We start from the raw sequence: 109,773 nt of genomic DNA on the forward strand, positions 1-109,773 counted from the left end.
ATAAGAATGTTTTCCCAAAATCTACTTTATGGTGGTGGAGCTGTTAAAAAATATGCTTTGCCATATGTCATAAAGATGGTGGGATTGAGTTTTAATTGTCTCATAGTTTCAACCTTGCAAATGAGTTTATTAATGATTTTGTTTTTTGATGATGAGTTTTTTAATGATCATTAACACTGATGCAGCTCCCCCAGCAAACCACATCATAATAAATTGTGCTCACATCTACAGACCGATAGAAGAGTTTCCGCATCTTGATGTGTACATTAAAAGATCTGTTTCCTCAGGAAATAGAGTGGACTTATTCCCCTCTTGTATATAGCATTGGTGTTGGTCTTCCCATTTAGTCTGTTGTTTAAGAAGAATTAATGCTGGAACTTGTATTCAAATTTGTTTAAAATCTTCATGAAGTCTAATCCAGCTGGAGCTGATGCATCTCTAGATGCATCAGGATCCTCACAAGGTTGGCATCTTCTCTTTGAAGTCAGAAATCTTTATGAACCAGAGCACAACTGGAGCTGGCACAATCTCTGTATGCCTCGGGATGGGCAGAAAAGCATTTTGAAACTGATTCTAAACTCAACAGGTCAGCAAAAAAATCCCATGCCTTCTAATGATGTTAGAATCCCATACCTTCTAATGATGTTTCACAAGGGAAGTATGTATATTACGAAATACAGAGGTCCTGAAAGTGATCTTTGAGGGACACCATATATGACTGGCATTAAATGGGATAATTCTTCATTTAAATCTACAAAATGGTATCGATCAGACAGGTAGGATCTAAACCATCTTAATGCCTGTCCCTGAATACCTACATAATTTTGTAGATGATCTATGAAAATGACATGATCTATGCAGCACTAAGATTAAGTAAAACTAGTAGATGCAGCCTTGGTTAGAAGCTGAAACAGGTCATTGGAAATTTTAACTAGGAACGTTTCTGTGCTATTATGGGCCCTGACAATGTGAAATCAATGGGGTCTGGCCAGAAGAGGACCTTGGAGCAAGTGAAACTTAGATGGAAGAATCTGAGGGCCAGAACAACAAAGCTTGACCTTGCTGAAGCAAAAAACACCCGAACAGGCAACAAACCCTTTAAGAAAGGTGAATACACAGATGTGGTTCTGGACATTATTGGAGGTGAGAACTTAAAAAACTTAAAAAATCTGCCTCTTAAAAGCAGAGCTTAGAAATGCTGGTCTCTCCTCCTCAGATGAAAAAGAACCCTGAACATTCTTTATTTTGTTAATTATTGGACATTTAGCCATTTTAATTTTTTAAGACATTTTCAAAATATCCCCAATGTATTTGTTAATGTATATTTATTTTTTATGACTCAGATGAGGGGTCATAAAAGAAATTATGAATGGAAGTGGATGTTTGTTATTTTTGGATTTTGTCTCAAAATAGAAAACTCTTACAGTGACCCCATGTTGGCTCTTCTACCTGTTCTTTACATAGCTGGTAGCCCACATCGTGATATGTTGTCTCATTTTTGCCACAGGTAATCCGGATTTGGTAGTCTTGAAAATGGTGTATCTGGATCAGGGTGATCCAATCCAATGTTGCTTTGAAAAACCGGCATAAAAGTAAGACGGATTACCTGATCCTGAATAGGAAAAAATGGGATTTCCAAATCCGGATCATTTTGATCCAGATTAAACTTTTTGAATAACTGGCCCCATAAGATAATCTTCAATAGCAAGTCAATAGCAAAAGTATAGTTATACCAGTGTTTCAATGACAAATTCATGGCAAAAGCCAATTTAAGAACTAGCTACACTGTTAAAGTTCCTAACAATGTGTAATACTATGCATTTACAATAAACATGTAATAGGAGGGGGGTGTATATGTGATATCTATTGTAATGGGTTAGCATCCCACTCACTGATCCAAGTAAACTTTTTATGCACTGAAACATTTATCACTTATTATAAGATATATCAGCATAGTTTTATAAGTTAAAGGAAACAAAGAAATATCATTCATCTTTAAATTTGATTAAATGATGTTCTTGTCAGTCCTATGATTGCCCTTACCTTTGACATCACCTTACCCTCAACTACTTTTTCAGTTCTCATTCACCAGTAGACATGGTCATTGCTAGCTACTGTTTGACTGTCTTAAATGATTTGATACTGTTTAGTACTTTTTCTACTGTGTAGTAGTTGCTCTTCCTATAATGGTGTAATGACATGCTTTTTATTGTCACTCACTTGGCCAAACATGTAAACATATGAAGGTTTAGGTCAGGGGTTGGCAACCTTAAACAATCAAAGAGCCATTTGGACAAAAAAAAAAAACACAGGGAGCCACAAAACCCTTTTGGCATCTACAATGAAGATAACACTGCATATATCATTTTTTACCTTTATGGAAAAATCCGGGAAACCCTTTTTTTTTTCAATGGTTATTGCGTTAAATCTTACCTAGATAGTGCTATTTTCTGATTGGCTATTGTGTAGCCTCCTTTTTTGATTGGCTGATAAGTTTTTTTTTATTTTTTTATTATAGACATTTAAGGCATCATAAATCAGTGTTTCGTGTTGATACAGCATTCAAAGAAAGACAGAACAAACAGAGAAAGAAAAAAAAAAGTAAAAAGAAAAAAGGGGGGTCTTAATCTATTAACAAATACGAGTCCAAAGCCGAAATAAGTTTCAGGGCATTTCTGTCCATCATCCATTGAAGGGATTTTGCAAATAACTTCAAATCATTTTTCCATCAAGTGAAATGGGGTTTGACCCTTAAATACTTGCATCTATGGATAAAGTGTTTTCCTAACACAATCAGGTTATTTATCAAAAATTCTATATTTTTATCATTAATAAACACTCCAATTTTAATTGAGGTCTTATTCAAAGGATGTAACAATATATCTTTAGCTTGTATCCAATTTTGAAATGAAAGCCAAAAATCATTTACCAATTCATACAGAAAAATCACACTTTCTCACACTTTCTCATATCCACATGAATTATTTTCCCAATTAAATCTCTCATGTAAAAAGGAGTTGGATGGATAATTGTCATTTAAGATTTTGAATGTCATTTCTTTAGCCTTGGGAAAAATTGGGAATGATAAATATTGTTTCCTTATTTTTTTCGCTTTTTCCACACTAAAGTCTTGCAGAACATATTTTCTTTTCAGTTTATTAGGATAATACTGTTTAGATAAGATATTTCTAATAAACCTATTTGTAAACTGTCTGCTATTTAAATTAATACCTTCAATGCAAAGTGATCTCATTTCTGATTGAGAGTTAGAATATATTACAAAATGCTGAATCATTGTTTTCAGGGGTGCTGGGATGGTCTTTATCACTTTGTTGTATTCTGTAATTGGGCACTTGAAACTAAATTTATCACAAAAGTCACTGTAATATAGCAAATTGCAAATATATAGCAAATAAATAATAGCAAATGAACTTACTGCCCATACCTTTTTCCATCCAAGTACCCATACCTTTACTGCCCATACCTTTTTCCATCCAAGTACCAAAAAACAATGATTTCCTATTACTCAGAATGTATCTGTTGTTCCACAAAGGTGTATTGCGTGGTGTAAAGTTGTGTTTAAACATTAGTTTCCATTACAGAAGAACTTGTTGGTGAAAATCAGATAATTTTACAGGTAATCTGTATACATCACAGTCACAACACAAAAGAAAATCAATTCCACCCATCTTTTGAACAATAGAATTTGGGATAGTAAACCAAAAAGCATCTTTGTGACAAACAAAGGACTTCAACCATTTCAATTTTAGTACACCATTCACAAAAAACATATACAAAAATCTATGACATTCATGCCACCCTCTTCAATACTCTTAATCATGTCAACTTTTCTAATGTAATGGCATTTATCCTTCTAAATAAATTGGAAAGTTATTTATGATTATTTATGATTATTATTATATTAAATGTATGTTTAATAAATTGATCATATCTGATTTTTCTAAAGAGAAGGCAGGGTAAATAGCTCTGGATATACTCTCCATCTTGGATAATATAACCCTACCGAAAATTGTTATATCCCTTTATAGCCAGGAATTCAATATTGCTTTACATTTATCAATATTTCTAAGAATGTTTTCTTTTTCCCTTATTTCTTTATGTCTGGTGACCGTGATGCCCAAATATCTGACTTCTGTTTTAACCTGTATATTCTCAATTACGTGAGCTGGATGATTGTGTAAAGCAAGAATTTCACATTTTTTAATGTTCAATGTAACCCCGTATGCTTTTGAGAACTGACTGATTGAATCCAACGCTGTGGAGATCTGCCTTTCATCTTTTAGTCATATCGTCTGCAATCTGACTTATGACAATGTGTTTTCCCATGATGTTTGAGCCATCAGATTTATTCATTTTAATCATTATAGACAGTAGTTCAGCAACCAATATAAATAATAAAGGCGAGCTGTTGCAGCCCTGTCTAATGCCCCTCTTAACTCATGTGCCATGTTCCAGAGATACACAGCTGTTCATATCATTGTAAAGCAGACTAATTAAATTTGTAAATTTCTGTCCAAAACCAAAAAGATTTAAAGTTTCTAAAATAAAGGGATGTTCTACCGAATCGAAAGCTTTGTAGAAATCTAAAAAAATGAAACAGTGATCTACAAACGTATGACTATAATCGATTAAATCTAATACCAATCGTATGTTATTATGAATAGATCTTCCAGCAAGGAAGCCAGATTGTGTTTCATTTATTATCTGGGGCAAGCATTTTTTCAGTCTAGCTGCAATAATTCCCAATAATAATTTATAATCAGTATTCAAAAGCGTAATGGGTCTTAAATTATCTAGCAATCTTTTGTCTTTGAGATGTTTGGGAATAAGTATTATTAAGCCTTGCTTCATGGTTGACATTAATTCGTTCTTAGCTATGCATTCTTGAATTGCCTTAAATAACATTTGTCTGATATCTTTCAGAAGAATCTATAAAATTCGGCTGTGAGCCCATCCGTACCCGGGGATTTATTCAATGATAATCTTAAGCTCACGTCATCCAGTTCTTCAATTTTTAATTTTGACTCACAAAGTCCTTTAAATGAATCATCAATCTTAGGTACAGTATGAAGTCTTTAATTTTATTTAGAAAATTTGAGGAATGTTGTTGGGAATATGCAGAAGTGTAGAGATTATTATAAAATGCAAAGACCGTCTTCTCAAATGGTTTTATTATCCTTACACTCTGATCCATTTATCAGTAGGCTTGATATTGCCTTATTTTCCTGTCTTCTCTTCTCTAAATTGCTGAAGTACGAGGTGTTCTTTTCTCCTTGCTCTATCCACTTCGCTTGCGATCTCACAAATGCACCTTGAGCTCTTTTGCAATACATATCATCTAATTTGAACTCCAGTATTAATAGTTTGTCTTTATCTTCACTCTTTAATTCTGCTTTTTCACAGTATTTACTAATTTCTTGGAACAAGTTACATTCTTCTCTTCTTTTTCTCAAGGCAATCTCCTTACTAAATTTTATGGAACTTTCTCTAATTCTATATTTTACAAATTCCCATTTACAGCAGAAACCATTTATAGACTCATTATTTTCAATTTAAATTATTATTTCTTTTATTTTGTACAATATTCTTCATTTTTTAACAGACTAGCATTAAATTTCCAGTAGCCTTTATTTTTCTTTATTCTATCAACTGGATTTAATTTCATTTCTACAATATAATGATCTGTTAATGGGGCTTTAGAAATCGAGATATGAGGCAAGCTCTCCAAGCAAGTAATCCACCAGCCAGTAGTGAATCCTAGATTTACGGGTATTATTTGGTTTAAACCAGGAATATTGTTTTACACCTGGATTTAGGCTTCTCCAAATATCTATCAGGTGATTTTTATTCATAAATTCCCCTATAGTATGGTAGGTGTCAAATTTAGTGGGCCATCTATCTTTCCATTTGTCAGGTGTCATATTCTAGTCACCTCCCATTAAAATAAAGCCTGCAGGATAAACTATTTTGAGTTCTGATAAAGTATTTGTAATTTCTTCAAGCATTTGTTTATTTTGGGCATCAGTTCTATGACCATACACATTAGTTAGTATGAAAAAACAACCATCTATTTTTGAAACCACCATTAGCCAATGACCTTGGTGATCTGTCCTGTATGTGACTATATCACCTGGAAACCTATTAAAACAAACTGCAACACCAGCAGACTTATTGGTCCCATGACTAAACAGTATTCGATCACCCCATAGGTTAGACCAAAACTTAACATCCACTTCGGAAGAATGAGTTTCTTGTAGTAACAGACATTGTGGTTTTCGCCCTTTACAAAATAAAAATGATGCTTTTCTTTTGACTAAATCTTTTAGAACCCTCATGTTTAACGAAGCAAATGAGACTGAAACCTTGAACATTGCTGAACAGGAGATATTATAAACTAAGAAACTAAAGAAAGAAGAAAAAAAAGGAGTAAAAAAAATAAAAGAATATTAAGAACTTAGTTCAAAGCTTACTAACGCTGATTAGCAAATACAATAGTCCCATGTCCTCTTAACACACTCCTTCAGACCTCTAATGTAGTAGATCAAACCTTTCCTTCGTTTAACCAATTCGACGACCCTCTATGTACAGTATCCGTGCGGTCCGCGGTAGTAGGCATGCTTTCCTTCCCAATGAGCCTGTTCAATTTGCGGCCACAGTTTCTTCCTTGCCTCTCTATCCTCTAGTGGTAGCATCTTGGCATCGCAGACACCTTTCTCTCTGCACACCGGGGAATCCTTGCAGCGACGCCATAACTCCTCCTTGACAAGTCTCCGGACAAATAACACAACTACATGTCTATTCTTGTTGTCTTCTTTTCGTCTGACTCTGTGCACAATATCAATTGCTTCTTCGAGCTGTCGCTGTTCCATGTCAGGGGCGATCTCCTTGAACAGTTGTATGTCGTCTGTTCTAATGTTCTCGTCCTTTCCTTCTGATAAACCTTTCAATTTCAGACAAAATCTTATGTCTCTCCTGGTCCCTGATAATCTCTTTAAGCTTTGATTTTCTTTGCACAGACTTTCATTGCACTTTTCTAACTCGATGACTTTCCCTTTGCATTCCTTAACTTCTTCAGCATTGAACTGCACTGCTTTTGATAGGCTAGCAATCATGCTGCTACTCTGCTTAGCTTGCTCCCACAATTGCATCAGTTGCTCATTAAAGTTCTTCTCTAAACTCCGAATGGCTTCCAGTATGGTCAGATTAGACACCTCATTTTCCTTTAATGTAGTTTTGCTCTTTTTCCCAGCTGGAATCTTACTCTGAGTTATTGGCATAGTCAAGTCTTTTCTTTTACTAATTGTGTTAACCTCCATATCGTAGTCATGGTCTGTAGACTGTTCGAGGATCTTTGTGCTCATCGCAGCTTGCTTTTTTTCCCTGTCCCTTCTTTAATTATCAGTCTAGTCGGTTTGATCACACTTTTTAATTGTTTTAAGCGTTTTTATCAGCAGATAATCAGATTTGGGACCATTTCTCTTCCGTCTCTGATGCAAGCGACTGTTCAACACGCCATCTTGCCCGGAAGGTCGATTGGCTGATACATGCCAGGCTCGACTGGTTCCATAGAGACAGCGGTGCAGACTGATACATTTTGGGCACTGCGGCATATTAAATATATGATAAATAGTCAAAAAGTTTTTCTGCGTGAGAAATTCGATGTGTGGCGGGAGAGCGTGATAAAAGACCCAAATGCGTGACTGTCACTCTCAATGCGTGACACTTGAGAGCCCTGCATGACATCTGACATCATGACATGACTTGCCGGCTGCAGCAAACCAAAAATGCGTCTGCTTCTGTGTATCGGATTTCGCAAGTCTGTAGTTATGACGCATATTTTGAGCAAAAATAAATAAATAAACACAGTTTATTTTAATGTAACAAGAGCATCATAATCTTAGAATTTAAAAAAAAATTTTTTAAACTAACTGAAATAAAATTTAAATTAAATATTTATTTTCCAAATCTACAGGGAGCCGCAGCAGAGGGATGAAAGAGCCATTTGCGGCTTCGGAGCCGCTGGTTGCCGACCCCCGGTTTAGGTGTTTACTATTTTCAGTGTTTATTTAGGTTTTGCTTAAGACTAGATACAGGCTATTAAAACATGTCCCCCCCTGTTTTTAGAGCACACAGTTGATGATTTCAATCTTCCCATTTAGTCTTTCATGTTTTTGTATGTTTTCTAATTGCCATATGCTAGTTTTTTCAGAAATATCTACAAAAGATATCAGGATGAGGGGACTGGAAAAGTCACCTTACCCTCAACAAGATTTTTAGTTCTCATTCACCTGTAGACATAGTCATTGTTATCTCCATCTTCCCCACCCAATTTTAGGATATTATAGTATATATTAGTATACTAATAAATATATATTCATTCATTCATTCATTCATTCATTCATTCATTTTCTACCGCTTATCCGAACTTCTAGGGTCACAGGGAGCCTGTGCCTATTTCAGGTGTCATCGGGCATCAAGGTAGGATACACCCTGGACGGAGTGCCAACCCATTGTAGCGTCTTGTATCAGTCATTTTAGATTTCATGTCCCAGGCACCCTAAATTTCAACATCTACTCCTCAATTAACCGATGACTACTCCATTTTACGATTTTATTGAGGGCTACACTCCACAGCGTCACACACCCACACCTGGCTCCAGAATGTCTGGAGTCTCCACAAAGACCAGATAACCCCATGCGGCTCATTGAGGCCCGAAAACAGAACTCACACACACACACACACACACACACACACACACACACACACACACACACACACACACACACACACACACACACACACACACACACACACATCACAATGAGACATTCCTTTTACTAATAAAACCCAAGATAAGGTACTCTAAGGTTCTCATTCTTATAACCCTTTTTGTAATGTGTTTCTTCTTTTAAGGCTTGCCTGACTTAAAATTATTTGTTCCTTAATTTCCCGACAAGGGTGTATTTTATTCATGTGTCAGAAAACAACATTGTATTTTGAAATCCGTTATACTCTATCATCATATCTTACTGATCATGGCATGTTAATGTATACCTGTTCTAATGCCGTATGCCCCTTTAAGGTCTGATGTCAGAATGTATACGAAGCTATCGTTTTCTTTTTACTTCCCTAATAAAAGTGCATCTTGTTTTATGTTTCATTTTTGTTTCTTTGCCTTTATCTTTGCCTTGATTAATGATCTATGTATGTAATGTACCGCTGCCTTCATATCGTCATTACCCTTCATGTTTAGTATCCAAATGACCACAAAATTATCGGTTACTCATTTTTCAAGCACTGGTGTATTTTATTTGAGCACGAAATGCGCCATACCATCTTAATACACCCTGGATCAAACGTTAAAGTCATCTAAAAGTTTGATAGCTAAACCACGCCCACAGACACCTGAAACAAAGGGAGTTTTTCCCTCCAAAATCCTGACCGAAGTATTGGTCATCTCCCCAAAGATGGGTGGAGTTCGCGACCTTTAAATTGTCACAAACACCACTAATCCGTGGTCAGACTTTTGGAACAGCTTAGAGACGACTCCATCTTCCTTCATAGAACTTCCGGCAAGCTCCACTCTCCAGAACCTCCAGGAAGAACGCCTGACCCCACTCTGACTGAGATTTCTCCGTTACATCCAGATTCTTGTGCCGCAAACCAATCCAAGTAGCCGTTCCTCTACCAATCAATTTACATGCGTAATTTTAAGTAGGAATCTTTCATTGAATCTTAAGGTGAATTTAAGTTTCTGTGACAATTTCCCAGTTAGGGTGTGATTAATTTTTGAGTCTAAGCTTGCCATTTCCTTTCCTTCCTTTCTCTATTTTCTTCTTTCCAGTCTCTTCCTCCCTTTCCCCAATTTTAATTTCTTTTGTTTTATTTTATTTTTCATTTTCGTTTCCCTATTTCTTTTGTTTGTTTGTGTAGTTAGTTTTATGTTGTGTTTGTCTCATTCATTAAATGTCACAAATTAAGGTACCTGCAACATCGGGTCTGAACTACATGCTCTATTGAGTTAATTTAATTTAAATTAATTAAATTAATTAAATTAATTTACGGTATACAGTAAAAGGAAAGCGAATCTTTCTTGGCCGGGAAGATACCGCCTTCATAGAATTAATAAAGGTACGCAGCCTGTTCGCCGGACGAACAGACCAAATAAGCGTAACTTTAATTCCAGTACCGTTAATTTCAACTTAGGTTAAAATATTTAGAAGCCACTATAACACGTTATAGTTACTTATAAATATTTACCTTGCTTCGCGAGCCAAAATCGCTACACCATCACAGGGCACACGCACACTCTCATTCACACACACACTCACACACTACAGACAATTTTCCAGAGATGCCAATCAACCTACCATGCATGTCTTTGGACCGGGGAGGAAACCGGAGTACCTGGAGGAAAGCCCTGATGCACGGGGAGAACATGCAAACTCCACACACACAAGGCGGAGGCGACAATCGAACCCCCAACACTGTAGGTGTGAGGCAAACTTGCTAACCACTAAGCCACCGCCCCCCCTATAATATATAATTATATATAATTTAGAATTATTGGAACAAATAGTTCATTTGTTCTACATAAGAATTATATTAGAATTATATTAATGAAATGTGTCAGTCAGGATTTAAGCCTCATCAGCACAGAGACAGCACGGGTTACAGTTGTAAATGACCTTTTACTGTCACAGGGTTGTGTCTTTTTGCTGGTGTTATGTGATCTTAGTGCAGCTTTTGATACAGTTGACTATGCTATTTTACATGATAGGCTAGAACATGTTGTTGGTATTACAGTTTTTTTTCCAATTGCTAACACACTAAAATGACATGCACAGCACAATTATTTAAACACAGAGAGCAAAACTTCTTCTCAAGTCTCCAAAAGTCTAAACACATTTTCTGCTTTACACACATTTTGCATTTCAAAATGGCACTTTTTAAATGCACTGAACACAGTTCTCTGCATAAGACACAACAGTCTGACATAAAGTCACATGTTTGCCATTTCAAAAGACAAAATAACACTACATGAGCTAATTGGCCAATTACATGTGCCACCTGGCCAAACACCTCAATGGTTAATTGTTAACACTTCAATCAGGATGTAAGCACTATGAAAAGACGACAGGTGAGAACGTTGGTTTACTTAACATAATCCCTGGTTCTTTGATAACAGAGTGAGGTGTTTCACTATTGGAATCACTTTGGGGCGTGACCAATTACGGAAGCTCTTATGACACCACGTCTGTCTTTGACAGACAGGTCGACCTGCGACCAGACTCCGCCTTGCCTATATCGACCCCTGTCTACATCATTAACGAGATTTCTTCCCATCCAAGTGCAAGGAGGGAAGTGTTGGTGAAACACCTCACTCTGTTATCAAAGAACCGGGGATTACGTTAAGCAACCCAACGTTCTTTTTCTAACTTCGCTCGGTAGTACCGGCTCCCAGCACTGCGTGTGCTAAGGACGGTTCCGAAACGTCTAGCCTATAGAATCACAAAAACTTATGCGGCGTTGCCCAACTCACCGCCGAGCAAATGTCCAGAACAGAAACTCCTCTGAGCCCCATGATGTGGCCATACCCCTAGTGGAGTGGGCTCTCAAACCCGTAGGGGGCTGAAGACCCCTGCAACCATAAGCCACAATCGCCTCCACAATCCAGCGGGATGTCGAGATAACGGCTTCCCTGTGTGAGGAGTAGCCCAAGACACAAACAGCTGGTCACAAGTTCTGAAACCAGCTGTCCTGTCCACATACGCCTGAGGAGCCGGCACCGGGCATAATGCATGAAGTTTCTGCTCCTCCGGAGAAGAAAACGGTGGAGGATGAAAAGCCGCCAGTTCATTAGATGGGCACCTATATGCCGACTCCAAAACCTTGGGCACAAAAGCAGGGTTAGGATGAAAAGAAACTTTAGTGAGCCCCGGAGCGAATTGTAAGCAAGACAGGCTAACCGACAAAGCATGTAAATCACTCACACGCTTGGCTGTCACCAAAGCCAGGAGCAGTGCCGTCTTAAGAGAGAGATACTTAAGACTCACCGCCTCTATCGGCTCAAAAAGATGTTGAGACAAGGCTTCTAAGACGACGGGCAGATCCCATAAAGGAACCATCCGCCTAGACACCAGCCGTATGCGGCGCGCCCCCTTCATAAAACAACTTATTAAAGGGTGCCGGCCTGCCAACTTGTCACCAAAACCTACATGGCAGGCTGAAATAGCTGCCAGGTACACCTTAATGGTGGAGAAAGCCTTCCTTTTATCAAGCAGATCTTGGAGGAAGCATAATATATCCCTAATAGAGCACTGAAAAGGGATAATCACTCTCCACCCACACCATTCTTCAAAAACACGGCATTTATTGCTATAAAGAGAGGATGCTATGTAGAGGAGGCTCTCACACTCTGTATAGTATGTATAACTGACGAGGGCAAGCCAGCCGCATTCAGATTCCATCTCTCAGAGGGCTAACATGTCCGAATGAGGATGGTAAATCCCCCAGAGTCCACCAGAGAGAAATACCGAGGGCAATGATCGTTTTCTTGCGAGGCGAAGAGATCTGCCATACCTGGCTCACCAAAGGGGATTACGTAAAGGGGATTTCCCCTGGACAGTAAATCTGCCCCTCTGTTCAAGATCCCCAGAACGTGAGTCGCCCGGAGAGACAGAAGCCGTGTGTCGCTCCACACGATCAGCTTCATCGCCAACCGATGCAGCTGAAGGGAGCATGTGCCTCCCTGATGGTTGATGTAAGCAACCACTGTGGTGTTGTCCGTTTTCACTAAAACATGCCGACCTCTGAGGAAACTCAGAAAATGTTTCAGTGGCAGCCACACCGCCAATAGCTCCAAATAGTTTATATGTACGTGCATCAGCTGTGGTGGCCAGGCGCCGTTCACAGTTCTGCACATTAGAGTTGATCCCCAACCCTTTAAGGACTCGTCCGTTGTCATAGTTACTCTCGATGAAACCGCCCCAAAGGGAATCCCCGATCTAAGGGTCACAGGGCCTTTCCAGTGTCTGAGCGCTTCAACGCACGCATGATTGACTCTCACCGGTCGGCTGAGATGCCGGCGAGAGCACAGACACAAGCGCGCAATCCAGCGCTGAAAATCCCTCAAAATGCACTACCCCAAATGCACTACCAAATGCACTACCGTGATCACCGAAGCCATAAGCCCCAGCATTCGTAAGCACAGCCTGTACGGGACCACTCGTCCCCTCTGAAAACGAGCGAGACATTGTGTGAAAGACGCTATTCTCTCTTCCGTCAATGTGACTTGATACGAAAGGGAGTCCAAGTTGAGCCCTAAATACTCCGTATGTTGAGAGGGCACCAGCCGGCTCTTTATCATGTTTATCCTGAAACCCAAGTCTCTGAGGTGATTCAGGACAATCTCTGCGTCTTTTATGGCTTGCTCCCTTGACGACGAGCATATCAGATAATCGTCTATGTAAGACAATATCCTTATGCACAGGGCTGCCTCCACACATTTGGTAAAAACCCTCGGAGCTAACGACAGCCCGAATGGTATAGTTTGAAATATAGTTTTAAACATATCGCCCTCGACTGTTTGCCTGGCTGCGATAGTGCTACATTTACTGTCATGTGCCTCGAACCCGGGGAGCATATTGCCCTCAGCCCGTGGCTTGGCTGCGATAATGCATGTTTTATTATCAATTCCCCTGTGTGTGTGAGTGCCTGGTGACACCGCACATGGCTCTGACCTCCCTCTCTTCGCTGAACTGGAGGAGAGCGAACATAACAAGCCTTTATCAAACTCAGAACAGAAGGGCTGAACTCCCGCCTTCTTCTCTTTGCCCGCGGAGAGAGAAGGACCGGGGAAAACCTGTGCGTCAGGTTGCACCATCCGGAACCATCCGGATGCGGTCTCTGACCGACCTGTCCGCTGTGAGCAGGTCTCACAGCTCTTGCGAAGCCCTGCCGCGTCAGCTGAGAGGGTGGTCGCACTGCCTGCTTGCATGGCAAACAGAGGTGAAAAGCCTCATCCTCCTGTATTCTGAGGGTGCTGGTTTCTCTCATTTTCTCGAGAGCGGGCCCGAATAAGTCCTAGTCGGGTTGTAAGGGGCATCCATCACCTCCGCTTTCTGAGCGTCGCCCAGGCCTGACAGGTTTAACCACAGCGCTCTCTCACCTGACATGGCCAGGCCCATTATGTGGCCGCAGCCCTGAACCGCACCGCGTGAGGAGCGCAAAATCAGGTCGTTCACAAAACAGATTTCGTCCCAGAGTGCCAGGTTCGGTACACCTGAGTCCAACTGCCGCCCCATCTCCTCCAAAATCTCTGCTTGATATGCTGACAGTAAAGTCACAGCATTCAGTGAACATACGGACTGCCCCGCGTATTTGTACATCCTCTGAAAGGTCACGGCGGTCAAACGGTCCGTCTTACTCGGCAGTGAAAACTGCGATGAGGAGGAAACAGATTGTCGATTCGGATGGAGGTAATGCGCCACCGAAGGCTCCACTACTGGGGGTCTGGCCAACCCCAGCTCCTCCATCCCCTGAATCTCCAACATCGAGTGTCCCTTGGTGGGGAGCTTACTCTTAAAGGGGCTAGACCAATATCGAGACATCTCCTTCATGCACACAGGCACGGCAGGCAAGAGCTGTCTCGCTGCCGAGTGGGTCGGCGGCAGCCTTTTCCCATCATAAAGGTCTCTCACGGCACCTTCGGCAGGTTTGGCTGCTGTCAGCAGGGGGGGCCGAATCAGTCGTGCTAGGTGGTCTAGACTGTTGGACTGGGAAGGGGGAATTGTCTTCCTCCTCTTCCTCGTCCATGCCCAGATCGAGGAGGTCAGAGTTAGCATCGCCATCTGCGTCCTTGTCCCCCAGTTCATCATCCACCTGCATGAGCAGGCCATCAAACCGCGGAGGCATGTCCAGGGACTCGGCTTCTGTCATGTCCACCCAGCTCTTGCTAGCTCGCGGCAGATAGGCCATATCTGTCGAGGCAGCTTCAGACAGGCAAGGGTCCTGCTGGTTAGCCACCAACACTTTCAGCCTCCTTTCCAAGATTTTCACCGACAATGACGCACAGGGAGCGCATGTCTGCAGGTCCGCTAGCGACGTCTGAGCGTGCTTCGGGCCCATACACACTATGCACATAGGATGAGGCTCCCTGCCCGAGATGGTAGCTCCACATGATGATGGACAAGGACGGGATACAGCCTCCTTAGTCTTCAACTCATGCCCTTTGGCGGGGGTAATTGCGTCGACATAGACTAAAGACTCGTCACAACACGTTAGCCTGTTAGACTTTGGATTAAACATCCGGTAGGTCCGCCTTGACACGTAGACCGAAGCAAATTAGATGCTTCCTACCGCTGTAACTAAACAGGCAGCAGGAGGTAAGAATAGCTCGCCACGACGCGGGCGCTATTCCAAATGTAGGGTTGTCACTCACCGCAATCCCTCTACTGATGTCGCGTTCGGCGACGGAGTCCAAGTACGGTCCATCTATTGAACAGTTAAGCGGGATCAGCAAGTCAGCATTCGCTGAGAGAGCTTGCTGCAGTCTCCCACGAGAAGAAAGCGCGAATGATGTACACAGGGGTCGACCTGGCTGATATAGGCCAGGTCGACCTGTCTGTCAAAGACAGACGTGGTGTCATAAGAGCTTCCATAGTTGGTCACGCCCAAAGCGATTCCCATAGTGAAACACCGAGCGAAGTTAGAAAAAGAACCTTTTTTTTTTCAACAACAATGGAAGACATTGCAGAGAGAGGAACAGGAAGAGGAAGAGGGAGGTTGAGAATAAGAGGGGGAGGAAGAGTGAGAGATAGGGGTAGAGCAGGTAGAGGAGATCATGGCCAACGAAGACAAACACTTTTAATTGAAATCAGAGCAACCTTAGTAGATCATGTCATCAACCATGGGCTGACAATGCGTGAGGCTGGACAGAGAGTGCAGCCAAACTTGAGCCGTTTTACTATCGCCTCTGTCATCCGGACTTTTAGACTGGAGAACAGGTATGTAACCAAAATTTCATGTAGTACACATGTAGTATACCCGATGTCATAGTGTATAATCAGTTGGGTGACACCTGTTTACTTAGTGGAAGGTACATGACTGGCAGCCCTTTGTGCACATGCCTCTTGTGCAGGCCATCGAAGAGGCATGTGATGAGATTGATGTGGGTGCAATTCAGGGATGGATAAGGCACTCAAGGCGCTTCTTCCCTCGATGTCTGGCAAGGGAAGATATTGCCTGTGATGTTGACGAGGCGTTGTCGCCAGACCCGACTGTGTGGCAAGATGCTGCCTAATTATTTTTCTTGCCTCTTTTTTTACTGTAATATATTTTTTTCTGAAATTTTCTTTTTCAGTTTACTGTTTTTTGTAAGAATATTTTTTTCAGTCCCATGTAAATATGCATATGTTGCACTGACTTGTTTACTGTAGTGAAAAATAAATAAATGTTGCAACAGCATGTGTGTGTACTGTATCTGCAAATATGTCTGTGCATGTGAACAATCTGATACATATTTTAGTATTATGGCAAAGCATACTTAAGATGGGGGTGCTTTTCATTATGCCCAACAGTGTGTAGTTGGTTAGGCAAAAATCTGGTAATATGAATGAAGTGTGTTCCATTTCATGCAAAAGTTTGATTTTGATAATGCTACTGTATGTGTAGTTTCGGTTGCAGTGCTTCATTTTGCAGGATATATGAGGTATTTTGCAGTTTGGGTGTGTGGTTTTGTGAATTGTGTTAAGTATTTTGATAAAACCAGACTAGTTTGAATAATTGTGTGTTAGCAATTGGAAAAAACTGTAAAGGACAGCCCTCTCCTTGCTCAGGTCTTATTTGAATGATCGCTATCAGTTCACAGATACTGTATAAATGGTGACTACTCTAAACAATCTAAGGAAATGTTCGATGTTTCGCAAGGTTCTGTTTTAGGCTCATTGCTTTTCTTCCTATTTATGTTACCCCTTGGTGCAATTATTCGTAAACATGGTATGCTGTTATGCTGATGACACGCAGCTATAAGTTTCAGCTAAATCACATGTGAGATACCAGCTTAATAAGATTAAAGATTGTGTGAAGGACATCATACAGTTGATGCTTACTAACTTCATTCTGCTTAACACTAACAAGACAGACAAGCTTTTACTAGGACCACACCCAGCCAGAAATAAGCTTTCTGATTACAGAGCAAGTCTGGATGGTCTTTCTATTTCATCTTGTGAAGCAATAAAAGACCTTGATGTGATTCTTGACACCATGTTTCTTTGAAAATCTATTCATTTTTAAACAGGCATTGTTGCTCCTAAGTCTACCAAAAATATGATGGACTGCCCATCTATCACAATTTTAATTTAATTTTAATTTAATTTTAATTTTTAATTTGAATACCCTGCATATTTTTGATCATGCACAGTAAAGGTTAGACCATTTATTTTATGTGATTAAATTTTAGCCTCAGTGTGGTTAAGACCATGCATAACTGTCTTGCATTCAAATGGAGATTGTGACTCATCCAGTGTTCTATTGGTTATATGTTATTCATGGCCTGAAATATAGTAGGTTTGGCCTCTTCTTCTGATGAGTGTTGTCCTTACATTGTTTCTTCTCATGGTGCTGATATTTTGTTGCAAAATTGTATACTGATACTTGTTGCAAAATGTCAGTGATGCCAGTAATGGTTTTCCAGGAAATGCAGGTGCTTTTCTCTCCAGCTGCTAACTAGAACTTCATCCTACAAAATGATCCTTAAAAAATGACCTTGTGAACGTGCATGCCAAGAAATGATGCTGGACAGGTTTATTCTGTTGTGAAATGCTGTTTTGCAATCAGCTGGGTAACAGCTTGTCTAAAAATAGTGTTAGTTTGATGTTCTCAGTTTGGGTGGGTCAGGCGGAGAGTCATTATAGCATTGGGAAAGAACATAGAGACCTTATGGAAGTGTCAGCATTTTTATCATTAGCCATTTCAATTTCGTCATGTACTTGTAATTTAAAAGAAGGGACTTGCCTTGCTTGGCATTCTAGAGAATCAATTAAAAGTTTGATTGACCTGTCAAAGTTTCCAGAATTAATGGTGGGTGGTAGTCCATTAAAATCAGATGAAGGCCAATAATTACTTGTAACACTACTTGAGTAGATTGTTAAGTTGCTTGATTTAAACTATAGCAATCAACTTCACTTACTACTATGAGTGGAATCTTTGTAGTGGCATTGATAAAATAGTGAAAATACTTTTAAAAGAAATGTTTAAATTGTGGTATAATCAAAGAAACATTCTTTCAGTTCTTTCCACAAAATATCTGATGTGTAAAAAAGGTTTTGTTAAAGAGAGAAATGGTTTTCTTTATTGATTTTGCCCTGGTTTGTTCAGGAGTGTTAATACCAAGAAAATGTTTAGATAAGAAAAATTTCCTTCATAATATGCCTCTGAATTTGTCAAAAAATTAAGTGATTTTTGTTTCACTGTCTTGTGTGATTCTCTTTTATGAAGCCTTGCCTATTGTGAACACATAAAATAAGTCCATACTAAGTCACATATTTTAAATGATTTAAAACTTCTCATTCTTGCATTTTTCATACCCAAACTATTGCATTGCTTTTCTGACATTGCTATTTTTACTTTTGTCAGATTTATTGGCACTGGAGCATTTTATTCACTATGCTAACTTACTAGATTTTACTCACTGTGAGATCACTGAATGTTTGTAATCAGATGCACATCATGCCTGAAAGTTTGATCAAAGCAGTGCCACTTTGTACTCTAAAATATTTGTAAAAAATATGAATATTGATATGTATGAATGTTAAAATCATAAAACTAGATTTAGATCATACAATGAAATTTTTACTTTGCAAGTCTCCTTTATACATAATAGTAAATAATAGAAAATAATTGAAAGATAATACCAATATTGTACCAAGGGGATTAGTTTTAATGGTGGTTAGTGTTTCTGATGTCTTTTGTGTACAGAAGCTGTTTGTAAGTCTTTTTTCCATGATTTCATACTCCTGTAGCATCTCCCGGACAGCAGAAGTGTGAGAAGAGTTGTAAAGTTGTATTGTCCTTGATAATGTTGTGGGTACTCCTGATGACCATGTGCTATAAATGTCCTGAAGTATTGGGAATGCTGCTCCAGATATTATTTAAATATTTAGCACTTGCTGGAGAGCCTTCCTTTCCTGAACAGCTTCCACGGCACACTGTAACTGGTGATCACACGTAGAAGTTGCTGTGGATTTCAGTTGACACATATTTCCTCAGCCTATACATTAAATATTACATTTTATTATTTTATTATATTTCTGTGAAGTTTTATTGAGCGAGAGCATTTTTATGTGTAACTCTGTCACTGATAGGGTTGCTATGGGGTGGAAAATTTTGGTATTTCATCTGGGGAATTTTGAAAATATTCCAACTTGGAAACTTACCGGGAATTTATGGGAATTAAACTGTATCAAATAAAAGCATAAATATAAACATTTTGTTTGGACATAAGCTAACATGCAATTCAATCTAATACAGATTGGTACACTGTATTATGATATACCGGCTGAGGTGAAATGTATCCACACATGAGAGGGTGTGCGTGGCACCGTTCTATAGAATAAGATTGTAAAAAAGCTTGTAAAAACACTTACACATGCAATGGAATTCACAGGTGCATAAATAATTAGTTGAACAACTGGAACATTTTGGAATAAAAATGCATTTTACAATTGATGCAAATGAATAAATACTCCTCAATCGGCATTAATGAATAATTTATGAATAAATCAAACCTATCTTGCTAAAAACAAGCTATAATCTAGTATATACAATAGATCAGTCAAAAGTTTCAACAAATTACAATTTTTTATGTTTTTAAACAAAGTATCTTATGCTCATTTAGCCTCATTTATTTGATCAAAGATAAAGAAAAACAGTAAAAATATGAAATATTCTTACTTTTTTAATTGTAACTTTTATTAAGCAAAGAATCATGAAAAAATGATAACAGGTTATAAAAAATTATGAGGAGCACAACAATTGAAGAGAAATCTTCATCTTTTTCTTTTTTTTTTCTTTTTTTTTTTTTTGCAAAGTCTTTTTATTGTAAACAAAGTCAAATAACAATACAATCCCATTTTAGTTTTTCATCGAAAAAAAAAAAAAAAAGGAGTAAAGTAAATGTATTACAACAACAATAATAACAATAATGGAAAGAAAGTAAAAAAAAAAAAAAAAGAAAAAGAAAAAGAAAAGAACAAACCACCCCCCACCCGCTTACCCCAGGTCCTGGCCCTTTTTAACTATCGAATACAAGTCATTTAAAATTTACAAAAGAAGAAAAACCTAATCCGGCAAAACCTGAAGGCCCATGAAATATGAAATAAACGATTGCCATTTATGAAAAAACTTGGAGGTATTACCTCTTATCGTATATTTTATTTTCTCAAGCTTAATAAAAAATGCTGTATCGAGAAATCTTCATCTATGTAAGTGCAGGTATTACACAATTTTAAGTTAGCTGTAAACATGCAATTATAGTAATTATGCCTTTCTCAAATGACATTAGTTATGCTGTTTCACAAACACTTATGGTAACTAAACACCTAATTAGTCTTTGTGTTTTTGACATCATGAGACTTATGATGTCTGGGTGTAGCTTAGCAGACTGTTATTTGTCAGGTATTTGTGCTATTTCTGTAAGTCTTCTGAAGGGTATTTCAACTTCACAATTCTTCTGTATTTATTAATGCCTCTTAAGCATCTGCTCAGTTGTTGTGCATTGTGCTAGTAATAGAGCATTCAACAGAACATTCAACTCAGAAATGCAGCTAAAGTGGATTCTTTTTCTGATACTGGACATTTGTGCAGGGATCAGTGAGTTCTACTCTTCAACTGGTAAATACACTGAAGATTATTTCATTTTCCTTATATTTTCTTATGTTTACACAGTATTGATGGTGATAAGAAATAAAGGCATGCTGATTGTGTCATGTAATACTTAAAATAACTAGTAAGGACTTATACAACAAACATAATAATAATAATAATAATAATAATAATAATAATAATAATAATAATAATAAAAAGAGAAAGTTAAGTTAGCATATATTATTATTTTTTCTAGGAGAAATTCAAAACCAAAATGAAGTGGAACAATGAATTGTGATTTTATTGTGATAGAACAATGTACAATATACAATTATTTACATATAATACATTGATTGTTCAATTTTGTTTTGTTTTAAAAAATGTGATTTTTTGAGAAGTCTCGGACTATTGAGAGTTGTTCCATACACCATAAATTGTTAGTCCTTCTTGATTTAATTGAAGTGATTATTAGAAAAGGTGAGCTTTTAACCTTCTGTTAAAGCAATTTCTGGTTTACAGACCATATGACCCAGCTCATTGACATAAAGAGGGATCTTACTCAGAGTCTTCAATTCTTCATTTCATCGCTGGAAATTCAAATGGTTCTAACAAAAAGGTAAAAAAAATAATAATAAAAACCTTCTTATTTGTTACTATATCCAGTGTCTAAAATCACAAAATGTCTTGTAATTTATCTAATACAAATTCTGGGATTTTTCTATATCTTTTAGGTATGTGTTTCGATAGACAAGCACAAAAAATACATGCAACCATTCTTGACAGTTTTACCTCATAAGATATCTTGTCATCATACTGGTGGGTTGTTGGAAATTGTTTTGTATTGTGTCTGAAAACATCTTATAATCTTCTATTTATTACTGACAGGGCTCTTCAAGATCTTGATAGTATCTCTGATGATACTTCTAAAGATCCAGAAAAGTTAATTAGCAACCCTCTCACTGCATATAAATTTATAAGACAGCTAAGAAATGTGGGCACAGCCATTGAGAAAATCACAAAGATGGATATCTTCAAGGGTAAGGCTTCCAAACATTATTTAGAATGGATAACTTTTTTCCTTATTGTGGAATTATGCCCTCATGATTTCTGGACTCTTTTATCAAAGTTGTTTGCCCATTATGGACAGACCTTACTTCCTGGGGACTTTGACATCAAATTTGTTCATATGTTATGGAAGAAACATTTATCAAATCAAAAATCTAAGAAACAAAATTTGTTTGAATTGGTCTACCAATGCTTGCTTCATCTTTTTGGTCATTTTTGTCCATCATTTGTTCAGAAAAAATGGAATTCAATTATTAATATCTATAAAGGTGGGCCATGCAAGGACGAATGGTGAAGCAATGACAAGGCCACAGGCACTCAAGGCTCACTGCTATGCATGGGGAGGGAAAAGCTAACACATCTGTAGCACACCAATTTGTCTTCAAAATTACATAAACAGTACAAGTCAAGTCTGAACAGTGAGATTTTGAGCCATTCCTCTTGCAGAATAGTGGCACTATCAAGAGTATTGATGGTAACAATAGAGTTAAGTGCACATTTAATTCTGCAGTGAATTAAGCAGATGTGGTTTTAAGTTTATCTTGGTTAGTACCTGAACATCCCATTTCGACAGCTTCCACCTGCATCAACACTAAGATACGAACACACAATATATGGATATCATAGCTCCAGATACACTACAAAGACTATCTTGGTCCCAGATGCACCAGTGAGTTGCACACCAACAATTTGTGCTCTTAGAACTCTAAAATGTCTTCCATTATGTGGATTGCAGTATTTATGTACAACTGTGTTTTTAATCTGCTAATTCAACATTCACAACCTTATTGCTCTTAGTTTTTGTATCTGAAATTGGTAAAGATTGTCCACCAGGGAGCACATAAGGGAGCACATCTAGGTTAAAAAAAACTCCAACACCATCTTGGCCAGATAGAAAGCCATGGTGGTAATAATTGTAGAGATCAATGGAGAGTTTTTGCATGGGTCATGGATTTCATTTCTTTTCAAATTAATGTCAAAAGTATTTCCACAGTATTCTTTTGTAAATTTGAAAAGAAATTATAATGATTATAATGTGTTAAGTCCTAATAATTAGGCTAAATTTTCTTCAGCACCGGACTAGTGAAACATCTCCCACATGGATGTCTTAATATTTATTTAGGTTGTGTGCATAAACACAGTTATATGCAATTTTAACACATCAGTGTATGTTTAATTATTTATTTACTTTTTTATCATTTAATATGCACAGCAATAGACTTGCTCATGTCAAAAACTCAGCTGCTTCCCAATGAAAATAATTTGGATGGAATAGCACTCGCCATTGTTAGACTGCAGAAATTCTATAGACTAGAGCCAAAGGACATGACTGGTGAGTTTCTTCATTGTTACTTGCTACATTAATGACCTTTTTCTCATTATATGTCTTTGTTGATAGAAATACAATGTTATATGTATATTATTGTATATACAGTGTGTGTGTGTGTGTGTGTGTGTGTGTGTGTGTGTGTGTGTGTGTGTGTGTGTGTGTGTGTGTGTGTGTGTGTGTGTGTGTTATTTTCAGGTTTAGAAACTCTGTCTGTGCTGAACCCAGATGAGTGTTTCCACATTGCAGTGATTGCTCATCAGAACCAGCAGTACTGTTGTGCCATTCTCTGGATTCAGGAGACTGTGAGGCAGCTTCATGCTGGAGCAGAAGCTGTGGTCACCAAACAGAAAATTCTGAATCTTCTTATTTCTATTCAGTTTCAGTTTCAGTTATTGAACCTACCCACTGCTCTTGGAGTAACACAACCATTACTGGACTGTGGTAACTTATGATGTTTTTAAATATATATGTTTTTTAATTCTACCAGCATGCTTTATTTTAAATAAAAAAAATACATTTTAAATATTTTCAATTTATAATAAAAGGGTTCTAAGTCTATTTTTTTCCTAAAGTAATCTGACTCCTCTTCCACAGAGCATTTAAATTGGAAGCCTAGACTCCAATCTGAAAAAGAATATTACAACCTGAAAGAGAATATTAAAAACTGGGACAGAATGCAACACTTAATTACTCAATTTGACATGTCTTCTCTTCAACATCCATGGCAAAATGGATATGAGGACTTGTGTAGAGGACAGGGGATCAAAATGGTAAATAAAGTGCCATAAAATTAGGCTTTTGAAATAAAACAATTCAGAGAAGAGTGATATCAGTGACATTAGCTACATTCTTTCAAGGGAATGTCGCTGAGTTTATTGTCAATATATATAAGCATTGTTAAGATATGCCCCCATTTCCTTTTGAGCAACTTAGCTATCAAATGGGTTTGCTGATAAGGGCATACAATAATCAGAGAAACTTTCTTTCTCACAATGCTGTGATGCAGTCATCAAGTTTGTGGAAACTGCACAAAATTTGTAAGAGAAAAAACATAAGAAACTTAAATATGTCAGCACCTCCCAATGAATCAAGAGTAAGAAAAACCTTGATTTAATGTTTTTAGTGGTTAAAAATTATGAACAGTTAATTTTTTTTATGAATTTAGAGAAGGTTCTTGGAGAACCTTTGGATAATGTTATATAATGTAATGTTATATAATGTAATGTTATATACTGTAATATGTCACACAGTTGCTGATGTGTGCTCCAGTTTGACAGCTTTGCCAAAAAAAATTGCACATTATGGACAAACCATCCTATAATTAAAAAAACTGAGTAGCACCCTGTTGTCAGTTTGGTTAAAAAAATATACCAGATATATTTGGTGATATTTAGGGAAAAAATTATAAGAATAAGACTCATGTTTTTAATGGCCAGCTTTTTTCACATCATTTGCATTGTCAAGGAAATGTTGAAAAATGTAACAAATTTCATATGTTTTAGCATATGGTGCTAGGTGGATTTAGACAAACCTTCTTGGAGATCTTTCAGATATATGCCTTGAGCAGTGTACGTTAAAAAAAAATCATAATTTCACAGACAAATTTGCATATAAAGCATTTTACATGGGTGTTCTAGTTATAGTAAGTATAATGGAAGAAAATCCAAACATTCTATACTATTATTTGCTCAGCTTTGGCCAGATAAATCAAAACACATTCAATGGTGCTGAACAGTGTGTTTATTTACAGTATTTGTGCTTCTCTAATAATTTTTCAGTAGACTGTGTCCACGTTGTATAAAATCAATATTATTTTCTTCTTTTGACTTGTAGAACCCTACGAGACAGAAGAAATTGGTCTGTAGGTACAAGACGGATCAAGGCAATCCTCAGACGATGTATGCCCCTGCTAAAGAAGAGGAGGAATGGGACGAGCCCCTTATCCTCAGATACCATGACTTCATTTCCTTAAGTGAAATAGATGTCCTCAAAAGACTTTCTAGGCCAAAGGTGACACTTATTCCTTAATTTAACATGTTTTTTCATTTTTCCTTTATGTAACAGCAGTGAAGGGATATTTGGGGAAAACATTTTTAAAGTTAATTCTTAGACATTGTTGCAATTGTTACAACTGTTTTGGGGTATAATGGTAAAGACTACTTGTGGACTTGAGGTTGATATGTGCATTTGATGTTCTTAGCTATAAAACAATTGATAAAATAATTCTACAAATGATAGTAGTTTATATAATGTAACCAGATAATAATGTAAGTATAATTATATCCATAAACAGTTTTTTTAATTATATGTAGCTTTCCAGAGCTAAAGTTTCAGATCCAGTTACTGGGAAGCTCATTTCTACCACATTGCGAGTTTCAAAGAGGTATGACCTGTGAAATATTTTCATGGCTTATGATTAACTATCTCTCCTAACTAAGCTGTTTCACTGATTGCAGAACAGCCTTTGAAATGTCTCTTTCTGCTGCATTTAATAACCTCTCACATCCTGGAAATTTAAGATGTTAGCCAATCATCTAATTTTCAAATCTTTCTTTCAGTGCTTGGTTGTCTAAAGATGAGAATCCTGTTGTTGCCCGTGTCAATCAACGAATTGCAGATATCACTGGTTTGGACGTGGATACTGCAGAAGATCTGCAGGTAAAAGTACTAAAGGCTTCCAACCTAACTGTTGGAAACATTAATTTGAGATTCAGGTCCATGTTTACTAGATTATATTACATTTTATATTACATTTGGTAAGAGTTGTCAGCTTTAATGTTGTGAATTTCTCATTCTACAACAGACCAAAGGTGTCATATTGGATTCAGTCCTGTTGACTGGTAATGTTATTAAAGGATCTTTTTCCAGTTTGAGATGACTTTACATGGCACATCATGCTGGAATTAGCAATTTTAAGATAGTAGTGTATACTTAGAGTGTATTGTCTGAAGACTGGCAAACGGACACTGTTCTTTCTCTGTTTCTATAGATTTAGGTTTTTTTATATTAAGTAGATCTTGTGATTTTTGTTCTTTTGTGTTTCAGGAAACTATTTTTTTCTTGTTTTTATTGCTTTAATATTAGCAAAACTATTCAGAACAAAGCCTTCACAAGCAGGTTACAGTTTATTATTGGTAACAGCTAAAATTGACATTGTAAACTTCTGACACCTACAAGTGTCAAAGTCTTTTTTGACCATTACATTAAGTTTATGCAAAGAGTCAATATTTGCAGTGTTGACACTTCTCTTTCAAGACCTCTGCAATTCACCTTAGAATTTGTGGGTTTTTGTTTGTCCACCTGCCTCTTGAGGCTTGATTACTAGTTCTCAATGGGATTAATGTCTGAGGAGTTTCCTGGCCATGCACCCAAAATATCAATGTTTTGTTCCCCGAGCCACTATGTTCTCAGTTTTGCCTTATGGCAAGGTGCTCAATCATGATGGAAAATGCATTGTTTGTCACTAATCTGTTCTTGGATGGTTGGGAGAAGTTTCTCTTGAAGGATGTACTTGTACCATACTTTATTATTGGCTGTGTTCTTAGACAAAAGTACAGTATGAGTGATCCCTTGGCTGATCACTTTTCTTTACATTCTGGAGTATATGCAAATTGCCATAATAAAAACTGAGGCAGCAGACAAAATATTCTGTGTCATTATAATTTGCTATGTCATTCTCAAAACATTTGGCCAGGGCTGTAGAATGATAATATGATGTTGACAGAGCCCATTAAAATGCAAAAGAGATAAATTATATTTCAGAGTTTAGACTCTTATTTTAACATGCAATAATTAAATGTTAGGGGGGCACGGTGGCTTAGTGGTTAGCACGTTCGCCTCACACCTCCAGGGTCGGGGTTCGATTCCCGCCTCCACCTTGTGTGTGTGGAGTTTGCATGTTCTCCCCGTGCCTCGGGGGTTTCCTCCGGGTACTCCGGGTTTCCTCCCCCGGTCCAAAGACATGCATGGTAGGTTGATTGGCATCTCTGGAAAATTGTCCGTAGTGTGTGAGTGTGTGAGTGAATGAGAGTGTGTGTGTGCCCTGTGATGGGTTGGCACTCCGTCCAGGGTGTATCCTGCCTCGATGCCCGATGATGCCTGAGATAGGCACAGGCTCCTCGTGACCCGAGAAGTTCGGATAAGCGGTAGAAAATGAATGAATGAATGAATAATTATATGTTTAAATCTAAAAAAAAATATGGTATGCTAACCAGTGCTAACCCAATTGGTTGCCAGGCCATCACTACATGATTGCTGTTACATGATATTCCACATCTACATGATATGCATGCAAATGTTAATGCAAGTGGTTGTTAGGGTGTTGCTAGGTGGTTGCTATACCTTTTCTAGGTTTCCAAATTATCCCAGGTGACTGCTAGGTCATAGCAAATTAAATGCTAAGAAAACCTATCTGTTTGCTAGGGTATTATTTATTGATGGATGACTGATACTTTTCCACACATAGCTAATTGTGTTGTTTCAGACAGCTAATTTCAATGAATTGGTTAAAAAAAGATCCACCAGTTCTTTTATGCCAACACTGCTATCATACCAGCAGGTGAAAATAGACACTCAAACACAATCAAATACAGCAATGTGTTATGAAAGAGCACAACTTGTTTTATACTGGCATGGGACCTAAACAATATATAGCAACAAATAATAAATGATAATCACATTTATGATTTAAAAAAATTATACATTTCATCACTGAATATTAATTAATTTTTTTCACAATAGCCGACACAAATAATATTAACCAACCCCTATAACAATAGATGTTCACATCATTTGTCCTCATGTCTGATTTGATGAACTCATGTCTGATTTGATGAAAGCAATATGTTCCTGCACTGGGTCAATCAGGAGTGTGGAGTGTTTTGGTATTAAAACATTCACTCAAACATTCACTCAAAAATTATGCCTGTGAACCCATTGAGATCTTCTATTTTCAATAAAAATAACTAAGTACTATTCATAAAGGTTTTGACTAAACAAAGACTTTATAGCTTAGACTTTAACAATGACACTGTGTCTGAGGCTGGTCTATAACTGTAGGGATTCATAAGTGAAAGCTCTGAGCCCTAGGTTAATCGTGGGATTGTATAATCAATGCAAAAATCTGTTGAAATGTTGTTTGGATAATATTGGGGTCTTCTGGTTCTTGACAGGACTTTATATGCTACATTCTAGACTAACTGGAGCTTAATTATAGGCAAATTATGGGCAAATTAAATTGTTAAAATTAAAATTGCAAATTAAAATGGGAACATCCACACAATAATCATTTTGGTAATCAAGGCAAGGCAGGCCTTGTTTGCAGTCTGCATTCCATTTACATCATTTACTTTTACAGCATTTGGCAGACGCCCTTATCCAGAACGACGTACATAAGTGCTTAAATCTCTAACATTGAATACATTAATGCTGGCTCACTAGGTTACATACAGTACTTACCAGTTCATCCAAAAGGCATTCAGTTGGGTTAGGGTCATTGATTTTTGCAGGCCAGTCAAGTTCTTCCAGTCCAAGCTTGGCAAATCTTCATGGACATTGATTCGCACTGGTTTAAGTTTAGCCAGGTTTAGCCACATAAAAGTCACACTTGAAAGACAAGAGAGTTTTTTTAACATTCTGGTAGAGTAATTTTTTTTTAGTGCTTGTTAAAATCCTTCTATGGCCTCACAACAGGAAGAAACACAGTCACTGCTCTATATTATATTATTGCAAGCAATATAAATATATGGCTGCTTTGCAAGTCCAGTGAATGAATGCTTAATGTTCACACACAAAAAAAGTTAATTTTGATTTTCTCTTTTAGGTTGCAAATTATGGAATTGGAGGACATTATGAACCACACTATGACTCAATGGTGGGACACTTTCAGACCAGTTTGCAAATGGTTGTATAGAAAAGCATGCATACAAGCAATCAAAAATTTTCAAATATATTATTTGTATAAAAGACATCATTTTAAATGCTGTAAAATGTAAAATTGTAATTGAAAAGGATGAATAATGAATTTTACAAAGAGTGCGTTGCATAATGTCATCACAGCAACGCTAGTTTCAGTAAACTATTTAGCTCCACACAGCATAACTGACCAATTCTGCCCACTGTGTCAAAGTGAATTTCATGCCCATCCATCAATAGATCCTAATGCTGAACCAGCCAGCATACATGGCACAAACAAACAACAATATTTTGGTGAATGGGGTGTTCACTTTGACTGAGCAGAGAAGAAAAAAAATAGAGGAACACTATGCACAGTGTAAAATGTCATTAAAATCAAGCTCAGAGAGAAAAACTATACCTGAATTACTAAGACAACAAAAGTGGAAAGTGAAACATCTGGATAGACTTAACTTGAGGACTTGGCTTAAGGCTCAATAAGGTATTAAACCTATCATTATCTTTGTTTCCATCACCCATCTGTATATTTTCTTAATGAATAGGTTAAAGCATGTATTACTCATTTAGTTAATAGTTAATAAGTTCCAAGACATGTTCCAGCTTTATTTATTTGTTCCTTCTATATCATACTGTTTGGTCATACATATGACAATAAATAGTGATTAAAATGTAATGAATTCATGACAATCCAGGTGTTCAAAAACTTTTGAGTGGTAATGTGCATGTGAAAACTTTTCCAATTTTGTTGACTGTACAGGTGGCAAATGGCGTTCCATTTACTGAGAGAAGAATTGCAACTGTTCTGGTCTATGTAAGACCTGTTGTTTAGATTTTCTCTGTCCAGACATTCAGGGTATTCCACATTAACACTTTTCCACATTATCATAAATAATGTGACTGTTCTGTCTCAGATGAGTGATGTTGAAGTTGGTGGGTCTACTGTCTTTCCTGATATTGGTGCTGCACTTCAACCAAAAATAGTTAGTAAATCTAGTAGTGATTTCTACATTGAATCATATACATTGAATATAATCACAGGGCAAATGGCACTCACTACATTAATTCTACAGGGTTCAGCCGTAATTTGGCTCAACCTACTAAAGAGTGGAGAAGAGGATACCAGAACTTTGCATGCTGCCTGCCCAGTTTTTGTAGGCAGTAAGTGGGGTAAGTTTCCAGTAAACATCTCTAAATAAAATGTTTGCCATATTTGATAATTTTTTAATTTACACAAATTCGCAAAGAAAATTTGTTCTCATTATACATCCAAATATAAACATGTAAATGTAGTTTCATAGTATATTAACTTACATGATTGCTAATGAAAATGTCAGCTGAAGTGGAACATACATCTATAGCTAATAAATTATTTGTAAATATTTCTGTTAATCTTTGATTTAGTTGCCAATAAGTGGATCCGCTGCCGGGGACAAGAGTTCAGGAGGAGGTGCACTCTGTCCAGGTCTGAGTGAGAGTGAGCTTGAGAAAATTAGGCCTATATTTCTCAAAATATAAACATAATATTTTTTCCAAACCATGGGGCTCCTGAAAGAAACCAAAACTTTTATTAACACAAGCTGAAGAGATTTTTTTTTAACTAAGCTGGTTGGCATAAGTTAAACAGTCTGATTTGAATTGTAACAATTTTTTGTAATGTTTGTCAATAATAAAATAGACAAGAAAGTATTAGGTCAATATCAATTTACCATTTAATATGGCATTACATAGAATAAATATTATAAGAATATATGTTAAACTGTGATTTAAAAATACATAGTTGAATATTATAACAATATTACAGTTGAATATTTTATGTTGGTACCAACATTTCTAGTAATACTTCTCATGAATAAATGATTTTAATTATACATGAAGATAGGGCAGTGCAAACTTAATTGTAAAGTTGTTGTAGTCAAAAATTTTCAAATTGGGCCCACAGCTAGTTTGAGGGGACAACAATTTTACACTTTTATACAAGGCGTACACTCACTACTTTAAATTGAAGCAAAGTGTCATTTCTTTTGTTTTGTCACCTGATAATAAAATATTTACAAAAATATAAGGGGCGTACTCACTTCTTTGAGATACTGTGTGTGTGTGTGTGTGTGTGTGTGTGTGTGTGTGTGTGTGTGTGTGTGTGTGTGTGTGTGTGTGTGTGTGCGCGTGTGTGTATATATATATATATATACACACGTATATATATAATTTAAGAAATGTTTTTGATGCTTCAGTGATAAGAGAAAAGGAAGAAAGGGCATCTGAGCATTATATAATGCCATTTCCCAATTACTGGGTAGAGGTTTCACTCTATCACATCTCATCTATAACTAGATAATGAACTTTTTACAGGTTTACATGTCCTTTGTTTGTACAAGCAATACAAATGTGTAAGAAAAAACAAAAGAAGACAGGAGATATTGAGAATAAATGTATTTACCATGAGACACAATTACTCACTGAAGTGTTACATTAAAGCAAGTGAAATCACATATTGATTACATTATTCCAATCAATATGAGTTATATCATTGATTTTACTCTACAGCATAATATATGTGCATTAAATTATAATTATTAAGTTTGAATATCTACAGTCTCCTTCTTCTTATTTCTGTTAATTTCTTGTGGTGTAGTTGTTTTTAAACTATTTGCCAGAGGTTTCTCACCTGTACTGCCATTTAAAATATACTTTCAATTTTTCATAAAATTTTTTTGTTACTGTTTGTTAGACAGCAATTAAATGGGCTGAGAGTAGTGAGTTTACTTTAGTTTAATATCCAAACTTTAGTATTTTATTTCAGTTTTTTTTTTCCATTTTAGTATCCAAACAAGTTCCTCAGTGTAGAAGAAACTATTAAGAATCATGCCAAGCCATCATCTTCTGGGACCTTGCCATGCTACACAATGCTGTTAATTCTGCATTAATCCATGTGTCTAAATATGGATAATCAAATCCAAATTATTAGAGAAAATAGAGCAAGGTTTTGTAAATTTACTTCTAAAGAATAAAGAACAAATAATGTGCATTAGGAGTGTTTTGCATTTTTATGGTTTTATAGCTTAATTGACTAATCTTTTTTCTCCCCTTGCCAGTGTTAACCAGTGTACTTATATTTTAGTAACCTGCTGCATACTGCAAAAATTATATACATTACATTACAGACACATACATTATCTATCTATCTATCTATCTATCTATCTATCTATCTATCTATCTATCTATCTATCTATCTATCTATCTATCTATCACACACACTCACACACACTCTCTCACACACACACACACACACACACACACACACACACACACACACACACACACACACACACACACACACACACACACATATATATATATATATATATATATATATATATATATATATATATATATATATATATATATATATATATATATATATATATATGAATCTGTATCAGTTACAGCATATATAGAAAGGGGAGTATGAACAGTCCAATGCCCGGAAGCCGTGTGAGTATTCTTGCTTCTTGCAGTCTGAATCTCAAATCGCTTCCTACTCCCTATATTTGCGCACTACATATATTATGAAACTCATGACTTCGAGTACGCATTTGGGACTGAGCCGCAGCGGCTACCATTATCGTTCAGCGTTGTATGGCTGCTGATGCTGAACGGCAATGCAGGGATAAAATTGTAAGATTACTATGTAACGCTTCGTTCGTCGTCGAGATTTGTATTTGGTACGTACTTTTCAATATATTTAATGTTGTTTTAAATTAAAATGTATTGTCAGTTTTTATTCGTAGTATAATGTAATTGGCTTGTGGCAGGAACACGGTTAGATGGAGGCTTGCAGGCTAACGGTGGTCGCTGCCATTACTAATGTAGGATACGGTTTTCAATTTGTATTTATTGTCGCAGTATGAAATGACACATTGCTTTAAGTTTTTATTTTTAAGACTAATCGGTTACAAAAGCAAACAGTTTATCGATGCTCACCAAAGCCAACACACATGATGGTCGTTAAAAAGCCTTTATTGTTAAGGCTAAACAACCTAAGCCGCAGGATGCTGTAAATTTAGCCTATGTCAAAATGAGAAAACACCTCAAGCTGTAAAATATGATCTCACGGTGTTCTGTAAATAGCAACATATTCCATTGTAGCACGCCTATGCGGACGTAGGCATTTATTATGTAGTGTAATAGACGTAATCGATAACCATATTGTTATTATATCGTGCGTTATATTAACGATATATGTGTGTGTTTTTTTTGTCTTAACCTTATTATTTTATGTGCGCTTCGGCAAATTACAGACTTGGTAACCTCATATTTATAAACGTATCTTTAATTAAGTAAAGATGGTATACATTGGAGGTTTTTTCTGGATTTTGGACTTTTTATTTGAATCAGCTTTATTTAAAAACAAAACCGTATACATTATATGGACAAAAGTATGTGGAAACCGGGCCTACATGCAGAATAACATTAAAAACACTTCTAGGTGACGTGAATACATTGATTATCCACTTACAATGGCACTTGCTAAGGGGTGGGATATACTGTAGCACCCAAAGTGTACGATATTAATATTAATGAAAGGTTTCATTAAAGCATAAAAAAGAAAATACTAAACTTGGTTAAGGTATTTAATTGACAACCTTATTTGACAAAAAAGTTGCCAAAGTAGTTGATATAGAAATTCAACAATGTAATTTCTTGCTTCAGATTTTCCCAAATGTTTATAATAGGATTAAGTTCAGGTGCTTATGAAGGCTACATGAGGACTTCAAATCATTGGGCAGCAAAGAACACTTTCATAGTGCACACACTGTGTTTCTTACTTGTTTCTGTGTTGGAAAATACATGTTTGTTCTCCAGATACTCCATACACAGCAACACTGTGTCCCGCAAAATTTCTGTATTGGTCTAATTTAAGTGTCAGCAATTTTGACAGCAAACATCTGTTGTCATGCATCCAAATATACTGCTATAAAATATCTAAAAATAGGATTTAAGACATTAAATCTTTAATGTGTTTAAATTAAGGATATAAGCTAAAAAAAAAAAAGACATCAATTTGACTAGCTGATGGCAAGACAACCGGATCTTGTGGGGTGTTCCTGGTATTCAGTGGTTACCAAAAGTGGCCCAAGGAAGTATAACCACTGATCTTGCAACTTCAACATGAAGTACATACTTTATGAAGATTATAGTCCCTAATCATCATACTTTTGGAAATTTCCCCCAGAATTGGTTCAAGTTGTGTGCACTTGTAAATAAATGTAAATAAAACTAAGGAATTTGTTCTTATTAGTAACAAATTTCAACTTCTTGAAGAAGCTGTCTGATAGAAGCTGTCAGCAGTTTCAAATATTTAGGAACACATTGATGATCATCTCAGTTATGATGATAATATAGATTTTTTTTTTAAAAACATTGCAATGCAGATATTACACCTTATTCAGATATTACATTTTGCTACATGTGAACATATTTTGGAAATGGTTTACAGGAAGTTTGTGGAGAGTATTATGTCTTTCAAGATGGCTGGGAAATGCAAATATGAGTGTTATAAGAAGTGATTATGGTGCAAGTGCAATTTTAGGTAAGACACAGTGGCAGCTAAATGATATTTACACATTCAAAGTAAGACAAAAAGCTTTGATTATCACTGAGGATTCTTCCAACCCTCTACTTTCTTGTTAGTCTATTAACTTGGTAGTAGGTGTTTAAATATATATTTGCACATAATATGAATGTGTATATGTTTGTGTACTTTGAAGTAGAATGTATATATTGAGTTGTATATTTAGATTATTTTTTGTTGTTATTTTTGGGTTGTTGTGGTGATATCATTTATTTGCTGCTAAGATTTTGATGCTAGATACCACCACATACCTTCAGAAGTCTTGTGGATTCCATGTCTCAATAGGCCAAAGCAGGTTTTGTCACACAAGGGGACCTACACATTTACATGTATATAATAGTAATAAAATAATAAAGTCAAAAGCTTTTATTGTCATTTTGTCCATATATCACTGACACAGTCAAGTAAATCACCTTTTCTTCAGGACTGTGGTGCTACATAAAATTATATAAAGCTACATAAAACAACAAAGTGCTAAGGATATAAACCATATAGTGTAGCCTAATGCAACAGTATGAGACACAAGATAATACAAAACACCACAGTACAAAATAGCTCTGACTGGTTTGCATACTGTATATTATAAAGTACATTGTTCAACTAGAGCAATTGTAAACTTACACAAACTTAAGTAATAGCAGCAGTTTGATGAGGTACTGAAATGTGGTAGGCAAAACAGTAATGAGACTTGTGAGTGATTTGTGAGTGATTTGCACAGTACAGTGTAGGTCACACAGTTGTGTGTTTATATGTGTTTGTTAGTTCAGTTCTGTTTGTTGAGGAGTCTGATGGCTTGAGGGGAAAAAAAAAATTGCACAGCCTGGTTGTGAGGGCCCAAATGCAATGGTACCTCTTTACAGATGGCAGGAAGGTGAAGAGTGTCTGAGAGAGGTGTGTGGGGTCATCCACAATGCCATTGGCTTCGTGGATACAACACTTGTTATGATTGATTGCGATGGAGCGCAGAAAGATCACAATGGTGATCTCAGCTGACCTCACTATTAGGGGTGGGCGATATGGTCTCAAAATTGTATTGTGATATTTCAAGAATATTTGCAATAATATTATTTATGACAGTATAGAAATAAAATGGAACAACATTTTATTGCAAATTGCAGTTGACAGGCAGCAGCATTATTTCTCCAAGCGAAATGATGGGAATTTTCCATCCAATGAGCCATCATTGATGACAAACTACCTAATTTGAAATGTAAATATATTGTCATAAAGTGGCAGCAGCATTATAATGCAATAGTAGTGGCAGTTACTCAGAATGAGTGGTGTTTTCCCTATATAACATAACTCCCTAACACTTTAGTTTAACTGTAACTAAAGTAATTTAACCCTGTAACTTAAAGTAATTTAACCCTGTCTTCTCAGTTGCTGCATCTGTGGTTGAGGTAAAAAAAAATCCATTGACGATAGAGTAGCGGCTAATTTGTCGCTGCATACTTCATACATCGCAGGCAGGGATGTCTTTGAAAAATATTTTCTACCTGGGATGTTGTACCTTGGCTCGATCTTTTTAACCAGTTGCCTAAATCCACCATTTGGATTGGCAACATATCCTTGGCCAAACAATATGTAACCGCATCAGTCATTTCCATCCACCATTTACTCTTCCTGTCATATGGAGTGCAACTAGCAAGTGCTCCAGCAATGCTCGGTTGAGTCATTTGTTTACTTTTGGGCCGCACATCACCAGTGCTAGTATCTCCTCCTCGCATAGCTTCATAGCCTGGTTGTACCTGATGGTGTGTTTTTGCTCCAAGTGGTGAAATAAGTTTGTTGTGTTTCATTGCATACCTTTAGCGGTAACAGTGTTCTTGCATTTTTTGCAAAAAATTTTGCTTTTTTGGAGGTCTGACCTCTTGTAACAAACCACCTCCATACTATTGAAGTAGCTCCCTTTTTCGGTACTACAGTAAATCCTCACCGGAGACTGACATTCTGCTCTTGCTTTTAGGTGTTGTTTGTGTGCGTGCAAGGGAACTTAAATGTGCTTTACGTCATCACGTCACAGCCGTCGCTATATCATCGATATCGCAAGATGACACTAATGTAAAAAATTACACCAGTGTTGTCATGGATGGAATGACTCTCTGTAGTCTCTCTATAAAACTGGTCAGTGTGGGGGAGGGGGATGTCCTCAGCCTTCTTAGAAATTAGAGGCTCTGCTGGGTTTTCTTACTGATGGAACTGCTGTTGAGTGACCAGGTGAGGTTCTCCTGGAGATGAACTCGAAGGAATTTGGTGCTCTTGGTGATCTCCACAGATGCTCAGTGATCAACCAGTGCAATCCCCAGTGCTCACTGAGAGCTGAGGTGGGGGCAGGGCTCTGTACTGTTTGGTGGGGATGTTTGTGTAAACAAGCTTCAACATGTTTTCGACTCTCATTGCAAATCCCACATGCTGGTGGAAATTAGGGAGCACTGATTTGAGATTTGCATGATTGAAATCTACAGCAATAAGATAATAAATAGTCTGTCGGGGTTAGCATGCTGCAGACATCAGACGATATGGAGGACTGGAGGCCTGATCTCCATAGCAAGCAGAGGTCGCAAAGTTTTTCAAGAACATCATGATGCAGGTTTTGTAGTTACATGATTACTATGCTTTAACAGTGTTATATATATGATTTGTTTTTGGTGTCCATGTATTTTGAAAAGTATCACTAAACAAACAAATATCACCATTTTGGACATAGAGCAGTGGTAGCTCAAGTGGTTAAGGTTCTCGGTTGTTGATCGGATGATCAGGATTCAAGCCCCAGCACTGCCAAACTGCTACTGTTGGACTCTAGTTCAACGCTCTTAACCCTTCCTGCTCCAGGGGCACTGTACTGTATAATAGCTGCCCCTTCGCTCCAACCCCAAACTCCAATGTATATGTGGAGATTATAAAGTCTTCCATGCCCCAATTCATTCATTTATTTTTATCCGTAATGGTGTTGTGTGCTACTGCTGTACCACCATCTTGGAATCATTCTTTGAATATTGACATATAGGAATCAAATGTTTATTTAGCTTTGGGCCATGGTGCCTGGTAAAATTGGAAGTACGCTGACAAGTCATGCTTGTGATTTCTTTCAACAACCAATGTAGCAGATGGTCCCCAAGAGAGAGAACTACATGTCAGAAAGAACCTACAATGGGCTTTTACACCTTACACAGGATTTACATTTACAGCATTTTGCAGACACTCTTATGCAAGGTGACTTACATTTATATACATCTGACTAATTCAGGGTTAAGGGGCTTACACAAGGGGCATCGTGGTCAGGCTGTGTCTGCACATATGTGTGAAAGGGTGAGACTGAACATGAATGATGCTTAGGCTTTCACAAATCTTGGCTAATTTGTGAACATCATAACTATCCTACTATCCTATAACTATATATTGATTTCATATACATATATTCACAATCAACATACATTTTACAGGCCTTCATTTTAACTAGAAATCATAATGATTTAGGCTAAATGCAAATGCTAAGGTTACCTTGTGTCAACTCCACTTATAGTGGTACTATATTTTGTTTTGGAAACATTAGGCCTGGTCAGTCCATCATCACTTTAATGCCCCAGCTTATATGTGAGTATTATTGCTGACCATGAGCATCCCCTTATAGCACTATTTACTTATATTCTCATGGCTACTTCCAGCTTGATAATTTTTCATGTCAAACTAGTATCATTAATGTCTGTGAGTTCAGTGTTCTTCAGTGGCCTTTCCAGTCATCCGATTTGAATTAAAAAAACACCTGAAAAATCTGCAGGAATTATATCATGCAATTCTGTTAACATGGACAAGAATCTCAAAGGGATTTTTCCATGATTTAGCATCCATGAGGCTGTTTCAAGAACAAAGATACGTTTTTAAAACATCCGCTAATGGGCCAAATGTTATAAATTTTGCGGGGTGGTCAGGGAGTGCCCTACTGAATGTATACTGAGTTGGAAGATACAGCTCTTTTAATTCATTTGTACAACGGTCTAAATTACCATAAACCACATGAGATATTTGACCACAAGGATAATATGCAAAGATGAGAGTGATCAAAGAGAGAAAAATTTTATTTATGGCTGTGCTCAGTTTTATTTGTTTAAAAGAAGATAAGTTTTTAGCTCTGGCTGCGCCGCCATGTGCCCTGCTCCCCCCACCTGCCCCGCCGTGTGCCTTGGCTCCCCTCGCCTACCTCGCCGTGGTCCTTGCTCCCCCCACTGGCCTCGCCGTCGTCCTTGCTCCCCTCACCTGCCAATCGCCTTGTCGGGTTTTGGCACTTCGGGAGCCGCGCCTTAATGGGGGGGTTCTGTCAGGGATCAGCGCGGATCTGTCAGGGATCAGCGCGGACTTTTGGCCATGTGTGGTTTTGTTGTTTTTGTCACATGGCTGCCCCGCCTTCGTCTGCTCCTCCCGGTCACCACACCTGTTCCCCATTGTGTGATTGACTTGTTCTGTGGATATATGTGATTCATTAGTTTAGTTACGTTAGTTCCCCGTGTAGTGTGGATATCTTTGTTTTCCGTATGTATTAAACCCCTTTCATTTGAAGCTATCCTGCGAACGGGTCTGTCTCCAATCCTTCTGTATCCGGAGGGCTAACAATAGACAGCTTTCCTGTCTAAATGTTAAATTAGGTATGTTTGATTTTGTTCCAATCAAGTGCACAGATTTAGTTTTTATAATTGTGTAGTTACCTGCTACAAGTTTGAAAATTTCATACGTTAATCTTGGAGAGGTCATTCTCCACTTAAAAGATTACTTTAATCCTAGTTATGGAAAATACTCAACAGCTAATACTATGATTTTTTATAAACCTCTGAACGATATAGGTAGCTAACAATAGTAACAAAAAGAAAATTACAAAACAGGGGTTGGACAAAATAATGTGAACACCCACAAATTGTTATAATTGTTAATATTATTTGTGTAGGCTACTGTGAATAATTAAATGTTGTGATAATCATTTATTTATTTTTTAAAGCTATATATTGTTTAGGTTGCATGCCCGTATAAAACAAGGTGTGCTCAGCTGTGGTTAGTTTAAGACAATGTTGAAGTGGATGACGTGTCATACCTCTAAAGGCTACAGATCTTGGGAGCCCATTTAGCAGGAGCATCTGTAAGCTTTACAGCCTAGCTCTTTGGTGTTTTAAGTGCAAGATACTGTACTCCATCAATATGACTGCATATACAAAACATGGCAGGACTCAATTGAAGTCATGGAAGTGAAGAAGAATAATGGATGAAAATCAAAACTTAATGATGGGACTATTGAACACTAGTAGTACGGATTGTGTCCAAAACACAGAGAACTACTGGAGCAAAAGTGACAACAGAAATTAATATCCAAATACTCTTTTTCTACAAAATCATCACAAAGCCAACATCCATGGAGGACATGCAAATGCTAAACCATAAAATAACACCACCAATGCAAAAATGCAAAAGATTGTGTCATGATCATAAAACCTGGACAGTTGAAGACTTGATTCAATTAGACCATATCACTTGTTTCCTCACTTATATTATTCCCAGCAGGTCGTGCTCATATATGGAGAACCCCCAAGTATAGCTTGGACTGTCTGGTTCCAACTGTCAAACCTAGTGGATCTGAGAAGATTTGGGTGGCCATATTTTGCTGGCCCTATCATTAGACTACACGGTCATGTTACTGCCAACAAATATTTGGAAATTCTAAGCAATTTAGAATTCAAGAGATGAAAAATGTATTTACTGTATCTTTGTAACTTCACGAAATAATAATAATAATAATAATAATAATAATAATAAAGCGCCAGGTACTAATTCTTTACAGTTTTTCATGTACTTCCTGTGTCTTTGCGAGTTTTCACTAAATTCTCTGGTTTTCCCTGACTATCCAAAAATAAGGTAGTAGGATGATCGTTTATTCTAAATCACAAATATTTGAGTATGGTGCCATGCATTAGACCAGTCACAGATAATTTTGACCAATCCCATCTGCTCCCACAGACAGATTAATTCTCCCACAGTTTTATTTATCAGTGTCCTGTAGCACCACACAAGCAACCAATGCATTTTCCCAATGTTAAGCAGTGTAGCTTTTCTTTGTTCCAGATTAATAATTGGTCCTCTTTTAATGAAATAGATCCTGCCAGACCCCTGTACATTTTTTGGAGCTCCTCCTGAAGCCCGGTCCTGATTTACACCTATATCCCAAAAACTGTTAGATTACACGGTCTCAGATGAATCAGTATTTGTATGACCGGCTGACTCTCATAATTTCTGATTAGCTGGGCATGGACATGGATTCTGGGTATTGCAATAGATGTCATGACAATATTGAAAGCTGTCATTTTAAATTTTAATGTACAATTAATGCATGGCATTTTATAGTTATATTAGTATACTCATGACAATTTATTAAAAAAAAAAAAACAATTACTTGGTTCTTCAGGAAGCAAAATGGCAAGAAAACCTAACCCAGAACTGATCTCTTTCCTTACTAATGCACTGTGCAGAGCTATTTCCTAGTTTGCAAGTTCTCCTCTGTACACAAACAGTGCATCTAATGGCATGTCTGCCACATTTCCACACACCACCACCTGTTAGGACTCCAAATTAAATCAAATCAAATTTTATTTGTCACATACACATACATACAGAGTACGACATGCAGTGAAATTCTTTTTGCATCTGTCCGGTATTCAAACATAAGGAATGCAATTTGGGATAAAAAAAACCAAAAGGAGGTAGATAAATAAAAAAGTATAAACTATATAAAAAGAAACTATATAAAATATGAAAATATAAGTGTCCAACAAAGATGTGAGTCCAACATAGTCTCTAACTATAGTCTCCAGGCTTTTTTGTGTGTACATGAGCACTTTCGAGTCTTCAGCATATTTTGATAACAATTAAGTGTATTTACCCCATTGATAGGAAACCTCTAAAGTATAATTCACCAAATTATGTGAATATTTCTTTGTATGTATTCCAGAGGTCTAGTGCATTTCAGTTATTTGTATACAGTTATACAGTGCAATACAGTTATTTAATCAATTCATTAAAAATCCTTATCCATAGTAAATGGCATTAAAGGCATTTCTATTTTGAAAAGTAAAAGCTGCATGCTGGTCTGAAGTAACCAAGAACAGATGCTAGGAAAGTGGAAAAGAAGGAGCTGAAGGTTGGTTTTGTATATTTCCTTGAACATAAATAATTAAATCATTACTCTCCCACAGGTATTCTGTCTGCCAGAATAATGAGGAAGAGGCGGCATTGGAAACCTCAGTTTCGTGTATTTAAGCACTGGAAAATTGAGAGCTGAGTTTGAGCACGTGTAGTAAGATCTGACCCAATGGCGAAAAAAGGACGCTCAAAAGGTGAAAAACCTGAAGCCATCATCTCTGCCTTACAAGCAGCCAATGAAGATCTCAGGTCCAAACTAACTGACATTCAAATTGAACTTCACCAAGAAAAATGCAAGGTGGGTGAATTTCTAAATTCTCTCTCTCTCTCTCTCTCTCTCTCTCTCTCTCTCTCTCTCTCTCTTTGTCTGTCTGTCTAGCTTTTATATAATACATATGTTGGCCATACTGTAGAGTATATGCTATAAAGGCACATATGGGCTGACCATGCTGAGAAAGGATTCGGGAATGAGCCATTGACTGGAAGAGAATTAGGTTTTTCGGACTTGTCCTCAGATACAAGAGTATGATTATGTAAAGCTGGCAAGTACAATCATATGCATGCAAGTTAGTAAGTCAATAGCTAAACTTAAACTGGATTAATTAAATATAAACCATACATTGACTTCCACACAAATAGTTCTCTTACCCCAACAGGCCAGCAAGTTGGAACGTGATAAAACACAGGAGGCCAAGCGCATCCGTGAGCAGGAGCAGCACAGGCACACTGCGGCTCTTACTGAACAGCGGGCACGTTGGCATGAGGAGAAGCTGAAGGAACTGGCAGCACTGCGCGAATCACTGACACGACAGCATGAACAGGAGCTAGGAAGAACTGCCAAGATCAAGGACGGTGAAATCCAGAGGCTACGGTCTGCATTGGCTGCATTGCGTGATGGAACTGGCGAGAAAGTTCGCACAGTGCTGACGCTGGAGGCACGTGATGAGGCACGGCGTTTCTTTGAACAGGAACGTGCAAAGTTGTTAAATGAGATCACCGAACTGAAGGTTGCAAAGCGTCACACAGATGAGGCGCTCAGTGCTGCTATACAGGCTGATAAGACTAAGGCGGTTGATCTGCGCTCTGAGCACCAGGCACATCAGGAACAGATCACAAAGATCAAGTGGGACTGTGAGCGTGACATTCGGCGGCTGGTGAGTGGCTGTTTTATTTGTTACATTTGTTTTTTTAAAACTTGACAAAGGACCCAACAAAATGAAGGGTTTGTAATAGGCATGCAGACTGCTTCTACAAACATTTGTGAAAGAATGGGTAGCTTTCAGGAACTGTGATAAGTCCATTCGTGAAATTCTACTAAATATTTCACGGTCACTGTTAGTTGTATCAATTGTGGACAACAGAAACTCAGCCAAGTAAAATCACAAAGTGGGGTCAGTGCATGCTGAGGCTCACAGTGTGCAGAAGTCTGCAGCTTTCTGCAGTGACAATAGCTATAGACCTCCAAACTTTGTGTGGCCCTCAGATTGAAGAACAGTGCATATGGAGCTTCATGGAATGGGGTTGCATGGCCAAGCTGCTACATCCAAACCTTAGGGCCTTTTTACACCTGGTCACTTCATGTGTTTTCTCTGATCCGATAGCTATCAGATTTGTTAAAACTGTTCCATTTACATTAGGCCACATAAATGTGTCTTGGCTATTCGGATATCAATCTGATCTTTCTACTCCCGCCCAATATGCAAATATATTTGACCTCATTTCTGGGGTAATTGAAATGGAACACGCTTTGGTGTATGCGGTTTTCAGAACGCAATCAAAAATTCAATTCAAGTTTATTTGTATAGCGCTTTTTACAATAGACATTGTCACAAAGCAGCTTTACAGAACATAAACATAGAAGATGATGATAAAAAAAGAAGATGAAAAAACTTGTTACGACGGTTATGCTACAAAAAAACGCATTTACTGTTTGCTACATTTTTGCTTCTTTGAAGTGACAAATTACACTTCTCTGTCTAGCAATTCAACTTATAAAATTATAAAATTTTCTATTTTGCATACTCTTGCATTTTCTTCTGTAAAGTAAAGGTTTTGTAAATAAAAACTTTATTGTTTCTCCAAACCTTGTTTCTCCAAATAAATCCATAAATTTGCTGAAAACAACTTCTTTCTCAGGCAGTTCAAAAAGCTTTCATGTGTGCATGCATGCACCTCATTTAACTTAGAACACAGCTGAAATCAGCTTATGCTGCAGCAAAATTCAATGTTATCATTAAATTTGTTGTACTGCCAAACAGTCAGTATCCCACTGGTTATTTTCCTTTTTTTTCCTATTAGTCACTCAGGCATTGAGAGGAGGGTAAAGGGGCTTAAGAGAACTCATGTCTGGTCAGAATACATGTGCATTTGAGTATTTAACAATAAATTTTATTTGTCTGGTTTTACTCAAATGTTTGTTTGGTTGCTCAATTTGCTTTCAGTCTAAAATACCAAGATACTAACTTTAATCTTCCCACATCTAACTAGATCATCTTTGATCATCATTTAGATGTTTGCTCTAACTGCAGCATAATGCCAGTAGTGATGCATGTATATACTGTAGCCATGAATGATGGTAAATGCACATGCTGGGCAAGTTGGTGGAATGAACTTCCCCCAGAGGTCCGGACAGTTGAGTCACTGGCTATTTTCAAGCGGCGGTTAAAGACATACTTATTCAGGAAATTCTTCAACTAGCACTTCTTTCCTTATATAAAAAAACAACCTTTGACACTTTTTCATTGTAACTTTGAACAAATGTTTTAAACTCATGGTATCTTAAGTATGTAACCTAGTGAACCAGCATTAATGTATTCAATGTTAGAGATTTAAGGACTTATGTACGTCGCTCTGGATAAGGGCGTCTGCCAAATGCTGTAAATGTAAATTTAAATGTAGAGAATACTTCAAAGAATATACTAGAGGGCATCTTTACAATGTATATAAATATATTGTACATGTTTCTTAATATATCCCACCACTTGACAGGTGCCAATGATATATATGTATATATTTATATGTACAGCTAATATAATCATCAAATTTGCATGCCTGCAGTCATAACTATTTATAATTATCATGCCCCACAATATAGATTTATAATTGTCATGCCCCACGATATATCTATATCGTGGGGCATGATAATTCTTAATAGTTATGACTGTAGGCATGCAAATTTGATGATTATATTCCTATTTGTGTACATACATATGTAAGTAAATGTGTTTCAAAACTCTTATCATAGACTTTATTAGCTATGTAGCCAGTGAATTTGGCATTTTTAAAAATTTTGTGGGCTATGCAAATACCAAATGTAAATAATTTGTGCCATTCATGCACCCTGTAATGAATAACTTTTAGCAATATAAAAGTACAAATACAAAGAAAATATTTGTAGATTCGTCATACACTTTTTGTTCAACATACACAGTTTGGTATACAATAAAAAAAACATTTACATATAACTTTACTTTGATGATGATTGAAGTAATTTAGATGTGAATAGATAAAGGAATGATCTCAGTACCCAGGGATGGATGAAATGAGTTTGCAATGTTCAGCCTTCTGCCTACAAGAACTAGAATATATCAAGAAACTGGTTTTCGTCTGAAATTGTACAATTGGAACAATTGTACAATTGTAATTGTAATACATTTTACTTGGTGGAGTAATGTACCTGGCTGGTGATTGTCTAGCCAGTTGCAGCCTCTGCTTCTTAAATGTAAAGGTATTCACTATAGCAGGCTTAGAGGCATGTAAAATCATTTCCTCAGATCTTTCAGTGCTGCATATTTCTCTTCTTCAATTATGTCTTTCTGTGGGTTTCTTGGACTTGCAGTTATTGATAAAGAAATTCAGTGCTTGATTTACTCTTGCTGAAGGTTTCCAGAATGATTAACTGAGATTACATTCAGATAAGTTGAAAAACAGTTTTTGTCAAAAGGCCAATGATAAAAAAAAAACAAAAACACTTTCTGTCAATACTTGCATGCCTTGTTGCACGTTGGGTTCTAAATCTCTGGGAATGGTGATTATTTTGTGGTCAAAATGGGGTGGTTCTTGATATGAAGTCTTTATAAATCCTTTTGATCATTTTTAGTATTTTCCATACATAGGAAAATGTAAAAAATAAGTTGGTTGATTAAAAACACAGCAGTTAAATGTTTAAATTACTGCAGCGAACAAGATAATTCAGTGTAAATTGTCTGCAAACTTTCAGGTAGATGAAATCAAAGCAAAAGACAGGACAATTTTCTCTTTGGAGAAAGAGTTGGAGACCACTACAGGTTTCCTGCAGAAGTTACAGCTTCAGAAAGATGCACTGGATGAGCAGCTTTTCCTTGTGAAGGAAGCAGAATGTAGCCTTGGAAGTCCAAAAAGAGAGATCCCTGGAAGGGCTGGTGATGGAGCAGAACACTGTGGGAGCCCGGTAAGGTTTTGGTAATTGTGTAGCTCACCCTCTTTTAATGAATTTTAAAATCTATAGGATCCCCAGTGAATAAAAATGGTAATTGATACACATAGCAGTAATTTCATGTCATAAAAATGAAGATTTTATTTTTAATTAGTTGGATTCCATAATGCACACACTGGTAGGGCAAAGAGAACAAATAGTCAAATTAAAATCTGTTTACACAATGATCCATTGGAGGCATTTAAAGTCTGAAAAGTTTTCCCTCGTGCATTTGTATTGTGGTAAAACAGAAAATGAGAGTCTGAACACATTTTCAGTGAGCTGCTGGTGGACAGGTTTATTTATGGACAATTTGTAGTTACTTAATTAATTGACATTTTTAGGGCTGTGCTGCTTTGCAAGTGTAAAGACTATCGTGGTTTTTATATATACATTTTTATTATTTCATAATTACATTTATGTATCTTTGATTGAATTATACTGATTTATAGTCAGCATGATTTCTAAGTAATATCTCTATTATAATGATGAAAATTATTTCAGTTTTTATTCAGTTTTCAGTATTGGTTTTAAATTTCACTATGTGTATTTGTTTGTGAATATTTAATCTTAAACCTAATATAAACTCAATTTACATTTACGGCATTTGGGAGATGCCCTCCTCCAGAGTGATTTGTATTAACACCTCAAATTCCATTACATAATTTGTTTGCCTAAATATAGGACTATGCCATATTGTATGCCATGCCATATCAGACAGTGGCAGTGGACTAGGGTTCAGTACTAAAAAAAACATTGCAGACAAGAAGATTCTATGAATAGTCATATTAGATCTCATTTTTGGCCAAACACCTCATATGTATAGTTAATTAAATTTTTATTTAAATTATCTTTTTTAATGTAATTAACTTATATTTACTGTTTCGTATGATAGGAAATGAGGAGGAATCAAAGACGTGTTGCTGAACTGAACTCCACTATCCGGAAGCTGGAGGACCGTAACACACTTCTAGTGGATGAAAGAAATGAGCTAGTATGATACATTCCCAAAAATATTTTGTGATCATGGAAGCAAGACAATAACTGAAAAAAATGAGTAAATAATTTCTCAAGTTTCAAGCTGTTTTGCTGTACTTTGTTTTTTGCTCGCTTTCTCTCAGCTAAAGCGAGTTAGGGAGACAGAAAAACAATGTAAGCCACTGCTGGAAAAGAACAAGCTATTGAGTAAGAAGAACGATGAGCTGACTCAGTCTCTCCAACGCACAGAAGAGAAGATTAAGTCCTTGACCAAAGAAAATCTGGAGATGGTAAGTTCCTTCACACACTCTCACTCTGAATACATACAGATTAACTCCTTCTACATTCCATATTTGTGATGTGTGGAAGTAAATAAATTCAAGAACACAAGTCACTGAGTTGTCTGACTGACTAATCCAAGTTGTCTAATATAAGCTCTATATTGAGCATTTTAATTACTGTGGCGTAATGGTGCTGACAAAACAACAAGACAAAGCCCACTCCAATTCTGTATAGAGCACCGTATAGGGAGACATTGCATAAGGAGATATCAGACTGAAGACAGATAATGTGTCTTAATATAGTGCACTGCTTACTCAATAAAATTTATCCACTGATTTTAGATGATGTTCCAAAATGTCTCCAACCCAAAGAGAAACAGCAGACATCTGTTTTATGTTTGTTTGCAACCTTATATTTGATCCAAAACAATTAGAAAGTTTATTCAGACAGAAATTTTATATAGTTATGTTATTACATTTTGGTAATAGTTTATTTATTACTCTGATCATGAATTAAATTCAATGTTCAAATGACAAGTTAAATACTGCGATATTTATTAACACTTTATTTTATCTTTTTATTCAGAAAGAGAAAATTACTTTGCACCCACCATTAAAGAAACTGAAATCTATGAATGACTTGGACCAGGCTCAAGATGAACAAGAAATTGAGTTCCTCAAGTTGCAGGTTCTTGAGCAGCAGAGCATGATTGATGACCTAACAAGAGTGAGTGTGAAACTTTAGAGTCTATATCAGGTTATTGTTAATTTTATTTTATATGCTTGTTAGTGTGTGTGATATTTGGTGAAAAATTGAAAGATCTCTCTTAAAATATCTACCTTTATGCAGTTAAGAATACTGCAGCTTTATTATATACTTTATTTTATACATCACAGTTTGTTAGTCCTTATCCAGCCTAATTTTTTTTTATTCTGTTGAAGATGGTAATGTGTAAGTGTCCTTTAAATGCTTGCAAAAGTATATATAAACATACAAAGGTCTTTACAATGGATGATAATTTGGAGTAATTTGATCATTGAATCACACAAAATCCAACACCTGCCATTTTTACACTTGGGCCAGGCTTGTAGCAGCCATAACCACTATGACACTCGTCACCTTTGTTACATGTTTTCATGTGTTTGTTAGTTTGCCACATGTATTTTGTTTCAGTTCATGTCTTGTCTCCATTTGTATTTTCACAGATTGTTGCCCTAATATGTCACGATTTGTCTCAGAGTGAAATTTATTTAAAGCTAAGGTAAAGCTCAGGACTGCTCTCAAATGTTTTAAATGCTGTTGGCAAGCATTACATCACAGTTAGTGTAAATGATAATGTCATCTAAACAAGCATATACATTTTGCAGGCAATTATTCTGTCTATGAGCCAATGAAACATAGCTGGGGTTCCAAACAAACCAAATTGAAGGGTGAAAATATTGGTGGAAAAGGAAAAGGCCATTTTTTCTTGGAATACTGGAATCAACAGAATCTGCTAATACACTTTTGGTTAAATATGGTTTTTGACCCCAAAACTACTGGACTGTTCCAGTCATGGCAGATCTGATTCAAGATGGCAGCACAGCTGCAGCCACTCTGGATTCTGCTGGAGAAGATACGCTTGGTTTGCTGTGAAGACCAGGCCTTCAGTACTGAACATTGCCTGTTTCCAGTAACCGGGGGAGAGGTGTTGAAAGTGGTGCATAAGAAAATGGAAGCTTGGTAAGCAGGAGTCCTTGCTAGAGTCAAAGCAAACCCTAGATTATTGGTTCTCATGTCAATCTCAAATGTTTCTTCCTGGACAATAAATTGGAATACTTTCGACTCTAACCGACTAGGCAGCATGAGTTTAGAGACCACTGTGTCTGTTTTTTATTTAGATGGGCTCTGTAAATGCAGAAATGCAGCTCTGTTAACTAAGGCTCTTGGAGTGTTTACATAAACATAGAATGGTGCAAGAACTTTCTAATTACTTCTCATTGCTGGTGGAGTTTGTGACTATTGGATGTGGACTTTTTTTTTTTTTTGCCAATGGACATGATCACTTATATTCACTTATGTTTATATTCTGTGTGTATACCCCCCAGCACTAATGCTAAGGAGGATTTTTGTAAACTCTAATGAATTATTAGCAAATTCAGAATGTTCACACTGTTACTACCAAAAATTTAAACCATCTTCTCCCTAAATTGCATCATTGTGTAAACTTTGCAACAAGAAAGGTGAATGTGCTGGATGCTGATTACACAAATATCCCTGGCACATACTCTGTAGAGCCCCACCCCCACCTCGGCTACTCAGACAACATCTCTGTTATGATGACAACCGATAAAACCTGCAACCTATGTTCCACTGGCAAGTGCCAGTGTCTCCACAGGGGGCCAGGGTGATTTGGGCCACACTGGTTAGATTTATCTACAGTCCCAGCAACTGCCTCTGTTGGAATCATCATTGTCAGATTTCAATCTTTTGAAATGTCAAATCAAGAAGGTGCAAGAGTTTAAGTATTTGGAGTCAACCATACAGTGCAATGGTTGACCCCAAATACTTAAACCCCTGCACCTTTTTGACCACAGCTAACCTCTGAATGCTGTCCTGTACTTCCTTATTCCACCACCATGTTTCATTATCTTTTTTCTCCTTCCTACCTGTCTCACTGATCATTTCTACTGTAGTTTCCCAGTCATCTGGAAACTCTTCCTGACCACCCAAAGCTTGTCTCAGTTTCTGTCTGAATTCCTCACAACATTCTTCCTTTTTCAACTTCCACCACTTGGGCTATGTTACTATCTTTTCTCTCCTCTTCTTCGTGAGCACCGAATACATCTTACACATAACCATCCGAAGCTGTCTGGTTATACTCTCTCCTAACACCACTTTGCAGTAGCTAATCTCTTTCAGATTTCCTTGTCTGCATAGAATGTAGTCTACCTGCATACTCCTACCAACACTCTTATGTAACTCTATGTTCCTCTCCCTTCTGGTAATAAGTGATAACTACAGCCATTTATATCCGCTTAGCAAAGTCCACCACCATCTCTCCTTCTAGGTTCCTTTCCTTAACACCAAACCTGCCCATCATCTCCTCATCACCTCTGTTCCCCTAACCAACATGCCCGTTGAAGTCTGCTCCATTCACTACTCTCTCCCGTCTGGGAGTACTCTCTATCACCTAATCTAACTCACTCCAGAATCTCTTCTTCTCTTATACTTATGGCATAACCACTGATGACATTCAGCATCACCCCTTCAATTTCTAACTTCAAACTGACCTATACCCTGTCTGACACTCTAAAACATTCATCACAAACTCACCTTTCAGGATCACTCCTACCCCATTTCTCTTCCGATCCACACCATAATAAAACCATTCGTATCCCCCTCCAATACTATGTACTTTGTTTGCCTTCTATCTGGTCTCCTGCACACACAGTATATCTACCTTAATTCTCTTCATCATGTCTGCCAGCTCTCTATGTTTCCCTGTCATTGTACCAACGTTAAGAGTCCCTATTCTCAGACCTATACACTTGTCTTTTCTATTCTCTCTCTGTCTACAAACCTTTTCCCCTCCTCTCCTTCCTTTTCCCAACTGTAGCTCAATTTCCTCTGGCACCCAGTAGGTCAAAAGTGCTGGTGGCGCTCGTTGTTAACCCAGTATGAAATTACCAATGACAATTCACATTTTAAGTTTGGCACGTTTTATGCAGTATGCCTTTCCTGATGCAAACCACTTTATTTATCTGTGCTTGGGACCATCACAGAAGTCACAGAAACCAATATTTTGACCCTTTTGAAACAGAACAGCCCCCCAAACCCCCTTGATCCTGGTTTACTACACCACCATAAATCCAAATGTATAGCAGGGGTGTCAAACTCTGGCCCGTACTGTACTGTAATTATATTTGGCCCACAAGATCATATCAAATGTGCATTACAGCTGGCTAGCCGCATGCTCCGCTAATACTACAAATCCCAGAATGCCTTGACACTGTATTGACGCGTAGTCACGAACAGCAAGCACCCCTCATTCTCTGTTGACAGTCGTGAACAACCATGCTACAGTCACATCGGGCAAGTTAATTCACCCTCCACAAAAATGGCCAAACGAAAGATGGACAATAGGAGCTTTCAAGACAGGTGGGAGGCGGATTATCTGTTCACGAATATAAAGGACAGACCTGTTTGTCTTGTGTGCTAACGGAGCTAACGTGTCTGTAATGAAAGAATATAAGATAAGAAGACACTATGAAACGAAACATTATGAGAAGTATAAAGACCTGGATGTAAAGCAGAAGCTCCAGAACTCAGAGGAGATGAAAAAAAGGCTGGTTCCCCGGCAGACTATGTTCAATGAAGCAAAATAAAAAGTGAAGCTGCTGTAAAGGCTAGCGTTATTGTGGCAGCAGAGATTGCAAAATCTGCCCGGCCCTTTAATGAGGGAGAGTTTGTCAAAAAGTGTATGGTCAAAGTTTGCGACATCGTTTGCCCAGATAAAAGGCAAGAATCAATGTGATCAATGTGCAGAATAAATCAGAATGTAGAAAACTGAGTTTAAATACATGTTTTCTTTATGCACTTTTTCTACTCCAAGGCATGAACTGTTAATAGTCGAAAAGTTGGATTTTCATTGAATGAATAATTATTTTTGGTTGTTTTGTTCTTGGTTTTGAAAAAGATCCACTTCAAAAAGGAACTTAAAATGATACAGTGAGAGGCATAATTTATTTTAATAAGAAATTAACACCACTGATGTGTCTTTTATTTCAAATTTAATTTTTTATGTGTTTGTAATATCAAGCTCTGGTTGTTTCAAATCCTGTATTTACATTTACATTTAGCAGACACCCTTATCCAGAGTGACTTACAACTGAGCAACTGAGGGTTAAGGGCCTTGCTCAGGGGCCCAGCAGTGGCAGCTTGGTGGACCTGGGGTTCGAACCAATGACCTTCCGATCAGTAGCCCAACACCTTAACCACTGAGCTACCACATCCCCCTATTTAAGCAAAACTAAAGTTTGTTTCCATATGAAAAAGGTTGAACATTACATATCAGTTGCAGTTAATTTTTCAATAAATATTCAGTTTGGCCCATGACTTTATCTCAGTTTTATATTTTGGCCCACTGTGAATTTGAGATTGACACCCCTGAGGCAGGCAGAACTTCGGCAGAGGTCCATATAATGTTCATTTTTACTGCACTTTTTAGTGCACCATTAAAACTCAATCATAAAATATAAAGCTAAATACAGTATATGGAGTTATATAATATATATAATAGCTTTTCTGTTTGTTTGTTTATTTATTTATTTATTTCCTCTGCCACAAGAATGACATCTCCCACCTTCAGCAGCTCTGCTGCAGTATTTACACAATGGTGAGCAGACCTTAAATGCATCAAGTCCCTGCGCCAACAAGTCCAAGATTCACGCAACAGCCTCTGACTGTATTTCCATTTCTTTGTCAAGGTTTCTTGATTTTGAGTAGCTGGCTGAGGGTTAGATGCAATGTTCTTGGGTGGTAGAGATGTAAGTCTGTTACCAACAAGAAAATGAGCAGGAGTCAATGGCTGAGGTTCATCCAATTTGTTATGAATGTAAGTGAGGGGTCTTGAATTTAGCACAGCCTTTACTTCAGTTAAGAGCGTGGTTAGCTCTTCAAAATTTAATGAGGCTTTACCCAAGATTCTCTTAAGGCATGACTTTGTTGACCTCACAAGACGTTCCCAGAAACCTCCCCACCAGGCTGCTCGCTCGACTATGTACTTCCAGGTTATTCCCGTTTCAGCAAAGAAGATTCTGAGATCAGGCTCTTTGATTGACTTCGTTTAAAGGTCTTCGCAATATCAGAGTATAAAGTCCCCTCCTTGCTATGAACCTCTTTAGTGCCAAAAGGAAGTTCTCTGTACTTTGACTTGAGACTAGTTCCAAATGTATGGCCCTAGAGAAAGCACAAGTGAAAAGTGCTATCTACACTTTACTCGTACCATTACTGGTCTTCACCATGAACGGTCCTGCAAAATCCACCCCAGTTGTTTCAAATGGAGGAGATTCAATTACTCTGTCCCGGTAATGGCGTGGTGGCCTGCTGGACTGACTTAGCCTTAAACTTCTTGCACACGGGACACCTTCCGACTATCTGCTTAACATGCTGTCTACCTTTTAGAATCCAAAATCTGTCTCTGACTTGCATGAGTGTATCTCTTATACCTGAGTGCAAAACCTTCTCATGACAGCTTCGAATTAACAGTTCACAATACCGGTGTTTGGCAGGTAGTATCCATGGATGCTGCTCTCTAAAGGTAAGATCAGACTGCTGCAGCCTTCCTCACACCCTAATCAGGCCTTGCTCATCAAGAAATGGTTTGAGTTCTTTGATTTTTGTGTCTTTATTTTGTTTTTTTATTCATTGTGCTGAGTGTTTTGATATGTCACATGTCCATGTTGTGCAAATTTTTGATTTCGCTTGTTTTGGGGACGGGGCTACACGTGACCTCATGTGACATCACGTGACGTCACCAGAATACCTGTGGGGCAGTTCCCCTCATTGTGCTGAGTGTTTTGATATGTCACATGTCCATGTTGTGCAAATTTTTAATTTTCACGTGTCGTCACGTGACGTCACGTGACGTGACCAGAATACCCGTGGTGCAGTTCCCCTCATTGTGCTTAGTGTTTTGATATGTCACATGTCCATGTTGTGCAAATTTTTAATTTTGCTTGTTTTTGGGGCGGGGCTACATGTGACATCACGTGACGTCACGTGACATGACCAGAATACCGGTGGGGCAGTTCCCCACAATGTGCTGAGTGTTTTGATATGTCACATGTCCATTTTGTGCAAATTTTTGATTTCGCTAATTTTGTGGGCGTGGCTACACGTGACGTCACGTGACGTGAAAAGAATACCCGTGGGGCAGTTCCCCTCAATGTGCTGAGTGTTTTGATATGTCATATGTCCATGTTGTGCAAATCTTTAATTTTCACGTGATGTCACGTGACCTCATGTGACGTGACCACAATACCCGTGGGGGAGTTCCCCTCATTGTGCTGAATGTTTTGATATGTCACATGTCCAGGTTGTGCAAATTTTTGATTTCGCTTGTTTTGGGGGCGGGGCTACACGTGACGTCACGTGACTTGACCAGAATACCCATGGGGCAGTTCCCCTCATTGTGCTGTGTGTTTTGATATGTCACATGTCCATGTTGTGCAAATTTTTGATTTCGCTTGTTTTGGGGGGCGGGGCTACACGTGACGTCACGTGGTGTCGAGTGACGAATACCCGGTGGGGTGCCAATACTTTTGGCAAAAAGTGGCCACTGAGGGTTTGGACATTTCATGTTAATACTGCAGTCATTATGGGATTCTACTTATTATTATACTGCGTGGATCACAGAGAGAGAAGCCATGCCTGAGCTCTGCGCACGCTGTGTGTGTGAGAGCTTAGAGGAATTTTCGGAATTCCCCATTCAAGTCTATGGGATGTTCGATCGTCGACTACCGGAGAACCGAAAATTCCGTCGGAAGTCTGAAATAAAAACTTTGTCCGGAGTAAGGTCCTAAAGAACCTGTCGAAAACTTGCCGAGTTATAAACCTCAAAAGTTTATAATGGAAGTCTATGGGAAAAAAGGCCACTTTGAGCTTCCGTACCGGGAATGCCGGAATTCCGATCTCTTAGAAAAATAGAAGCAACAAACGTCAGGGTCTACGACATATCCGAATTTGGTGCATGTGGCTAGAACGCCCTAGGCCGCATTTTTTTAAATAAATTTTTGTCTAAGAATAATAATAATAATAATAATAATAATAATAATAACTAGATTTGTAAAGTTCGTCACGACAAACTTTGATGTTGGCTTTGACGTGACCAGAATACCCGTGGGGCAGTTCCCCTCATTGTGCTGAGTGTTTTGATATGTCACATGTCCATGTTGTGCAAATTTTTTATTTCACTTGTTTTGGGGGCGGGGCTACACGTGACGTCATGTGGTGTCGAGTGACGTCACCTGAATACCCGGTTGGGTGCCAATACTTTTGGCAAAAAGTGGCTACTGAGGGTTTGGACATTTCATGTCAATACTGCAGTCATTATGGGATTCTACTTATTATAGTGCATAGAACATTACATGCAATTCTTAATGTTGGATGTATTGTGTGTGTGAGAGCTTAGAGGACTTTTCGGAATTCCCCATTCAAGTCTATGGGATGTTCGATCGTCAACTACTGGAAAACCTAAAATTCCGTTGGAAGTCCGAAATAAAAACTTTGTCTGGAGTAAGGTCCTAAAGAACCTGTCCGAGTTCGTTGTAAATCGCTCGAAAACTTGCCGAGTTATAAACCTCAAAAGTTTATAATGGAAGTCTATGGGAAAAAAGGCCACTTTGAGCTTCCGTACCAGGAATGCCGGAATTCCGATCGCTTAGAAAAATAGAAGCAACAAACTACAGACCAGGGTCTACAACATATCCGAATTTGGTACATGTGGCTAGAACGCCCTAGGCCACATTTTTTTTAATAAATTTTTGTCTAAGAAGAATAATAATAATAATAACTAGATTTGTAAAGTTAGTCGCGACAAACTTTGATGTTGGCTTTGACGGTGCAAGTATTCGCAAAGGCCGGTGCATTTTGGACGCGAGTGGACAGAAAGATTGTGAAAGCTACTGGACCGCTAGGGTGCCAATACTTTAGGGGGTGATCGGCCATGAGCATGTGACATGATCCGAATACCCGTGGGGCAGTTCCCTTCATTGTGCTGAGTGTTTTGATATATCACATGTCCATGTTGTGCAAATGTTTTATTTCACTTCTTTTGGGGGCGGGGCTACATGTGACATCATGTGACGTGACCAGAATACCCATGTGGCAGTTCCCCTTATTGTGCTGAGTGTTTTGATATGTCACATGTCCATGTAGTGCAAATTTTTAATTTAGCTTGTTTTGGGGACGTGACCTCACGTGACGTCACGTGACGTGACCAGAATACCCGTGGGGCAGTTCCCCTCAATGTGCTGAGTGTTTTGATATGTCACATGGCCATGTTGTGCAAATTTTTGATTTCGCTTGTTTTGGGGGCGGGGCTACACGTTACGTCACGTGACGTGACCAAAATACCCGTAGGGCAGTTCCCCTCATTGTGCTGAGTGTTTTGATATGTCACATGTCCATGTTGTGCAAATTTTTGATTTCGCTTGTTTTGGGGGCGGGGCTACACGTGACGTCACGTGACGTGACCAGAATACTCGTAGGGCAGTTCCCCTCATTGTGCTGAGTGTTTTGATATGTCACATGTCCATGTTGTGCAAATTTTTAATTTTACTTGTTTTTGGTGCGCGGCTACATGTGACATCAAGTGACGTCACGTGACGTGGCCAGAATAGCCATGGGGCAGTTCCCCTCAATGTGCTGAGTGTTTTGATATGTCACATGTCCATGTTGTGCAAATTTTTGATTTCGCTTGTTTTGGGGGCGGGGCTACACGTGACGTCACGTGACGTGACCAGATTACTCGTAGGGCAGTTCCCCTCAATGTGCTGAGTGTTTTGATATGTCACATGTCCATGTTGTGCAAATTTTTAATTTTACTTGTTTTTGGGGCGGGGCTACATGTGACATCACGTGACGGGACCAGAATACCCGTGGGGCAGTTCCCCTCATTGTGCTGAGTGTTTTGATATGTCACATGTCCATCATGTGAAAATTTTTAAATTTCAAGTGACCTCACGTGACATCACGTGACGTGACCAGAATACCCATGGGGCAGTTCCCCTCCATGTGCTGAGTGTTTTGATATGTCACATGTCCATGTTGGGCAAATTTTTGATTTCGCTTGTTTTGGGGGCAGGGCTACACGTGACGTCACGTGACCTGACCTGAATACCCGTGGGGCACTTCCCCTCATTGTGTGTTTTGATATGTCAGATGTGCCTGTTGTGCAAATTTTTCATTTTCACGTGACCTCACGTGACATCACGTGAGGTGAACAGAATACCCGTGGTGCAGTTCTGCTCATTGTGCTGAGTGTTTTGATATGTCAGATGTCACTGTTGTGCAAATTTTAAATTTTCATGTGACTTCACATGACCTCACGTGACGTCACGTGACGTGACCAGAATACCAGTGGGGCAGTTCCGCTCATTGTGCTGAATGTTTTGATATGTCACATGTCCATGTTGTGCAAATTTTAAATTTTGCTTGTCTTTAGGGCGGGGCTACATGTGACATCACGTGACGTCACGTGACGTGACCATAATACCCGTGGGGCAGTTCCTCTTATTGTGCTGAGTGTTTTGAAATGTCACATGTCCATGTTGTGCGAATTTTTTGATTTTCCTTGTTTTGGGGCGGGGCTACACGTGACGTCACGTGACGTGACCATATTACCCGTGGGGCAGTTCCCCTCATTGTGTTGAGTGTTTTGATATGTCACATGTCAATGTTGTGCAAATGTTTGATTTCTCTTGTTTTGGGGGCGTGGCTACACTTGACGTGACCATAATACCTGTGGGGCAGTTCGGCCTCATTGTGCTGAGTGTTTTGATATGTCACATGTCCATGTTGTGCAAATTTTTTTATTTCTTTTGTTTTGGGGGCGGGGCTACACGTGACCTCATGTGACGTGACCAGAATACCCGTGGGGCAGTTCCCCTCATTGTGCTGAGTGTTTTGATATGTCACATGTCCATGTTGTGCAAACTTTTGATTTTGCTTGTTTTGGGGGCGGGGCTACACGTGACGTCACGTGGTGTCGAGTGACGTCACCAGAATACCCGGTGGGGTGCCAATACTTTTGGCAAAAAGTGGCTACTGAGGGTTTGGACATTTCATGTCAATACTGCATTCATTATGGGATTCTATCTATTATACTGCATAGAACATTACATGCAATTCTTAATGTTGGATGTATTGTGTGTGTGAGAGCTTAGAGGACTTTTCGGAATTCCCTATTCAAGTCTATGGGATGTTCGATCATCGACTACGGGAAAACCGAAAAATCCGTCGGAACTCCGAAATAAAAATTCCGTCCGGAGTAAGGTCCTAAAGAACCTGTCCGAGTTTGGTGTAAATCGCTCGAAAACTTGCCGAGTTATAAACCTCAAAAGTTTATAATGGAAGTCTATAGGAAAAAAGGCCACTTTGAGCTTCCGTACCAGGAATGCCGGAATTCCGATCGCTTAGAAAAATAGAAGCAACAAACTTCAGACCAGGGTTTACGACATATCCGAATTTGGTGCATTTGGCTCGAACGCCCTGGGCCGCATTTTTTTAAATAAATTTTTGTCTAAGACTAATAATAATAATAATAATAATAATAAGCTTATAACGGAAATCAGAATGTTGGCTTCTACAAAGCCAACATAATAATAATAATAATAATAATAATAATAATAATAATAATAATAATAATAGTAATAATAATAATAATAATAATAATAATAATAAGCTTATAACGGAAATCAGAATGTTGGCTTCTACAAAGCCAACATAATAATAATAATAATAATAATAATAATAATAATAATAATAATAATAATAATAAGCTTATAACGGAAATCAGAATGTTGGCTTCTACAAAGCCAACATAATAATAAGCTTATAACGGAAATCAGAATGTTGGCTTCTACAAAGCCAACATAATAATAATAATAATAATAATAAGAAGAAGAAGAAGCTTCTAACGGAAATCAGAATTTTGGCTGCTACAAAGCCAACATAATAATAATAATAATAATAATAATAATAATAATAATAATAATAATAATAATAACAAGCTTATAACTGAAATCAGAATGTTGGCTTTTACAAAGCCAACATGATAATAATAATAATAATAATAATAATAATAATAATAATAATAATAATAATAATACTAAGCTTATAACGGAAATCAGAATGTTGGCTTCTACAAAACCAACATAATAATAATAATAATAATAATAATAATAATAATAATAATAATAAGCTTATAACGGAAATCAGAATGTTGGCTTCTACAAAGCCAACATAATAATAATAATAATAATAATAATAATAATAATAATAATAATAATAATAAGCTTATAACGGAAATCAGAATGTTGGCTTCTACAAAGCCAACATAATTATGCACTGCTTGTGGACTGACGCACTGCTTGTGCTAGCGGCACTACTGAAAGTGTAAAAAGACGAGGCAATAGTGGACAGCCTTGACGGGTGCCACGACCCAAAGTAAAGGGGTGGGATATCATAGAGTTGGTTATTACACTGGCTGAGCAGTTATTGTAAAGGGTTTTGACCATATTAATGAATTCTTGACCTACTTCTTGGTGTTCGAGGACCGCCCATAAGAACCCCCATTCAATTCTATCAAAGGCCTTCTCCACGTCTAGTGAGATGACAGCGGAGGAGGCCTGATAGAGGTCCGATCCATGGATGATGTGAAATAGTCGTCTTGATATTATCGGAAGCAAACCGGTCTTTAAGAAATCCAGATTGATCATAATTAATAACCTTACCGATACATTTGTTGAGCCTAATAGCTAGGGTTTTAGCGAGAAGTTTTGCATCAGTGGCAATTAGACTAATGGGCCGGTAACTGGCACATTCTAGGGGATCTTTTCCTTTCTTAAGTAGCAGAGTTATAAGAGCTGTGTTTTGGTTTCTATGCAGAGCATTATTTTTAATTGCGTAATTTAGGGAGTTAAGAATAAGTGGCGATACTATGTCCCAGATAGATGATATTAATTCAGGTGGAATTCTGTCATTACCAGGGGCTTTGTTCTTTGACATAGAATTCGAGGGCCAGTTTTAACTCTTCAGGGGATACAGGTATGGGACGGTTTAGTAGTTTAGTAGTTCTGCATCAAACTTAGTAAGATGAAGCTGTTGAAGGAAGGAGATATATTGCTGGGGACTGCTGGAGGAACTAGAGGTGTATAGTTGCTCATAAAAAGATTTGAAAATCTGATTAATATCTTCAGGCTGTGTGTAAATAACATCATTTTTCTTCACTGCTTGTATGATTGCTTTAGATTCTACCTGTTTGATCCTAGCTGCAAATAACCTGCTTGGTCTCTCACCATTAAAATAATATGACTGCCTTATGCAATGCATAATGAATTCTGCTCTATGTAAAAGTAAACCTTTCAACCCAGATTTAAGTGCTCGCAGTTCTTCTGCCGTATGCTGACTGTAAGTATTTTTAAGTTCTCGTTCTGTCACCTGAACTAAATTTTCCAACTCGTTTCTGCAACTGTTCCTTATTTTCTGACATTGGGAAGAAAAGGCGATGCATTTTCCTCTTAGAAAATATTTTGTAACCTCCCATAGAGATTGAGGATTATTTATTGAATCGTTATTTAATTGAATAAAATCAACTAAAGAGGCACATAGTTGTGTGATAAATTTTTGATCGTGAAGTAAGGAGGTATTGAAACTCCAGCGCTTATACCCGGTTAGGTGCGGGTATGGAAGAAGGCTTAGGGCCACAGGGGAGTGATCTGAGAGAAGAAGAGGTAATATATCGGTGCTGTCAATAAATGGAATGTAAGCAGGTGATATCAGCAGGTAATAAATACGAGAAAAGGTTTTGTTGCGTGCTGAGAAAAAAGTGAAATCATTGACTTTGTCATTTTTCAGTCGCCTATGTCACATACGAGTCAGGGTTATTCTCATTGTGCTCATTAGTGACCCTGGAACCATATTTAGATTTGAATATGTAATTGGAGAGAAAGCTGCCTCGCAGTTGTATGTGGAGCCAAACATGGTCAGGATGTATATGGCTACTTTCCTCAGACCTGTGAAAGCTGTCTCAGGGACGCTGTCTTTAGATTTGAGTGGATATGTTTGAGTGGATATATATATACCTTTATGTTTTGTCTCATAATGGCGTTTCACATTGCCACTTTTAATACGAGACACCAGGGGTGGTTCTGGTATTTCATCTTTAGGGGGGCTTAGCCCTCAGTGAGAATTTAAAACAAGAAGAGTTTTATATTATATGTATAAATAAGTCAAAAGTTATGCTATTATTTAAAATGGCAAAAGTGGACAAAAAAATTTTACGCATGATGTAATGATGCCAGTTTTGAATCAAATCAGTTCATGTATGTGTGCATTCTCTACAAACAGTGTGTCCAATGAATGCAGTCATTAATAAAATAAATATTCAGATGACAAAGAACAAAACAATAAATGTTATTTTTATTCAGTATTGAATGGATTGTTTGTATTAATATTTTGTTTGAGCTATCAACTCTGATAATAAGAATAGTGAAATTTCACTGCGCTCTGACTGACTCTGTGCTTCTCCGTTCAAATACAGCAGACAGCTGATGACGCACTTTAAAAGACTACAACGTACGTGCGTAAAAGCAAAGTAAAAAAAAATTCGCTCTTGGATCAAACTGATAAATAATTTTCTTTCCCATCGAAAACATGTCCTGCATTTTAACGTAATTTTAATTTTTTATATTTGAAAGTAAAAATCATACTTTTAGTTTTAGGGTGGCTGAGATCACAGACAGGGTGGCTGGAGCTACCCTAAAAAAAGGCCTAGAACCGCCCCTGTGAGACACACTGGTTTAGTGTGAAGTGGGAAGTGTGAACAGAAGTCAGTCTCCGTTTCACTCGTCTGTTTCTCTCCCTTTCTCCATTTTACTCGTCTGCTTCTTTCCCTTTCTCCGTTTCACTCGTCTGTTTCTCTCGCTTTGTTTTCTACATTGTAATAACTTGACAGAGACATATCTGGTCAAGAGGAAAATTTACTCAGGGGTAACCAGCAGCAAACCATACACACACATTTCACAGAATCACAGGTGGATTATATCTGCAATTACCATCGTCTTCTTTGCTGTACCCAACCCAGGTCAAGTGGCAATAGATTGCCCCCTACAGTTCAATCAACCATATCAACCATAGCCCAGAACACAACATCTTCCTCCCCCCCAAGTTTACAACATTTCCCTACAAATCACAATACAATAAACTTCATTCAACAATCCTGTTACAATATAATTTATTTTTTTTTAACTATTATTATTATTTATTTTATTTTATTTTTTTACTTCAGAACATAATCTTTTAAATGACCTGTGACCATCTCACAACAGGGCTAAATGATTTTTGTCAATGATTCAGTGGTTATCTCACCAGGTTGAGCATTATCCCCAATTAATTCAAGGGGATTAGTCTCCCTAGAAATGTATTCATTCTCTGTTCCATCAGTCTCCTTAGTCACTACAGGAGCTGAGTTATCAGAGAAGTCCAAATCAAGATATTTAAAGTCCATAACCTCCTCTGAAAGGTTCACAAGCAATTTCTGTCGGGCAAGAATTTGATCCACGTGTCTTCGGACCACTCTCCCATCACCCGGCATCACTTTATAAGACTGTGGTCCAGTCACAGTCTCAATGTGCCCCTGAATCCATTTTGGTCCATAAGTAAAATTCCAAACAAGTACTGGATCTCCAACACCGAAGCTACGTTCATGGGCCTTTTTGTCATGATGAACTTTTTGCTTTTGTTGTTGTTCCTGAATCTTCCCCGTTAAATCAGTATGTATAAAATCCAAAGAACATCGCAATTTCCGTCCATGCAACAGTTCAGCTAGAGAAAGTCCTGTGGTGGTCTGAGGAGTAATCGTGTAACTGCATAACACTTGAGCCAATTTAGTTGCCATTGTTCCTTCAACACATTTTTTTAACATGTCTTTAACAATTTGCATGGCCCGTTCTACTAACCCATTACTGGAAGCATGATAGGGTGCAGAAGTAACATGTCGTTTTCCTTTTTTTTTTCAGGAACTCTTTGAATTCCACACTCACAAAACAAGTGGCATTATCTGATACCATCAGTTCAGGCACTGTAGTCTATGTTTACTGAAGCTAGTACGCAAACATTCAATAGTTATAGCAGATGTAGCGGAGTTCACCGGGTACACATCCATCCATTTTGAATGTGCATCAATCATGACCAAGAACATTTTTCCCATGAAGGGTCCTGCATAATCTACATGCAATCTTTGCCATTGTTTTTCGGGCCAATTCCAGGGATGCAGTGGAGCTACAGCGGGAACGTTTCTATGTTCTTGTCAGATACGACAGATTTTAACTAACCTTTCCACATCCTGGTCCAATTTAGGCCACCATACTTCGAGCTAACGCTTTCATCCTAGCCACTCCAGGGTGACACTGATGCAGCTGTTTCAGGACTTCTGATCTACCCACACTGGGAATGATTACACGAGCCCCCCAAAGTACACAACCATCCTGTACACTTAATTCATCTTTTCTTGATGTGAATGGGTCAAACTCTGTTCCTATTAATTCCTGCAGGAATCCTCGTTGCACCATTTCTCTCACTCTGGATAATACTGGATCTCTTTGTGTCCAACTTCTCACCTTTTCTGCTGTAATCAAAGTTATGTCTGCATTCTCCAGCATTAGTACTCTTTCCTCCTGTTCATGGACAGATTGGCAAGGGTAACCGACAGAGCATCTGCATTCGCATGATCTTTGCCAGGTTTGTAGATTATGTTGTATCCATATGCTCTTAATGTCACAGCCCATCGCGGGATCCTAGGAGATGACATCTGAGGAACAGATTTTAACTCGTTAAACAAAGACAACAAGGGTTTATGATCTGTCACGATAGTAAACTTCCGACCATACAAATACTTATGAAAGCATTTTAAGCCGAACATTATAGCTAATCCTTCCTTGTCCAACTGCGAATAATTCTGCTCAGCTTAATTCAATGTCCGTGACATAAATCCAATGGGTCTTTCCCTACCATCCGGCATCTTATACAAAAGAATGGCACCTAAGCCATAAGGAGAAGCATCACATGATAAAATCACATCCTTCTGGGGGTCATAATGGACCAGAACTTGTACTGATTGGATAAATTTTTTTGACTGAACAAAGGCAGCTTCTTGTTCGCTACCCCAGTGCCATTTTGTATCTTGTCGCAGCATCTTGTGCACTGGGGCTAAAACAGTAGACAAGTTAAGCAAAAATGTGTTATAGTAGTTTAACAGTCCCAAATAGGCCTTCAACTCAGTCACAGTCTTTGGTGAAGGAGCATTTTGAATAGCAGTCACTTTTTTGGGTAATGGATGTAGGCCAGTCCCATCTACTTTATGACCTAAGAACATTACCTCTTTTTCCATGAAAGTACATTTACTCCGTTTCAAATGCAGTCCTGCTTCCTGCAACCTTCTCAATACCCTGGCCAGCATTTGGAGATGCTCCCCATCATTGCAACCGGTCACCAAGATGTCATCCAGGAAAACTGCCCCATAAGGAATACCTTGCAGTACTCCCTCCATGGTCCTTTGGAAGATAGCAGGGCTAGAAGAAACTCCAAAGGGTAAAACACAGTAAGTAAACAACCCCTTATGGGTATTCACTGTGACATATTTCTTGGACTCTGCATCTAATGCAATCTGATGGTAAGCGTGACTCATATATAGTTTGGTGAACTTCTGCCCTCCTAACAATGTTGCAAACAGATCATCTAATCGAGGGATGGGGTACTGTTCCAACTTTGAAACGCGATTTACTGTTAGCTTGTAATCAGAACACAGTCGTACTGGGTTATCAGGCTTTAAAACGGGCACTACAGGTGCAGCCCATTCAGAATGTTTAACAGGTTCTATGATGTTTTCTCTTAACAGGCATTCTATTTCAACTTCTACCTTTGCTTTCATTGCATAAGGAATTGGTCTGGCTTTGAAAAATCTGGGGATGGCTTCTTTATCCACATAAATCTTTGCTGGTGGACCGTTCCATTCACCCAACACCTCTTTGAACAATTCTGTATGTTTACTAAGTACGTCAGGCAAGGTTAGATTTTCATCCCCTTGAATCTTGTGGATAATCTCCCATTTCATGCCCAGCTCCTTGATCCAACCTCTGCCCAATAAATTAGGTCCTTTTCCAGGCACTACCACTACTGGCAATTCCTTCACTGTTCCCTTGTGTCTGATGACCACTTTTGCAAAACCCAACACTGGTAGGGTTTGACCAGTATAAGTTTTTAACTTCAAAGAACAGGGGTTTCATTTATAAAGCGTGCGTATGAACAAAACAGGGCTGGAAATGTGTGTACGCCAGTTTTCACACAAAGGTTGTGATCTATAAAAAACAAACTTGACAGGAGAATGTGCACACCTTTAAGCAAACTTTGAGACGTGCGTATGCACATTCTGGAGACAAAGGGAATTGGCGACACAGATGGGGAGGTCGTGAACTGAAGTTAGATTGTAGAAAATTCATATGAGAAGAACCATTATAAGAATTAATGACATTTAATTTTCACTCCATTTCATACGTTATATCCACATTATCATGAAGATTAAATCCAACAGTGTTATTTGTGCCGATTGTTTTAGGTTATACATCTAGTAAAATCCAAATGTAATTCAAAATATATTAAAAATAAAATAATAATAATAATCAGCGCTAATCCGTCCAGGGTGTATCCTGCCTTGATGCCCAATGACGCCTGAGGATAGGCACAGGCTCCCCGTGACCCGAGTAGTTCGGATAAGCGGTAGAAGATGAATGAATGAATGAATAATCAGCGCTGCCTTACAGTCATATTGTCCACAATGGGAGCACAGGAGGAGATGGCGCGACTACATGTGATACAGAATAGCATGAAATACCCATTTATTAGAGAACTGCAGAGCACAGTGTAAAAACGAAATATTTTCCTTAATGTACTGTGATTTTGTCAAGGTGTTAACGATCAGTCTAATTGCTAGAAACATATAAATCCTCCGGTGACCCGGGTATGTAATGCTTCATGATGGCACTGCTGACCATGAAGGAGAGTGATGGGGTGCTGCGCCAGATGACCTGGCCTCCAGAGTCACCGGACCTGAACCCAATCGAGATGGTTTGGGGTGAGCTGGACTGCAGAGTGAAGGCAAAAGGGCCAACAAGTGCTAAGCATCTCTGGGAACTCCTTCAAGACTGTTGGAAGACCATTTCAGGAGACTACCTCTTGAAGCTCATCAAGAGAATGCCAAGAGTGGCACTGTTGGAGGATTACGCCAATGGCAGAATAAGGAGAGATCAAATTTTCAGGGACCATGATGATTTCCTAGCACATTATGATGACTGGCTAATAAGCCGATTTAGATTCCCTGGAGCTGTGCTCTTAGATCTATGTGTTGAATTGGGTCCAGTATTAGAGAGGGCAACACGCCGGAACCATGCCATCCCAGTCCAAATACAAGTCCTCACCACTCTGGGGTTTCCAGCGGGAATTCGCAGACGGGTAAATTATTTATATAAAAAAACTATAAGTAATCCTCAACTTTGTGTCTAAGACCTGTTTATATATGAAATAATTCTATTGGAATCTATCATCTCACCCTATAGGTCCTGGTATATTATAGCCGTCACTGAGTGCCATAATAACTGTAATTTTGAATGGTATACTTAATATGGGTAGTCAACATCAGGTTCCCCTACACTGTGCGAGAACAGCCCGAAATTAAAATGCAATTTGCAGCAACGTCTGGTTTCTCAGATGTAATCGGCGCAATTGACTGTGCTCATGTTGCTATAAGGGCACCATCTGAAAATGTTTATGGTAATAGAAAGCATGTGCATTCTATTAATGTGCAAATCATATGTGACTCCAACATGACCCTCACAAACATTGTGGCACACTGGCCTGGTTCAACACATGATTCCTTTATCTTGACACATAACAGTGTAGGGAACAGACTAAATGCAGGCGCAGTATGTGATGGCTGGCTTCTTGGTGAGTTTAACAATATTAAAAAGTAGAAAATGTAACAATTTTGTTTTTAATATAACAATGTTGCTTTTAAAATAATTATAACCTGCAGGCAACAGTGGCTAACCCTGAGACGCTGGCTCCTCACCCCATTTTTAAACACGGAGAGCGCAGAGGAAACTCATTATAACGAGGTCCACGCAGTGATTTGCATTGACTATTTATGGTTAAAAATGGGCGTGTACAGGGCGGGATTTGAGGCTGGTTCACGTACGCACATCTGCGGGTGATCTGTGATTTATAAAGGGAACATTGCTTACAGGTGTGCCTACGCACGGTTTTACAAATCGAAATTTATTTTGGCGTATGCCATTTTTGGCTTTTGGGCGTACGTAAACATTTAGTAGGGATCCTACACACAGTTTTATAAATGAGACCCCAGGTCTTTAATTCTGGATTTTTATGTTCTTCCCATAATTTTTAAAAATTTGACCCATTCATTGCAGTCACGCCATAGCCGGTATCCACTTCAAAATGTATGTTTGAATCATTTACAGCCAATGTGATAGTCACAGGAGCCACCTTAGGAATCTCTTCCAAACTGTACACTGTAAAAATACCTTCTTCATCAGATTCACTTTTTTCATCTCTGCTGGCATAATGTGATCTCTGTCCTCTTTCAGCCACAACTTGCTTGCGTCTTTCTCCCCCTTGAAAGCTTGGTTCTTTGATGGAAATTGTTGATCTACATACTTCCATTATACAGTACAGACCAAAAGTTTGGACTCACCTTCTCATTCAAAGAGTTTTCTTTATTTTCATGACTATGAAAATTGTAGATTCACACTGAAGGCATAAAAACTATGAATTAACACATGTGGAATTATATACATAACAAAAAAGTGTGAAAAAAATTTACCCCAAACACACTTCCAGGTTGTGTAAGGGCTATTTGACCATGAAGAAGAGTGATGGGGTGCTGCGCCAGATGACCTGGCCTCCAGAGTCACCGGACCTGAACCCAATCGAGATGGTTTGGGGTGAGCTGGACTGCAGAGTGAAGGCAAAAGGGCCAACAAGTGCTAAGCATCTCTGGGAACTCCTTCAAGACTGTTGGAAGACCATTTCAGGAGACTACCTCTTGAAGCTCATCAAGAGAATGCCAAGAGTGTGCAAAGCAGTAATCAAAGCAAAAAGTGGCTACTTTGAAGAACCTAGAATATGACATATTTTCAGTTGTTTCACACTTTTTTGTTATGAACTAAATGTTCTCTTTGAATGAGAAGGTGTGTCCAAACTTTTGTTCTGTACTGTATGTCTTTGTTTCCCAAATTTGTGACATTTCTCTGAAATAAATCCACACTCATTGGCCAAATGTCGCAAATTCCCACATCAGTAACATGCTCTACCTTGACCATCTTCCTTTACTGACATTTTATGCATTCTCATTGAAATGGAGGTTTCTGAACATTGAGCTTGCAAATCCTTTACATCTTTATTGGCTGTTTCCAATGCTTGAGCTATTTTCAACGCCTTCTCAAATGTTAACTCTTATTCTGCCAGCAGTCTACGTTGAATACGGTCATCATTTATTCCACAGACCAGTCTGTCCCACAGCATCTCTGTTAATCTTTCTCCATAATTACAATCATGAGCCAATTTCCTCAATACTGCCACATACTCAAGAACACTTTCCCCTTCATCTCTTGAACTTGAATTGAATTTAAACCGTTGTACAATCTCACTTGGTTTTGGATTGAAATGCTCTTTCAATAAATCCACTAATTATCCAAAAGTCCTTGTTCCTGGTTTAACTGGACTCAATAAATTCCTCAGTAGACTGTATGTTTGATTTCCCACAGCGCTCAACAGTATACTGTAGCTCTTTGCTTGGCTGCATTTGTAATCTCATTTGCCTCGAAGAAATGTTGCAAGATTCCACAATATTCTTCCCAAGATTGTGATTGACTATCAAATGGTGTGACTGTTCCTACCATGTTGGCCATTTTTTCCAAAGCTCCCACTTGTACAGATCCAGCTTTTTCACCTTTTCAAAACTTTATTCTCCTTGCTTTCATCCTCTTCACCAAAATGTAATAACTTGACAGAGACAGATCTGGTCAAGAGGAAAATTTACTCAGGGGTAACCAGCAGCAAACCATACACACACATTTCACAGAATCACAGGTGGATTATATCTGCAATTAACATCGTCTTCTTTGCTGTACCCAACTCAGTTCAAACGCCAATAGATTGCCCCCTACAGGTCAATCAACCATATCAACCATAGCCCAGAACACAACATACATGTATCACTATCTTTCTTTCATGTGTAACTTTACTTTAATTCTCTCTCATCTGTCTTGCACTGTTTACTTCAGGAATACACAGACTTGATTGGTCTGTGCGTTTCCACTACCTTTACCGTGAAGACTGCAAAAGCTGCGGCGGTTAAAATAGAAGCACTTCGTCAAGTTTTAAATCCTAACCTTTTGTTTTGGCTGTAGGTCCGGGTCCGGATTGGACAGCTTCTGGGTCCGGACCCGGACCACGGTCCGCCAGTTAGTGACCTATGGTATAGGGTGTTAGGAAACCTATTGGATCAAAGATACGACATGATATCTGAAGGACACTCCGCTTAGTACTCTCTTTCCTTTTCAAAACATCCAGCACTTGCTGCAAGTTGAACACAAAGTCATCATGGTCTTGCCTCAATATTAATCCCAAAACATTCAATGCAATGTTGGGCTTTCAATCTGGTTGTTCATCCATCTCACTCTTAAGTCGGAGGAGTTGGTTGTCCATTTCCGCAGCTCCATTCCTGCAGCAGCCAAGATGGCCTTTGCTTGTGCTGTTATAGAACAGGCCTTGTTTACATCAGGTGAGCTTGCAATGAGGTCATCCACATATAGTGACTCTCGGAGTACTGCCACAATTTCTGGCTGTTCAGACTCATACTGTTCTGGCTTTTCTTCGCTTTGTTCACATACAGACTGATGATGGTGACGACTGCAGAGTGGACATGTAACACCCTTGACTTTACAGTATTTTGCTATGTGTCTTGTGCCAAGACACACAAAACATCTGCCCAATTTTTTCAATTTCTCTTTGCGTTCGCTACTGAATAATCAGGACAATGCTCTGATTTATGGGTTGCGCTGTCACAAAATACACAGATTGTTGGAACTGTTGGACAAGCTGTGTGCAGTGCAGCTGCTGATGGAGCATACAGTCTTTTGGGTTGTGATTCACTACCTGGCACTGCTTTGCTAAATGGTTTCTGAACAGCTTCCCTTTGTATGCAATTGTGTCTTGTAAAGCTGCTGTGTTCTTTCTCTGCTCTGAACTTCAAGCTGCAAAAATGCCATGAACTCAAGTACACTCCATACATCATTTGTGCCAGCCTTTCATGTATAACTGAGAGCAATGTCATTTGGAATCAACTGTGTTAGTATTGGACAAAGAAGGCTGCCATAAGTATCACAGTGAATGCCTGCAGACTCTTAACTGCAAATCTGTATCTCACATTCATCATACAGCTGTCTTAATGCTGTGATGTCATATGATTTCTAAACGGGAGTCAGGTTTAGCAGTCTGGACATATGTGCATTCACTACAAGGTCCTTCCTTCCAAATCTGTCACTAAGCAACGTAATTGCAACATCAGAATTACTATCACTCAATGTAAGGCCTGCCACTGCCTTAGCTGTAGTGCCAGTTAAGTAGGATTTCAAGTAGGTGAACTTTTCTCTCTTGCACAGTGCATCATTTAAGTGAATAGCAGTCTCATATTGGTTTCAAAATTCTTGCCAAGCACTTATTTCTCCATCAAATTTGTCAATTATCAACTTTGGCAATTTAACTGACTGCCTATTACTGACTGCACTTACGTCACTCTGACGAGCAGTTGAATCTCTGCTGCCTTGAATCAGTCACAAATAATCAGTCACCATATCAACCTCGTCCTCGAGTTTGTCTGTCGGTGTTGCCTCCTCTATTCTCTTGTCCAATTCTGATAAGCTTTCCTCTCTCGTACTCAACAATGACAACAGTTCACGCAATTTCTCACAATCTGTATCATCCTTGTTGCTCTCCTCTCCTATACGGCTCAAAAGCTTTGTAGTGGAAGCTCTAATCGTTCCGCACTTCCATCTCATTCGCTCGTAGCGTTCAACCATTACCGCTAATTCACTCACTCACCGACAGTCACGAGCTAACTCCAAACTTCTTGTGAAAGTTCGTTAATAAAGTCCAAATATCCCGGGTTTCGGCACCATGAAATAGTTTGAGTTAGAATAAAGAGACGGGAGGCATCTTGTCTTTTCAGGAACTTTTACTGAACAAATTTGCATAAGAGACAAAACAATTGTGTATGTTTTCAAGCAGAAAAACGAATAGAATATAGTGTGAGCGTGGCCATCTGATCCCAGCATTCCCCAGCGACATCTCTCGTGCTGATGCTCATGGGAAATGTAGTTTGTTCAAAGCAAATGTTTTGAAGGTAAACAGCCACCATTCTAAACATTAAAGCAACACTAAATTTTAACCTTACATTTAGCATTGTTCAATATCAATACTAGTGCAAATAATAAATTGCAACAGTCATGGTGGTAAAAATGATCTCTATAAGGAGTAAGTCTGACCTGGTGAAACGTACATAGGATCCTGTACAGTAACATCACCAAGCTGGAGTGCATGTTAACGTTCAAAATAGACTGTTTTGGTTATATTATTTTTGTGTTGAATGACTTCATGAAGTGCTGCGGTAGAATTGGACACCTAGTGTGCGCATATCCCCAGGCAGCAGGGAGACTGAGCCGGAAGAGACTCCTAGGGTATAAGGTGAGGATGGGGCCTCGCATCTCAGGAGGAGTGGAATATGCTAGTGTGACGGCTGCACTAACTAACACAGAGCAAACTGTGGAGAAACCAACTGAAGTGTTAAGCACTGAAACCATCCCAGTACTGAATGAGAGGGTGAGAAGTACTGGTTGTACTGAGATCACTTTACAGACTGAGCACAATTTACAGTAGAGTAATGCAGAGCTTAACACTGATGATGTTGTTAATAACACACAGGAAAGCACTGGTGGTTATATTACATTGTTGAAAGAAAACTTAGATGTGTGAAGATGGAAACTGAAGAGGTGGTCTTCAAAACACCATCAAAAAGAAAAAAGAAAGAAAAAATGCAGCAATGAAACATACAAAAAAAACAGACTGAGAATTTGTAGAAATTGATATGATACAGAAAGTAATGTGTCTGATACCAGTGTTCTGATCCCTACTGTAAATAACTGTAAGTGAAAATGAAATTAAACACTTGCTAACACTTGCTCACTAAAATCAGTGAGTATTTCTCAGACCTAAAAAGACTTTTTGAAGCAATAAAGCAACTTAATGAGTGATGGGTGAGGATAAGGAAGTGTACTGGTTAAAGAAAATTGTGACAAAGTTAAACAACCTGCACAATGAAGGCAGTGAAATAGAGTAATTATTTTTAGTACTCCTTGGTTTTACACTAAACTACTGTTACTGTCACGATTGGAGCGCCTGTCTCACCTCCCGAGCACCAACACAGAGAAGCGTCCTCGGAGTACTAGTCGCTTCCAGACTGCAGTTCCCATAATCCCCGCACCGGGACTAATTACGCCGCCATGTGTTGCCTATTTCCCACGCTATATAAAGCGAACTTGAACTTGAACCCAGTGCGAAGTCTCAATTTGCTATTGTGATCAGTCTGAGCATTTTCCTGTGTTTCACTGGTCCTGGTTTTGCTACTCTGTTTCTGTATCTTGGTTTATCGATTGTTTGCCGCCTGCCCTGACCTTCTGCCTGTATTTCCGACCACGATTTCTGCCTTCGCTACGTTGTTGTGTTTGCCGACCTTGACCTTGCCTGTTGTTTACGAGTTTGTACAATAAAGCTGCAAATGGATCATCAGCCTTACAAGGTGTCATTACAGTTACTCACACTCTTCTGTTTTCTCATATATATATATATATATATATATATATATATATATATATATATATATATATATATATATATATGTATATATAGCATCTTTGAATGTCAGTGTTGTGGAATGGATGTATTTTTTTCCTTCAGGAGTATGATAGTGACAGTTAGAATGTTTTTAACTGGACACAGGAGTGGGTCGTCCTCTCCTGCCTGAGCCACAACACCTTGACTAATTAAGTAGGAACAATTTAATTTTTCATGCCAGTCTCTTTTAATATAGAGGAGGTAGTGATAGGCAGACTGTTAAAAACAAGAAACTAATTGTCAAACTTACTGAAACTGTTTATGCTTCAATCTCACCAATAGAAAGACTTGTCTTTTAGATCAATTATGCAAAGCCACAGAGGTCTGTATTGGTGAAGAACTTTTATTTGTTGGTGGAGATTTTAATTGTTCAACAGTGACCATAACCATATAGAACCACACATATCTTCTCAAATTCCCTTCACACCTCTCATAAACAGTACACATGGGCTCATGTACGTAACAGTTTTATGTCTCTTGTGAGGTTGGAAAGGATTTTATGTTTTCAAACATCATTTACACACAATTAAGAGTTGTTTTATAGCCATGTTTGTCTTTCAGATGTCAGTTTGGTTTTATGTATAGTGGCTTTAATCTCTATTAAACTAAAGAGTGCATACTGGCATTTTAACACAGCTCTTTTAAATGACAAACATTTTGTCGACACTTTTTTAGAACAGTTTTAGAGAAGAAAAGAGTTGTTTTACATACTTACAGCAGTGATGGGGCCTGGGCAAAATAAAACCCCCGCAGTTGTGTCAGCAGTACACTCTCGATGCCACAAAGGATCAATAAAAAAGGTTGAACCCATAATCACAGAACTCCAATCCCTTATACAGTCAATAAATAAACAAGAGCACATTCAGACCCTCACAGTTAAAAGAAAACGCCTATCAGATCATCTTGATTTTAAATTACAAGGTGCATATGTAAGATCACACTCCCAGAAATAATGCGCCCAAATGGCGCATTATTTTTTCATTTTGAAATTAAAAACCTGATATCTGAAACAGATTTTTATCCATTTTATCTGAGCCTAATGAAATACTTGAGAAAGCTGTCAGATTTTATAAAAAGCTGTACTCCTGTGAGCATAAAGACCAAACCACAGATCATCTTAAGAGGACTGCCAAAAATCCCACAATATCTAGACACAGCACTCAGTCAGGTAAAAACTTTAGAAGAGCTTCAGAAAACTCTAGAGGTTATGCAGTGGAAAGGTACCTGGTATAGATGGACTTCCAGTAGAGTTCTACAAGTCATTCTGGGCCATGTTGGGGGAACACTTGCTGGAGGTCCTAAATGATAGTTTAAGAAGAGGGTTTCTGCCAGTAAGTTGCAAAAGGGAAGTCTTTTACATTTACAGCATTTGGCAGATGCCCTTATCCAGAGTGATGTACATAAGTGCTTAATTCTATAGCATTGAATACATTAATGCTGGCTCACTAGGTTACATACTTAAGATACCATGAGTTTAAAAAAATTGTTCAAAGTTACAATGAAAAAGTGTCAAAGGTTTTTTTTTTTAAATGCAAAAGATAGGGAAAGAAGTGCTAGTTGAAGTGTTTTCTGAATAAGTAGGTCTTTAACTGCTGCTTGAAAATAGCCAGTGACTCAGCTGTCCGGACCTCTAGGGGAAGTTCATTCCACCACCTTGGTGCCAGAATAGAGAAGAGTCTTGTAGTATACTTGCCTCTTACCCTGAGAGATGGTGGAACCAGTCGAGCAGTGATTGTAGATCGGAGAGTGCGGGGTGCAATGCGAGGAGTGATGAGGGCTTTTAGGTAAGAGGAAGCTGGTCCCTTTTTGGCTTTGTAGGCCGGCCAGCATCAGTGTTTTGAATCTGATGCGTGCAGCTACCGGAAGCCAGTGGAGGGATCGCAGCAGTGGGGTGGTATGCGAGAACTTTGGTAGGTTGAAAACAAGCTGGGCAGCTGCATTTTGGATCATTTGCAGAGGACGGATTGCGTTCATAGGTAGACCTGCCAGCAGTGCATTGCAGTAATACAGTCTAGAAATGACAAGAGACTGAACAAGTACCTGAGCAGCCTGTGTGGACAAAAATGGCCGAATCCTTCTAATGTTGTAGAGAAGAAACCGACATGAGCGAGTCACATTAGCAACATGAGAGGAAAAGGACAGTTGAATGTCCATGGTTACCCCAAGGATGCAAGCTGTGGCTGAAGGGGAGATCAGATCGTTGTGCAAGGATATAGCAAGATCATGACCTGGGGATGAATCACCTGGGATGATCAGCAGTTCCATTTTTCTAGGATTGAGCTTTAACTGATGAGCAGTCATCCATGATGAAATTTCTGTCAGATATGCTGAGATCCGATCAGAAGCTGTGGTATATGAGGGTGGGAAAGAGAAGATAAGTTGTGTATCATCAACACACAGTAGCAGTGGTAAGAGAACCCATGTGAGGAAATAACTTCACCAAGCGAGTGAGTATACAGGGAGAAAAGAAGAGGACCAAGTACTGAGCCCTGTGGGACACCTGTGGAGAGTCTGCGTGGAGCAGATGTCACTCCCCTCCATGTTACCTGATATGAGCGTACACTGCTATCAAAAAATGGAGTTTTAAATGACATCAAAAACTGCAGACCTGTATTTTTATTTTGCACTGATTTTAAACTTATACTTTAGCCACCAGACTAGGAAGCATTCTGGAAGAATTTCATCCTGATCAAACATACTGTGTTCCTGGGAGGTCTATAATTTGACAACATCTCGCTGGTTTGAGACCCTCTAAGCATCTCTGAACTTTTTGGGCTGAATTTAGGGTTAGTCTTTATAGATCAGGAGAAGTCCTTTGACTCTCGTGAGCTTGGCCCTTCTGCTCGGCTGTGAATGTCTCTTGGCCCCCTCTGGCTACGTCTCAGTGTTCCTTGCTCTGCCCACTCCGTTCCATTACTGTGGCCTTTGCTCATCCTTTGGACCTCACTGCGCTCCTCCTGGATCTTGCTGGGATCAATTTCCCCCTGTTCCTGGATTGCTTGAACAATTTCCTGCTAAAACATCCTTGTTGTGTTGTCTTTGTATTAATGTATCTGTTCGGTTTCTTAGGTTCAGTATTTAGTTTTGTAGTTTTTTTGAGTTTTGGTTTCTTTTTATTCCTAAGTTCTTTCACCAGAATTTTATGTGTGTTTATGTGTGTTATTTATGTAAATACATTTTTACATAAATAATTGCTACCACTGTGTTTGGGTCTAGTTTTATCTGTAAATCCTGTTTTCTGACAATATTATCTTTGAACCTTTGTAAAAAAAATGGCACAAATTTGTACACATATATTATAAATGCAAACATTTGGTTACAGCTAAATATCAGTTACTTAATAAATATCAGTTATTTTTTCACCTAAATATTAATACATTTTTATTATTTAGGTATGTTGGTGCCTTTGCTTACATAAAAAACTTGTGTTACTGTTATTACTCTAACTGTTATTTTAGGATAGAGAAAAACTTCTTAGGAAGAAGCGGCATAAACGAAGCAGGCCTATTAAGGTATGATGTGTTTTTGTAACTGTTTTTCTGGTTGTGTCAATGATTTGAAGTGACATTTCTTTTTAAATAGGGCTAATAATAGAAGTCAATTTTCAAAAAACCTAATGTCTGGCTTCATTTCTCTAATGAATATCAGAATTAATTTTAATGCCATTATATTCTGAAATCTATTTTCCATTGATATAATCCCTTTCTATTTTACACCAAGGCATAGACCTACAGTCATGAGGATGTACAAGCATGAGCATTGTTGAAAGTGTTGTCTGTTTCCATATGTGTAATATGCATAAATCAATGTTTACAAAAATCTGTGTCATGGTTTCAGAGGCATATTGTTGTGGACACATTCTATGGATACGATGAAGAGTCAGTGGACTCTGAGAGCTCCTCTGTGGCTTCTTTACGCATGGATCGTACTCCAGCCACACCAGATGAAGAAATGGATGAGGTAAGAAAAAAGCTATGTATGCTTTAACATATTTTAGATTTTAGAAGTAGCAGTATGCTATCAGATGTTCCATAGGCATGCTCTCTCATAGACTCATCCAGGTTATTTTGAAATTTTGTGTCAGCCAAATTGATTGTAGGTGTAATAGATATCACCACTCATCCTCATTTGGTTTGAGGTTTTGAAGTTTGAGGGTCAGCCTGTGTGGCTAACTGTTTTAACCAGTCAGATAAATGGCAAAATGTCTAAGAGACCACAATTATAACTGTAGTTGCACTGACATGGTTCTACTATACATTTCCTGTGCACATTGCACTACATTTTCTTTCTTCTTTGTGCCTCATGACAAACTTTCAATTAATATAATAGTAATATAATAGTAAACTTATCAGTTTCTTTTTCACTGTATTTGCTCTTATACTTTATATCTATTTCTCATTGTTCATGTATGCTCTGTGTTATGCCTTTCTTTCACATGACACCATTCATTCTTCCTTTACACAAACCCCCAAGTGTCTTGCAGTGAATTATTTTTTTTTGCAGTGTCTGGCCACTGAGGAGTCTGAACTGCGCTTCAGGCAGCTGACACGGGAGTACCAGGCCCTTCAGAGAGCTTACGCCCTGCTGCAGGAGCAGAAAGGTGGCATTTTTGATGCTGAGATGGAAACCAAGGTAATCTGTATCTTAGATTAATTGGCATTTGGTCCCAAATTGTCTTTTTGGTAAAACCTAACTAACAGGCTCTTACAGAATAACATATCCACATTGGTGTTGGCTTGGGGCAGAGCAGAGTGACCATAAATAGGGTGAACATTGTACTATTGTACATAAACCTTGCAATTAATTGTTTTTTATTATATTTATTAAGCTGCACAACTAATGACTAACTAGTACTAGGAGAAGTGAGTAAACTTTGTATTGTATAAATGGTAATGGTTAGTATTCCCTATTATACTCTATAAAGCTGAAATATTGCTCACTGTAACCCACTGTATCCTTAATAGCAGAGTTGGGAGGAAAGTTTGAAAACCCATCACTTAAACTACAAAGAAACACTGATAAGTAGACTGGCAGTAAATAAGAGAGGAGAGAATCATCACATGTTACTTGTTGGTTCAACCTGCCTCTCCGTCAGCAGCTGACACTTGACCACGGCCCCACTGCCATGTACGTCCACCAAATAACTTCAGCTAAGGTGCTAAAACAGCTTACTCCCTAGTTCCATATCCCAAGCAAGAGAGATTATTTGCCATCAGTTTCCAAATTCGAGGCCTATGGACCGCATTTGAATGGCTGAAGTGCCAGATACCAACAACTGATCTGTGCTTTGGCATATTTTCTGCGGTGGAGCCATTAGAGCAGGGTGTTAATGTAAGGGCAGTAGAGTAGGTAGTATACGAGGGTGATTATGTCTACTGTATTTGGCAGACACTCGTTTTCAGACTTGCTATACTTACTAAGAGCTTGCAGCTGATGCCCTCATTTTTGTTACTTTGTCTTGGGAAGGCTGCAGTTATTGTTGTCATATTAATTTGGGGATGAACCTGCCCAAGTGAAAGCCCACATACTGTACCGTAATTCCAAATGCAGCTCCTAGTCATTACTGTAAATAATTGTGATCTAAATAAGCAGTGGCATATGCATTGTGTGGGCAGAGTATTTAGTTCATCAGAGGTTGAGATGCCACTGGTGCTCCAAACAAACCAACCATGACGAGTGACAAGATGATGTGGAGAAACCTGGAGGCTTACCCTTCTTGTGAAGGGTGTCAATGATTGTTTTCTGGACAAGTGTCAGATCAGAAGTCTTCCCCATGATTATGTAGCCTAACGAACCAATTTGAAAGACCATTTTGATGGTTTTTGTTAAATGTAAGACAAAATCATCACAATTCAAAATACCAAAGACTTAAACTACTAGTTGAATTACTGAAACTTTTCCACAACATTCTTTATTCTTCATTTATTGAGATGCACCTGTAGATGAATGTACAGTGTAGCAATTTTGGCTCGCGAAGCAAGGTAAATATTTATAAGCAACTATAACGTGTTATAGTGACTTCCAAATATTTTAACCTAAGTTGAAATTAACGGTACTGGAATTAACGTTACGCTTATTTGGTCTGTTCGTCCGCCGAACAGGCCGTGTAACCTTTATTAATTCTATGAAGGCGGTATTTTCCCGGCCAAGAAAGATTCGCCCTCCTTTTACTGTATACCGTAATTTAAATTAAATTAACTTAATAGAGCATGTAGTTCAGACCAGATATTGCAGGTACCTTAATTTGTGAGCGAGACTCAGAGACAAATCACCTGTGGCTCAAAATTATGACATTTAATGAATGAGACAAACACAACATAAAACTAACTACACAAACAAACAAAAGAAATAGGGAAAATGAAAATAAAATAAAGCAAAAGAAATTAAAATTGGGGAAAGGGAGGAAGAGACTGGAAAGAAGAAACTAGAGAAAGGAAGGAAAGGAGTGGCAAGCTTAGACTTCAAAATTAATCACACCCTAACTGGGAAATCGTCACAGAAACTTAAATTCACCTTAAGATTCAATGAAAGATTCCTAATTAAAATTACGCATCTAAATTGGTTGGTAAAGGAAACGGTTACTTGCATTGGCTTACTGCACAAGAGTCCGGATGCAACAGAGAAATCTCTGAAAAGTCAGTTAGGGCGGGGTCAGACGTTCTTCCAAGTTCTCCTGAAGATCAGAGCAGTTGTCGTTCTTGGAAGTGAAGCTTGCTGGAACTTCGTTGAAGGAAGATGGAGTCGTCTTGAAGCTGTTCCGAAAGTCTGACCACGGATTAGTGGTGTTTGTGACAATTTAAAGGTCACGAACTCCACCCATCTTTGGGAAGATGACCAATACTTCGGTCAGGATTTTGAAGGGAAAAACTCCCTTTGTTTCAGGTGTCTGTTGGCGTGGTTTAGCTATCAAACTTTTAGATGACTTTAAAGTTTGAGCCAGGGTGTATTAAGATGGTATGGCGCCTTTCGTGCTCAAATAAAATACACCAGTGCTTGAAAAATGAGTAACCGATAATTTTGTGGTCATTTGGATACTAAACATGAAGGGTAATGACGGTATGAAGGCAGCGGTACATTACATACATAGATCATTAATCAAGGCAAAGATAAAGGCAAAGAAACAAAAATGAAACATGAACAAGATGCACTTTAAAGGGTCATACGGCATTAGAACAGGTATACATTAACATGCCATGATCAGTAAGATATGATGATAGAGTATAACGGATTTTAAAATACAATGTTGTTTTCTGACACATGAATAAAATACACCCTTGTCAGGAAATTAAGGAGCAAATAATTTTAAGTCAGGCAAGCCTTAAAAGAAGAAACACATTACAAAAAGGGTTATAAGAATGAGAACCTTAGAGTACCTTATCTTGGGTTTTATTAGTAAAAGGAATGTCTCATTGTGTTGTGTGTGTGTGTGTGTGTGTGTGTGTGTGTGTGTGTGTGTGTGTGTGTGTGTGTGTGTGTGTGTGTGTGTGTGTGTGTGTGTGTGTGAGTTCTGTTTGCTGGCCCCAATGAGCCGCATGGGGTTATCTGGTCTTTGTGGAGACTCCAGACATTCTGGAGCCAGGTGTGGGTGTAAAACTGGGTTGCTCATCGGTTAATTGAGGAGTAGATGTTGAAATTTAGGGTGCCTGGGACATGAAATCTAAAATGACTGGTACAAGATGCTACAACACACACCCAAAACATACACACCACGCACACGCACACACACACACACACACACACACACACACACACACACACACACACACACACACACACAAATTGGGCATTGCATTTCATTAGGCCTCCAGAAAAAAAAAAGCTACACATTTGTAAATATTTCACACTTGTTATATGCGTTTGTCCAGCTGGGGGAAAAATCTTCTCTACCAACAAGCTTTACACACACACACACACACACACACACACACACGCACAAATACAGAGAGAGAGAGACACACACACACACATGCATGCACACACACAAGCATTGGGCATTGCAATTCATTGGGCCTCCAAAAAAACAAAAACAATCATTTGTTGTAAATATTTCACTCTTGTTATATGCATTTGTCCAGCTGGGAGCAATATCTTCTCTTCTCTTCTTCTTCTACCAACAAGCTTTACACACACACACACACACACACACACACACACACACACACACACACACACACACACACACACACACACATTGTGTTTTCATATTCAAATCATATTTGTTTCCTCTCTCTTATTTATGAAGTTAGTTGCATCAGTCAGCTTTGACCTGGGGATGTTTATAATATTTAATCATTTTTGCTTATCTTACTCAAAAACATGGCATAATTTCATGAGTTTTATTGTTTATAAATGAAATATAAGAAAAAGCATATGAGGTGTAAAGGAAGTTTTATTCACAAGAAATTATGCCATGTTCTTGAGTGGTGTGTGTGTGTGTGTGTGGCCCGTTTTTGGGTGATCAGGTGGCATCTGATAGGCAAAATAGACATAACAAGTGTAAAATGTTCACAAATGTAAGCTGATCATACAGAATGATGATAATTGTATATTTTTTTTATAAGCATTCAAGTCAATTTGACCTGAAAAAAACATGTTTTATTATTTACTGACATTAAAAATGGTCAAAATGGTTTCAAAACAATCTCCTGGCTTTGAAATATACCAGCCTGTAATTGTGCATTAACTTTTGTGCCTCTATAGTGAAAATAATAATAATTTTTTTTTTTACTAAAAAAATGAGGCATTTTTGTATATTAATGAGGTTTATTATACCAAATATTAAAAACACTTTTGCAAAATATATGTTACTATGTTGGAAACAAGTTAGACAAAAAAGGTAAAAATAAAAAAAAAGGCTATCATATATACTTAATTTTTTTATAAGCAGTCAAAACAGACAAGGTCAACTTGACTCAGCGCTCCTAATTTGCATAGGAATGCAGAAAAGGTCTGCAGGAGGGTTAATCAAGAGAGAATAGCAGCAGAGCGACATTAATCATATTACTTTGCAGTATTGTTACTGTCATTTACAATGGTGAAGTCTGAGCTTCAAGTCAGATTAAACTTTAATACACTGAATTCATTGAAGAACAGAGGCCTCTGATATCTGCAGCCAAGGAAAGTGCCAAGTACAAACACAAAGATAAGGCTTATTATTTGTAATGGTTCTTTTCCTAAAATCAGGTAGGCACACATGTCTACTCATAATGTTTGGGAGTATGCACAACCTCACTTCACAGAGCACAAAGCCTTCTGTAATTCCCATCGACGACATGTCCTGCATTTTAACGTAATTTTTATTGTTTATTTATGAAAGTAAAAATTATACTTATAGTTTTAGGGTGGCTGAGATCACAGACAGGGGGGCTGAAGCCACCCTAAAAAGGGTCTAGAACCGCCCCTGGTTGACACAATTTACAACGCATTCACCAGGAATCCTTTTTGACACAGATTATTTCAAACATCTCCCTCATATATGGCCATGGGTGTTCAGGAATGTCCTCGCTGTTATTTATTTTAACATCGGTGACTCCCTCTGAATTAACATTAGCCATTCCTTTTGTAGGCGTGCTGCTCATTGTTAGCTCCGCTATCCTTGGTCTATGTATGATAGCCAGTAAATAATACAGTACACCAGTCACATGGTGAAAAAGCCGCACAATGATAGGATGATAGGCTGGAAACAGTGCTCAATGAGAAGAAATAATACTAAAAGTAACAAGTCCGTTTTGAAAATGTAAGAAGTAAAAAGTACAGATATTTGTGTAAAAATGTAATGAGTAAAAGTAAAAAGTTGTCCGAAAAATAAATAGTGGAGTAAAGTACTGATACCAGAAAACTTTACTTAAGTATAGTAACGAAGTATTTTTACTCCGTTACTTCCCACCTCTTGTTAGCTGACACTTTTAAAATATTTTCAAAGATCTTTAATGAAAAATAATCTATCTATTTTTTACAGGTTCATGAGCAGCTCCAAGCTGATGTGCAGAGGTATAAAGCAAAAATTGAAGACCTAGAGAAAGAACTTGTGTCCAAAGGACAGGTGAGTAGAGTTTAGACTATTGTTAACGTTAATAGTTAACATACATGGGCACACATGCTGCACAAATGTGGACACACAAACATTAAAAACTTTTCATCCCACAATTATTGCAAACACTGATATTGATTCTCAAGTGATATAGAGCAATTTCTGATTTGATGTTTGTTTTTCTTCTTTGTTTGACACACAGTGTACTTACAGTATATGCAGTGTACTTATACACAGTATTCATTGAAAGGTTAAATCAGTGATAAAAAAAAATGTGACTGTGTTAAGTATTAATGTTTTTTTATGTTGGAAAAAAAATCCTGAAGTTAAATGATTTTATCATGTAAATTGTTTTGAAAATGTACTTTTTCCCCCTAATTCTTTTGTGAACTGAACTGTGGGTCAGTCTTATTTTTTTATTTTTTTACTCAAACATAACAAGCAAAATTGTTACAACAGGAAAAAAACTGCAGTCCTGTCATAGAAGATCTTGCATAGCGAAGTGCATATGGAAGTGCTTCTGACCATTTTACGCTTGTTCACTGAATATCTTATTCAGATAATATAAAAAATAAAAAAGTAGATAGAAAAACTGATGTGGAATTTATGCACAATGGAATTCCAGTCCTATTGAATCACATCAAGTCTCTCTTTCAGCTAGATCTTTAAAAGTCACACTATGGTGTCTGTACAAGTTCTGGGAATCACACAGAAAGTGAGTAGTGTCTGTTCTAGCTTTGGCAAGGAAAATCAGGTCTGTGGCAAATGTGTGAGCTTGACAATTGATACAGCAATTGTAAAACTACACATTAAAAAACATTCAAATTGATCAGTAAAAATAGCATAAAACGATCATACAGCAGTGAGCATCTCAACCAGAATAAGAAGAGATAAGCAGGATTGCAGGAGAGGAATTTTCACCTCATGTTAAAATTGTCTCTGTCCAGACGTATACTGTGTCTCTGTGCACTCCATACGTATTATACAATGTAAAGGGGTAACCTCGCACAATCTGAGACAGATTTTAATATCTTTAATATCTTAAATGTGATAAGTGTAAGTGATGTTTTTTCATGTGAGTGACATGGTTTTGTGCGAGCACCCCTGTGGCATAGGTTTAGTATTCATTAGGGGTGTGCAAAGCAGCCGGTATTTGTATCTGTATTTGTATTTGTTGAGGTGGTAAAAGTATTTGTATTTGTATTCGAGTAAAATTCAAAATAGGCATAAAAATCCAGTTTTTTTGTGTTACACTTTTAATTTACATTATAGTGTAAGTATTCTTTAATTATATTCATTATAATAATTATGGATATGCAATATTGGTTGATGTTTTTGAACATGTAACAAGAAACATCATTGAAAAGAAAATAACATAACAGCCATTACCTCATCCATGTTTAAACCAACATCTAATAAAATACCATTGTGAACATTATGAACCCCATTACCACCAGTCCTTGTTGGAGGATGCTGAACAGACAGAATAAAAATAAATAATACTTCAAAGAACTGTTCTTCTTCTGCAAGAACTTCTTTCTAAAGCACAGAATTCCAAGAACTAAACTTTATCAACCCCTGACTGGGAGATCTGGCAGAACAAAAGTTGTATTCTATTTAATACTAAAAGATACAGCAATGCTATTGTCAACTGTCTGCCAAAAAAAGGTTTTTTTATGTTTTATGTTTTTAATTTTTTTAAATGTTTTATGTTAACCATAACTTAACCATATTTCACTTGGAAGAAGATAAATGCTTTCACACAGAACTTGAGCAAGTCTTTTTTGGCTGGTGGAGGACCAAGAGATGGCTCAGCAGCAGCCACACTCTTTTCATCTTTTAAAGATGTAGCCTATAGCCTACATCTTGCTATCTGCAAAAGACCGAGTAACTTAAACGTACCATATAACTCCCACAAGTTCGACACAACTACACAAGCATTGTTTATCCTTTTTAACCGAACGTTAACGTTACTCTGTCAACAGCCTATTGTCTAAATTACCGAGCTAACAGAGCTACTGTACGTAAACAGAGCGAACATAAGAGCACCCGAATGCAGACGTCAATAATGCAGCGTAATGAAATAATGTCCCAATCAAACTCCGCTTCCCGAAAGGTTTAAACTGCCTCCGGAACCCAGTTAAGGTACAAAAAATTATTCAACAAAAATAGTGATGCAGTGAAGTGTTTTTTCGCTCAGCCGAGACATCTCTGTTGCTGTGTGAGCAGCCTGTGTCAGTCACCTCTTTTACCCCCCACCCCCCCGACTCCTGAATGTCACTTACTCACTCACTCATGCGGGCATGCACTGCGGTCTCATGAGAAAACGCAGCTTTTTGATATAAAGTTTTTCTTGTTCCTGAATACAAATATTTTTTTAAGTATTTGTTCGAAATAAGTATTCGTAAAAAAACACGCTATTTGTGCCTTTCCAAATACCGTATTCGGGTTCGGCTCCACCCCTAGTATCATATATATGTGGCTGCTGCTTTCTGGACCAAGGCTACAACTTATAGGGGTTGAGTTTGGGTTTTTTTAATTCGTCATTGCTAAAGGAAGAATTTATTATTTTTAGAAGGGTTTTGGTAGCTACAGTACCCTTAAATCATATTACCTCTTTAAAGGAACTTCACCATATCATAGAAGATGGCATAACACAGACACAGGAGACTGGTGTAGGTGAAAGAGGTGCTTTTTTACACCACTCTGGGACTTTTCTCCCATTGCAGTTTACTACAGTCAGTTCATGGTTCAGTTTAAAGTCAAGCTAGTTTGCAGTAAATTAAAGTCTAGCACATTAATGGAATGGAGGTTTTTGTGTGTTTTATGTTTTTTATGTCAGTATTCCCTTATTTCATGCTGTTCACCTCTTGGGTCAAATACTTGGCTTGACCTCCTTGACTTTTACCACTCTTATACAGTGGCAATTCTAGAACCAAACAGTACAGAATTTATGCTCTCTCATCCAGATAGAACCAGTGTAACTCTGTTGTTAATTCTACTCTATATTTGTAAGTCTTGCTTAGACATGCAGTTTCAAGTCTAGTCAACAAATTTTCTGTGGGATTCAGGTGATGGCTTTCTAATGAACAATTCTCCTTAAAATAAGGACTCTTTGCGCAATAGTCTGCCCTGGTATATGTACATATTTAATACCTTTCAGCTATTCCTTTGTTGCTATACTGTAGTCCAATTTGACCCTTTTATTTGTACATTTGACTTGTAGAGGTTTATATATTTTTTTTATTTTGCTAGAATTTTCTCATAATATCAAATGCACAAAAATGCACTGACTCTGAGGGTAGTATTGATTATTATAAAATGAATAGATGCTTGAACATATCTAACCTAGGTGTACTTAAACCTTTCACCTTATTTGTATGTAACGTGTTTTAGTTTGTTTTTATGTGAGGTTAACTATGGTATTTTCCGCACCATAAGGTGCAACGGATTATAAGGCGCAATCTTAATTACGGGCTCTATTTCTGTACTTAACCCGTAGATAAGGCGCACCGTATTATAAGGCGCATGCTAAAACATACGGTCCGGAACAAAAGGTAACAGAAGCAAAACAGTGAGTTTAGTTGATCTTTATTCTACTATTTAACAATACACACACTATTTTTTAATAAATCTTCTCCCACAAATACATCAAAGTCCTCATCTACTGTGTTTTCTTAACTTGGCGCAGTACATTTTCTTGCTTCCTCCACTTCCGAACCATAGATTCATTGATGTTGAATTCTTTCGCAGCTGCTCTATTCCCATTTACAACCGTGTAACTGATAGACTGTAGTTTGAATTGTGCCTCGTAAGCATCTGATTTTTATCTGCGGATGGCAAACCAACTTAAGGTGCATTTACCGCCACCTACTGGATTGGAGTGTGGAGCACATAATGGTTAGGAAGAAACAAATGTTGTTTTGCAACATACCGGTAGTATACCTACCGGAGGCGTGGTGGAGATAAGTGTACGTTTATCGCTGCCAGCATACGTAGTGTATGTATTACGTCCCTGTGTCAGCGGGAAATGGTCGACAGTCAATCAAGTGGAGCGCTTACCAAAGTTGCACAACAACATTTTTACAGATTTTTGGAACTCAGTGCACACATAAGGCGCACCGGATTATTAGGCGCACGGCCGATTTTTGAGAAAATTTAAGGCTTTTACGTGCACCTTATAGTGCGGAAAATACTGTACTACGTTGAGCTACATGTTGGTAAATATAACTGTGTGAAGAGTTTTGAAAGTTAACTCAGTACTGACACATGAATGTTTCTAATTATAAAATGCTAATACATTTAACCACTCAATTGCATCCACCAATATTTTCCGTTGTGTATATTTTTGAAAGTGTGAAATTAATCTAATAGCCAAAAGTGGGGATGGGGATATCCATGAAAATATTTTATATAGGCCTACTTAAAATCTAGTCACGTAATTTGTAACAAAAAACTGTTTCCCTTTTAATGAATCTTGTCTTTACAGTTTGCATTTACTATTTTTCCATATCCCTTTTTTATTTTTTTTTATTTTTTTTTAATGAAATATAGACTGTGGCCAATAAAAATATTTGTTTTCAAAAAATCTCATTCTTTTATACAGAAATTGTATTTGCTTTCATAAATCAGTTATAATATTTGGTTGAGAAGCATGACAAATGTGTTGCAGCATCTAATTCATGCATTCATTGATTTTAGGATTCCAAATGGGTAGATGAGAAACAGTTGTACCTCAGGCGCAACCAAGAGTTCCTGGAGAAGGTTTGACATGGACATTTTTTTTCCAAGTGCTAGAGAGCCAGTTATATTGTATTATTTTACTTCTTGCTAGTATTCTAAATAACAAAAATGAGTCAAACCATTATGACCACTCAGAATAACAATACATTCTGAGTACATTACAAAATACATTATGAGTATACATTACAAAGTAATATTATTAGCTAATATATATGTCAATGTTTGGGATATTTTAGATGGTATCACATGTTGGATGTAGAAATGGACTGAAGACCTGAGGAACTTTGACATGGGCTAAATCTATCAGAAAATGACTGGTTCAGTTCAGCAATGCCCAGAATTATTGGCTGAGTACTTCAGCAGCTTAGTTTCAGTGAATCTTGTTTTTGGCTGACTGGGGAGGAACATGATCTAGTCTACTGCTGATGTATGCCATATACCTCAATGTTTCATTTGTTGTACACTATATTGCCAAAAGTTAAATGTAAGTGTTCCAATCACTTTCATGGCCACAGGCCAGTACCTAGGCATGCAGACTGCTTCAACAAACATTTGTGAAAGAATGTGTCACTCTCAGGAGCTCAGGTAATTCAAGCGTGGTACTGTGACAGGTTGCCACCTGTTCAATTAGTCTATTTGTTACATTTCGTCACCGTTAAATATTCCACGGTAAACTGTTATAAGTGGTATTATGACAAAGTGGAAGCAATTGGGAACAACACCAACTCAGCCACAAAGTGGTAGGCCACTTAAATGCACAGAGTGGGGTCAGCGAATGCTGCGGTGTGCGGTGTACATACTGTCAGCAGAGTTAACAGCACATCCCAAAACTTTTGGCAATTTAAGTGTGTATTCCGAGACACTTTGCTACTGAACATTAAGTTAAATTAAATTTTATTTGTATATAACTTTTAACACTGTCTCAAAGCAGCTTTACAGAAATATAAAAAGAAAAGCCATTAATTAATTAATGTCCTTTCAACAACTGAATTTAGTCAAGGGAAGTTGTGTAGCCAGGGGCCTTCGAGCAACATAAAAGAATGATCGATAGCGTGATTTTTAAATTCATTATAGCTTTAACATTATTTCTTACCTGTCAAACCCATGAAATGTTCAATGACACAAGTGTAAGCACAACCTCGGCTGGAGCAATTCAGTGCCACCGCCAAGTGGCATTATCCACAGCAGTCACAAATATCTCAAGGTAGTCTGTGTGAGCACCATTTAGCGATGATACCCCAACTAGCAGTAGGGCATTAGGATGGATCAGGCAGGTCTGGAGAGAAGGAGCATTCAGGAGTCAACCAGAACAAGCAATGCTGATATGTTGTTTGTCTCCCACGTCCTCAATAATGTCCCTCAACCACTCAGGGATCTTAAACTGGCACCAAAAACGGCTGCGCCGTCCTGGGGTTTTCACCACTGGCTGAGGTCTTGAAATCCCTTGCCAGTCTCTATGCTACACAACACCAAGGGCTGTGCGTGTGGACCAGGAGCAGTGCTTTCAGCCTGTGTTGCAGATACAACTACTGGGTACTCCGGCAGCCATCTCCCTCTCACTAGGACAGGCCTGATGATTTTGTTGTTTCTTTTCAGGGAAACAACATGGCAACAGTGTTTGAGATATCAAAAATCCCTTCACAATTTCGCATTAGATGCAATCGCATGAATCCTCTAGGAGGAGTATTTAAAAGTTCATTGCATGCAACTGTGAAAAAAATCCTCCTTTGTGACTGACACACTTCCTGGGGCCTGTTGGTGGTGCTATACCCGTGACTCACAATAAGCACATCGATGCAATCGGAATCCTTGGCCGAACATACACACCACGTGTCATCACAATAAGACATTTTTCGCTTTAGATATTAGACACTTTCTGTTTCTTTGAATTCGCCATAACTTTGTCGCCTCGCCATGGCAGCACCGTTCGAGATATCAATAACCCCTTCGGAATTTAGCAAGTGCAATGTCTTGGCATCATGTTCACCACGTTTGATGTCAATCGCATGAATTCCTTAGGAGGACTACTTAAAAGTTCACCGCATGCAATTATTAAATAATCCAAAATAAAATAAATAAATAATAAACCCGAGCAAAAACAATAGGGCTTCGCACCATCGGTGCTCTGGCACTAATTAAGCAAAATTAATGTAAACAAAACAGAAATTGTAGCAATTAAGTTCAGTTAAGTTAAGTTCTGTTTTTTCAAATTTCAGTTCTGTCAGGACCACTTTGTCAAAAGAGAGTTTATCAGATGATATGCATACAGTTAGTGTTGGCAGTATGGTTCTGTTCTGGATGAAAATCCATGTGCCCGTCCATGCGCATGCATGGTCAGAGCACGGAGAGCAGCGACTAGAAAATAGAATAGACCCTCCGTATAACAGAACCACTAATCATGCATAGTATTAGATATGCCCGCTTACACGCTTTTGGAAAGTAATAAATGAATGAATGGATGAATAAATAATTAAATACTTAGAGGGAGAGAGAGAGAGAGAAAAATATCTGGAGATTTATGACGTAAACTGGTACAAGGAACGCGAGTTCCGGCATGGTGGAGTCGGGGTTGGAGGAGGGAGTTTAGATCGCTCCAGCAGCGAAGTGCTAGAGCGGCTCTATGAATGGGAATTTAAATTGTCGGGTAACCGAATTGGTGCGCGTCGTGGACAGCTGATTAACAGCTGATGCACGCTTGATGACATGGCCTGTCAGAACTAATGCGATGCTTGATTTAAGTTTGTTAATTTTAGTGAAGTTTAGTTAAGTTCCATTTAAGGGTAAAGTAGCATTAAGAGTGTACAGTAGCGAGTAAGTGAACGAAAACGAACGTGTACGTACGAGACAAAATTCCTCCTCCTTCGCCTGTTTACTCCTCCCTCAACCTCCATGCGCATCTTCCGTAAAGTAAAACCAGTTTATTTTTTAACATTCTCTTTTATTAGTGTATGTTTTTATACAATATTTGTCATTTATAAATACAGGTACTGTACATTTTTCATATTCAAAGCACATAAACAAAACAACTGGAGTGGTATTTTGCGAGCTGGAACGGATTAATGGGATTTCAATTCATTTAAACGGGGAAAATTGTTTTTATATATGATAAATTTGAGATACAAGCAAGCTCACGGAACGAATTAAACTCGTATCTCGAGGCATCACTGTATATCTTATGTTCTGTAAATGTCAGGGCCGGGGGGAATAAAAATCGACCCAAATGCAGGATAGCTAAAAGAAAACTGGGTTTACTAACTTAAAAAGAACACAAAACAGGACAAAGACAAAACCAGACATGATGACAACAGAAGACAACTAAATAGCTCAACTAAATAGACAAGAAAATCAGACACCTGAGGAACAGGTGTGCATAGGCGGGGAGGAAGAGACAAGGGCGGGGCAGACATGTGACAAAAAACATAAACAAAAGCACGTGGCCAAAGTCCGGGCTGAGTCCTGACAGTAAAGCTGCTTTGAGACAATGTTCATTAAAAGTTCTATTAAAAATGTATTTGTAATTGAATTTGAATTAAATCAGTTCGCAGGAGTGTCTATCAACCACAAACTGATAGCAGGTACATTGGGTCATTTGTCAGTGCAGTGGGCACAAGCTCGACTGTATGATAGGGTATGCCCAGCTGCAAGAATTTACCCGTGAGATAAAGCTCTCATTTTACTGCCCACATCAAGCTCCAAATTACTTGCAAAGTGGAAATGACCTTTTTCACACTGTTTGGTTTATACCAATTCATGACACTTTATTTTTGTTTAATCAGAGCACCAGCAATGATTCAGCAGCTCATGGACAGAATTCTGATATGCCGCTTCTTAATTGAGTGACATCATCTACAGTAATGATTGGCAGTGACGCATGTGACACCTGAGAGCTGTCCTGAGTTTGATGCAATATGGGATTCATGGCAGTTCTCAAGAAGTACACAATTAAATGGGTATTGGTATGGGATCTGGGCTTCCTCATGGGTCTTGCGCAGGCACAGCCCCAAATTGTCAAGACCTCAGCTATTGCAGCCTGCCCGAGAGCCAAGAACAAAAATGGGGGTGAGACAGTTCCTGGGGCTGGTTGTCTATTACTGCAAGTTCATACCTAGCTACAGTATTTGGATGTCATTAACCTGCTGACTGATCTTACTAATGAACCACTTGACCAGGTTCAGTGGACAAAGCAATGTCAACAAACTTTCACTAAGGTAGAGGCTGTACTTTGTGGTGGAGTGCTTTTGTATTTTAGCTTGTCTGCCATGTCCTCATTTCCTTCCCTCACCACTCAGGCATTTTACAGAGGTCTTCTAGAGTCCATTTCTTTTTGAGTCTTAGCTGTTTTGGTAGGATATGGAAAGCCAAAAACATTTTAGGCAGGAGTAATGCATTGGCTCATTGGTTTAAATTATTCATTTTTTACAATTTAATGTTGCTCTTTTTTCAGATAGAAAAGATGGAAAATGAAAATGCCCGACTGCAGCAAGAGCTCCAGGACTCTAAAGACCAGAATGAGCTGCTTGAGTTTCGGATACTTGAACTAGAGGTTGTGTCCATTTGCACCTTTTAAAGAAATTTTGCTATCTCTTAAACCGATTCTATGATCGTATTGAACACACGTATAACAATAACAAGTTGTGGGGATGATTATATTCATTTTCTTGTAAGACTATTGAGATCACTGAAATCACTTGCATGTAGCTCACAGCTCTGATGTTGGCAGAATATTCTAAAGTACAGGTTGATATTTATTTAATGCACTAGCAGGTATCTGTAAGCTAGAAAAAAATCAAGAGAGATAGCCAGAAAAAAATAGACAAAAAGTTAGATAGAACATGTAAAAAAAAGGCTATTTGAATCAGTCTTCTACACTCACTCAGGAGTGTAATATCCCCCAATAATCAGAAATAGAATTACAGCATTGTGTAATCTATCTAACAGCACTCCACATATTGTGTAGTTAGTAATGGTATCAAGTTGTCAGATGTAAGTTTTATTTTTAAGTTTTATAGATTAGATTACAACAGCAACTTTTCCATAAATCAGGATGCAGTTGCTGTGGTGATTGTACACTTACCATAGTTAAGTTATGATTAAGGAAGTGAGAGAGTAAGTCTGCAAATTTCTTTAGAAATTAAGACAAATGTCCTGGTGGGGGTGTAAATGAAAAAGTATACATATTTTTGCAGCCATGATTGTCATTAGGTAAAACTTACTTGAGTAAAATATAAGATAAAGATGAGTTAAATTCATATTTATCTGTAGTACGTAGAGTATTGTTATCAATAAATCAATAAATGTGCACCTCATCCTTATGCATTTGGGGTTATCTATTTTTATAAGCAAAAATGTTTTTTAAAAAGCCACTGTTTTTAAAGGTGGTATGAATTATAACCCTAAGCTTTACACTTATACAATGTAGAATTGTAAATATCAATTAAGTAAAATCTTTTGGTTAGTGTTATTGCTTTTCTCATTTAATAGGAGAGAGAGAGAAGATCCCCACCCTTCACTCTTTCAATTCACCCCTTCTCAGAGGGAGTAAGTGCCCTTCAGATCTACTGTATAAAGGAAGGAGTAAAGGTAAGTAGAACAACCAAAATATGAGATGTGGATTACTTGAATGATTCGGCATGGAAGAACTTTTAATTTCTCTCCCATAGGATGTGTGTATACCTGATCTTATCAAATTGCTAGATATTCTAGGAGATAATGGGGTGAGTTCGACTATCTATTTGCCTTCCTTTATTTGAGATAGTGTCTGAATGTGGAACATATTTAATCCAGTTGCACTCCACACCTCCAACAGAATTTAAGGAATGAGGAACAAGTGGCTATTATCCAAGCAAGTACTGTCCTGTCTCTGGCTGAGAAGGTAAATATAATCAGTTTTGAATATATATCCTATTTTAGGCTTAGGGACAAACTACAGCCCAATCTTAAGGGTGCTTAAACCAGAACTATTAATCATATTTAGATTGATTGTTTAAAAACTAAGATTAGTGTTTGTGTGTGCACTTCTTAGTGGATCCAACAGATAGAGGGGACAGAGGCAGCACTCCATCAGAAGATGATGGACTTAGAGCTGGAGATGGTATGGCCAACCTGACAATAAGTCTCTAAGGAAAATCATAAATGCCTCATGAATTTTATTTTTAGGTCTTCAAATTATGTTCAGATTATTTGTTGGGGTTTGTGGTACTTCATATAAACATGTGTTGGTATTTTAATTAATCATGTGCATTCTTGTAAATCATTTGAGAAGGTTGTATTCTGTACTTTCAGTTTTTAAAACCATTTTGTGTGTAAAGCTGTAGATTGAAAGTGCTGTTATTTAATAGGATATGTTCTGCAAGCAAAAGGGCTATCTGGAGGAGGAGCTTGACTACAGAAAGCAGGCCCTTGATCAGGCTTATATGGTAGGTTATAATAATCATCATTATTATCCTCTTCATCATTATCATGATTCTTAAGCACTGAAATAGCAGACAGTGGTTCTTGCCAACATACAAAGAACAATAAAGAGACCACTGATGAACACAGCTCATCAAATTATGGTTAAAAAAGACTGAGAAACAATCTTCCTGAGAAACAATTAAACTCAAACTCATTACCCTTTAAATAACCCACCTCCAATTTTGCAGTTGGCTTCATAACCTTGTCCCTAATGTCATTCTTAGTATCTTCAGTATCTTCCTGAGATTTTACCTCTTGTACTTAAAGAGATATTTTACAAGGTTTCATCAGAAAAAGTTTTAGAGTTTCTGTCCTGTATTAATGTAAAAAAAAATCATTTAAGTTGTCTATATTTGTCTATATTTATTTCTCTGTGATTTTAGGTTATTTTAGTTCTTATTAACCGTTCTTGCCATGAAGATAGCCTCAGTAGCTGACATGGCAGTAAATTATAGCAACTAACTAACTAACTAACTACCTCTTGTACTGATTTTATGCACTTACTGCAAAATGGCCATCACTTGTATCAACTGATTGACAAAGAAATGAAAAAGATGTACTGCTGAACACATGGAAATCATTCCATGTGTTCAGCAGTACATCTTTTTCATTTCTTTGTCAATCATGTCATTTTATTATTTTGTCATTTTTGTTGTCTGTCAGGATCTGCCATATTTTCCTTGAGAGAATCAAGCCTGGGGTTTGTTGGGGCTATTATGATTATTTAAGCTTGTTTAACTGACACATACCTAACATGTCACTGGTAGCAATTCAAGTAGCATATGTGATATAGAATGGCATGTGTAATAAAATTAAAGTATTTTTTTAAATCAAAATACCTTACACATAAAAAGCCAAAGCATATGACAAATTGCACATAATATATTTTCTAAACAAAAGAGCAGTCCAACATCAAGTGCATCTATTTACATATTGTTCAGAAGAGAGATAAAGCATGACTATGTATTAAAAATACTTTATATTTAAGCTATTATTTAATAATATTTAATATGTAAGCTACTACTACTGGTACTGACTAAATGCATCTAGTCATTTTACCAAGAAATTGGTATAAAAATTATAGCTTTACATTTTATGTCCCCTTATACAGAGGGACTTACATTTTATACAACTGAGCAATTAAGTGTTAAGGGCCTTGCTTAGGAGCCCAGCAGTGGTAGCCTGGTGGATAAGGATACATACAGTACTCACAACCTGCCGATTGGTAGTCCAGAACCTTAATCACTAGGCTACCACATGCAGAGTTCATATCCAGATTTTTTTTCATAAATTCTGTTACATTTGCAAAAATGATAATCAATAACACAATCCAATATTTAAAAAATATAAGAACCTCTAGGATTAGTTTATTTGAAGGTGAAATTAGTCATGTGTTTTCAAACAATAAGATGACAATCAGTATTGAGTGAGCATCCTGTTTTATTTAAAGAACTTGGATCTGAGTGCCTGATGTTCACATTATGTTCTTGGAAGTGTGGCATGGCACAAACAAATAAGTTTTCTTTAGTACATTAAGCCACCTTAAGCGTTCACATGAATTGTTTTACAGTATCCCTCTTGGAGCTATATCATACAATTGTCAGTGACGCGGGGATAAAATAGACCCAAATGCAGAACAGCTAAAATAAACAGGATTTATTAACCATAAAAAAACACGAAACATAGACACAGACTTGAGACAGGGCGACAACAACTGGACAAAACAAAGGATTCCACAGTGCTCAAGGCAACGCTGCTCAACTAAATACTAATAACCATCAGACACATAAGGAACAGGTGTGCCGGGATGGGGAGGAAGAGACAAGGGCGGGGCAGACACGTGACACCAAACATAAACAAATGCAAGTGGCCAAAGTCCGGGCTGAGTCCTGACAACAATGGAACAACTGATAAATTCTGACCTTATCTTCTCATGTTTCATTTAATTAAAAAAATTTGTTAAATTAAAATGACAATAATATGACCAAAATGCTGGTACCTTACATTTACAGTTTGGGAAAAGGAGCTTAATTTTTAGATTATGGGCGATGAATGGGACAAGGCATGGGAAAATTTGATCATAATGCTCACTCATTATTCATGGTCTTGTTGACAGAGACAAAAGTTCTGGCATATGGTGGGACAAAAGATTGACAAGATTTTGTCTACCACTATGCAATGTGATATTAAATATGTGATATTAAATGACCAAATCAAGAAAAATACAAGAAGCTATAAAATATTAACTTTCTGGGCTAGAATATATATCATTTTAAAGTTCATTCTAAAACACTATGGCATAAGGTCATAATAGTGAAAAACATAATCTGTGCTACATAATAAAGTCTACATCTTTCGCAGAATATGGGAACCCTTACCAGAAAACTTTAGTTGCAGTAATTACTGCACAAAAGTACATCAGACACTGAAAGAGCACCTTTGTCACTCACATATGTAACTTTAGTTTATTTTCCTTTTCTGGAAGACTGATTATATACTGTAGGTCATATTTATTCAGAAATTCTAAAGAGATCACAAATGGTGTCTGAAAGGAACTTAAAATATGTCAAACCCAAGCTTTGACTGTGATGTAGAATATTTTTGATTTGTATAGATTTGAAACTCTTTATATAGGCTTCAGTGCCAAAAGGTCTTTTTTGAGACAATCATTATTATTATTATTATTATTATTATTATTATTATTATTGTTGTTGTATTATTGTTTTCTGTTCAACTCAAGTTTATAGATTCAAGTGAGTGCAATCAAACAAAATGAGCTAGCAATATCAATCTTCTTCGTTTAATTATTGACAAAATTGACCAGTATTACATATCTGTGACTTGCAAAAGTATGTAAACCTTTGCTTTCAGTATCTGTTGTGAGCCCTTGTGCAGCAATAACTGGAAGAAACGTTTTCGGGAAGTTTGATCAATCCTACACAACAGCTTAGAAGAATTTTTGGATTAAAGTCAGCACATTGACTTGGCCATTCTAAAACATTATCTTTCTCTATAATCATTATTTGTTAGACAGACTTGGGTGCTTGAGATTATTGTCTTCGTGTATGACCTGTTTTTTCTTGAGATCCAGTTCATGGACAGATGTCTTGCCATTTTCATTTAGAGTTCACTGGCAAAATTCTGAATTCATTATTCCATCAATGATGGCAAGCTGGCCTGGCCCAGATGCCCGAAGCATGATACTACCACCATGTTTCACAGGTGATATAAGGTTCTTATGCTGGAATTCAGTATTTTCTATGAAAAGAAATCTCATTTTCAAACAAAAAGTTTTATTTTTGTCCCAAACCCCTGTCCATGTTTTCCTGCCCTAACATTTGTCTTCCTTGTTTTCCTAACTAGTTTTGGTGTTCCAGATTTTAAAGTCAAAAGACAAACATGCTTTTTCTGTAAACTTTAGTGTGATTTTTTTTTTATCAATATACTGTGGTTAATCAACTTCAGGGGCACATCCTGACTGAAGGCAGACCATTCTTGCATAATCAATGCATAGACTTTGTCAGAAATTGTGGGTTTTTGTTTTTTTCCATCTGCCTCTTGAAGATTGACCACAAGTTCTCGATGGGATTAAGGTCTGTGGTGTTTTCTGGCCATGGACCCAACATTTCAATGTTTTGTTCCCTTAGACACTTAGTTATCACGTTTGCCTTCCGGCAAGGTGCTCCATCATGCCAGAAAAGGATTTGTTTGTTACCAAACTGGAAGAAGTTGCTCTGGTGAAGTTTTTGTCTCATTCTTTGTTCATGGCTGTATTCTTAGGCAAAATTATGAGTAAGCCCACTCGCTTGGTTAAGAAGTTTTCCCACACATGAACAGTCTCAGGATGCTTCACTGTTGGCATGACAAAGGACTAATGGTTTGCACTCACCTTTTATTTTTTTGGACAAGGATGTTTCTGGATGCCCCAAAAGATTAAAAAAGGGATTCCTCAGAGAAAATTGTACCACTGATTAGAGGGTTGTAAGTTCAAATCCCAGGTCAAGCTGCAACTGCTGGGCCCTTGAGCAAGTCCCATAATTCTCAATTGCTCAGTTGTAATTAAAAAAAATTATTCAAATGTATGTTGTGTCATAAATAGAACTGTCCTTTTGTCCTTTGATGTAACATGAATGATGACTCCTGTCTGTTTTTCTGTGTGTCTGCTTTACATGAATAGGTTTATAACTAAGAGTATTTCTTAAAAAGCCTATGTATGGCTTCATAATAGTAATGGCAAATTAATAAGAAGTAATAACATTTTTAGTAAATCACAGCTCTCACTGCACTCCATGCAAAGTTGGTGGTATGAACATGTGTGGGCTTTTCTTATCAGCAAATCCAGGAGCTGGAGGCAACCCTGTATAATGCACTGCAACAAGATAAGGTGATCAGATATGGTGAGCCACTGAGTGAGCTGCAGAGGGATGAGCTGCGCATGGCTGTGGAGAAACTGCGACGCCAGATGCTGAGAAAGAGCCGCGAGTATGACTGCCAGGTGCTGCAGGAGAGAATGGAGCTTCTCCATCAAGCCCACCAGGTAAGCTGACACTATATTAAAGAATTAAACTCCAGTAAATTTCATGAAAATCAAATTTGGATTTAAAAATGATTAAAAAAAAATAAAATAAAAAACATTATTTGAGGGTTGGCCTTGTTACTGAAAAGTGCTTGTAAAGTAGAGTTTTTAGGTCAGGTGGTGAAGGAGACCAACGTATCAGCAGGCTATAAATGACAACAAATAAAACAACACACTTGATTTACATTTTATGTTAATTAAAAACAAAACAAATGCAATTTTCATTAAGTAAATATCCTCAAATATTTTTAAATACTGTTTCTTGTCTGTATTCACTGGCATAAAGATTCTATACTGACTATAGGATGTAGGCTGACATCATACATTTCATGTTTTTATTTATTTATTTATTTGTTCGTTTGTTTTCTCTTTTTTGAGGTATTTTGAATAATTGAATAAATAAAATAATTTAAAAGTTTTGGTTAACTTGATGTACTCTCCTGCAAAGAAAACATGTGTAGAATAAGTTTTTGGTTCACTTTAATTTTATTCATTTTTTTTTTCATACAAATGTTGGTCTTTGAGTTAAGCAATGTACCTTGGGGGTAGGTTTATAGTCCTCTGTCCAGAAATGCTTACATGGAGTTAAAGGGTCAATAATAATCATCACTATAATATAACAATTAGTAGTGTCATATTTATGACATAAATTTTATTTATATTTGTCATATTTGATACTGCTCCTTTCTTGAGAATATTATTGGGCAGGAAAAATGGCCTTAAGTCAAAAGAACAGTGGTCTTAAGCTCAAAAGTGCACTTAAACAAGACAAGGTCTGCACCACATGTAGCTCTCCCATAACATCTGAAAGCACTTAAACTGTACTTAGTTGTGTATGCCACGTCACTAAATTAAAATCTCAATATACACATTGTTGGTAAAATACAAGTGTATTATATTTTCAGTGTTCAGATGAGCAACAGAAAATAAACACACACCTTGACTAAAAGATAATATAGTTGAACAGACAGAGCTTTTGCAAGATCTTAATTGGATGAATAATTATATTAATTTATCTACATTGTTTAAAATCTGTATTTTTTTTTATTATTATTAAATTACCATTACATTTTTTAAAAAAGTTTTTAAGCTTGCAGAAGAAACACTGACATTAATCAGTCTTATAGTCTTCTGATTAGATAAGGTTGGTAAGCAATATATGTTTCTGGTTCTGCAGTTTCTGAATTGTTTCTCTCTAGTTGGAAAAAAATGGGTGGGGGTGAAAGGCGATACATTTGCTGAGATCAGTTGGTGGACTGAGCAGCTGGCTGCATCTGCAATCACTTTTTATTCACACTTTATTTAATATTCTAGTCAAGGTTGGTTGGTGAACCAAGTAGCTAGCCATTTCTTTTTCTCTCCCTGATTGCCAACGGTTTGTTTTTCTTTATCTTGCCTTTTTTTTGTTTTATTTTTTCTTGTCTTTTAAGTGCATTGTCTGCCCAAGAGGATCCTTACAGTCGAGCACTCTCCCTCATACAGTTATTTTGTGTGCTTTCTTTTCTCTTGGATTTTCCAGCATTGCAGCCAAGCTGTCTGTCAATGGTCACTGTGCATGCCATGCATGCTTAGTGTTTTAGACCAGTTGACATTTTAACTCTAAGAACTGGGTTCAATCCTTCATTAAGCACAACTTTCATTCATTGATTTTTACTAGCCAAACTCCAACCATTCTGTGGGGACTATTCTGTGGCTGCTTTGCTCATTCTGATTATAGGTGTCAACCCAACAACCCATATTGTGTTACACATATTTTGCATATTTTAAAGTATGAAGCACCACTGACACCAAAATGCAAGTACGGACCTTTTATTATGTATTAATTTAAGAAATCTATTTCATCTACTAGTAAAATGCATTCTATTTCAATTTTTCCCTCATTACAGAGAATACGTGACTTGGAGGATAAGACAGATATACAGAGAAGGCAAATTAAGGATCTAGAGGAAAAGGTGAGATGACAAAGCTTCCAGGTGTCCATTACCACTAATTAAAGAATACTTCTAGCAGTTTTAACATGAAATCAAGAATTTTTCTGTTATGTTTATGCTGAAATCATATCACCATACATTGTTAACCATGGTGGTACTATTATAATCAAGCATTTCTTTTATCACTTTGATATATATATATATATATATATATATATATATATATCAAACAGTTCATTTATTTCACTAATTCCATTCAAAAAGTGAAACTTTTCATTACACACAGATGGCCAATTAAGAACAGTGATCCCATGGTCCTTAAATCAGGTATTGGTAGCTTTGGCACTGTGTGCAGGTGCACTGTGTGCAAGTCCTGTTGGAAAATAAAATCTGCATCTCCATAAAGTTGGTGAGCAGCAGGAAGCATGAAGTGCTCTAAAACGTCCTGGTATACGGCTGTGTTGACCTTGGACCTCAGAAAACACAGTGGACCAACACCAGCAGATGACATGGCACCCCAAACCATCACTGACTATGGAAACTTTACACTGGACCTCAAGCAACATGGATTGTGTGCCTTCTCTTCCTCCAGACTCTGGGACCCTGATTTCCAAAGGAAATGCAAAATTTACTTTGATCAGGGAACATAACTTTTGACCACTCAGCAGCAGTCCAGTCCTTTTTGTATTTAGCCCAGACGAGATGTTTCTGACGCTGTCTGTGCACTTCATGCTTCCTGCTGCTGACCAACTTTATGGAGATGCAAATTTCATTTTCCAACAGGACTTGGCACCTGCACACAGTGCCAAAGCTACCAGTACCTGGTTTAAGGACCATGGTATCCCTGTTATTAATTGGCCAGAAAACTCACCTGTGTGGGAAGTCGTGGCCTAATGGTTAGAGAATTTGACTCCTAACCCTAAGGTTGTGGGTTTGAGTATGTCACATCACTTTCACTTTCACCTTAACCCCATAGAAAATCTATGGGGTATTGTGAAGAGAAAGATGCAATATGCCAGACCCAACAATGCAGAAGAGCTGAAGGCCACTATCAGAGCAACTTGGGCTCTCATAACACCTGAGCAGTGCCACAGACTGATCGACTCCATGCTGCAGTAATTCAGGCAAAAGGAGCCCCAACTAAGTATTGAGTGCTGTACATGCTCATACTTTTCATGTTCATACTTTTCAGTTGGCCCAGATTTCGAAAAATCCTTTCTTTGTATTGGTCTTAAGTAATATTCCACTTTTCTGAGATACTGAATTTGGGATTGTCCTTAGTTGTCAGTTATAATCATCAAAATTAAAAGAAATAAACATTTGAAATATATCAGTCTCTGTGTACTGAATGAATATAATATACAAGTTTCACTTTTTGAATGGAATTAGTGAAATAAATCAACTTTTTGATGACATTCTAATTATATGACCAGCACCTATATAATGTGTAACATCTTGTACAGTGGTGTAAAAAGTGTTTGCCCCCATGTCAAAACAATTTAACAAAATTGTCAAATATAGCATTAGTCAAAGATAATTAAACACAACATGCAGTTTTTAAATGAAGGTTTTTATTATTAAGGGAAAACAAAATCCAAACCCACATGGCCCTGTGTGAAAAAGAGTTTGTTCTCTAAACCTAATAACTGGTTGGGCCACGCTTAGCAGCAAGTACTGCAATCAAGTGTTTGCGATAACTTGCAATGAGCCTGTTACAGCACTGTGGAGGAATGTTGGTCCACTCATCTTTGCAAAATTGTTGCAATTCAGCCACATTGAAGAGTTTCTGAGCATGAACTGCCTTTTTAAGGTCATGCCACAGCATCGCTATAGGATTCAGGTCAGGACTTTGACTAGGCCACTCCAAAGTCTTTGTTTTGTTTTTCCTTCAGCCATTCAAAGGTGGACTTGCTGGTGTGTTTTGGACAATGACGGACGACATTTTTTCACACAGGGCCATGTGGGTTTGATTTTGTTTACCCTTAATGATAAAAACCTTCATTTAAAAACTGCATGTTGTGTTTACCTACTTTGACTAATATTTAAATTTGTTTGATGATCTGATACATTAAAGTGTGACAAACATGCAAAATAATAAAAAAAAATAGGAAGGGGCCAACACTTTTTCACACCACTATATGCATATTTAACATCTTTAACAATTATTTAATAAGTTCATAAAAACAAGACCCAGTAATACTGTAATATATTTACATGTGTATAATATTTCTATTTAAACTGTAAGTAGAAGCCAATTTAGCAGTAAATAGAAGTATGAATAGTATGGACTAATTTACAGGAATAGAGGAGTGAAAAAGTTCAAACTAGCGTGGCTGTGTGTGACCAGGCTTGTGTTTTTATGCAAACTATAATATAACAATACCAGTAGCAAAGGAGCTAGTGCTACTGACTGTAATGCCTATGACTGTGTGCTCCCACGTTACAATTTACTAACCCATAATTAACTTGCTAATATATTATATATATATTATTATATAAAATATAATATATATATATATATATATATATATATATATATATATATATATATATATATATATATATATATATATATATATAGTGTGTGTGTGTGTGTGTGTATATATATATATATACACACACACACAGTGTATGTGTGTGTGTGTGTATATATATATATATATATATATATATATATATATATATATATATATATATATATATATATATATATGTTTCTCAAAAAAATAAAGGGAACACTTAAACAACACAATGTAACTCCAAGTCAATCACACTTCTGTGAAATCAAACTGCACACTTAGGAAGCAACACTGATTGACATGCTGATTGTCAATGCATTTCACATGCTGTTGTGCAAATTGAATAGACAACAGGTGGAAATTATAGGCAATTAGCAAGACACCACCAATAAACGAGTGGTTCTGCAAGTGGTGACCACAGACCACTCCTCAGTTCCTATGAATTCTGCCGGTGCTTTCACTCTAGTGGTAGCATGAGACAGAGTCTACAACCCACACAAGTGGCTCAGGTTGTGCAGCTCATCCAGGATGGCACATCAATCCGAGCTGTGGCAAGAAGTGCCCAGAGCATGGAGGCGCTACAAGGAGACAGGCCAGTACATCAGGAGACGTGGAGGAGGCCGTAGGAGGGCAATAACCCAGCAGCAGGACCCCTACCTCCGCCTTTGTGCAAGGAGGAAAAGGAGGAGCACTGCCAGAGCCCTACAAAATTACCTCCAGCAGGCCACAAATGTGCATGTGTCTGCTCAAACGGTCAGAAACAGACTCCGTGAGGGTAGTATGAGGGCCCGACATCAACAGGTGGGGGTTGTGCTTACAGCCCAACACCGGGCAGGACATTTGACATTTGCCAGAGAACACCAAGCGCCCTTTGTTCTTCACAGATGAAAGCAGGTTCACACTGAGCACATGTGACAGATGTGCCATAGTCTGGAGACGCCATGGAGAATGTTCTGCTGCCTGCAACATCCTTCAGCATGACCGGTTTGGCAGTGGGTCAGTAATGGTGTGGGGTGTCATTTCTTTGGAGGGCCACACAGCCCTCCATGTGCTCGCCAGAGGTAGCCTGACTGCCATTAGGTACTGAGATGAGATCCTCAGACCCCTTGATATGCCAGTGCGGTTGGCCCTGGGTTCCTCCTAATGCAAGACAATGCTAGACCTCATGTGGCTGGAGTGTGTCAGCAGTTCCTGCAAGATGAAGGCATTGATGCTATGGACTGGCCCGCCCGTTCCCCAAACCTGAATCCAATTGAGCACATCTGGGACATCATGTCTTGCTCCAACCACCAATGCCACATTGCACCACAGACTGTCCAGGAGTTGGTGGATGCTTTAGTCCAGGTCTGGGAGGATATCCCTCAGGAGACCATCCACCACCTCATCAGGAGCATGCCCAGGCATTGTAGGGAGGTCATACAGGCATGTGGAGGTCACACATACACTACTGAGCCTCATTTTGACTTGTTTTAAAGACATTACATCAAAGTTGTATCAACCTGTAGTGTGTTTTTCCACTTCAATTTTGAGTGTGACTCCAAATCCAGACCTCCATGGGTTAATAAATTTGATTTTCATTGATAATTTTTGTGTGATTTTGTTGTCAGCACATTCAACTATGTAAAGAACAAAGTATTTAATAAGACTATTTCATTCATTCAGATATAGGATGTGTTGCTTAAGTGTTCCATTTATTTTTTGAGCAGTGTATATATTAATATTATTAAGCAAATAACTTGTTTTTTTTGAATAAATAAAATTTTTCTTAAATATATTTAATAAGATTTCACCAAACAAATTGTGTTGGTCACTATCCTAAGAGTATCATAGCAGTATTGTGGAATAGGTTGATAAGGATTATTTGAGGTTTTAATATTTACTAATACTAATACTGTCTAAAAGGAATGATCATAGAAACCTTCTAGAATTTCATTTCACACCTACTCTGTGAATTCAGATTACTACTTCAAGTCAAGAGTCAAGAAGCTTTTATTGTCATTTCAACCATATATAGCTGTTGCAGTACACAGTGAAATGAGACAACGTTTCTCCAGGATCAAGGTGCTACATAAAACAAAGACAGGGATAAGGACATGTAAGTAGTCTTAGCCACATAAAGTGCAACTGTGCAACCTGGTGCAAACAGTGCAGGACAAGAAAAACAAGACAGTGCAGGACAAAAGACAGCGCAGACATAAAGTTACAAGACAATACAAAAAGTACAAAAAATGCAATACACAAAAGACAATAAACAGAAACAGCGCCGACCGACCAGTGTAAATACTGAATGTTCAAACAATATTTCGTGCAGTAACATTAGAATGAACACAGTTTCTTAGCAGCAGGTCCTTTGGATAATAGAGTTGTGGAAAAACAGCTTACATTTGCTGTATTTGCTAAATACAAGTTTCAACCAGTATCTTCTATAGCTTACATTTTCTTAATAACAGTTTGTTTGTAAGCCTGCAGTTATTCCTTGTATGGATACTCAAATGTTGACTAATAGTATTGCTGTCTCTCGTGTTTCTCTCCCTGTTCCATTCTGTTCATCCTCTGCAGTTTTTATTTTTGTTTCTTTTTTTTTCTCTTGCATTTATTCTTTGGCCGTAATGACTATGAAATCTGCTGCAGAGGTGAGTTAAAGCATACAACTTTACTTCTAAGGTCTTCACAGCATATGGTGCTCTTATGCAATTATTACACAGACTTCCCTAGTTCTTTTCAGCATTTTAGTGAAATTATGTTAAAGGATACTGTAATTGTGTATGTACTGTGAAAGCATAAAAATGTAAAGTATATAATAGAATTTCATTTACTTGGTACATTAGTACACTACATATTATACAATCACTACATATTATACTTCATATGCTACAGCAATAAATTTACGATTTTTACTGCAAATATGCAGATCGTCTGTTTCCTTACTTTATTTTTGTTTTTGCAGGCGCTGCAGCAACCTTGAAATCTTGTGAGCAGTTTTCGACTTGTGAAGACTAGAACTGTATTACTGGCCATTTTCTTTTTACTGTTCTTGTGGGTGGGTTGGTTGTGTGGGTATTGGAAATGTAGTGCTTGTTTATATTAGCTGCAGTGGACATGCCCTCCAAATAAGGAAGCTTTGGATTACCTGGCAAAATAACAAAACACTGTGTCAACAAATTGCAGGCAAACCAATATGAGGGTTATACTGTTTATCTCTGCCATGCAGGGGATTTGCCATTCCACCTGCTTGTTGCATCTTTCACTCCAGAAAGTTCATCATACTCTCAGTTATAATATGTCAGCCCACAAACTTAATTTTCTTCCCACCCACATATACATATTTAAGACAGCATTGGACACTGTTATTCACACTCATGAATGTCCAGGATGCCTGACTCAGGTCTTTGTCGTCTGGACTCCTAAAAACAGATGTGTCTCACACTGCCTGAAAAGGGAATGGCAAAAAAAAGAGATCAAAATACTGTATTCACTGCAAGCATATTACTCAATCCAATCAGTTTGGTGCTTCAGAAATCATTTCACTTCAAAATATTGGTGAAACTGAGTAAAAATTCTAAGTTATTGTGCCCATGACCTCATATATACCACAATATCCCTGTTTAAAAAAAAAAAATTAAATTTATCAATATACTGTATATCACTTGGTATAATTTGTTGATATGTACATTTGTTAGAATAGCTCTTCTCCCTCACACTGTAAATACACCTTTTTCTCTACAGCTTGAGCAGTAGCATCTCTCAGCAATTTATAATTTATTGATTTATTGTTGTAGTGACAGCTTTTCCTAGATGTGCTGCATCAGTAGAGGTTTTTCCTCCCCACAAGTAATGGGAACCCATCTTTTTTTACTCTTTTAGACAAGAATAACAGTATGCTACAGGCAAAAGCTTCTCATCTAATTTGAATGGAATATACTGTTGCAGCTCCCCTTGAAGTTAGTTTTAATGTGCTTTAATATGTAAATATTTTTGACCATTTGAGACCTGTACTGGGATTAATTAAAGTCTTAATATCTCTTCAGCAGTGATGCAGCATTTCTTTTTCTTTTTCAGTTCCCTTTTTAATATAGTTAAAAAGTTACAATTGTACTTTTCCCCCTTGACTTTTGGCTATCTGGGGATGCAAGTGTATTTTGCGTTTTTATTCTCAAATATAATATTTTACACTTTCTGCATAAGATGGGCTTACTTACCGTTCCAAGAATCAATCATGATCGATACGAATGTCAACATGTTTAATCAACGCAAAAAGCCAAATAAAATTGTAAAAAGTTTGCCACCAAGTAATAATTTTTTTGTTGTTGTTGTTGTTTTTTAACTAAATGTTTTATAACAAATTAGTTATATTGCTGAAAGTTCAATCAACACTTATATCGGAACATCTTGGCAGATGCAGTCAGGTTTGTGCTAAAGTACCTAGACACTTGATGGAATACAGTGGATATCAAGTACTTTTTGCAGTCATATGTCTAAAAATCCTGTTCTATTACTTTAAAATATGGTGGTTATGCAGGTGGCAAGCCCCATCATCATCAATAAAAATCATTAACAATACAAAAATCATGTATGATTAATACATATTTAAATAAATAAATTATAACCTGTAAACATTTCATACACTTGCAATATGACAGAGACCATCATTAAAACTGCAGGCAAGGTACCTTTTGCACTAAAGTTTGATACACCATAGTAATACCCTCCCACTTCCCTTTAATGTTTGTCCAAACTGCCTCTTCCAAGCCCCAGTATTCTGGAAGGAGGCATTATGGGTTGGAGTTTGGGGTCCTCCACCAAGAAATCCCACTGGAGAAAGAGGGCTCTGCAAGGCTCTAAAAGACAAAATCAAACCAGGTGAAGAACAGGAACCACCTGGCCTGCCATGGATTCAGTCACTTGGCCTGCTGGATGTATTTCAGATTCTTGTGATCTGTCTGAATGAGGAATGGGTGCACCTTTTCTTTGATTCTTGCTGACACTCTACTGTCACACAACACTCCTGACACTTTTCTCCACCCAATCCAACCCGCCTGTACTCGCTTCGTCACCTCTATTATACACTCCCACTCACACCTTCTTGACCTCATCCCCCTGTACCCTCACTGTTCTACTTCCTTCCCTCTCGTTCAAACACGTATTATGCCTTACTACGACTGACTTTCATTTATTTTCTCTCTAAAGCAGATCACCATGTACTCTCACTACAGATCACAAAGTTATCCAAAAACACCATTGTCTATGGTGATTCCAGTCTGATTTCATCCGTCAAATTGTCAATCACCATAGCAAGCAAAAAGGGACTCAATACCAAACCTTGATGTAGCCCCACCTTCACCTTGACCTCCTCTGTCTGAGCTACAGTACATCTCACTGTTGTCATACTCCACTCACACATATCCTTAACTACTCTGCCACTCCTGACATCCTCATACAGTACCATTGCTCCACTCTTGGCACCCTGTCCAAAAAGATCACTGTACTTCACTGTACTTCTTTGTTAACATTCTCAGAGCAAAAATTGCATTTGTAGTGCTCTTTCTGGGCTTAAAGCCACACTGCTGCTTACAAATATCCACTTCCTTTCATAGCTTATCTTCTGCTACTCTTTCCCATAGCTTCATTGTGTGGCTAATCACATTTATATATTTGAACACCTCCTCCATTCCTCAGGCATCTTTTTACTCTCTAAAATCCTGTTGAACAATCCAGATATCAACTTCACTGCTGTCTCTCCTAGACACTTCCACACCTCCACAGGTATGTCATCTGGACCAACAGGCATTCCACTCATGATTCTCTAAAGAGCTTTGCTCAACTCATGCTTTATAATCTTTCCTATTTCTTGCTCTACAATATTTACCTCACCCACCTCCTTTTTCCCCTCTCATTTCCTATTCATCAGCTCCTCAAAATACTCCTTTCATCTTCTCTGAACACTCCTCACCAGTCAGTACCTTTCCATCTCCATCTTTCCCATCTCTATCTCTCTGTACAAGTTATTCTCAACTTCCCTT

At 37.8% G+C, this 109,773-nt stretch overlaps 2 protein-coding genes across 3 annotated transcripts; one reads left to right on the forward strand and one right to left on the reverse strand.

Annotated features, from left to right (window-relative positions):
- Nucleotides 1-11,456: 11,456 nt before the first annotated feature.
- LOC113638589 lies at nucleotides 11,457-14,080 on the reverse strand. The gene is given in 8 exon segments (XM_047805899.1): nucleotides 11,457-11,602; nucleotides 11,605-11,706; nucleotides 11,709-12,414; nucleotides 12,417-12,503; nucleotides 12,627-12,817; nucleotides 12,903-13,029; nucleotides 13,194-13,486; nucleotides 13,765-14,080. Coding segments are annotated over 8 exon segments (1,968 nt in total).
- Nucleotides 14,081-32,765: 18,685 nt separating this feature from the next.
- On the forward strand, nucleotides 32,766-108,033 carry jakmip2 (janus kinase and microtubule interacting protein 2). Of its 2 annotated transcripts, XM_027139996.2 has the most exons (22): nucleotides 32,766-32,917; nucleotides 42,057-42,301; nucleotides 42,660-43,157; nucleotides 46,223-46,432; nucleotides 47,352-47,450; nucleotides 47,578-47,724; nucleotides 48,302-48,442; nucleotides 76,960-77,013; nucleotides 77,339-77,461; nucleotides 78,005-78,133; nucleotides 83,460-83,543; nucleotides 88,233-88,295; nucleotides 92,719-92,817; nucleotides 93,756-93,854; nucleotides 93,935-93,988; nucleotides 94,081-94,146; nucleotides 94,297-94,365; nucleotides 94,613-94,690; nucleotides 99,061-99,264; nucleotides 101,190-101,255; nucleotides 106,313-106,386; nucleotides 106,701-108,033. In XM_027139996.2, exons 2-21 carry the CDS (start codon nucleotides 42,173-42,175, stop codon nucleotides 106,361-106,363), a joined length of 2,463 nt encoding a protein of 820 aa, XP_026995797.1. In that variant the 5' UTR covers nucleotides 32,766-32,917; nucleotides 42,057-42,172; the 3' UTR covers nucleotides 106,364-106,386; nucleotides 106,701-108,033. The 2 variants fall into 2 exon arrangements, with proteins under 2 accessions (XP_026995797.1, XP_047661739.1); XM_047805783.1 differs by lacking the exons at nucleotides 99,061-99,264; nucleotides 101,190-101,255; nucleotides 106,313-106,386; nucleotides 106,701-108,033 and adding an exon at nucleotides 97,852-97,905.
- The last annotated feature ends 1,740 nt before the right edge of the window (nucleotides 108,034-109,773 follow it).

Source organism: Tachysurus fulvidraco, chromosome 21 (genome assembly GCF_022655615.1).
Source record: "Tachysurus fulvidraco isolate hzauxx_2018 chromosome 21, HZAU_PFXX_2.0, whole genome shotgun sequence".
Lineage (NCBI taxonomy): Eukaryota > Metazoa > Chordata > Actinopteri > Siluriformes > Bagridae > Tachysurus > Tachysurus fulvidraco.

What these genes read in the sequence shown, in the direction of transcription:
- jakmip2 (XM_027139996.2), top strand. Translation starts at nt 42,173, where the DNA reads ATGGCGAAAAAAGGACGCTCAAAAGGTGAAAAACCTGAAGCCATCATC. An exon ending in ATGCTGAGATGGAAACCAAG is followed by an intron (nt 78,134 to 83,459) that starts GTAATCTGTATC and finishes TATTTTTTACAG; the next exon opens with GTTCATGAGCAGCTCCAAGC. An exon ending in TTAAGGATCTAGAGGAAAAG is followed by an intron (nt 101,256 to 106,312) that starts GTGAGATGACAA and finishes CATCCTCTGCAG; the next exon opens with TTTTTATTTTTGTTTCTTTT.